General features: G+C 39.6%; 3 protein-coding genes, 2 long non-coding RNA genes and 1 other non-coding gene across 6 annotated transcripts in view; 3 read left to right on the top strand and 3 right to left on the bottom strand.

Annotated features, from left to right (window-relative positions):
* Window positions 1-4,911: 4,911 nt before the first annotated feature.
* Window positions 4,912-8,230, bottom strand: RGS2 (regulator of G protein signaling 2). The gene is made up of 5 exons (XM_059998412.1): window positions 8,097-8,230; window positions 6,969-7,070; window positions 6,806-6,867; window positions 6,058-6,224; window positions 4,912-5,777 (listed from the first exon to the last, which is right to left on the bottom strand). Exons 1-5 carry the CDS (start codon window positions 8,204-8,206, stop codon window positions 5,583-5,585), a joined length of 636 nt encoding a protein of 211 aa, XP_059854395.1. The 5' UTR covers window positions 8,207-8,230; the 3' UTR covers window positions 4,912-5,582.
* Window positions 8,231-8,404: 174 nt separating this feature from the next.
* On the top strand, window positions 8,405-46,884 carry LOC132424945 (uncharacterized). The gene is made up of 6 exons (XR_009519309.1): window positions 8,405-8,682; window positions 16,399-16,511; window positions 17,212-17,241; window positions 19,581-19,756; window positions 20,404-20,501; window positions 46,741-46,884. It is a non-coding gene; the product is annotated as an uncharacterized lncRNA (long non-coding RNA).
* A 10,586-nt stretch (window positions 46,885-57,470) lies between these two features.
* LOC132424951 (uncharacterized) lies at window positions 57,471-128,890 on the top strand. Its single transcript, XR_009519311.1, has 3 exons — window positions 57,471-57,574; window positions 122,433-122,466; window positions 128,778-128,890. It is a non-coding gene; the product is annotated as an uncharacterized lncRNA (long non-coding RNA).
* LOC132424942 (Golgi-associated RAB2 interactor protein 4-like) lies at window positions 75,077-76,880 on the bottom strand. Its single transcript, XM_060011168.1, has 2 exons — window positions 75,836-76,880; window positions 75,077-75,804 (listed from the first exon to the last, which is right to left on the bottom strand). The coding sequence occupies exons 1-2, from the start codon at window positions 76,878-76,880 to the stop codon at window positions 75,077-75,079; spliced, it is 1,773 nt and encodes a 590-aa protein (XP_059867151.1).
* Window positions 95,642-95,748, top strand: LOC132416086 (U6 spliceosomal RNA). The gene has a single exon (XR_009517463.1). It is a non-coding gene; the product is annotated as a U6 spliceosomal RNA (small nuclear RNA).
* A 12,099-nt stretch (window positions 128,891-140,989) lies between the features above and the next one.
* Window positions 140,990-144,179, bottom strand: part of RGS13 (regulator of G protein signaling 13) — a 16,645-nt gene continuing 13,455 nt past the window's right edge. Inside the window, exons 3-4 of the mRNA XM_060011156.1 lie at window positions 142,317-142,483; window positions 140,990-141,175 (exon numbers count right to left, since the gene is read on the bottom strand). Of these exons, the coding sequence (XP_059867139.1) occupies window positions 140,990-141,175; window positions 142,317-142,483 (353 nt within the window). The remainder of the gene's footprint in view (window positions 141,176-142,316; window positions 142,484-144,179) is intronic.

Here is a 144,179-nt window from a genome sequence, read left to right as displayed (position 1 = left end):
TGTGAATCGATCAATGAGCTAATTACTGAATCAATGATCAGTGGGCACTGAGTATCTTCCATGTCTAGAACTTTACTAGTTACTCCAAAAATTAAGTAGAATAAACCAAAATGGTCCAGTTATTGACCTTTTATTTGGAAGATAAGACAGACTCCCTTGGCAGGATTTCATAAAGGTGAAACTTGATCTGAGCCTTGAAAAATGAATAAAATCTAGGGAAAGAAAGGGCAGTTCTATGCAAGAGGAACAATTTGATCTCATAACAGGAGAAAAATAATATATCTCAGGAACAGTAAGAAAATCCAGCATTGAATGTTTCTGGTCAGTGGTGAGAAATGAGATTGGATGGGCAGCAAAAGGCCACATGGTGGAGAAGTTTTAGCCTTAGATATAGGAGTTTATCTTGAGTTGGGAGATTCCAGAGTTCATATATTTTGTGTGAGAAAGTCCATGTTCAGATGGTAGTCTAGGGAACCAATGAGAAACGGGACACGGGATCTGACCTATCAAGCTCTGGTCGAGAGGACCATGACAGTGGTGTGCTTGATGACGAGGCTGGTTGATGATCTTACAGAAATCAGTTTTTAAGGCAAATAAAGCATAGCTTTTAGTTGTGATTTTGAATCTCCAGCCTTTCTGTTTCTTTCCTTCTCAATAGATGACCATTTCTCCTGCTCTTTCACATCTCCCTTGCCCGGAGAAACTCTTCATAAATATTTGCCAAAAATAACTCATTGAAATGTCAATAGTTTTCAAATATACATCTCCATCAAAAATATCTGCCTACAATATCTGTTTATTTAGCTGTTGTATAGCATAGCACGATGCAAAATGCAATCCTGCTTTCCCCTTTCCCTTTATTTAAACTGTTTCTCCACCCTGATGCTCTCCACTTCATCCTTGCTAATCGACCCATTTTTTAAATCTGCTAAAAATTGCCACTTCACTTTGTTTCTTGATTCATTCCGTCTAAAGGGTCTTGCACTTCTCTTTTGATAATTAATCGCCAATCATGGCCCACCTCATGTTTTACTTTTGGAGCATTATTTCATCAGATACGTAATTGGTGCCTCCTAGAGGACCAATGTCTTACCATCCCCTGTGTGGTTGAGATCAGTGCTCTGCATAGATGTATAATTTGCTGTTAACTTATTGGGTTGGCCAAAAAGTTTGTTCGGTTTTAAGTAAAAATAAAAGACACATTTTTCATTTTCACCAAGAACTTTATTGCACAATGGATTCACTAACCGAACGAACTTTTTGGCCAACACAGTACATTGAATTATTTGGTGACAACGTCCTGGTTTAGGCAACATGGCATGTCTCATCTGGGCTATAACTGCAGTCTCCTAATTCATCTGCTTGACTCCAATTCATCCTTCATTTCCTTCATTTCCAGGTTATTTTGTACATTTGAGATTGGTATCCATCACCTCAGAATAAAATCCTAACCTTTCGTATTCAAGACTGTCCTCTATCACCTGGTTCTGGGCCATGCTTCTACACCCATCCCGCCTTTATCCTGCCAGGTACTCTGGTGATGCTGAATCATGGGCCCCCAATGGGTAGTATCAGGCTTTTGTTCAATGCTATTGCCATAGGCTAGTATGTACTCCTTACTCCTCTAGTGATTCCTTTCTTTTTCTTTAAGATGAAAAATTTTAATATACATATATCATTTACACAGACACATATAGGTAATATGTATACAAGTACATAATGTGTATACACTCACATAATTAAGGAAATTAACCATAGTGTTTGTAAAACATATAGAATAGAAAAACTACGATGTTCAACAGAGGAGAATTAATTATAATAAGCACATGTTACAGAACACTATGCAGTTCTTAAAAATAATGGTCTTCAATAATAGAGAGTCTGGAAAACATTAAAGATATAGTTTTAGATTTTAAAAGCGGGTCACGGGAGAAGCTTTTTGGAGCTGTTATTGTTGCCTCAAGCAATTCCAAGCTACTCCTTGGATCCGATGCCGAAATGTAGACCAAACCTCAACCTTGCCATTGACAAAAACACAGCCTCGTCACTCTGCAACCCCACAAGGTAAGAATCACTGCCAGAAATGATCAAATAATGTGGGCAAACAAACCCTCTACCAAAGACCTGTTTCCTATAAAATTTGGGGCGATCATTTTAAATCACCACGTTGAAACTCATGTATTGCCTCTCTGGGCTCACATGACAGATAATACACAATTCTAATTTTTTCAGTGGGACTGTATGAAATTACATTTTGAAATGCTTCTGAACTTAAAATATGTGGAAAATGAAATATTAGCAAAGTGAGTGGACTGTGGAGTCTAAGTGTACGAACTCCAACAAATGGGAACATTAAGTGATATTTATTTGTGGAGGTACGTGGTTTCTAAACTTAAATCTATTTCAGCTTGTTCTACACGAAAGAACATTGGAAAATACCACCTGAATAAAGTCTGTACTTTTAGCAGCCCTGAAACGGTCAGAACTCTTGCTTCTTGTTGCTCTAATCTGGCTTCTCCTTCTATTAAAGGTCAAAAGTTATAGAGAACATGCTTAGTAAGAGGTATTTTTTTTTGCCAAGAAAAAGCTCTGCAGATATTTTCAGATGTTTGAGGCAATGGGGCTTTTAAAACCTTGTCCTTAGTTCTTTGTGCATTGGTAGATACTTTCGCCAAAATTTAAGAGTTTTTAATATTCATGCATTCATTAGTGCAGCTGGCATTGTGTGCCCATCAAGGCGCTAGGTGTTGGGATCAGGCAGTGAGCAGAAAAAGACATGGAGTCCTTGAACTGTGACATCTGCAATCCAGGGGGAAAAGACAGAATTATTAATTATCATACAAATTAATGAGAATTCTATTTAGTGTGCTGAATTAGAGAAGCTGGTGCTATGAGAACATCTAAAAGGGGATCTGACCCAGGTAAGGAGGTCAGGGAAGGCTTCCCTGAGGAAGTGACGATTGCACCGATCTGTGAATGATGAGTAAGAGCTAAAATTGCATTCTATGCAGAGGGCCTATGATGCCCAAAGGTCCTATGGAACCAGTGGGCATGGCACCCACGGGGGAATAGAAGTAGGTCGGTGAGGCTGGCAGAGAGAGCTGGGGGACACGTGGTGGAGAATGGATGGAGTGGAAGAAGGGGGTCAAGCCCATGCAGGTGTTAGACTATATTAAGGATGATGCCTTTATCCTGATTGTTTGGGAAACCTGTCAGGGGTTTATAAGCAACAGGAGACAAGATCAGGTTTCTGGGTGGAGAGGCTTCCTAGAGTTAAAAAGCAGGGAACACACTGGAGGGGGGAAAAGTGAGTGAGGGTAGGTGAATTGAGAGTGTTGCGGTTGCCCGGGGAAGATGGTGGTACCTTTGATCAGCGTGGCGACAGAAAGCAGGCTGGAGAGAGACTTGAAGTAAAAATAGGACTTGGTGACAAATTGGATACGTGGCGTGACTCCTGGGTTTCTCTGTTGGCCAAAACCTGTCCAAGTTGAGGCTTGTGCAGACCTGACATATTTATTCTCCAAAGAAATCTCTTTCAGTGACCCTTCAGAATTTTTACTCTATCACTCTTGATGGAGCACCTGTTATGTATTGTTTTGGCTGCTGGTGACCCAGGAGTAGACTAGCTCAAGTCTCTCATGGAGCTTGTGCCTGTTGGTCCCAGAAAGTGGGGTGAAGGTGAAGTTCAGTGCAAGCACCAGGGAAACAGTTTAAACCAGGGGAGGTCAAGTTTTCTTCTGGCAAATCAGGATAAACGTTCTAAAAAGCGCTTTACACTTCCTAAAGCCCCTTACTACCTCACAGGAACCAGTGGGATAGGCAGGAAGGTGTGAATTAAGGAGCCAGGGCAGATTAGGACTCCCAAGGTCACAAAGGTGTGAGAAGTCAGTACACGGGCTCAGGTTTTCCAAGACGAGTGTTCGCCCTCCTCTTTCATTTCAAAATGAAAACCATCATCAAGAAGGTTGAAAAAGCAGCCTGCTGGAGAAGAGGATTCCTTGTCTAAGTAGCTGGTTTGGAAAATAACAGATTCAAGGCCTCTCTCTCAACCAGGGAAAGAGCACACTTCGAGGTGAAGTCTAAGCCACAAAAGCGTGCTTCTTACCTTCATCATTAGCTGCAGTAACATAACCAGATTCTTTTTTTAAAAAAAAATATTCATTTGGCTACACCAGGTCTTAGTCGCGGTGCTCGGGATCGATCTCATTGCCGCGTGCAGGATCTTTTAGTTGCGGCATGCGGCATCTAGTTCCCTGACCAGGGATCAGACCCTGGCCCCCTACATTGGGAGCATGGAGTCTTAACTGCTGGACCACCAGGGAAGTCTCCAGATTCTTTATTGGCCAAATGAAGGCTGGCAAATCAGGGAAATTCTGATTTTGTTCTGATCCATCACAGAAGTGAACAGTTTCAGGCGTGGATCTTGGAAGCTCATGCCATTACCCTGCGGGGGCACTTGGAAGCAAGGGAAGTAAAAAGGCCTGCTTTCCTCTTTATTTGGTTTCTTTCTTCATTTGAGCAGCTTAGTTATGTGAATAATTCTGGTGCTTTGTCTCTTACATCATTTTACTTCTCATATTTAGCTGATCTTTAATACTCATGAAAGGCTTTAAAGCCAATGTTGCCGTATTTTCAGTAACAAGCTTGATTTTTACAAGGTTATATTAGAAAGGTTGATCTCAGGGTGGCTCTAAAGATGTGACCTGACCTCCTTTGACCTACGAAAGCATTAGAGATGGGAGTTGATCTTCCCTGCAGCTGTAATTTCTCAGTTCCGAGGATTGTCAATCCTCACTAAACAGGCCCATCAACTGACACCTCTTCTTCACCAGAGAGGAGGTATTTCACCTTGTATCTGCCATATTCAGTTACCAGAAAAACCCACCCCAACCCACATCTGGACCAAATATTCAATAACATTATTTATCAAAATAAATTTATTAAAAGTATTCAAAGACCACTTCAAAGTTTAGCTGCCATCAGGACAGTTTTGGCACTCGTAATGGACATTGTCGTTTTCTACACAACAGCACTCATTCTATTACACACACCAATTGACAATTCAAACAGACTGTTTCAGTTTTAGAGTTACATGAGACAACAGTACTGATGATCTGTAGTCATAGGAACTTCAATACCCTTGCACACAGTAAACGTGTTACCTAGTACTAAAGAAACTACAGCTAAACCACTGTGTGGTAACAAGGACTGATTTAGGGAAAAATGTACAGCCAGCTCACTAAGGCCACATAACCCCAGACCTATTGATTGTAAATGCTTCTGGACCAATAGTGTTACATAGTTATCTTTCAGTCTCAAGCTCCTGCTTTTCCAACATGAGACACGCCACGTTTAGACCACGCTTTCCCTGTGCTCCATCAGTTACGGAAGCTGTCCCAGTACCAGCTTCTCCTAGACGGCTACTGGCTTCCTGATTCACTACCCAACTCTGAATCAATAGTTCTGAGTGATGTTTCCTGAACACCCAGGCTGAATTCAAGGTCAGTCTTTTTTGGCAGGTGACAGCCTTTCCCCTTAGGAAAAAAATGAAATGTCCTCGTTTCTGGGTTCCCTTTTTCATCTCAGGTAGCATGGGGCTCAGTGGTGATCTGTGGCTTTTTACACAAGTCCTGGTAGAATTCTGACTCCAAGAAACGGGGATAAGAGTTGTTCTCCATCAAGCTGTACACCCTTTTCTGGGCAGTTGTAAAGCAGCCACTTGTAGCCTCTTGTATGTTTTGGGCAATCAGAGTTTTGGTTTGAAAGTCTATGTTGATCTGAAATAAAACATAAAAAGTGGTTTATTCCATATTCAGAGTTAAGAGATTAATCTATTTAATATTTGAAAACAACAACAAAACAACTATAATGTGTGATTAGCTTCACCGGCCAAGTCACTGGAGAAATGTAATTAACCTCCCTGAAAGTAGAAGTAGGGGAAGAACATTTACCCCACTCCCCTTTTAATTTGAGGTCTCTTCAATTCTTTCCGTTTCACTTTGGTGCTGAGAATGTTTAAAACATGCTAAAACGAGGAACTTTTTTATCTCCCCTTACCTCTTTTGGAGCTTCTTTTTCTATGAAATCAGTATATATTTTCTTTGCTTTTGAGGACAGCTTTTGGGGTGACTTGGTTTTTTTGAAGTCTTCACAGGCCAGCCAGAATTCAATATTTTCTTCACAGAATTCAGATTTTAAAAAAGCCCTGAATGCAGCAAGACCATCTGGGGAGGGGGGGTGGGATGGGGGGAGAAAGAAAGCATGCATACAGTGAACTGAGTGACCAAATAACCCCTTCTGTTTTTTCCTAGAACTCCCACTCCCCTGGCCCCATATTTTATTATTTCTAAATGATAGCAATTTTCTACATTTCAGTCAACCTGTAACCCTCAGAATTTGGCTCTTTAAAGACTAAGATGCCAGTCAGCAAAACGCTTAAGTTGGCACACTACTACAAAAATATATAAATACTTAGCTTCGCTGTTAATTCAAATACTTATAGGGGAGCCATAAGTTCTCTGGGAATGACGTCTCTTGAAAACACTGTTTGCAATGGAAAACCTGACTCAACCTTAACAAAAAGCAACTGCCATTACAGTTTTGGGCTAATTTTTTTCCCACCTTGAGTGAAAAAGCCATGCATTTCCCTGGTTAATCACTGGGAAATAAAGGAGAAGAATACGCCTCATGTCATGGGGATTGTAAAGTAAAATTCCCCTTGAGCAAACTGCTCTCGCTGTGTGGACACAACGTTTCTAGAGTCTCCTGATACTTGAAATGGATCAAATTCAAGAGGTTAACTTACATTTACTGGCTAGCAGCTCATCAAATGCTTCTGACCACAGCTGGGCTTCCTCGGGAGAAGGCCTGCAAGAGAAGTTCTGCGTATTAGCTCAGGCACGTCAGTCAGAGGTTCCCTTTTCAGCTCAGCAGTGAGTTCATTCGCAAGTACAAGATTTTCAACTTACTTGGTGAAGGTTTGCTGTTTGCTTTTCTTGCTGGTTTTGGGCTTCCCAGGAGAGGAGGAATTTTGCAAGAAGTAGCTCAAACGGCTCTTCCAATCTTTCAATCTTAAAAAAAAGAAAAGAAAAAAAAGGATATTCACTTAGTGGCAACACTTGAAATCGCCAATGCAGCTGAAGGCATTTTTACCAAATAAAGTTGCCCCCTGTGGCTACAGACAAACGAAATAAGACAAAACAACTCTTCCTGTCAGTCTTACACCTTTAACATTTAAACCCAGCACCTATATACTAAACACACTCGTTTCATCCACTCATCTGAACATAATTACTAGTTTTAAAACTAAGGGTAGAACTACCTACAATTATAGGGTATTTTTATGACTCTAGTCTGCATAGTTCAAAAAGCAGATGTTATTTCTGGCCCACAGAAGGCAGCAGTTTGTCTGCAACGTTAATTACAATTCTGAGACATTTCACACTTGATGAAACCCACAGTGGAACTGCCCTGAACCAGCCTGTGCTCACTTCCCTTCTACCCTTCGAGCTGGAAGCTCTGGACCACCCTAGAAGCTGTGCATAATGAATGTATGTGTGTGAGATGGCCCGTCCTCCTCCCCCAACTACAACACTCATTTTAAGAACATGATGCAGAACAATTATTTGTTCCACATTCCTGAGTGGGTGAGATCTGCTATTCAATTAAAAAAAAGAAAGATTTTAAAAGAATATATTCGGAATCAGCAAAAAATATCTACATCGCAGCAGCCGTGTAAAGCTGATCAAAATTTACAATGCAACGTACGAATGCCGGGGACGCGTTTCGGCCGCAGGATTCCCTGAAGTCATTTTCGATGCAGGGGGACAAAAAGCCAACCAGCATCTACCACCGCCTCTGCATCAAGAATTTTCTGCAGTTTCTAAACTCTACCCGAGAGTCCTTCGCTCACGTCACAAAATAAATACCCACACAGGTTTAAACCTTACTTAACAAATTAACCTTTTCCACATTTTTTTTTTTCCTGCAGAGGTGCACGGTACCCAGTTCCAGGCGCAAATGTACCGCGTTTGCAGCCGCCCAGGACAGCTGGGTCTGCAGGGGTGGCGCAGGGGAGAGAAGAAAGCCTTACTCACAGGGTTCGCTTCATCTTCTCCCGCTTCTCCTCGCTCTTGGGGCCGGTGCCTGCGCTCTTGTCCATGGGTCCGCAGTCGTGCTGGACAGCCAGGAACATAGCACTAGGCATTATCGTTTTCTGACTGAGGCTACTGCTCCGGGTAGCGGGGCGGGCGGCGCCGTATTTATAAAAGAAGGAGACGCGGGGGCGGGGCCTGACGATGCCCCTCCCGCCTCCAGCGGACGCCGATTGGCCAGCTGCAGCCGGGCACGGGGGCGAGGTCAGCGCCCGTCTGCGCAGTCACGGCTGCCAGCGAAAGGTCTGGAAGCGAGGGAGCCGGTGACGTTTGCGGCCCCGGCGTCGTGCGCAGTCGGACCAAACGCGGCGACAGGCTCGGGCCGGTGTGGGAGCTGAGAAGTTTCCCGCCGAGTGGTCGCCAGACACCTCTGCCGAGTTGTGGCGGCCGGGCGGGGTCGCAGGGCCGTGGAGGCAGGGAGCCAGGTCGGCCGCAGGCCCGGCCGGGGCGCTCGCCCTCCCCGTCCTTTTCTCCATCCTCTCCCCTCCCCCACGCTCTGACCCCAAAGCGAGCGACGATTGCCCAGCAGGTAAAGGTTGCTTGCTGGGATCCCGAACGCAATTACCTTATTTTGAATTAGGATGTGTTTCCCCCTTTTTGGAGCGCACGCCCTCTCCCCACGCCTCCTTTCTTGGTATGCAAACTGAGACCGTGGGGAGACCCTCATCCGTTCCTCTTTGCGACTCCGTTTAATTTGCGGAAGGAAACCGTGAATGGGAGGAAAGGTGACAGTCCAGAGGCAGGTGGTGTGAGTGACTTCGCGTTCTGCCTGGGCGTCTCGTAGCACGTTTGGGGATGAACGTTAGTCAGGGAAGGGACAGGAGAAAGTGCTTTCACTGGGTGTGCAGTTTTGATCACCAGCAGGCACGTGGCTGGGTCTGTCCGTGGGGTTGCAGACTGTCCCTCAGGAGTCCTTGGCTGCCTGTCCTTCCAGAACAGAAAGAGAAATCACAGACTTCCTTACGATGAGATAGAGGGAAACACCAAGACCTCGCAGCTGTCATACACCCGAATCAGTGTAAGAGTGCAAGGATGCAAGATTTCCTCCTGAGTCATTCTTAGTTGCCTTAGAATTTGCCAGAACATTTAATTGGCAAAAAGGAGAGGTGGCGGTGGAGGGAGGGAGAAGTTAACAGCTTGCTTGAATAAGTTTAGTCTATGAAGTCTTCAAAAATCATCTTGCTGTAGCACGAGTTAAACGGTTTGATTGGTAAGGACAAGTAGATAATCTCAACTCCAAAATGATTTGATATCAGATAACATGATTAGAACCGTACGGTGGAATATTCTAGTGGTTTTCCCTCAAGCGTCTAAGTAGACAGCGAGATTAACAGCAAGGTATTAGACTGCAAATATTCTCTCTCCTTTGCATTAGAACTGTTAAAAGAAAATGGGGACTAGTTTACCATATTCTTATGATGAGCTGCCAGTAGTTGGAGCTCCCAGTTTGACTTGGAGAGTAAAACCTGCAATTATTACTAAAGAGGACAGCCATGTACTCACTTATGGAAAGGAAAATCATTTAGATTTCAGTAATAAATACTTGAAAGCATGTTTGTGAAATGTAAGAATATAATTTTTCTCAAGCCTATGCACTTCATCTCTGAAAGAACTTTGCATATTTCCTACAGCTATTTTCACTTTCTGATGATTCAGTACTTATTTATTAACTATGTGTAATATGCAGACACTTGCTTTTTCTTGCTAATTTAAACCTCAATATGTTTTTCACTTAGAACCTTGGATGGTAGAATTCACTCATAGTGGAAAAGACAGGAGTTCTGACTCAGAGGCAGCAAGGAGAGAGAGCTGGGCTTGTGTCAGGATACGTAGTTAGAGTCTCAGCTTCACCAGTAAATGCTAAGTAACTGCTGGGGCAGTCGCATCCCACCTCCCTGAGCACCAGTTTCTCATCTCTATTAAGAGTAATGAATGTGTTTTTCTTGCCAGCCTCACTGTATATTATGGGAATCTTTCGTGAAAGGCCTTTGCAAATTTTAAAGTACTATACAAAAGTTTGTTTTTTCTTTAAGATTTGCATGTGCGTGGAAGAAGGAAATATCTGGAAGCATAGCTATTCAAGGTAGAAAAATCATTAAAGGATTAATTCAGGGTTTATTAGGTTATAAATGTGTAAGTACTAGTAAAATTCAAGATAACGTCACAGCTTTGTGGAGTATCAAGCTCGTAACAGATACTTTATAAATGTTCCCTGGGTAAAAAACAAATAAGAAAATAAGTAAACTGTTTAGGATTTGAACTTTTTTAGAGATCTTCAAGCCAGAAAAGTTTAATCATCTCAATACATTCATGACAGTGAATGTATGTCGTGAATGTATATGTATATCCATGTAAGTAGCTGGTTTAAATATAGACTATTCCAGATGTTTCTTGTCAGTTTTTAATATAACTATTTGCTTTTTTTGCAAACCATTTCCGAATGACAACTGAAGTTAAGGCAGGCAGACGTACATTTAAAGCGAAAACTGCAGTGTTGACTTCCCTTTTTTGCTGTTGTTGGGAGTGTCTTTTAGGTAAATGGGATTGCTTAATATGAAGATGACACATGCTTTCCATTTTGCGTTGGAGGCAGAAACAATGCAGTAGGATGTAAATACTGCACAGCAAAACCTCAGTTGAGAGTGGCTTGATGAACTACACATACATTTCCCATGTTGAGTCTACCGTGCCCTCTACTGGAGAGGCTGTCTGCTGAGCGCGTTAGTGGTGGAAGCTTGCAGGGTGGTCCTTGAACTTTTTGTATCTAAAAAAATTTAAGTTACAGAAGAAGGCAAACAAAAAATACAAGTTTTTAGTAACACCAAAAGGAGATTACCGAAAGCAAAAGTGTCCCCTGCCATACTTCTCTCTTCCGCACCCACTGTATGCTATTTATTAATAAGAACTATTATTATCTGAAAATATTTATACATAATAACTTTCATACTTGTGCTTTAGAAATTTAGGAAACAGGATATATGCTTTAAAAGAAAAGGATCATTCTGTGTATTACTCTGTGTTTTACTTTTTTGGTCAGTAAGATATCTTAGTTCCTAAATTTGTAAAAGCTGTAAACCTGTTGCTTACCTCATGAAATCTTAAATTGGTGAGAAGTTTAAAAAAAGGAAAAAAATTAGGAAATTAAGTGCCCTGTGTCAAACGGTGTGATGAGTAATTGGAAATAATGAAAACTTTTAGTATCCATATTGTTTAGTGTATTTGAGGAAGTGTGACACCTGTCTTCTCATTTTGTTTGTCTTTTTTGTCCTTTTTTTCTTTTTGGTCTTATTCTCATTTAACTTTAATTGGTGGAATATTCTTTTAACAGACGGAACATATGACCCACAATGAATGAATTTATGATCCCACAGGATTATGTACTCTAGTCTTCACTCCTAATATGGTCTGAGATTTAAAATTCATAATTGCTCTTTTTCGTAGAAGGTAATTTTCATACCTAGGAGTTGTTAAGAGAGAAAGTGTTTTTGTCAGGAATGAATCAGAGTTTCAACCAAATACTTGACATGTATTATAGAGGAGTTAACGATTTTACTAGTCCTTGTATTGGTAATTTCAGTAAGAGCACTTCCATGGCTCTGCCTTAAATTCACCCATCGTATGAAGTATGTCATACTTCAGATGCAGGCAGGGCCTACTTAAATTTAATAATTCCCTCTTAAATTTAATAATTCCCTCTTACTAAGTAAAGCACCTGGATTCTCTTTGGAAACTGACAACAGGAGGATTACAGATTTTTTTTTTCTTCCTGAATAAAAATCCTAATGTATATTGAAATACCTCTAGTAGGTTCCTGTAGTTAAAGAACACTTAGTATGAAGTCTAGGTTTGGGGGAACATTTCCAGTATCTGCCTCTTGCCGCTCTCTTCTGTGACAGTGGGCCACATGGAATCTCAGGGGAGAGTAGGCGATTAGAAACACTTTCTGATGAAATAAGTTACATAGATGGCATATTACCTTATTAACTGCAGTAAAACTAGGGGTTTCTTTCCTGGCATTTGTTCTCCTGGGATTTTAATTTCTGTGCACAGAATTTTGTCAAATCATGAAAATGTCAAGTGTCTATTGATTACTGTTTTGAAATCTTGGGATATTGGCATTGTAATATACAAGATTTCAAAGGTCTATATGATATCAGTTGCAGAGAATCTTTTTTTTTTTTTTAAGTGTGAAGAAAGGCTTCTTTTCATCTAGTAAATAAGGAATCCATTTGTACTGGTATTTCCAGCTTGCTGACTCTTCTTATGTAGGGAGTATTAATTCATTTTAGACACTGGCTTTCAAAGGTCTTTGATCCATGGACTACTTCGCAAGAACCTAAAACCTCATGGATTTTCTCTCCCAAACACATTTTTTTAAACCAACAAAAATTCCCAGATCTTAACCGAATTAACTGATAAAAGAGCAATGCTTTCAAGGAGATGCCAGTAGGCCCTGACCCAACTGCCTCGTTATAAATGTTCAAGTCCTCAATGCTGAGCTCACGTCCACAGCTTCAAAAGACGCAGTACTTTTGCCTTTATTTTCATAAATTATCCTTAGCAGAGCAGGATGTTTGGAGGTTTTGTCCATAATTGGGATATTTGCTTTTAGTTCCCAGTTCCTGGCATTATTTTAGTTATGAGCCCAGGCAAATTGCTTAGCCTTCTCGTGCCTAGGCTTCATATCTTGAGGGTGGAAGTAATTATAGCAGCCTTCCTTTGCGAGGAAGTGAAAAGAAAACATTGCGGGGACTGCATGAGTGTCTGGGTTGATGATAGCTCATAGTGCCCAGACCCAGTGTTCAGCAGAACTTTGTAGTGGGACTAGTTTCTTCCAGAGGTCTCTTTTTCCCATTTTGTTGTTGCTTTCCTAGCACCCACTATTTGCTGCTACTCTTAGGGTGGCAGGTCTTCCATTCAGGTGGAAGGGTTGAATCAGAAGGCCCTGAGTATCTACCAGTCCGAGGAGTACCAGGGCAAGTTCTGGCTTGCTTCAGTGTAGGACACACTGTGTTAAGGATGGGGGTGGCCAGTGGAGGGCTCTTCTGTCTGTGGTCCTGTCCCTGGGAGGATGCATCTGCTCTCCACCAGGCTCTAGGCCCTGGACTCTGCCATCACTGCCTGCTGCCACTGCTTTCTGGGTGTCTGTTCATCCATGGGGTTCCCTGGTGCTCCCTTTTTGCTCTTCCAAATGCTCCATTGGGAACATCAGGGATGTAAGGTTACTTTTGGAAATGTTGTAAGTTCTTCCTGAAAAATGTTCTGGAAATGTCTAGCTCTTCACATGCTGACATTTCCATCTACTGATATTTTGAAAGAATTCTCCGCTATCTTCACTAGGTGAATTCTCTCTACATTAGATATTTGGTGAAAATTCATTTATTTTTCTCAGCGCAGTGTAGGAAGGATGTTAAGTTGCCTCTGGTGGTTCTCCCTGTTCCTCTCTAAGTACATTCCCCTCTCCCCCCTACCGTCCCCCTTTCTGATCATAGCGAAGCTTATTTGGAGACTTACAGACTTTCAGTGCTTCAATTATTTTATCTCTTTCAGTTAATGCAGTGTACATTTGGTTTCACATTCTTCAAGAGTTTTTAAATAAATTTTAAAATAAACCTAGTGAAGGTGAGCATAGTCACCTGGCCTAGCCAAGCCTAGATCAGCCGTGTTTAACCCAGCAACATGAGTCAGTTTCATCAAAACTGCTTTGAATTCATCTTATTAGAAGTCTTCATTTTCTGATATGTTTGTTTATATCTAGTTTCAAGGTTCTGCATCCATGTTGCCTTCTTCATGAACTGCAGACTGATCTCTCATCTTGAGTAATAATCTTTCTTAATCATTTAGAACTTGTTCCAGATGCAGTAGAATTTTAGGTTTATTTATTTATTTATTGGCTGTGTTGGGTCTTCGTTGCTGTGCGCGGGCTTTCTCTAGGTGCGGGGAGCGGGGGCTACTCTGCGTTGCAGCGCGAGGGCTTCTTATTGCGGTGGCTTCTCGTTGCAGAGCACGGGCTCTAGGCACTCGGGCTTCAGTAGTTGTGGCTTGTGGGCTCAGTAGTTGTGGCTCGCGGGCTCTAGAGCGCAGGCTCAGTAGTTGTGGTGCACGGGCTTAGTTGATCCGCGGCATGTGGGGTCTTCCAGGACCAGGGCTCGAACCCGTGTCCCATGCATTGGCAGGTGGATTCTTAACCACTGAGCCACAAGGGAAGCCCCCTAGGTTTTTTTTTTTTTCTGATTAATAAGTTTGCTCACTCTTCCTGTCCGTTCTTTAGCTTCTTGTGAAAGCAGTTATATACTTCCCCGAAGATGGGAATTGTCATCTGAAGCATCTTTTTAGTGCTGTCTGAAGTTGTTCTTTGATTTTCTGGTGCACTTTAAAGGCTGTTTTGTTTGTAGTTACTTATATTGCATGGGTTTTGCTGAATTTTTCAAAGACTGCATATTTCTTGAATGTCAACTTGTTCTAAATGCTTAGATATCTTTTTGCTAAGTTCTTTTGTAAAGGTCTGTATTTTAAGCCTAAGCAAGGAGTTGGAGATTCCACCTCCTTATTATTGGCCTCCAGTTTTTCTATTGCTGATAGTTTGTTCTTGAGTCTGGCCTCCATTAAAGTTGGTTCACGTCCTTCAAATTCCTTTTTTTTTTTTTTTTTTTTTTGCGGTACGCGGGCCTCTCACTGTCGTGGCCTCTCCCGTTGCGGAGCACAGGCTCCGGACGCGCAGGCTCAGCGGCCATGGCTCACGGGCCCAGCCGCTTCGTGGCATGTGGGATCCTCCCGGACCGGGGCACGAACCCGCATCCCCTGCATCACCAGGCAGACTCTCAACCACTACTCCACCAGGGAAGCCCCAAATTCTTTTTGAATTAGGTTAAACTTGACAAAATTTTGATGTCTTTTCTCCAGAAGGGCAGGAACTTCAGTAGCTAGTTCTCTGTCTTTATTTGCGTAAGATAGGCTTTAATTATTAAAAATCTGACTGACTATAAATAACACCATCTCCCACAGTAATCCATGGGCTCTAGGTCTAGGTTAATGTTCCCTAGCAGGGCGGACGCTGGCTGGTACAGCGTGTCCAGAACCAGGGCAGCACAGAGCATCGTGGCCATGAGCAGACCCCCTAGGCTATTCTGAGCCAATGCAGGTTACCAGGACTCTGATGGCCGCACAGAGTGTAGACAACACCTGCAAGCGTGTGCCCGGAACCAGTCCTGTGTCTGGTAACTAGGGTAGACCTCAATGCAGGGGAAGTAGAGGGGACAAGTACAATAAATTATTGGCTAATACTTCTTTTTCTCTTGACTACCTTTTTATTCTGTGGCCCTGGAGGTCTTCCATTGCCCAACAGGCCAGAGAAGACTTCCTGCTCTCAGAGCCCCTGCACGTCAGGATGGCCTTGAGCATATGTGGGAAAGGATGGGGGACAGATTATGGAGGACACTAGAGAGGCTTCAACTTCACCAATTTCACCTTTGAAAAATAAGAAATAAATAATTGGAATTTTAAAAAGTTTTCACTCCTCAAGAATGTGCAGTCCAACTGTGACCAAAGAAAACATGATGTTTTCAAACTCTTGCAGGTGGTAAAACGTTTGATGATACAGAAGCCCTTCAGGGTGCTTCTGTTCAGAATGATCATCTCTGGAGGTATTAGATGTTGGATGCAGCTTTTCCTCCCAGAAGTTGACCCTTAGGCCGTGGGACATCCAAGCTTTGTCTGGCTCACTTAACAGCTCAGTCTTTTTGGCGATGAGCCTGCAGGTTGGCTGGGAGTTCACTGGCTTTGCCTGGGCTGGGCATTTCACCTGCCCTGGCTGGGCTCACTTATACGGCTTGGAGTAGGCTAGAGATTGGTCAGTCAGGCTCGGCGAGGCTGGGTGGCTCTGCAGGTCTTGGCTGGATTTCTCCTGTGTCTTGAGCTCAGCGGATACAGGCTGGTATTGCTCAGTGCCTGGCTCTGCCCCTTGAATCTCTCATCCTTGTCTTGTAATCTGTGGTAAAACCTGGTCTGTCATTCCCATGGTAATGGCAGAGCACAAAACAGCCAGTGTTTTGGCTGTGAGAGCAGTTGTCCAATTTGCATTTTTAAAAATTCACCCTGACTGTGAGATGTCGGCATTTCATTTGGTGGCCTTTTCTCTTCTCGGAGACATGATCCTGAGGGAGACTGTAGGTTTTCCGGAATTGGGATATGGAGTAGAAGTTGATCTAGTCACCCATTTCTTCTCTTTCTGTGGCTTGGCTCACAGGTCACTGTGAAGTTGGGACGCGTGAGTTGGCAGAGATGAACTCTTACTGCAGTGGACACCAACCCAGAGACGGCTAAACGAGCATTCCCGAAGTCCTGCACTCCGCTGACCAGGTGAGGAGAAACTCCTCGCAGCATACACTGTCCAATGGGAATAACGACGGCTTGGGTGTCAAAGACACTGATTCAGCAGGACCAAATGCTGAGTAACTGCAGGATTCCAGGGAAGCCTCTTCATATTTGCAGGTCTTCATTTTTCTCTCTCTGAAGAGCAGGAAATATGTGAGTAAACTCCATATTTTGAATCTGGTGGGGCTCAAGCTGGTGTGAAAAGTTCATCTTTGGCAGGACTGAGACAGTTTTTTTCTAAGAGTGCTAATTTTTTTTTTAACATATTGTAGAGTTTTCTTGAAAGAATAAATCAACATTTATGTCAAGGTACAAGGAATTATGCTCTGAGTCATTCTTCGTGCTGTCTTTCCAAAAGGTGATAAGCCTTTAATTCTTGTCCTGAAACACCCTGCTGCAGCTGAGAGCTACAGAATTTCAGTCAGCTTGTCAATTTGTTCTTTGTCTTCTCTTTTCCACCTCTGGGAGACCCTGGCTCTCCTGCCCCTTGGGGAACATCATGATCCCTTGGGCTGGTGGATGACTGTAGCAAACCTGAGGGACTTCTGGAGGGAGGTGTCTCTGCTTTGTGAGACTACCACCCGGGTGGAGCGTCTCCCTTTTTTTTTAAACATTAAATACTTAATGTTTGTTTGTCATATAATATATAAACAGACCTTCTTAGCAGACTGTTTTTTATTTTCAGGAGAGAAGAGCTTATGAACTTGATGAAAAGGTAAGAGTGTGTGTGTCAGTTGTTTTGGAGGAGGGTAGAGAAGTGGGCAGGTGATGGTGGCTATCAGATGTTAGAAAGCTTAGCAAAGACGTGAGTTTAAGCTGGTCAGGAGAACTTTCTCTGTGGGTCTCCCAGATCTAAGCCAGGGAATTTTTATAGGCATATCAAATTGACTTTCTGTTTGGGAAGAGGGTTTTCTTTCCACCTTCTTTGCAGCATCTGCTTGTTTATCCCTTAAATGCTGAAGTTCCTTAGATGTCTTCTGTTTTTGCTCTGCACATTCACGCTATGCAGTCACTCCCATAAACTCAGCTGTGGTCTGTGTGCTGATAAATGTCTCTGCTCATCTCTCTCCTCATCTCAGACCTTTTTAGCTAATTGTCCATTAGCTTGATTCACCTAGATGACTCATAGGCGGTTCAAGTGAACTTGTTGAAAACAGCATTTCCCATTTCCTAAACCTGTTTCTTTGCCTTTGTTCTCTATCTCAGTTACCAAAGACAAATTGAGTTTATCTTTGAGTTCACCCTCTCCCAGTCTCATATCAAGTTTATCCTGCCTATTAATTTTACTTCTTAAATGTATCTTGAAACTATAAACTTCTCTTTACTCCATTTCCACTTTCCTGATTCTCTCTTCATCTCTCTTATGGATCCAGGCAAAACTTCTAAGTGATCTCTCACCTGCTAATTGATCCTCTCTAATGAATGATCCGTTTTCAGGCAGCGTGATTCTACTAAAACACTTGTCTGGTCATTATTGCTTTTCTGATTAAAACCGCTAATGGCTTGTCATTACCCTTAAGTTCCAGATTCCTTAAATTGCCCTACAAGATCCTTTCTATCTGGCTCCTGAAAGCCTTTCGTGATCTTCTGTCACTGCTGCCTTGCTCTCTGTGCCCCTGCCTACTGAATATTTTGTAGTTCCTTCCACGTGCTATGCTTCCTCTTTCCTTTAGCCATTTGCTCATGTTGTTACCTCTACTTGGACCTTTTTCCATTCTTTCCACTCTTTATCTGACTTTCTTCTGTATGATTCATACTCTTCCAGGTATTGCTTAAGTGAACTTTCTTTGTGTACACCACCTACACACTTTTCTTCCCTCCACTGACATATCTGGATAAGGTGCTCCTCTTAAGTGCTGTCATAGCACCTGTTAATTTACTTACCGCAATGAATTGTAATTGCCTGGTTTCTTGTCACTGTTCATCACTAGACAATTTCTCTTTCTCCTCCCCCTTCTCTCTCCCTCCCCCTCCTTCTTCTTTTTAAAAATTATTATATCCTGGAACATAGAGAATCCTCAGTAAATATTTGCTGAGGGAATGGATGGGTGGACATATGAATGAGTGAATGAGTGAATGAATGCATGCATGGTAACTTTTCCAGGGCGTTTGACATTGTTACCACTGTGACTTGTGCCAGAGGTTCATATGTTCTCCATATCTGTAATTAAATTCCTATTGTAACCTTATAAACTTTCCATACTAACATTGAACTTTGCAGTGTTTGTAAGTTTTCTATTCTTTCTGTTGGTATTTTTTCTGTGTGCAATTTATGAAATAATTTGTTTGTTGGTTTTCTTAAAAATCTGACTTTTACCTATTGTAAATAGGTTTACAGGTTTAGAGGCTATTCATTTAAAACATTATGAACGTGTGAAAAATCTCACATTTCCTCTAATAAAAATGTTTTAAAAAAAAAAGCCCCACAGGATTAAAAAGGTCACACGGTATTATCATTTGTTTTCCTTTCACTGTCTCTTACCATATATATTTGAATGAAGCCATATAGATGTGTGTGTGTGTGTGTGTGTGTGTGTGTGTGTGTGTGTGTGTGTATTTGTCTTAATTAGACAATTTAATAGTAAATTAGATCTAATATAAAAGTAGCTTGTTTCTTGTTTTTAGGAATTTCCAGTTTGGACCATTATGTAATAGGTTGCCTCTTTTTTGCTTCCGTCAGACAAATGGACTGAGGCCTAACGCATTGTAGATTTTAGAAAACAGAACATTTCCTAATGGTTTTAAAACTTTCATAATGATAGAAAATAATTTCCTTTATACTTTCACTGCTTTTAAACTCTGACTTTCTGTTCGCATATAAGCAGTCATTATTTGGATTGTAATGTTCAATTTATTATAACATTATAATGTATAATATGTACAATTATCGTTTAGATAATTTTCTTAGGTTCAGGAAGAGGAAAAAAAATAAGAAAGCCTTATTAAGAGTATGATCAATTGGGTAACACTTAAAAGAGGTCAAAAATTTTTCTGGATTTTTGCTTTGAGGTCTTGTCTTGAGCCTGTGCAATTACCTCCTGTTCTTTCCCGCAGTCCACTGAAATGGGAAGAAATTAAAAAGAGAGAGAAGAAAAGTAAACAGGAAACTTTGTAGGACTGCTGTAAAAGAGGAAAATGTACCATTGACGTATAAGAAATATGGAACTTGGGGAATATGTGAAACAGAAAGGACCAAATGGAAGCAAAAACCTATCAGACTTGAATAGCAGGTAAGTTGGTTCCTCTTGAGAAGTAAGTGGACAGTGTCCTCAATGTAACCTGAAAAAGTTTCCTTTTTGGAGCAACAGGTTTGAACAAGGGTGTGCTATAGGGGTCATGGGTGAGGGGGCTATTACATTATTTTAGAAGGTGTACCAGTGATCCACATGCTGTGTTTCCCTGGGTTTTGTTTTATATGGAGAGTGTATGAGATGAAGAGCTTGTAAGCCAAGGAGGAAATGAAAATAAAAGTCAAAGCCTATTTAGAAATTATTAAAATAGGACAGTCATCTACGAAAAGCTGTGGAATGTGGTCAAAGCCATACACAGAAAATAACTTGTCTTAATTTCTTTTAAATTTGAAGTATAGTTGATTTACAATCAACTATTACATAAGTTTCAGGTATACAACATAGTGATTCAATATTTTTATAGATAATACTCATATGAAGTTGTTATGAAATATTGGCTATATTCCCTGTGGTGCACATTACATCCTTGTATCTTATTCATTTTATACCTAGTAGTTTGTACCTCTTAATCCCCTTCACCTGTCTTGCCCCATTCCTCTTCCCTCTCCCCATTGGTAACCAGTTTGTTCTCTGTATCTGAGTCTGTTTCTGTTTTGTTATATTCATTCGTTTGTTTTACTTTTTAGATTCCACATACAGTAGAAGAAAGACTGAAGATAAATGAACCCATGCACGTTTGTCACTCAATGGTTATTTGAGTGCAGTGTTGAGAAGGCGTGTGAAGGTGAGTCTGTACTGAATGGGGAGCACTGCTGTTAGTGAGTAGTGACTTCAACGTTCAATGGATTTTTCAGATGAGCTGAATAAAACTGCTAAGGGTCTGATAATTCCTGTATCGCTCCAAAGCACAGAATGACAGGAAGTTTCCCCAATAATTCTTTTTTTTTTTGCAGTACGTGGGCCTCTCCCTGTTGCGGCCTCTCCCGTTGCGGAGCACAGGCTCTGGACGTGCAGGCTCAGCAGCCATGGCTCACGGGCCCAGCCACTCTGTGGCATGTGGGATCTTCCCGGACCGGGGCACGAACCCGTGTCCCCTGCATCGGCAGGTGGACTCTCAACCACTGCACCACCAGGGAAGCCCTCCCCAATAATTTTTTGGAGGCAGGCATAATTCTGGTCCCCAAATCTGCTGAAGAAAGCACTCAAAAGAAAACTAAAGAAAAAATTCAGTTATAAAGATGTAGATACCTTACATAAAATATTTTAAATATTTCCACTGTGAACAGTTTCAAGGAAGCAGAAACACTGTGCACAGTGAAATATAGAATTCGTGGTACCTACAAGTGATAAAAGAAGCTCCTTTGCAGAAGTTGGAGAATTTATATCATAATTCACAGATGAGGTGGTGAATAATATCCGTCTGGCTTTGCTGCGTGGGCAATTCACAGGGTGGGCAGTGTTGTTGACCTGCTTCCCCAGGGCACGGGAGGAGTTACTAGCATCCACACCAAGGGTCTGAGAACTAGGTGAAAGCTCAAGCAGAAAGTCCAGCACCTGATTTTGAAGGTCAAACTTAGATTTGGTATTGGTTGAGTTTGTTATCTGTATGTCTGTCTTATCGTGAGATAAGAACTATGATGATTCACCTTTGTTGCCATCCAGTACAGACATTTCCATAAAGCAAGCGCTAAGAAAATCCTTGTTAATTGAATCTAATCACAGGAGCTGTGGAGTAGTGGGACACTCACGGGTCTGAGACAAGGATTTGGTTTCATTCAAGCCAGGCTGCTAGTGGGTATCTGCTTTTGTCACGTTACTTCCCTCATGACTCAGCCGGGACACCCCCTCTGGAGAGCCTCCTCGAGGCCCCCCGCATCCTGAGTGAGCTCACTTGTGTGCTGCCCCGGCCCCATGCTTCCCTCTTCTGGGGCGGTTCGCTTCTCCTGCGTTTCCTCTGTGAGACAGTGGTGCTTGAGGCCAGAGACTCTGTCCTTTGCATCCCTGTATCTGCAGAGAACAGCCCTTGTCTGGACACAGTAAGGGCTGACCACACTTGATACATGAATGAAGGATTTAACTTCCCTGAGCTTAATTTTTCTCCATTTGAAAAATGAGAACGTTAATAATACGTGAGATGAAGTAAGTCAGAAAGAGAAAAACAAATATCGTATATTAACGCATATATGTGGAGCTTAGAAGAATGGTACAGATGAACCGGTTTGCAGGGCAGAAATAGAGACACAGATGTAGAGAACAAACGTATGGACACCAAGGGGGAAAGCGGCGGGGGGATGGGGATGGTGGTGTGATGAATTGGGCGATTGGGATTGACATGTATACGCTGATGTGTATAAAATTGATGACTAATAAGAACCTGCTGTAAAAAAAAAGAAAAAAAATACATGAGAATGGGGTTTTCAAGAATCTTCCTTAGAAAAAAGTCTGGCCCTTTCATAATAAAGGCAGTAGGCTTTGTTTATTGAACACCTATTATATGTGCCAAACACTGACCAGGCACTCTATATTATTATCATTCTCTCTTATCCTTCCACGTTTGTGAGGTAGGTGCTATTATCTCCATCTTACAGATGCTTGGAGACCTGAAGAAGCTGCCCCAACTAAATAGCAAGGAAGTCTGGCAGAGCCAGAGTTTGAATCCCAAGCCTGTAATTGTTCCACTGTAGAATTGATGTTTCTATGGGAAGCTCAGTTTGGGTTGTCGTCAGTAGGTCTCCTCATGGGTACCCTGGCTGTGTAATTATGGCTTGTAAAAGGTCGGTCGTGAAAGTTGAGCTGGTGAAATCCAGCCTTGAATACATTGCTTGGCACATGGTAATTGCATGGTCAATATAATTGTTGAATGAAATAATGAATTAGTTAATTAATAGAAAACCCATGAATGTTATTCTTAGTAATTTATTTAATAAACCAAGAGACTGTTTATGTGTGTGTGATTCAAGAGTGTTTACACACCCACAACTTCAGATGACGGGCAGATTTTCCTAGGAAGGTAAAACTGGAATTTGATTTTCGTTTGGTGAGTGAAAAAATGTGAAATAAAAGGATTGGCTAGTCATCTAGGGATCTCATTAAAAATGAAAATCCCTATATTCCATTCCCAGAGTTTGTTATTTTTATACTCTCCTCTCCTGGATGTGAAATACAATGCTTTGTAAATTGTGGAGTGCTGTACACACTTAATATATTACCAAGAAACTGCGTGTGTGTGTGTGTGTGTGTGTGTGTGTGTGTGTGTGTGTGTGTTTCCCATGAAGGTGGAGAAAGTATCCTTTGGGATCTGTTGAAAGTGAAGGAAGAGAACAGTTAAGAGACTCAGTTAAATCAGAAAAGAAAGGGGCTCTTTCATTCAGTGAAAGGAACTTTTCTTTTGTCAGTATCTCCCCCAGAGGCAAGTCTGGTTGACTAAAATTTAACAAAGAGATCCCATTGGTGTGTTTGGTTATTTCGTGGTTGAGGCATCCTCGGTTACCCCAGGTGATAGCAGTGTATTGTCACTGTGTACACGCAGTCTGAAGGGAGAGCCAGGAAACTCTGAGCAAGGCTGCAGTGCTCAAAATCTGGCCCAGCTCTGGGAGCCAAGGGTGATTGTACTTGTCTGTCATGCTTGTGACTCAGCACTCCTTTCCTTGCTTCCCTTTGTAGATGTCTTCCTATTCCATAATTGGTTACTACTTTTGTCCCTCCTTGTTTCTGCCTCATGGCTTCTGCTTACTGCCTTCTGTCTACCAGTAAGCAACATTTATTGAGGCTTACTGTGTGCCAAGCAGAATTTCACCTTTATTCTCAGAACAACCTTTTGAGGTAGGAATAGGATGTCCTTGTTATCTGAGTATTCATTACTATAGTCTCCACACTGAGTGCACAGGGATGCTAAGGCCATCAAAATAGGAAAACATCCACTAATGAGTTGAAAACCAATGCATTTTACACTCAAAACCCTCTTCCTACTTCATAGTAGTCTTGGTAATTAACAATCACTAACATACAATGCACATGTCATGCAAAGCCTAATAGCAAAATTTGCAAAAGATGCAGAATGCCATAAAGTCGATGTCAATAGGAAGGTCATTGGTAAAAGACTGTCCGAGAGTGTGGCCAGTTAACAATTAGAGAAGAGGAAATAGACAAGGCCTGTGTTAATTTTGCTACTTGAGAACCAGTGTTGCTGTTCTGAAATACATTTTGGAAATCTTTGGTATGTGCACTATTATATAATTGAGTGTAGGCATTAACGTAGGCCAGATTTTTATCCTTTTCAGGTCTGTCAGGCTTTCATGGAATAAGAATTAGGCTTCTGGAACATAATGTCAGTGATTTTTGACTGATATATGCTAATGGAGTTAGGGAAACATGAATACTTGGAGTCCTTAAAAACTGAGGGTCATATCTAAGATCTATAAATGATGGAGCTGTGACTATTCGTAGGCCCAAATAGTGTCTTTGGCTTTCACTGTAAAGTCCTGCTAATAGCATCTTAGTTTTATACAGGGTATTACAATTCGAGATTATTTTCATGTGCATTATCTCATTTCATGGTTATTTGTAACTATAAATATATAAACATTGGGGTGCATGTATCTTTTTGAGTTATAGTTTTCTCCAGATATATGCTCAGGAGTGGGATTGCTGGATCATATATTATTTTTAACTATATGAAGTAGAAAAGCAAAATAACATTATGTTTTAAAGATGAGGATACTGAGGTTAGTATGATGTCACATATTAGTAAGTGACACTCCAGTACTAGAATGACTTTCCTAAATCCTGGTTCAGCGCTTTTCCTACTCCCCCAAATAAAAACAGAGAATAAGGAAGGAACAATATCATCTCTGTTTTATAAAGGAAGAAATTATAGAAAACTCAAACGTTGTAGATGCACACTGGGAAGATCACTTGGCAAATTAAGTGGAATAATCATGTGTCCATAATCTGACAATTACTAAAAGAATTAACATAATTGGAGTTACCGAGACTAATTACCCTTTTTACCCAGGGCAGCTTTTAAAACCTTACCTGATTTTTTTCATCAATATTTGTTTTGTTTCTTTCTGTTTTTGTATTGAGGTATAGTTGATTTACAATGTTGTGTTAGTTTCAGGTGTACAGCACAGTGATTCAGTTATACCTGTGTGTGTGTATATATATTCTTTTTCAGATTAGTTTCCTTTATAGGTTATTATAAGATATTGAATATAGTTCCCTGTGCTATACAGTAGGTCCTTGTTGGTTATCTATTTTGAATATAGTAGTGTTTATATGTTAACCCCCAACTCCTAATTTATCCCTCCCCCCACCCCTTTCCCTTTTGGTAACCACAAGTTTGTTTTCTGTGTCTGTGAGTCTGTTTCTCTTTTATAAATAAGTTCATTTATATGATTTTTTTAGATTCCATACATAAGTGATATTATATGATACTTGTCTTTCATTGTCTGGCTTACTTAGTATGATAATCTCTAGGTCCATCCATGTTGCTGCAGATGGTAATATTTCATTCTTTTTTTATGGCTGAGTAATATTCCATTGTGTATATGTGTGTGTGTGTGTGTGTGTATATATATATATATATATATGTAAATACCACATCTTTATCCATTTATCTGTTGATGGACATTTAGGTTGCTTCCATGTTTTGGCTATTGTAAATAGTGCTGCTAAGAACATTGGGGTGCATGTATCTTTTTGAGTTATACTTTTCTCCACATATATGCCCAGGAGTGGGATTGCTGGATCATATGGTAGCTCTATTTTTAGTTTTTTAAGGAACCTCCGTACTGTTCTCTGTAGTGGCTGTACCAATTTACATTCCCACCAACAGTGTAGAAGGTTCCTTTTTCTCCACACCGTCTCTAGCTTTTTTTTTTTTCTTCCTTTTTTTTCTTTTTTTTGGCTGCACTGTGTGGCATGAAGGATCTTAGTTCCCTGACCAGGCATAAAACCCATGCCCCCTGCAGTGGAAGTGTGGGGTCTTAACCACTGGACTGCTAGGGAAGTCCCTCTCTAGCATTTGCTATTTGTAGACATTTTGATGCTGGCTGTTCTGACCTGTGTTAGGTCATACTTCACTGTAGTTTTGATATGCATTTCTCTAGTAATTAGCAATGTTGAACATTTTTTTTCATGTGCCTGTTGGCCATCAGTCTGTCTTCTTTGGAGAAATGTCTATTTAGATCTTCTGCCCATTTTTTGATTGGGTTGTTTGTTTTTTGGATATTGAGCTGTATGAGCAGTTTGTATATTTGGGAAATTAATCCCTTGTCCGTTGAATTGTTTGCAAATATTTTCTCCCATTCTGTAGGTTGTCTTTTCATTTTGTTTGTGGTTTCCTTTGCTGTGCAAAAGCTTTTAAGTTTAATTAGGCCCCATTTGTTTATTTTTGTTTTTATTTCCATTACTCGAGATAGATCCAAAAAACATTGCTGCAATATATGTCAAAGTGTTCTGTCTATGTTTTCCTTGAGGAATTTTATGGTAATCTCATCTTACATTTAGGTCTTTAATCTATTTTGAGTTTATTTTTGTATATGTGTTAGAGAATGTTCTAATTTCATTCTTTTACATGTAGCTGTCTAGTTTTCCCAGCACCACTTATTGAAGAGACTGTCTTTTCTCCATTGTATGTTCTTGCCTCCTTTGTTATAGATTAATTGACCGTAAGTGCGTGGGTTTATTTCTGGGCTTTCTATCCTGTTCCATTGACCTATATGTCTGTTTTTGTGCCAGTACCATACTGCCTTGATTACTGTAGCTTTGTAGTATAGTCTGAAGTCAGGGAGCCTGATTCCTCCAGCTCTGTTTTTCTTTCTCAAGTTTGCTTTGGCTATTTGGGGTCTTTTGTGTTTCTGTAGAAATTTAAAAAAATTTTGTTCTAGTTCTGTGAAAAATGCCATTGGTAATTTGATAGGGATTGCATTGAATCTGTAGATTGCCTTGTGTAGAATGGTCATTTTAACAATATTGATTCTTCCAATCCAAGAACACAGTATATCTTTCCATCTGTTTGTGTGGTCTTCAATTTCTTTCATCAGCATCTTATAGTTTGTTGGAATACAGGTCTTTTGTCTCCTTAGGTAGATTTATTCCTAGGTATTTTATTCTTTTTGATGCATTGGTAAATGGGATTGTTTCCATAATTTCTCTTTCTGCTGTTTCGTTGTTAGTGTATGGAAATGTGACAGATTTCTGTGTATTAATTTTGTATCCTGCAACTTTACTGAATTCATTGATGAACTCCAGTAGTTTTCTGGTAGCTTCCTTAGGATTTTCTGTGTATAGTATCATGTTGTCTGCAAACAGTGGTATCTAAAACAACAGTTGAAAAGATCCATGAAACTAAAAGCTGGTTCTTTGAAAAGATAAACAAAATTGATAAATCTTTAGCCAGACTCATCAAGAAAAAAAGAGAGAGGGCCCAAATCAATAAAATCAGAAATGAAAAAGGAGAAGTTACAGGATATAAAGCATAATAAGAGACTACTGTGAGCAACTATGCACCAATAAAATGGACAACCTACAAGAAATGGACAAAGTCTTGGAAAGGTACTGTCTCCCAGGACTGAACCAGGAAAAAATGGAAAATGCACACAGACCAATTAACTACCGAAATTGAATCAGTAATTTAAAAACTCCCAACAAACAAAAGTACAGGACCAGATGGCTTTACAGGTGAATTCTACCAAACATTTAGAGAAGAGTTAACACCTATCCTTCTGAAACTATTCCAGAAAATTGCAGAGGAAGGAACACTTCTGAACTCATTCTATGAGGCCACCATTATCCTAATACCAAAATCAGCAATATGTTTTGTTGAAAGTTTTTTTCTTTTTTAAAATTGGTTTGTTAACCATGATAAATCACATAGGTCAGTACAGTTTTTGTACTTTTCTCTTTGTGAAAAATAATATGTGGTCCTAAGCATTAACTTAAAAAAATAAGTCAAAAACAAAACAAGACAACTCCAGCCAGGAGAGACTTAGTCTTGGGGTGATTGATAGCTGATGATATGTTAATAGTTTCTTCTGCTCAAAATTAATGGTATACTTAACTTGTAACCACAGTTCAGGCTTAAGGGTTTTTCTGTGGGTGGTAGGCAAAGAACAATGATCAAAATTTTTGTGAGTCTTTACATTTCTGACGGTTGCCCTTTATTATTCTTTATTTAAGTATTTAGGAAAGAGTTGTTTCTGCAGAAAGGTTGTTACTGGTGATAAGTGTAAGTACCCTGCGGTTTTGTTGTAGGTAATTATTGGAAGTGGAAAAGTCCTGAAGGTTGGACTGATGTTATCCTGTTATCCACTTCATATTTAAACCAAATTTATTGGCTGAAAAATTTACCTTAGGGGCTTCCCTGGTGGCGCAGTGGTTGAGAGTCTGCCTGCCAATGCGGGGGACATGGGTTCGTGACCCGGTCCGGGAAGATCCCACCTGCTGCGGAGCGGTTGGGCCCGTGAGCCATGGCCGCTGAGCCTGCGCGTCCGGAGCCTGTGTTCCGCAGCGGGAGAGGCCACAGGGATGAGAGGCCCGCTTACCGCAAAAACAAAAACAAACAACAAAAGAAACAACTTCAGCTTAGGACCCTCTTGTAGAGAGCTCCTGAAATAGATCAGAGCTGTTGGTAGACATGCCCTTGCTCCCAGTGCTTATCAGAACGGTGTTTTTGTGACTCTTGGCACATTAAACTTTTCTCATTTTCCTGGCTGGTCGTTTGAGGACAAATTAAGAGAAGACTCAGGATGAAGGAAAAAATGTCTCTGAAGGCAGTTGTATCTGGTTCTAAGGTATAGTAAAAAGCTGTTGAAATACCATGTCTGACTTTAAAACAGAAAAATATCCATGACTTTCTGAGACCTGCTCTATAGCCAGGGAGAGGAGACCATCAGTCTCCCAGAGTTTCTGTGGGATTAAAGTTCCTATTTTGTCCAGAAAAACATTCCATTCCCCTGAATAGGACCAAACATGGCTCAAATATACTAACATCTTATATATAGTTATTTTATAAAAATATTCATTAGGTTTTGGTCATATGTTTGATTTAACTAACTTTATGTAGCTGAATCATCCCAGTGTATGACTAAATAGAATTTCTGGCTGAGTGTTCAATTTTTTTTTTCACTCTTGTACATTATTATCTTATATTTTTAAGACCATCAAAATCTTAAATTAAAGTTTAATATTTTTATTAAAAAAAATTTTTTTTGCCACACCACACAGCTTGTGGGATCTTAGTTCCCTGACCAGGGATCGAACCATTGCCCCCTGCAGTGGAAGCGCAGAGTCCTAATCACTGGACTGCCAGGGAATTCCCAAATAAAGTTTAATTTAACCAATTGAAATCATTGAGAATGTTTATGTTTAAATTTGTACAGTGTTTTAAAATATTTTAGATAAAGTGATATTTGCTGTATCAACAATTTAGGCATACATAGAAGTTACGATAGTTATTAAGGTTTTTATGAAATCAGAGAAAGAATAATGAGATATATTCATGTCGGGCAGGAAGAAATTTTTCTCTACCCTTCTAGGTTCTTCTGGCTGGTCTAAGAAGTAAAGTGACATGAGACACATTAACAGGAGAAAATCAAACAAAATTTTAATAACATATGTACAATGGGAGAGACCCCAAAAAACTGAATGACTCCTCAAATGGCTGAAACCCTCACCCTTAAATACCATCTTCAGCTAAAGACAAAAGAGGATGTTGGGGGTCGTGGTTTGGGACTTAAAGGGGAGGAAGGCAATGCACATGGAGATGGAAAAACAAATGTTTGGTGTATAAATGTTTGCTGGGCCAGGAAGAGACATGGGACACAGAGAGGAATTTGGTAGGTTCCTCCCTGTCTACACACCTAGTTCCTACTATAGTTCCTACTGTACTAGTTCCTACTATATACAGGGATACGGGGGATAGCTCCCTTCCTGGAATAGGCCCTCTATCTAAATGTTTTTTAGGCAGTTATGGGGAAGGTCAAAGTTTCCTCCTGAGTCTTTTGGGCCTTGATTGTTTTCAGTTCAAAATAATCCGCATGCCAAAGAGACATTTTGAGGTGGCAGGTTTTGCTCCCCTACACTCACAAGGGAGGTGCTGTAGGGTTGGGGATAAAACACAAGGTTTGCATCATCCTGATTCTGTTATTTATAACTTTGGTTTAGTCTGGGTCCCTGTTCTGTCAATGATAAACTAATCTTTACCTCAGATGGTATTTGGCATATGTATTAATTTCTGCCTTCTTATGTATTTGATATGCTATATTAGTTTATATTTGTAAAGTATGATTATATAAGTTAATAGGCTTTTTAAATTTTAAAAAGTCATAATATGTTGCTTATATTTGTTTCATAAATTTGTTTTTAGGATCAATGAGTCAAGAATTCTGACTTTTCAAAATTCTTTAGTGTTCTTCCTTCTTTCCAGTAACTTTGTATTAGAATGGGTAAGCCAGAAGCGTTTGGATTTTAAAGAAAACCTGATAAAATCACAGCAGTCTTTGTTGGGAGGATGGTCACTGTAGTCAAACTTCTTCATCTTTTTGGGGGGTCTTGCTTCCTGTTTTCCTTTTCTTTTGTGCTGCATGAAACCTGACAAAGTGTGTTGATAAGACTCAACTGATAAAATAAGACCCACATTCACTGTATCTCTGAGGACCCTTGGTATTACAGTGGTCCCTCATATCTGCACGGTAGGGGGGCGACTGGTTCCACGTATCTCCCCCCACCCCCATACCAAAATTCGAAGATGCTCAAGGTCTCTATATAAAATGGTGCAGTATTTGCATATAACCTGTGCACACCCTACTATATACTTTAAATCATCTCTAGATTACTTATAATGCCTAATACAATGTAAACGTTATGTAAATAGTTGCTGACCCTGGCAAATTCAAGGTTTGCTTTTTGGAACTTTCTGGGATTTTTTTTGTTTTCCCCTGAATATTTTCAGTCCATGATTGGTTGAATCTTTCATTATTTAAAATTATCACTTGAGAGAGAGGAGGTTTTCCTGTGCCCGAAGCCTTGGAATGGTGACAGGGGACGTGATCCAAAGCACCAGTGGAGAAGCATATAGAAGCAGGAACACCTAACCTATTGGAAGAGGAGGCAGGAAGGTAGATTTCACAGGTAGAAGTAGCATGTTTGATGGTGGGAAGCTTAGGGAATTCTCATCCCAGTCCTTCTACTTGCTCATTGAAGTAAGAGTCAGTCATCAGCTGATAATGAGCGGAATGGCAGGGGTGGAGTGTTGTAGATTTGAGAAGGAAGAAAAAGGTGTGATGTGGTGATGTTGGATAGTGAGAAAAGAAATATTCCAAGAAAGTGTAGTAAAATACGCACCAGTGTTTAGTGCCCATTTGGGATTTGAGGTCGCGAATGCAAAACTGGAATTGTTAGCTTGGTTGTGTGTTTTTCTTCAGCCACATTCAGCTGCTTCAGAGTTAGAGACGGAGCAGGCAGACCGCTGTCAGAATCTAAACTGCTGTGTACTACAAAGAGAGGAAGGCATAAAAGAGCAGTGGCCTACCAAGGGGGAGGACAGTGGGTGTGGTCTACCATAATAGAAGAGGAGTATTTTAGTATTGACATTACTTAAATCACCAGCACAGGGTAGCAGTCAACAGCAGGGAGGCTTTTAGTGGGCTTCCTTATCATTTTATTTTATTTTATTTTATTTTATTTTATTTTATTTTTTGCGGTATGCGGGCCTCTCACTGTTGTGGCCTCTCTCGTTGCGGAGCACAGGCTCTGGACGTGCAGGCCCAGCGGCCATGTCTCACGGGCCCAGCCGCTCCGTGGCATATGGGATCTTGCCGGACCAGGGCACGAACCCGTGACCCCTGCATCGGCAGGCGGACTCTCAACCACTGCGCCACCAGGGAAGACCTTCATTATCATTTAAAAATTCTGTTTAGGTAGAGCACCCCTTCCTGCTTGTACCTGGGAAGGATGACTCCTGCTGTGAACCTTCCCTGGGCCACTATTTACAAAGCAATGAAAGAAGGATTATATTGATTAACCAAGGAATCCAAAGAGAAAAACAAATCTCCTACCCCAAGAGGCCATGTCTGGCTTAAAAAAAATTTTGAATCCTCTTTTTGCCAGGCACCATCTATATGTACAGCTCCATCTAAGAAGAATTAGTGTTCCCGTTTGACAAATCAGGAATGGAGGAGGGAGGTTCGCAGATGTTGTGTAAATTGCAGGCCCCGTCAGTGAGTAATAGGCATGGCTGAACGTCATATCTAGGCCTTTTGCATCCAAGACTTCTGTGCTTTTTCCTCTGCTGAGTTACCTGTTATCTTTAAATCCTTTCATTTTTTTTTTTGACTCAAAAGAGCTATAGGCAGTAGCAGAAGAATTTATGACTACTGTAAGAATTATTGTTTAAGCATAATAATGTGAAATTGGTAAATATAGTTTTCTAATATAAATACAGAATAGGAGACTTTAACTCTTTAATATGTGATCCAGGAAGAAGAATTGCAAAAACCTAATAATGAGTATTTTACCTCTGTTCATGGTTACAGGGAAGGTAATGAATCAGTTCTATGAGGTCCTTTTCTTTTCCCCTATGCTTGATCAGTTTATTACTGTTTTTAACTGTGTTGGGTTTTTATTTATTATGGAGTAATTCAGGTATAGAAACATGTAACAACATGAAAACCCATGTAAATAGAAATAGAAAGGTCAAGAAGGAAAACAGTGCACACATGATTATTGTCCTGTGGGTCCCTCTGATCCCCATTCCACCTCCTCCCCTAGGAGGGACCATTCTCCCGACTAAGGCCTCAAGGGTGTTTGTGTATCATGCAGCATCTGCAGACCTCCGTTGTATGCCTGTGGAATGTTGAATGTGGAAAAGCAAATCGTAAAATTGTTTGTCTTTTTCTTACTGGTTTTGTAGATGTTCTTTATATATTCTGGACACTCAGTCTTTGTCAGTTATATAAATTCCAAGTGAAGTAAACTCTGAGCCTTTTCATTTCACTATTATAATATTGTCTTTAAATATTTTAAGTAATTGAATTTATGAAATACTTTTCTTTACAGTTCTGGATTTTGGGGTCTTAGTTAAGAAAATTTTAACTCTGAGGTCATAAAGGTATTTCTCAATATTTTTTAAAATTTGTGAAGTTGGATTTTTTTTATATTTAGTTTTTAAATCTGCCTGGAATTTCCTTTTATATATAATATAAATTTCCTTTTATATATAATATAAATTATATATAATATATACTATAACATAATATATAATATAAATATAATATAAATTATATATAATATAATATTTATTTATATATAATATATATGTATTTATAATAGTATAATAATGCACACTTGCATTATTTAAATAAATTTTCTTTGTTCTTCTGATCTAAAATGCCACCTTTGTTGACTTTTCAAATATATGTATATATATGTGTGTGTATATAATATATATGTATACATATATTTTGTTATTGTTTATATGTATTCATAAATAGAGGTCTATTTTTAGGTTTTGAAATTAAGCTCTTTTTTTTTTTTTTTTTGCGGTACGCCGGCCTCTCACTGCTGTGGCCTCTCCCGTTGCGGAGCACAGCCTCCGGACGTGCAGGCTCAGTGGCCATGGCTCACAGGCCCAGCCGCTCCGCGGCACGTGGGATCCTCCCTGTCTGGGGCACGAACCCGTTTCCTCTGCATTGGCAGGCGGACTCTCAACCACTGTGCCACCAGGGAAGCCTGAAATTAAGCTCTTTTGATCTGTTTATCCTTATAGCAATATCACATTCTCTTAATTACTCTAACTTTATAAGACAATATATGTTAAGTAAATATTATACCTGTTGTTCTTTTATTTTTCAGAATTGTTTTGGCTGTGATCTTCCATATACATTTTAAAATCAGTTTGTAAATTTACATGAGAAATCTTTTGAGATACTGACTGGAATAGCATTGGATTTATAGATTACCTTGGAGAAAAATGGCATCTTTATGAACGTGGTGTATTTCCCCAAAATCTTCCTTCATGACCTTTGATATGTGGTACATTCTCTATAGATGATCTTGGAAGTTTTCCCTTGCTGTTCATTCTGATTAGAATATACTTCTGTCAGATTCTCCATATTGCTTTCTGTATGAAATTCCCAGGGTTGCTATAACAAATGACTGTGAACTGTGAATTAAAACAACAGAAAATGTGGCCGTCTGCAATCCAAGAAGCAGGCCCTCATTGGGGAACTGAATCAACCAACACCTTGATCTTGGATTTCCCAGGCTTCAGAACTCTGAGAAATAAATGTCAGTTGTTTAAGCCACCATATCTGTGATATTTTGTTATGGCAGCCTGGGCTGACTAGGACAGGGAGAATCCATTCTCTGCCTCTTCCAACTTCTGGTGACTATTAGCAGTCCTTGACTTGTGGCTGCATCACTCCAATCTCTGCCTCTGTCTTCACATCGCTTACTCCTCTGTGTCTTTGTCTTCTTTCTGTCTCAAATCTCCATCTGCCTTTCTCTTATAAAGACATGTCATTGGATTTAGTACCCATCTGGATAGTCCAGGATAACCCCCTTATCTCAAGCTGCTCACTTAATCACATCTATAATGCTCCCCTTTCTAAACACAGTCAACATTTACAAGTTCTGGGGATTAGGATATCGACATATTTGGGGGGGCACATTTCAACTTATTACATCTTATTAATTCACATCTCAACTCAAATGTCACCTCCTCAGATGACATTTTCTCTTATCTTCTTTATACTCTTGTAGTTGAAATTTTCTTAATAATTAGTTTAATGTTTTATCTGTTGTCTCTCTTCCTATTTAAAAAAATGTAACTCTTTGCAGGGAGGGGCTCTGTTGTATTTATTGCTATTTTCAGGTTGGTATTCAGATAATACACACTGGGAAAGCTTTATCAGTTGTTTGTAGCTGGTGTCTGCTGGTTGAGTATCCATTATAATTGGTCTATGTAATGTTATACTAGTTGCTAGATATTTTATTTTATTATTTAATTTAATTTTTTTATATAGCAGGTTCTTATTAGTTATCCATTTTATACACATCAGTGTATACATGTCAGTCCCAATCTCCCAATTCATCATAGCGCCACCACCACCACCCCTGCCACTTTCCGCGCTTGGTGTCCATACTTTTGGTCTCTACATCTGCATCTCTGTTTCTGCCCTGCAAACCGGTTCATCTGTACCATTTTTCTAGATTCCACATATAGGCGTTAATATACGATATTTGTTTTTCTCTTTCTGACTTAATTCACTCTGTATGACAGTCTCTAGGTCCATCCACGTCTCTACAAATGACCCAATTTTGTTCCTTTTTACGGCTAATATTCCATCGTATATATGTACCACAACTTCTTTATCCATTCGTCTGTCGATGGGCATTTAGGTTGCTTCCATGACCTGGCTATTGTAAATAGTGCTGCAGTGAACATTGGGGTGCATGTGTCTTTTTGAATTATGGTTTTCTCTGGGTGTATGCCCAGTAGTAGAATTGCTGGGTCTTATGGTAATTCTATTTTTAGTTTTTTAAGGAACCTCCATACTGTTCTCCATAGTGGCTGTATGGGCTGTGCTCCATAGTGGCTGTATGTGGTGGGAATTTACATTCCCACCAGCAGGGCAAGAGGGTTCCCTTTTCTCCACACCCTCTCCAGCATTTGTTGTTTGTAGATTTTCTGATGATGCCCATTCTAATTGGTGTAAAGTGATACCTCATTGTAGTTTTGATTTGCATTTCTCTAATAATTAGTGATGTGGAGCAGCTTTTCATGTGCTTCGTGGCCATCTGTATGTCTTCTTTGGAGAAATGTCTATTTAGGTCTTCTGCTGATTTTTTGATTGGTTTGTTTGTTTTTTTAATATTGAGCTGCATGGACTGTTTATATATTTTGGAGATTAATCTGTTGTCCATTGATTCGTTTGCGAATATTTTCTCCCATTCTGAGGGTTGTTGTTTGGTCTTGTTTGTAGTTTCCCTTGCTTTGCAAAAAGATTTTAAGTTTCATTAGGTCCCATTTGTTTATTTTGTTTTTATTCCCATTACTCTAGGAGGTGGATCAAAAAGATCTTGCTGTGATTTATGTCAAAGAGTGTTCTGCCTATGTTTTCCTCTAAGACTTTTATAGTGTCCAGTCTTACATTTAGGTCTCTAATCCATTTTGAGTTTATTTTTGTGTGTGTTGTTAGGGAGTGTTCTAATTTCATTCTTTTACATGTAGCTGTCCAGTTTTCCCAGCACCACTTATTGAAGAGGCTGTCTTTTCTCCACTGTATATCCTTGCCTCCTTTGTCATAGATTAGTTGACCATTGGTGCATGGGTTTATCTCTGGGCTTTCTATCCTGTTCCATTGATCTGTATTTCTGTTTTTGTGCCAGTAACACTGTCTTGATTACTGTACCTTTGTAGTATAGTCTGAAGTCAGGGAGTCTGATTCCTCCAGCTCTGTTTTTTTCCTTCAAGACAGCTTTGGCTATTAGGGGTCTTGTGTGTCTCCATAGAGATTTTAAGATTTTTTTTTTCTAGTTCTGTAAAAAGTGCCATTGGTAATTTGATAGGGATTGCATTGAATCTGTACATTGCTTTGGGTAGTATAGTCATTTTCACAATATTGATTCTTCAAGAACATGGTATATCTCTGCATCTGTTGGTATCATCTTTAATTTCTTTCATCAGTGTCTTGTAGTTTTCTGCATACAGGTATTTTGTCTCCCTAGGTAGGTTTATTCCTAGGTATTTTATTCATTTTATTGCAATGGTAAATGTTGCAAAAGTGTTTCCTTAATTTCTCTTTCAGATTTTTCATCTTTAGTGTATAGGAATGCAAGAGATTTCTGTGCATTGATTTTGTATCCTGCAACTTTACCAAATTCATTGATTAACTCTAGTAGTTTTCCGGTGGCATCTTTAGGATTGTCTATGTATAGTGTCATGTCATCTGCAAACAGTGACAGTTTTACTTCTTTTTTTCCAATTTGTATACCTTTTATTTCTTTTTCTTCTCTGATTGCCATGGCTAGGACTTTCAAAACTATGTTGAATAATAGTGGTGAGAGTAGACAACCTTGTCTTGTTCCTGATCTTAGAGGAAATGCTTTCAGTTTTTCACCATTGAGAATGATGTTTGCTGTGGGTTTGTCATATATGGCTTTTATTATGTTGAGGTAGGTTCCCTCTATGCCCACTTTCTGGAGAGTTTTTATCATAAATTGGTGTTGAATTTTGTTGAAAGCTTTTTCTGCATCTACTGAGATGATCATATGGATTTTATTCTTCAGTTTATTAATATGGTATGTCACATTGATTGATTTGTGTATATTGAAGAATCCTTGCATCCTTGGGATAAATCCCACTTGATCATGGTGTATGATCTTTTTAATGTATTGTTGGATTCTGTTTGCTAGTATTTTGTTGAGGATTTTTGCATCTATATTCATCAGAGATATTGGTCTGTAATTTTCTTTTTTTGTAGTATCTTTGTCTGATTTTGGTATCAGAGTGATGGTGGCCTCATAGAATGAGTTTGGGCATGTTCCTTCCTCTGCAATTTTTTGGAAGAGTTTGAGAAGGCTGGGTGTTAGCTCTTCTCTCAATGTTTGATAGAATTCACCGAAGCCATCGGGTCCTGGACTTTTGTTTGTTGGAAGATTTTCAATCACAGTTTCAATTTCAGTGCTTGTGATTGGTCTGTTCATATTTTCTGTTTCTTCCTGGCTCAGTCTTGGAAGGTTATACCTTTCTAAGAATTTGTCCATTTCTTCCAGGTTGTCCATTTTATTGGCATAGAATTGCTTGTAGCAGTCTCTTAGGATGCTTTGTATTTCTGCAGTGTCTGTTGTAACTTCTCTTTTTTCATTTCTAATTTCATTGATTTGAGTCCTCTCCCTCTTTTTCTTGATGAATCTGGCTAATGGTTTATCAATTTTGTTTATCTTCTCAAAGAACCAGCTTTTAGTTTTATTGATCTTTGCCATTGTTTTCTTTGTTTCTATTTCATTTATTTCTGCTCTGATCTTTATGATTTCTTTCCTTCTGCTAACTTTGGGATTTGTTTGTTTTTCTTTCTCTAGTTCCTTTAGGTGTAAGTTTAGATTGTTTATTTGAGATTTTTCTTGTTTCTTGAGGTAGGCTTGTATAGCTATAAACTTCCCTTTTAGAACTGCTTGTGCTGCATCCCATAGGTTTTGGATCATCGTGTTTTCATTGTCATTTGTCTTTAGGTATTTTTTGATTCCCTCTTTGATTTCTTTGATCTTTTGGTTATTTAGTAACATATTGTTTAGCCTCCATGTGTTTGTGTTTTTTACATTTTCTCCCCCTGTATATTATTTCTAATCTCATAGTGTTGTTGTCAGAAAAGATGCTTGATATGATTTCAATTTTCTTAAATTTACCGAGGCTTGGTTTGTGACCCAAGATGTGATCTATCCCGGAGAATGTTCCGTGCGCACTTGAGAAGAAAGTGTAATCTGCTGTTTTTGGATGGAATGTCCTATAAATATCAATTAAATCCATCTGGTCTGTTGTGTCATTTAATGCTTGTGTTTCCTTATTAATTTTCTGTTTGGTTGATCTGTACACTGGTGTAAGTGAGGTGTTAAAGTCCTCCACTATTATTGTGTTACTGTCTATTTCCTCTTTTATTGCTGTTAGCAGTTGCCCTATGTTTTGAGGTGCTTCTATGTTGGGTGCATATATATTTATACTTGTTATATCTTCTTCTTGGATTGATCCCTTGATCATTATGTAGTGTCCTTCTTTATCTTTTGTAATAGTCTTTATTTTAAAGTCTATTTTGTCTGATATGAGAATTGCTACTCCAGCTTTCTTTTGATTTCCATTTGCATGGAATATCTTTTTCCATCCCCTCACTTTCAGGCTGTATGTGTCCCTAGGTCTGAAGAGGGTCTCTTGTAGATGGCATATACATGGGTCTTGTTTTTGTATCCATTCAGTGAGCCTGCATCTTTTGGTTGGAGCATTTAATCCATTCACGCTTAAGGTAATTATCGATATTTATGTTCCTATTACCATTTTCTTAGTTGTTATGGGTTTGTTTTTGTAGGTCCTTTTCTTTTTTTGTGTTTCCCACTTAGAGAAGTTCCTTTAGCATTTTTTGTGAAGCTGGTTTGGTGGTGGTGAGATCCTTGCCAGGTAGAGTAATCTTGGTTGTAGTTTCTTCCCTTTCATCACTTTCAATATGTCATGCCACTCCCTTCTGGCTTGTAGAGTTTCTGCTGAGAAATCAGCTGTTAACCTTATGGGAGTTTCCTTGTATGTTATTTGTCGTTTTTCCCTTGTTGCTTTCAATAATTTTTCTTTGTCTTTAATTTTTGTCAATTTGATTACTATGTGTCTCGACGTGTTTCTCCTTGGGTTTATCCTGTATGGGACTCCCTGCACTTCCTGGACTTGAGTGGCTATTTCCTTTCCCATGTTAGGGAAGTTTTCGACTGATCTCTTCATATATTTTCTTGGGTCCTTTCTGTCTGTCTTGTCCTTCTGGGACCCCTGTAATGCGAATGTTGGTGCATTTACTGTTGTCCTAGAGGTCTCTTAAGCTGTCTTCATTTCTTTTCTTTCTAATCTGTCCCATGGCAGTGAATTTCACCATTCTGTCTTCCAGGTCACTTATCCGTTCTTCTGCCTCAGTTATTCTGTTATTGATTCCTTCTAGTGTATTTTTCATTTCAGTTGTTGTATTGTTCATCTCTGTTTGTTTGTTTTTTAATTCTTCTAGGTGTTTGTTCTTTATTTCTCCTAGATCTTTGTTAAACATTTCTTGCATCTTCTTGATCTTAGCCTCCATTCTTTTTCTGAGGTCCTGGATCATCCTCACTCTCATTATTCTGAATTCTTTTTCTGGAAGGTTGCCTATCTCCACTTCATTTAGTTGTTTTTCTGGGATTTTATCTTGTTCCTTCATCTGGTACATAGCCCTCTGCCTTTTCATCTTGTCTATCTTTCTGTGAATGTGGTTTTTGTTCCACAGGCTGCAGGATTGTAGTTCTTCTTGCTTCTGCTGTCTGCCGTCTGGTGGATGAGTCTATCTAAGAGGCTTATTCAAGCTTCCTGATGGGAGGGACTGGTGGTGGGTAGAGCTGGGTGTTGCTCTGGTGGGCAGAGCTCAGTAAAACTTTAATCCTCTTGTCTGCTGATGGGTGGGGCTGAGTTCCCTCCCTGTTAGTTGTTTGGCCTGAGGCCACCCAACACTGGAGCCTACCCAGCTCTTTTATGGGGCTAATGGCGGACTCTGGGAGGGCTCACGCCAAGGAGTACATCCCAGAACTTCTGCTGCCAGTGTCCTCGTCCCCACAGTGAGCCACAGCCACCCCTTGCCTCTGCAGAAGACCCTCCAACACTAACAGGTAGGTCTGGTTCAGTCTCCTGTGGGGTCACTGCTCCCTCCCCTGGGTCCTGATGCACACAGTACTTTGTGGGTGCCCTCCAAGAGTGGAGTCTCTGTTTCCCTCAGTCCTGTTGAAGTCCTGCAGTCAAATCCCACTAGCCTTCAAAGTCTGATTCTCTAGGAATTCGTCCTCCTATTGCCAGACCCCCAGGTTGGGAAGCCTGACATGGGGCTCAGAACCTTCACTCCAGTGGGTGGACTTCTGTGGTATAAGTGTTCTCCTGTTTGCAAGTCACCCACCCAGAAGTTACGGAATTTGATTTTATTGTGATTGCGCCCCTCCTGCCGTCTCATTGTGGCTTCTCCTTTGTCTTTGGATGCGGGGTATCTTTTTTGGTGAGTTTCAGTGTCTTCCTGTCGATGATTTTTCAACAGTTAGTTATGATTCCGGTGCTCTTGCGAGAGGGAGTGAGAGCACGTCCTTCTACTCCGCCATCTTGAACCAATCTCCCTAGATATTTTAAATATCATTCCTGACTGTATATCTAGCATCTAGAACAGTGGCCAGCACACAGTAGGTTGTCAATAAATAATTGTGTTAACTAAGAGATTGCACAGAAGAACACAGAAGAGGATGGAGAATAGTGTGTGGCCAGGTTATAGAGAGATTTCTATGTCATCATAAGGAGTTGGGACTTTTTCCTGAAAAATGATAGAGATTAATCCCAGAGTTTTAAGTAGGGAAATAATATAATTGGATCTGCATTTAAAACATGAAATTCAAAATGAATTAGCCTTAAATATTTTGGAATCTCTATTGAACCCCTGAGGTGATATTCAGAAAGATGGAATGAGATGGAGAGAAATCTGCCCTTTATTGTTGAGATAGATAGTTGCTAATAAGCTACACAATCCAGCCTTTATTTCGCAAGAGACACGTCCGTTTTGTGTGTGTGTGTGTGTGTGTGTACATGCACGTGCATTTGACTGAAGATTTTGCAATAAATATCTTGAAATATATTGCTTGAGATTATTTTTGTTGTGAACAGCAGGAACTGATTCTGGCTAATTTAAGGGAGAGAAAAGTATCATCATCCATTGGTTTGATATTGGGGTACATCTTACAATCTAAAGAGTAAGTGATTAAATTGTGGAAAGGTAAAGAACTGGGGCAGCTCCAAGGCTTAGTACCAGAAGCTCATGGACGTTTTCTTTTTTTTTTTTTTTAACATCTTTATTGGAGTATAATTGCTTTACAATGGTGTGTTAATTTCTGCTTTATAACAAAGTGAATCAGCTATATGCATACGTATATCCCCGTATCCCCTCCCTCTTGCATCTGCCTCCCACCCTCCCTATCCCACCCCTCTAGGTGGTCACAAAGCTCTGAGCTGATCTCCCTGTACTGTGTGGCTGCTTCCCACTAACTATCTATTTTACATCTGGTAGTATATATAAGTCATGGACATTTTCTATAGAATGGTTCTAATGATCTCAGTCTTCATGTCTTTCAATTCTAACTTTCAGAAATGTTTTATACTGAGGTTTTTCTTAAATCTGTTTCTGTCATATCTTTGACTTTTAGTGAATTCAGAGGCCGCTCATATTTCCAAATATGTATTCTTCCTCTTCTCTTGGAAAGATAGAATCCCTGATTTTTAGCTGGGTATGTGAACATAAACAACGAAGACTATATCCCCAAACCTCTTTGGCTTAGATGTGGTCTTATGACAAAGTTCTAGTCAAAGAGATGTAAGCACAACTGCATATGGTGGTTTTTAGAAACTTTCTTCAGTCAGTGGCTTCTTTTTGGATACTTCCTTGAATGGAGATGTAGAGGCTGGAGATCTGACATCTGAGACACAAGAGTTACAGCCACACAGTGAGAGCTGCAGGGAACCTGATTTAATGAAGACTTTGGTAGAACTGCCCTACTGTCCCTGTACTCTGCCCGTGCGCTTTTATGTGAGAGAGAAATGTGTGTGTGTATCACTTGTATATGTGTGATCTCTGGTATAATTTCACTTAAAAATTATTTTATAAATTTTAGGATTTGTTACAGGATGTGGAGATTGTAGCCTGTGCTCTGCTTTCTTGAAATGGAAGTCCCTTTGCTCATCTGTCCACTTTTCCTTATTATAAGAACTCTGTGTATATTAAGAAAATTCGTTTTTTGTTTATCATATGTATGTTACTAATATTTCCCTGTTTGTCTTTTGCATATTTTCTTTTTGTTTAGATCTTTTGTTCTTCTATACAGCTGTTTTACTATTTAACTAGTCATCTTTATCAGTTTCTTATGAGTTTGGGCTCTTATGTTATTCTCAAGAAGGCCTTTTCTACTCCAAGATGATAAAAATATTTGTTCATATTTTTCCCTGGTACATGTGTAATTTTATTTAAAAATTGAAATTCTTTAACTCTTTAACTTGGAATTTATTTTTATATAAAGATTAATATAGAGTTACAGCTTTCTCCTCCCAAATGACTAGCCAGTTATCCCTATATTATTTTTTTAGTAATCTAATTTTAGGAGTCTCGGGATTTAAACATATGGAAATATCAAAGTAGAAGTTTACTGTTTATGTATTAAAGCCCCACAGTGTCTTTTCAGGTGAATTCCGTATACCATATGGTCAGTTTTGCAGTACAGGTAGAAAAAATACTAGGGGAATACGGAGGAAGGAATAGCTGGCTTTCTGGAGAAATTTTGGAAACCTTTTGTGATTGTTTTAAAGTATGTCAAAATTCTTTGACAATCCTCCCTGCAAAGGTGGAGACATTTCTTGAGCATTATCAGGACTTAGTGATTCACTTCCAATGAATAGAACATGGCCAAATAGATAAAAGACACTAGTTTTCTCCTTGCGCGCACGCTCTCTCCCTGTCCTTGCCCCACCCCCACCCCCCGCCCCAGCAAGTTTCTCATCTAGGCCAGCTGCCATGTAATCACAACACTGAAGCCGCCCTATAAAGAGGTGCACATTGTGAGGAGCTGAGGCATCCTGCCAGCAGCCAACAAGGGGTTTTGCCAGTAGCCATATGCAGGAGCCATCATGGAAGGGGATCCTCCAGCCCAGTCAGGCTTCAGATCCCTGCAGCCCCAGTCAGTGTCCTGACTGCGTGAGATGCCCTGTGTTGGAACCACCAGCTAAGCTCCGTCCAAATTCCTGACCACAGAAACTATGATATAATAAATGTTTCTTGTTTTGACAGTGGCCCTGTTTTAGAGTAACTTACTACACTCATCTGACAACCAAAACACTTTGAGGAGAGAGTATAATTTGAGTCGGTTCTTGAAGGACCAGTAGGAAAAGTTATTTTTATTTTTTTAGTAAAGAAGTTGGGAGAGGGCATTCTAAGCGTAGTAGATGTCATACGTGAAGTCAAAGAAAAGTTATGATGTATTCAGGAATAATTTAAAATATCTAATGAGTATAATAAGACCCAAAATACTACACAGTGGGGAGCTGCATGAATTGAGTTTAAAGCTTGTGAAAGGTTTTTTGCAAAGTTAAGAAGCTTAGACTTTGTCTTTAAGGTCATGCAGAAGCAACAATAGGTTTTAACCTACCCCAGCACGATGAGATTTGGGTTAGAGGGCAATAAATCTTACGATATAGTCTGATGGGTAAGTAGTCTGAAAATGATGCTCTCCTGAGAGAGCTGATGAGTTGGATTTATTTCTGCAGTAGTAGAGATGGGGAGAAGTATAATTTAAGGTATTTTTGAAGTTGAATCAGTAGGATTTGAAGCCCAAGAGTCAAATTACACAATTCAATCAAATAGAATTAGTTAAATATTTCTGACAAATTTTGATATTACACAGCACACCATAGGTATGTATTAATTTGTTTCAGTGAAAGAATAAAATTTTGTGAAGAAAAGAAATTTTGGGAGGATACAGAGCATTATATTTGGACCATGCTATTAAATTTTACATTTGCATTAAAACTCTATGAAGCCATCATTGAGAGATTTTAGTATAATCCCTCCAGTTCTGTTCAGTATTGTGAGACATTCTGTTTCCTAAAACGTGAGCATAAGTGAGAAAGTTGGAACATGCTGTTTTTCTCCGAGATGACGAAAAGTGTGAAGGAGGTGCTCAGGAAAGATTTGGTTCAGTCTCCACCGGAACATTGAGACTGTTCTGCTGGGTATTTTGTTTGAATTTATTCTCTCAGGAGTCCACCTTTAAAAAATCTTACAGAAAAAGAAACGTATCTGTCTTCATTTCGGGAGTTCCAGATGGGGGAAGGTGTGAGGATAGAGCAGGACCCTTGAGGCCCCTACAGCCTGTACGCCTGTTCCCCAAACCCCACAGGGCCTGAGACTCTAAGGGCTTGTCAGGTGCCCAGGGTGACTGGGGCGGGCATGTGACCTGGTTTGAAAAATCCTCCCTTGGTGATTCTAATACGCCTTCTCTCACCTTCTACTGTCTCACTCCCTGCTCCATCCTGAAAATCACTGTTCTTATTTATTTATTTATTTGGTCGTGTTGGGTCTTTAGTTGTGGCATGCGAACTCTTAGTTGTGGCATGCATGTGGGATCTAGTTCCCTGACTGAGGATCGAACCTGGGTCCCCTACATTGGAAGCATGGAGTCTTAACCACTGCACCACCCGGGAAGTCCCTGAAAAATCACTGCTCTAATGCACGTAGTTAAGCGCAACCCTTCTGTGTGCTAAAGGAGGCATGTAGTTAGATCTTTAGGAATATATGTTGTGAAAAGGTGCTGACCTGGAAAGTGTAGTCTTATGTACATCTGAATATATGTGTCATAGATTTTTGCTGGGCCCTGATTTTTTTTTTTTTTGCGGTATGCGGGCCTCTCACTGCTGTGGCCTCTCCCGTTGCAGAGCACAGGCTCCGGACGCGCAGGCTCAGCGGCCATGGCTCACGGGCCCAGCCGCTCCGCGGCACGTGGGATCCTCCCAGACCGGGGCACAAACCCACGTCCCCTGCATCGGCAGGCGGACTCCCAACCAGTGCGCCACCAGGGAAGCCCTGGACCCTGATTTTAAATCGGGTTTATATTTTGTTAGGAATCCATCAAATGATGGGCAAGCACTGGTTTTGGTTGTCCTGGGAAACCTGAGCGTGCTTCCATTACAGCCACTTCAGCTTCACTGAGGCAGTGCAGAGCTGGGTAACTTAGATTCCGAACATACTGACTTGTTTAGCTAAGTGAGTCATTTAGTAATTAACTTACATGTTTGTATTTATAGACTTACCCCAGTGGATTTAGATGCCGGGTGAAATTACACTAACATCTTCCCCTGTTCTACTGATTATAATTGAGAAGATTCTGCCTTATCCGCAGTCCTTCTTGGCAGTGAGTGCTGTTGTTTTTAATATGTAAATCTAAGATATTTTTATCTTACCACTTTTTTTTTAATGCGAAGAAGCTGATTTCTGGTACTTCTGATATGTATCGCAGTAAATGAGCAAATGACATTTAGGCCTCTTCACTATGGCTGACAGAGAAAAAAAAGATACAATTAGTTAGTTCTCTCATTTCTGTTTTGTTTCCTATAGATGAACATTGTCAGTGTCTCTTTTATGTTCATGAATTTAAATACTAGTCTGTGATGTGCAGTTATTTTTTTAAGATTCATTCTTTTATACCATGCTTTCTGTAAGGCAATGAATGAGAGGTCTCAAGAATATACTTGTCTCACTGAAAGTCTTTGAGTTAGACTAAGCAAAGACTTTGCTTAAATAACAGTGCCCAAAGCTTACTTAGAGGTAAGTGCCTTTGTAGTAAATGGATTGAAATGCTATGGAATTCAAAGGAGGGAGAAAGTTGGGAGGTGCTGTGTTAGGCAGGCTGGGCTATGCCTCAGTAACAAACCAACTCAGAAATCTCAGTGTGTTATTATATAAAAGCCTTCAGTGTGCCTGCCAGGTCTCCAAGGCAGCTCACTTTAAGCAGTGATTCGAGGTTCCATCTTGACTCTGTCATCTCAACACTAGTTTTCCATTCACTGAGGCAGGGGATAAAAATCTGTGTAGTATCCCTCTGGGATTTTTCACTGCCTGGGCCTGGCAGTGACACACATTACTTCTCACAATTTTTGGTCAAAGCTAGTAATATAGCATACCTATCTCTAGCAGGACCAGAATTGTGAAGAAGCATGTAGGTAATAGGGGAGAATTGCATGTCTGTGCCACGGCTGTTATGTCGTTATGACTGAGATAAAAGGCATAAAATAATGAAATATTTGTGGGGTCAAAGGCATAGTTTTATTTGTCGGTTTTGCTTTCGTTTTAATATATGATTGTTTTTAGAGTATGCTGTGGACATATAAACAAAATAATGAATATCCCCAGGTTAAAGGTGCTCATTGTTTCTATGACTTTTAATTTTTCTAAGTTCTCACATCTGCTGGAATCTTTACATCCTTTTGACTTTTGGTTGTCATGCATCTAGGTAATATTTTTAAAATGACGTGTACATCTGCCCTGGGATACTGTATTTGTGATACTGGATCTAAAACATAGCAGAATACTTATTAGCATTTCCAGATAACTTTATCCTAAAGAGGAAAACATTTTTTATCTGGTAGGAAGAGGTAACTTTTTCAAAGTCACAAGACGTAAGAGGAAGATTATTGGGATTGAAAGATTAAGTAATTTGTTCTTTTTTTCTCCATGCAGGACCTACAGTTGTCCCTTGAACAACATGGGTTTGAATTGTGTGGGTCCATTTATACACGGATTGTTTTCAATAAATATACAAAAATATATGTGTAGAACATCGTGTGCAAGACTTATATTGAAGTGGATAGCCTATCCTTACACAGAAATAGGGTGAGTGATATTTAATATAAAATTAATAATGTGTCAGTTTTCTTACTGTTTTGTAACTTTGCTTTCAAATAATTACTTTGCTGTAGAGTATGCCTTCAAGATTATCATGCAAAGCAAAGAGAGCATGGAGGAAGCACATGATTAAACTCTTTGGCCTAGAAATGATACACATTCACATTATATGACCCCAAACTAGTAACATAGCTTCACTTAGAAGAAAGGGGGCTTGGAAATTAGATCATCACTTTCTGGCAGCAACTTAACCCTAGAGAAGGAGAGTGTGGATCTTTGGAGGTCAGCTTGCTGTCTGTCATACCACTGTTGACGTGTGTCTCTCCAGACTACTATCTCTAGACTCAAACACACACCCTTTTGACAAAAGTGGCGTCATACTGTGAGACAAAACATATTAAACATTCAATTTGTAAGCTAGATAAATAGTTCTTAGAAGTGAAATGTGCCTTGTCAAATTTGATGCTCCATTAAAATTTATATAAGAAAACTAAAAGGAAAAGGAAAGATTGGTTTTATTAGGTGAGCAAAAAGAGAAAATTTAAAGAAAAATTAAAAGTAGCCCTTTCATTTTATAAAACACGTTGAAAGATTAAGAAACCAGGCAGTCAGTTGGGGTTTTAAGAAATTTGGGAATTTTTCATTTTTTATTTTATTCTGTTTGGAATATGCTTAATTTTAGCTAAGTTATTAGAATTTAAAGATAGGTTGCTGGAGTACAGGTGGTTATCGTTAATTACATCCAGCTGTCTATAAGGAAGGCGAGAAGAATCTTAAGTCTTAGGTGCCAGATTTGCAACATTTTCTTGTGTGAATTTGAGGAGATTAACATACATATTATTTCTTGGTCTCTGTGCCTGGCATTTAGTAACATTTAGTAATATGTTAATGATATTTTTTTAAGTAACTTTTTTTGGGGGGGAAAATTTTAGATTTTCAGAAAGGTTACAAAGATAGAAGAAAGTTTCAGTGTGTTCCTCATCCAGCATTACTTAGTGTTAACATCTTACCCAATCACAGTGCATTTTGTCAAAACAAAGGAATAATTAACACTAATACAGTGTTATTAACTAAACTACAGACTTCATCTGGATTTTACCAGTTTTCCCACATATGTCCTTTTGCTGTCAGTATCCAACCCAGCCTAACATACTGCATTAACCGTGGTCTCCTAAGCCTTCTCCAGTCTGTGACAGTTACTTAGTCTTTCCTTGCCATTCATGACCTTGAGACAAATTTTAAAGAGTTCTGGTTTGGCATTTTGTAAAGGGTCCCTCATTTTAGGTTTGTCTGATGTTTTCTTATGATTACACTGGGATTATGGATTTTTGCAAAAAACACCTAACTAAGGTGAGGTGTTCTTCTCGTTGCACTATATCAGGGGCCACATGACATTAGTGTGGCTTAAATCCTGTGATCATAACCTTGATCCTTTGGTTAAGGTTGTGTCCATCAGACTTCATGGGTATTTTTTACCATATTAAATAATATATATAAAATATACAGTATAAATATAAATAATAATCATAATGTATATCTATGCAGGGCAGGAGTCTCTTCAGTATGTTTTGTTGACGATTTACATTCAGCTCTTATGGGCAGCATCTGTGGCCATAAATACTCTTCATGACCTTGAGCATGTATCCACTTCCTCATATATATGTGTTATGATATATATAAGTTGATATATATGTGTCACTTCAACATTCTTTTAAGAGGGAATAAAAAGTAACCATTTTTGCACAGTCTGTGTGAATTGATGTCAATATCAGGGACCTCAAGCTAGAAAGTGGGTGTGGAGGAGGGAGCATGTGACAGTTGGAAGTACTTTGTATTTGCAAGTTACATTGATGGTACTGAATCTAAACACTGAGACCTGGGGCAACAGGCCAAGTACTGTCCCATGTAGCAAACAGCTACTGCATATTAATAATTGAGCATTTAGGTCACCCCAAATTAGAAAATTCTGTGACATTTCCTATAGCTACTACTGAGCCTAGTAGTGATGCATGGTGTTTCAAGGGATCCTGTAACCAATGGGCAAAGTAGGAAATGCTTCTGTCTCAAAGTAGGAAATGCTTCTGTCTCAAAGTTAAGGGAAGGCCTTCGGTTGGGGAAAGACTTCTAAGAAACGAATGCATGGCATACATAAATTAATAAGTTTGTGCCTAATGCATAGATTTGAAAATTAGCAATGCCTTAGAATTTGTCCTGTCCTTCTACCTAGTTAGAAAATCCTGGAAAAATCACTACTCTTAGTATAGTTTCTCTTAGTATTTTTTTTTTACACATAAGGAAGTTGATTTATGATTTGATATTTATACATTGTCTACAGATTAACATATGATCATGGCAACAGGTACAAGAAAGTAGTATTTGTAGATAAGATGACAATTATCCTTCCATTTGACTTTTTTTTATATTGCTGGGTTCCTCACCTTTTTTTTTTTTTTTTACATCTTTATTAGAGCATAATTGCTTTACAATGGTGTGTTAGTTTCTGCTTTGTAACAAAGTGAATCAGTTATACATATACATATGTTCCCATATCTCTTCCCTCTTGCGTTTCCCTCCCTCCCACCCTCCCTATCCCACCCCTCCAGGCGGTCACAAAGCACTGAGCTGATCTCCCTGTGCTATGCGGCTGCTTCCCACTAGCTATATACCTTACATTTGGTAGTGTATATATGTCCATGCCACTCTCTCGCTTTGTCACAGCTTACCCTTCCCCCTTCCCATATCCACAAGTCCATTCTCTAGTAGGTCTGTGCCTTTATTCCTGTCTTACCCCTAGGTTCTTCATGACATTTTTTTTCTTCTTAGATTTCATATATATGTGTTAGCATATGGTGTTTGTTTTTCTCTTTCTGACTTACTTCACTCTGTATGACAGACTCTAGGTCTATCCACCTCATTACAAATAGCTCAATTTCGTTTCTTTTTATGGCTGGGTATATTCCATTGTATATATGTGCCACATCGTCTTTATCCATTCATCCGATGATGGACACTTAGGTTGTTTCCATCTCCGGGCTATTGTAAATAGAGCTGCAATGAACATTTTGGTACATGACTCTTTTTGAATTATGGTTTTCTCAGGGTATATGCCCAGTAGTGGGATTGCTGGGTCATATGGTAGTTCTATTTGTAGTTTTTTAAGGAACCTCCATACTGTTCTCCACAGTGGCTGTATCAATATACATTCCCACCAGCAGTGCAAGAGGGTTCCCTTTTCTCCCACCCTCTCCAGCATTTACTGTTTCTAGATTTTTTGATGATGGCCATTCTGACTGGTGTGAGATGATATCTCATTGTAGTTTTGATTTGCATTTCTCTAATGATTAATGATGTTGAGCATTCTTTCATGTGTTTGTTGGCAGTCTGTATATCTTCTTTGAGGAAATATCTATTTAGGTCTTCTGCCCATTTTTGGATTGGGTTGTTTGTTTTTTTGTTATTGAGCTGCATGAGCTGCTTGTAAATTTTGGAGATTAATCCTTTGTCGGTTGCTTCATTTGCAAATATTTTCTCCCATTCTGAGGGTTGTCTTTTGATCTTGTTTATGGTTTCCTTTGCTGTGCAAAAGCTTTGAAGTTTCATTAGGTCCCATTTGTTTATTTTTGTTTTTATTTCCATTTTCCTAGGAGGTGGGTCAGAAAGGATCTTGCTGTGATTTATGTCATAGAGTGTTCTGCCTATGTTTTCCTCTAAGAGTTTGATAGTTTCTGGCCTTACATTTAGGTCTTTAATCCATTTTGAGTTTATTTTTGTGTATGGTGTTAGGAAGTGATCTAATCTCAAACTTTTACATGTACCTGTCCAGTTTTCCCAGCACCACTTATTGAAGAGGCTGTCCTTTCTCCACTGTATATTCCTGCCTCCTTTATCAAAGATAAGGTGACCATATGTGCGTGAGTTTATCTCTGGGCTTTCTATCCTGTTCCATTGATCTATCTTTCTGTTTTTGTGCCAGTACCATACTGTCTTGATCACTGTAGCTTTGTAGTATAGTCTGAAGTCAGGGAGCCTGATTCCTTCAGCTTCATTTTTCGTTCTCAAGATTGCTTTGGCTATTCGGGGTCTTTTATGTTTCCATACAAATTGCAAAATTTTTTGTTCTAGTTCTGTGAAAAATGCCAGTGGTAGTTTGATAGGGATTGCATTGAGTCTGTAGATTGCTTTGGGTAGTAGAGTCATTTTCACAATGTTGATTCTTCCAATCCAAGAACATGGTATATCTCTCCATCTATTTGTATCATCTTTAATTTCTTTCATCAGTGTCTTATAATTTTCTGCATACAGGTCTTTTGTCTCCTTAGGTAGGTTTATTCCTAGATATTTTATTCTTTTTGTTGCAGTGGTAAATGGGAGTGTTTTCTTGATTTCACTTTCAGATTTTCCATCATTAGTGTATAGGAATGCCAGAGATTTCTGTGCGTTAATTTTGTATCCTGCTACTTTACCAGATTCATTGATTAGCTCTAGTAGTTTTCTGGTAGCATCTTTAGGATTCTCTATGTATAGGATCATGTCATCTGCAAACAGTGACAGCTTTACTTCTTCTTTTCTGATTTGGATTCCTTTTATTTCCTCTTTTTCTCTGATTGCTGTGGCTAAAACTTCCCAAGCTATGTTGAATAAGAGTGGTGAGAGTGGGCAACCTTGTCTTGTTCCTGATCTTAGTGGAAATGCTTTCCGTTTTTCACCATTGAGAATGATGTTGGCTGTGGGTTTGTCATATATGGCCTTTATTATTTGAGGAAAGTTCCCTCTGTGCCTACTTTCTGCAGGGTTTTTATCATAAATGGGTGTTGAATTTTGTTGAAAGCTTTCTCTGTATCTATTGAGATGATCATATGGTTTTTCTCCTTCAGTTTGTTAATATGGTGTATCACGTTGATTGATATGTGTATATTGAAGAATCCTTGCATTCCTGGAATAAACCCCACTTGATCGTGGTGTATGATCCTTTTAATGTGCTGTTGGATTCTGTTTGCTAGTATTTTGTTGAGGATTTTTGCATCTATGTTCATCAGTGATATTGGCCTGTAGTTTTCTTTCTTTGTGACATCCTTGTCTGGTTTTGGTATCAAGGTGATGGTGGCCTCGTAGAATGAGTTTGGGAGTATTCCTCCCTCTACTATATTTTGGAAGTGTTTGAGAAGGCTGGGTGTTATTAGCTCTTCTCTAAATGTTTGATAGAATTCGCCTGTGAAGCCATCTGGTCCTGGGCTTTTCTTTGTTGGAAGATTTTCAATCACAGTTTCAATTTCAGTGCTTGTGATTGGTCTGTTCATATTTTCTATTTCTTCCCAGTTCAGGCTTGGAAGGTTGTGCATTTCTAAGAATTTGTCCATTTCTTCCCGGTTGTCCATTTTATTGGCATAGAGTTGCTTGTAGTAATCTCTCATGATCTTTTGTATTTCTGCAGTGTCAGTTGTTACTTCTCCTTTTTCATTTCTAATTCTGTTGATTGGAGTCTTCTCCCTTTTTTCTTGATGAGTATGGCTAATGGTTTATCAATTTTGTTTATCTTCTCAAAGAACCAGCTTTTAGTTTTATTGATCTTTGCTTTTGTTTCTGTCATTTCTTTTTCATTTATTTCTGATCTGATTTTTATGATTTCTTTCCTTCTGCTGGCTTTGGGGTTTTTTTGTTCTTCTTTCTCTAATTGCTTGAGGTGCAAGGTTAGGTTGTTTATTCGAGGTATTTCCTGTTTCTTAAGGTAGGATTTTATTGCTATAAACTTCCCTCTTAGAACTGCTTTTGCTGCATCCCATAGGTTTTGGGTCATCGTGTCTCCATTGTCATTTGTTTCTAGGTATTTTTTTATTTCCTCTTTGATTTTTCAGTGATCACTTCGTTATTAAGTAGTGTATTGTTTAGCCTCCATGTGTTTGTATTTTTTACAGATCTTTTCCTGTAATTGATATCTAGTCTCATAGCGTTGTGGCTGGAAAAGATACTTGATACAATTTCAATTTTCTTAAATTTACCAAGGCTTGATTTGTGACCCAAGATATAATCTATCCTGGAGAATGTTCCATGAGCACTTGAGAAAAATGTGTATTCTGTTGTTTTTGGTTGAATGTCCTATAAATATCAATTAAGTCCATCTTCTTTAATGTATCATTTAAAGCTTGTATTTCCTTATTTATTTTCATTTTGGATGATCTGTCCATTTTTGAAAGTGGGGTGTTAAAGTCCCCTACTATGAATGTGTTACTGTCGATTTCCCCTTTTATGGCTGTTAGTATTTGCCTTATGTATTGAGGTGCTCCTATGTTGTGTGCATAAATATTTACAGTTGTTATATCTTCTTCTTGGATCAATCCCTTGATCATTATATAGTGTCCTTCTTTGTCTCCTCTAATAGTCTTTATTTTAAAGTCTATTTTGTCTGATATGAGAATTACTACTCCAGCTTTCTTTTGATTTCCATTTGCATGGAATATCTTTTTCCATCCCCTCACTTTCAGGCTGTATGTGTCCCTAGGTCTGAAGTGGGTCTCTTGTAGACAGCATATATATGTGTCTTGTTTTTGTATCCATTCAGCCAATCTGTGTCTTTTGGTGGGAGCATTTAGTCCATTTACATTTAAGGTAATTATCGATATGTGTGTTCCTATTACCATTTTCTTAATTGTTTTGGGTTTGTTATTGTAGGTCTTTTCCTTCTCTTGAGTTTCTTGCGTAGAGAAGTTCCTTTAGCATTTGTTTTAAAGCTGGTTTGGTGGTGCTGAACTCTCTCAGCTTTTGCTTGTCTGTAAAGGTTTTAATTTCTCCATTAAATCTGAATGAGATCCTTGCTGGGTAGAGTAATCTTGGCTGCAGGTTTTTCTCCTTCATCACTTTATATATGTCCTGCCAGTCCCTTTTGGCTTGCAGAGTTTCTGCTGAAAGATCAGCTGTTAACCTTATGGGGATTCCCTTGTGTGTTATTTGTTGTTTTTCCCTTGCTGCTTTTAATATGTTTTCTTTGTATTTAATTTTTGACAGTTTGATTAATATGTGTCTTGGCGTATTTCTTCTTGGTATTATCCTGTATGGGACTCTCTGTGCTTCCTGGACTTGATTAACTATTTCCTTTCCCATATTTGGGAAGTTTTCCACTATAATCCCTTCATATATTTTCTCAGTCCCTTTCTTTTTCTCTTCTTCGTCTGGAACCCCTATAATTCGGATGTTGGTGCGTTTAATGTTGTCCCAGAGGTCTCTGAGACTGTCCTCAGTTCTTTTCATTCTTTTTTCTTTATTCTGCTCTGCAGTAGTTATTTCAACTATTTTATCTTCCAGGTCACTTATCCGTTCTTCTGCCTCAGTTATTCTGCTATTGTGATCCCATCTAGAGTATTTTTAATTTCATTTATTGTGTTGTTCGTCGTTGTTTGTTTCATCTTTAGTTCTTCTAGATCCTTGTTAAATGTTTCTTGCATATTCTCTATTTTATTTCCAAGATTTTGGATCATCTTGACTATCATTATTCTGAATTCTTTTTCAAGTAGACTGCCTATTTCCTCTTCATTTATTAGGTCTGGTGGGTTTTTACCTTGCTCCTTGATCTGCTGTGTGTTTTTCTGTCTTCTCATTTTGCTTATCTTACTGTGTTTGGGGTCTCCTTTTTGCAGGCTGCAGGTTCGTAGTTCCCGTTGTTTTTGGTGTCTGTCCCCAGTGGCTAAGGTTGGTTCAGTGGGTTGTGTAGGCTTCCTGGTGGAGGGGACTAGTGCCTGTGTTCTGGTGGATGAGGCTGGATCTTGTCTTTCTGGTCGCAGGTCCACATCTGGTGGTGTGTTTTGGGGTGCCTGTGGATTTATTATGATATTAGGCAGCCTCTGCTAATTGGTGGGGTTGTGTTCTTGTCTTGCTAGTTGTTTGGCATAGGATGTCCAGCACTGTAGCTTGCTGGTTGTTGAGTGAAGCTGGATTTTGGTGTTGAGATGGAGATCTCTGGGAGATTTTCGCCTTTTGATATTATGTGGAGCTGGGAGGTCTCTTGTGGACCAGTGTCCTGAAGTTGGCTCTCCCACCTCAGAGGCACAGCACTGACTCCTGGCTGGAGCACCAAGAGCCTTTCATCCACACGGCTCCTCAATTTGGGATGATTCATTGTCTATTTATGTATTCCACAGATGCAAGGTACATCAAGTTGATTGTGGAGCTTTAATCTGCTGTTTCTGAGCCCATTTGAATTTTAAGTTAGGAAATTTTATCCTTTTACTACGAGTTTAAATAATAGTTCCTCCTATAGAAAGAAATTTTAAGCAGTAGCTTTTATCTTTTTATTTAGAGGTTTTTTTTTATGCTTATACAATTCTTTCTGTAATTGGAGATTTAAACTGCTGTTATGGAAGCATGGTTTGACTAGGTTTTCAATGATTTATGCTTTGGTACAGAAATGAAATTCTTGTTGCAACTAACAGAGTTTCTCTTCTTGGAGAATGTGCAGTCCCTGCCGTTTGGCGTTGCCATGAAAACAGGAGATTCGATGCCATCCTTATTTACAGCAGCAGTGATATCTCTTCTGATCAGACTGTAGCTTCTCAGAATGTAGGGAAAAGCAAACTCGGTGCCTAGGGTTAGGCCCAGCTTTGTTTGCCCCAAGTCCCTGTGCTCTGGCTCCCCAACGTTACAGCATTTGTTTTATTGTTACAGTCTCAGTCATTAATCCCAAGGCATGTCCACATGCTGTATTAGCTGTGTCAGATCCATATGCTACCTACAGCCAGGCTCTCCTTATGAGAATCTAGGTCTTCCATTGAGCCTAAGTCACCAGTTGAAACACCTGAACTCTTTATCAAGAGCACTTCAGTGATGAGAGATGTTCTAATAATGTCAAACATCAAAATATAATAAAAAGCAGTTGGGGTCTTAAACTCTGTGCACATCTGAACTGACTTTTCTCCAGTAGACTTTGAGTCCCACATTCTGAGGTCTGTGGTGTTGGGTGACTTTAGTCCAGTTCTAAACTTTATCTGTTGCCCCACAATAGTAATTTAGGTTCTCTGTTCTGTTCATTCTATTTCCTTATTAAGTACTTTTCTTTAGGAATTCTCTGTTTTGCTGTATTTTATAAAATTGGAATCTCCATGGTCATTAGACTATAGACCAACCAAAACTTTCTTCCATTTTTGTCACTGCTGTTAGACATTATACTTACCATGTCCCATTTAGAATTTGATGAGCAAAAGCATCTTGGTATATAACAGACTGAAATATAAAGATATACTAAAGAGGAGTTCTCGAGGACCGTCTCAGAAATGTGCCATAAGGAAAAATAGAAAAGGAGATTGTGGCAGGGGGAAGCAGCCTCCTCTCGAATAGGATTGCCAAGTGTTTAAAGACAGAACAAGGAAGATGAGAAGTGGCTAATGGCTTCTGTGTGGCCTGTAGCTTCTCACAGGGTTGCACGTCAATAGCACTTATGCTGGAGTGATTCAGAGGAAGTTCTTTGCCTGGCTCCGAGCTTCAGTGTGAGCCACATGTGAAAGCAAGCCTGTGGGAGGAATGAATGACAGAGATGCTTCCAGTAAGGACCTTGATGAGGATGGAAGATTTGAGACTTGAAACATGAAGCAGCCAGCACTCTGCAGTTTTCAGTGTGGTCCTGTGGATGGATAAAGACAGTGTTTTAGGTGTATTGGCTGGATAGCCACAGATTATTTAACAGTTCTGATTGCCTACACATTTAATGTTTAATAAATGTACCCTGAAATATTTGGGCCAGTTCCTGTTCTTAATCCAAGTTTTTGGTAAGAGTTTATCCTGTGTTTTATGTATTGTTAATAACTGATGGTGACCATGGCAGTAGGTACTACTGAGTGCAACCAGTGATGGGAGAACTTAAGAGGAGAGTGTGCATAGATTGAGGTTCTTACGACTGATTTTCTTTTAGCAGCAGCTTTAAGGATTTATTGGCTCTGACTCCTTCCACACACAGGAGAGTAAAAACTAGCAGCCACACCCATGTGGCTTTAACAGTGAAATATTGTTCTCAGGGGTGCATGAGCAAGTTGAAAGCACAAGGAAAAAGTAGAGATGACAGTTTCTCTTAGTGGGGGAATGGAGAAATTGTTAGATTATTTAAAAACCATAACATAAATATTGCCACTATTTGTAAGTTATCATATGAGAAAGAATTCTGAGTCATGAAAATAACTGGTCTTTAAACTTATTCTCCCAATATCCCACGCCATCCCTAAAAGATATAGTCCACTGTCTCCTGAAAGCCTAAAGGATCAAAAAGCTGCATACTGGGATTTAAAATGAAAACGCTGCAGAAACTTTCGGGAGGACACCAAGGACTCTGGAAGCATCTCTTTTAAAGGAACTGACCCATTATAGTGCTTGTAAACAATGTTTATGCCCAGTGAACTAAGTGGCTTCTCCAAGCCCTTTTCTGAAAATGATAGGTCCTGACATCATGTAGAGTATGTGGAACAAAAACACTGGGGGCAAAGAATCAAAACAGTTTAGACAGATAACATCTTTGAGACAGTCTGATAATGCTTGTGTTCCAGAACTACAGAGGGAAGGAAGAATGAAATGGGGTCATCGGCATCTTCCTGCAGCTCTGTAAATCTGTCGATGATTGCCAAACTCAGAAAGCCATGTGAAAGGAGAGCGAGTCAGAGTAAGGAGGATCAGAGGATATCTCTGACAGTCGTTTCTGGTAAGGGCATTGGAACATCTGCTCGTCTGAATTCTGGGCAAATGTGTTAAGGAAGGTTTTGTGTGTGGTGATTTGATCTAAACACAGAGAGCAGAAGAAGTCCCTATTAAATATTTGATAAATATTTAATAGGGACTTCCATCAGTGTGCTGACAAAACTGCAGAACGGATTTCCTCTACCAGCTGGGAAAGTGTAATGTATTAAACACAATGTATTAGTGTAGGGTTACCGCACAGAGAATCTTCGGAATATTTGCATACACCATATGTATTCTTTTTTTTTTTTTTACATCTTTATTGGGGTATAATTGCTCTACAACAGTGCGTCAGCCCCCGCCCCACAACAAAGTGAATCAGTCATACATAAACATATGTTCCCATATGTCTTCCCTCTTGCGTCTCCCTCCCTCCCACCCTCCCTATCCCACCCCTCCAGGCTGTCACAAAGCACCGAGCCAATATCCCTGTGCCATGCGGCTGCTTCCCACTAGCTATCTACCTTACTACGTTTGTTAGTGAGTATATGTCCATGACTCTCTCTCGCCCTGTCACAGCTCACCCTACCCCCTCCCCATAACCTCAAGTCTGTTCTCTAGGAGGTCTGTGTCTTTATTCCTGCCTTACCACAAGGTTCTTCATGACATTTTTTTTTTCTTAAATTCCATATATATGTGTTAGCATACGGTATTTGTCTTTTTCTTTCTGACTTACTTCACTCTGTATGACAGACTCTAGGTCTATCCACCTCATTACAAATAGCTCAATTTCGTTTCTTTTTATGGCTGAGTAATATTCCATTGTATATATGTGCCACATCTTCTTTATCCATTCATCCGATGATGGGCACTTAGGTTGTTTCCATCTCCGGGCTATTGTAAATAGAGCTGCAATGAACATTTTGGTATGTGCCTCTTTTTGAATTATGGTTTTCTCAGGGTAGATGCCCAGTAGTGGGATTGCTGGGTCATATGGTAGTTCTATTTGTAGTTTTTTAAGGAACCTCCATACTGTTCTCCATAGTGGCTGTACCAATTCACATTCCCACCAGCAGTGCAAGAGTGTTCCCTTTTCTCCACACCCTCTCCAGCATTTATTGTTTCTAGATTTTTTGATGATGGCCATTCTGACTGATGTGAGATGATATCTCATTGTAGTTTTGATTTGCATTTCTCTAATGGTTAATGATGTTGAGCATTCTTTCATGTGTTTGTTGGCAGTCTGTATATCTTCTTTGGAGAAATGTCTATTTAGGTCTTCTGCCCATTTTTGGATTGGGTTGTTTGTTTTTTTGTTATTGAGCTGCATGAGCTGCTTGTAAATTTTGGAGATTAATCCTTTGTCGGTTGCTTCATTTGCAAATATTTTCTCCCATTCTGAGGGTTGTCTTTTGATCTTGTTTATGGTTTCCTTTGCTGTGCAAAAGCTTTGAAGTTTCATTAGGTCCCATTTGTTTATTTTTGTTTTTATTTCCATTTTCCTAGGAGGTGGGTCAGAAAGGATCTTGCTGTGATTTATGTCATAGAGTGTTCTGCCTATGTTTTCCTCTAAGAGTTTGATAGTTTCTGGCCTTACATTTAGGTCTTTAATCCATTTTGAGTTTATTTTTGTGTATGGTGTTAGGGAGTGATCTAATCTCATACTTTTACATGTACCTGTCCAGTTTTCCCAGCACCACTTATTGAAGAGGCTGTCCTTTCTCCACTGTATATTCCTGCCACCTTTATCAAAGATAAGGTGTCCATATGTGTGTGGGTTTATCTCTGGGCTTTCTATCCTGTTCCATTGATCTATCTTTCTGTTTTTGTGCCAGTACCATACCGTCTTGATAACTGTAGCTTTGTAGTATAGTCTGAAGTCAGGGAGCCTGATTCCTCCATTTCTTTTTTTCGTTCTCAAGATTGCTTTGGCTATTCGGGGTCTTTTGTGTTTCCATACACATTGCAAAATTTTTTGTTCTAGTTCTGTGAAAAATGCCAGTGGTAGTTTGATAGGGATTGCATTGAATCTGTAGATTGCTTTGGGTAGTAGAGTCATTTTCACAATGTTGATTCTTGCAATCCAAGAACATGGTATATCTCTCCATCTATTTGTATCATCTTTAATTTCTTTCATCAGTGTCTTATAATTTTCTGCATACAGGTCTTTTGTCTCCTTAGGTAGGTTTATTCCTAGATATTTTATTCTTTTTGTTGCAGTGGTAAATGGGAGTGTTTTCTTGATTTCACTTTCAGATTTTTCATCATTAGTATATAGGAATGCCAGAGATTTCTGTGCATTAATTTTGTATCCTGCTACTTTACCAAAATCACTGATTAGCTCTAGTAGTTTTCTGGTAGCATCTTTAGGATTCTCTATGTATAGTATCATGTCATCTGCAAACAGTGACAGCTTTACTTCTTCTTTTCTGATTTGGATTCCTTTTATTTCCTTTTCTTCTCTGATTGCTGTGGCTAAAACTTCCAAAACTATGTTGAATAAGAGTGGTGAGAGTGGGCAACCTTGTCTTGTTCCTGATCTTAGTGGAAATGCTTTCCGTTTTTCACCATTGAGAATGATGTTTGCTGTGGGCTTGTCATATATGGCCTTTATTATGTTGAGGAAAGTTCCCTCTGTGCCTACTTTCTGCAGGGTTTTTATCATAAATGGGTGTTGAATTTTGTCAAAAGCTTTCTCTGCATCTATTGAGATGATCATATGGTTTTTCTCCTTCAATTTGTTAATATGGTTTATCACATTGATAGATTTGCGTATATTGAAGAATCCTTGCATTCCTGGAATAAACCCCACTTGATCATGGTTTATGGTCCTTTTAATGTGCTGTTGGATTATGTTTGCTAGTAGTTTTTTGAGGATTTTTGCATCTATGTTCATCAGTGATATTGGCCTGTAGTTTTCTTTCTTTGTGACATCCTTGTCTGGTTTTGGTATCAAGGTGATGGTGGCCTCGTAGAATGAGTTTGGGAGTGTTCCTCCCTCTGCTATATTTTGGAAGAGTTTGAGAAGGATAGGTGTTAGCTCTTCTCTAAATGTTTGATAGAATTCGCCTGTGAAGCCATCTGGTCCTGGGCTTTTCTTTGTTGGAAGATTTTTAATCAGTTTCAATTTCAGTGCTTGTGATTGGTCTGTTCATATTTTCTATTTCTTACTGATTCAGTCTTGGCAGGTTGTGCATTTCTAAGAATTTGTCCATTTCTTCCAGATTGTCCATTTTATTGGCATAGAGTTGCTTGTAGTAATCTCTCATGATCTCTTTTCTTTCTGCAGTGTCAGTTGCTACCTCTCCTTTTTCATTTCTAATTCTATTGATTTGAGTCTTCTCCCTTTTTTTCTTGATGAGTATGGCTAGTGGTTTATCTATTTTGTTTATCTTCTCAAAGAAACAGCTTTTAGTTTTATTGATCTTTGCTGTTGTTTCCTTCATTTCTTTTTCATTTATTTCTGATCTGATTTTTATGATTTCTTTCCTTCTGCTGGCTTTGGGGTTTTTTTGTTCTTCTTTCTCTAATTGCTTGAGGTGCAAGGTTAGGTTGTTTATTCGAGATGTTTCCTGCTTCTTAAGGTGGGCTTGTATTGCTATAAACTTTCTCCTTAGAACTGCTTTTGCTGCATCCCATAGGTTTTAGGTCATTGTGTCTCCATTGTCATTTGTTTCTAGGTATTTTTTGATTTCCTCTTTGATTTCTTCAGTGATCACTTCATTATTAAGTAGTGTATTGTTCATATGTATTCTTTGTCTATTCTAGTGGTTAGCTGGATGACTCATTTTCAGGCTAATATTCAAGCTAGGCTCTATCTAGTGCTGGAGAGAAGTGGATTTGAATCTCAGCAGTCACTTGCTAGCTGAGGAATCTTGGGCAAGTCACTTAGCTTCTGTAAGCTGTCAGAAAAAGACAACAATGGGTTGGGCATGGAGTACGAGAGGAAAACAGGCATCAAGGATGGTGCCATATTTTGGGATGGAGCAGTTGGAAGCATAGAGTTTCCATCAGTAGGGATGAGGGTTTGCGGGGAGGGAAAAAGGGTTTGGAAGTGATGCTCGTTGTTAGTCGTACTAGATTTGAGACACCTTGTAGACATACAGGTGAAGATGTTGAGTAGGAAGTTGGATATAAAAGTCTGGAAAGAGGCTTGGGAGGGAGATAAATATCTGGGAGTTGACAGCATGTGGCTAGTGTTCAAAAATGTCACTAAGGGAGTGAGTAAAGATAAGGAGATGTTCTCGAGGCTAAGAGGTCGGAGAGAAGAGGAGGAATGCATGAAGGAACTTGAGAAAATCTGGCTATGAAGGAGGAGGAAGCCAAGAGAGTTTGTGTCCTGGAAGCCAAGGGAAATTAAATATTCCAAGGAGGAGAGAGTCATCACTTGTGTTAAGTAACGTGAGGACTGAGAGATGCCAGGTGGATTAAACTACTGGGTTATTGGCGATGTTGAGTAGAATTGTTTTTAGAGGAGTGGTGGGGATGAAGTTAGTAACGGATTTAAGACAGAAAGAGAGATAAGAGGTGGGAAAATGAGATGACGGATATAGACAGAGTTTTCAGGAGTTTGCTGCAAAGAGGAGCAAAGAATTAGGACCGTACGTGGCAGAAAGAGTGGGGATCAAAATCCTTGTTTGTAGGCAGTGAAAAATAACAGTGTTGGTGTGTGATGTGAAAGACCCAGAGATCCAGTATGAAAGGAAGGGTTGCTGATCACGGAGAGAGGAGAAATGCTGGGCCCAGTCCCCAGGCAGCTGCAGGAGAGGGGATCTCGGTTACCTCTGCCGGGAGTGCAGACATTTCTAGATGGTAACTGGTGAGAAGGAAGGACGTGTGGGCACAGACACAGGTGGGTTGTTCTGAAGCAGCAAGCAAGGTTGCTGGCCGAGAGCGAGTCTAGGAAGGAGTGTTAGAAGTGTGGGGAGAGGGGGCAGTTCTGAAATAGTATCCAGGAGAGAAGGAGGTGCAGTGTCGTGGGTGATCAGCTCCAGAGGCCCATCCAGGAGTGGTTAGAACACACAGGAGGTTAGTTCTTTTCTTTTGTATAAACATTTCAGCCTTCTGGATCATCTAAAGGGTTTCAAAACAGTTACATTCTCACAAGACTGAACTTCTATCAACCTTAACTGTCACTGCAGGGTTTGTCTGTGCTATAACTGGAAGTATTTGTTGAACTCACACATTGCATCAGCACCATGCTGAAGGGCTGAAGAAAGAATTTAAAATTTATGTAAACCATATCTATTTGGTTATGAATAGAACTTCAAAAACCAACTTCTTGAATCTCTTCTCCCCGACCTCCCCACCTCCGCACCGCCACGCCCGTCTGGTTCCTTTCTGCGTCTCCTCCATTGCAGTAAACGTCACCACCATCCATTCACTTGCTTTTAGCCCAAAGTCTTGTCAACACACATCCAAAATAGTTCTCAAGAACTGTTGACTCCCTTTCTTCTCCGCTTGTGTCACTGTAACTCACGCCATCCTCCCTCCTTACTTAGATGATTAGAACAAGCTGCTCACTCATCTCTCTGCTTCTGCCTGTGGCTGCTGCTTGTGCCTCTGCTGAGTCCACAAGTAAGCCAGCCTGGTCAGCGTCACCCTGTTGAAACCCTCCAGGGGTCTCCCATTGTGCTTAGAAGAAAACCTGTACTCGCCCGCATGGCTGTGTCTGAGCTTGCCTTTCTGCCTAACTTCAGCCTCTTCCACTCATACCCTTGCCCACTGGATTTCAGTCATCTGGGCCACCTTTTCTTTCTTTACAGTGCTCTGCGAAAGTTAAGGGCTTTCCTGTCTCAAGGCCTTTGTCATTTGTTATTTCCTCTGCCCGAATCCTAATCTCTCAACTCTATGTAGCTGGTTTCTGCTAACTGCCTTCTAAAGACTTTTTTACGCTCTGATGCCATCTCCTCAGAGAGGCCTTTCCTGGCCATTCTACTCAAAGTACCCTCTTCTTGTGTCAGAGATACTCGCTATCATATTATCCAGATTTCCCTCACAGCGTGTAACGGACTCTGAGTCTATCTTGTTTAAAGTTTTATTCTCTGTCCCTTCCTGCTCCTACTAGAAATAAGCTCCTTGAGCACAGGAATTTTGTCTGTCTCATTCCCTGTTTGTGCAGCTTCTGACAGAGTGCCAGGTGTATGGGGGTCGCCCAGGAAACGATAGGAAGTACTGATAAAAAAATGGAAGACAGGGGCTCCCCTGGTGGTTGAGGGTCCGCCTGCCGATGCAGGGGACGCGGGTTCGTGCCCCGGTCTGGGAAGATCCCACATGCCGCAGAGCGGCTGGGCCCGTGAGCCATGGCCACTGAGCCTGCGCGTCCGGAGCCTGTGCTCCGCAACAGGAGAGGCCACAACAGTGAGAGGCCCGCGTACCGTAAAAAAAAAAAAAAAAAGAAAAAAGAAAAAGGAAGCCAGAACATGAATATTTTCCTCCCTTTTAAATTTAATACTTACCTGTCAAGAAGCTATCTTGCTGAGTTGTGTGTAAGTAAGTGGTGGATGAGTTAGTTGTACTGCATATCATGGAGTTAAGAGCGTGTGCTCTGGAGCCATACTTGCTGCATGAAAATGAATATGCAACTTTGGGCAAGTTACTTAACCTCTCTGAGTCTAATTTTCCTCTCTGTAGAGCAGGGCTAATAATAATAATATATATCTATAGCACTTTCCTGAGGATTGAATGAGTTAACTTGAGCATACTGTATGGCATAGTAGGGACTCAGTAAATATTATCTAATATTTATGTTTAATTCATACATGACTCATACCATTTCCTATCCGTAGAATCAATAGCTGAGGAAATAAAAATAATTTAAATAGCTTTTAATGATACTTTGAATATGCCATATGTTAGGAAATAAGCTGTTTTAAATGATCTTAAAAGTTCCTGTTGGATAAGACTGATTGATATATATATATATATATATATATTTTTTTTTTTTTTTTTTTTTTTTTTTTGCGGTACGCAGGCCTCTCACTGTTGTGGCCTCTGCCGTTGTGGAGCACAGGCTCAGTGGCCGTGGCTCACGGGCACAGCCGCTCCGCAGCATGTGGGATCCTCCCGGACTGGGGCATGAACCCGTGTCCTCTGCATCGGCAGGCGGACTCCCAACCACTGCGCCACCAGAGAAGGCCAAGACTGATATATTTATGCAAAAAGATCATTTGCTCTCTGGCTGCAACTTCAAGAGTGGTTCAGTGTATTTGCTGAAAATTGTGATGGTGTCTGGCAGTGTGCCACAAAACCAGTTCGTGAAATTAAACTGACGATTAGGAAAACCATGTTGAAAATATTGTTAAAGCATCCAGTGTGGAAGTTGTTCTATAAAGACACTTCTTGCTCCAAGGAGAGTGCTTAAGAGTAGCAGCTATCCTATAAACTGATATGGCTTAAAATGTTTGCACTCCATGAAGAAATAGCTGCATATTTCTCCTTAAATCTTGTTCTGTTATGTGTAAGTTTTTGTTTAAGCTTTGCTGCGGGAATGAGGACTTGTTTTCTTACGAAAAAAAGTCATTAATAGTGCTCATCAGAATGTGATGGGAAACCTCTATATTAAAGCCTAAAACAAAACAATCTTTAGCATTCAACACAAAATTGCTTTCACGGTGCTAGTTCCCAATCTCAAAATAAAGGGAAGAAGCTTTGTCACCAGGGTAGCCTTCTACTTAGATTTCATTCTCTTTCTCTTTTGGACAAAGGAATGAGAATACAAGGAGAAAGGCCCAGAGAATCATTTAGACACAAACCTTTGGGGAAAGGGGTTTTCCATTAAGAGTAAGCTTAGAAAGTCAATGCCTGCTTTCTGAAAAGGCAAAAATGGTTCCTGGTGCCCTGCCCAGTATTCAGAGTCTGGCATCAGCACTGCAACAGAGCAGCCTCAAATCCCAAGGGTACTACAGGGGTCAGGCCAGGCTCTGCTTGGCTGAATAGGTACTGGAGCGGGTTGGAGCAATATGCGTTACCAGGGCCAGGAGAAAAGAGGCAGGAAGGAAATGACAGCTCTGCAGAGATTTCCAAACAATTGGAAATAACCAAAATGCTCTTAACCTTTGTTTCTTAAATTCAGTGGTGGCTGGCGTTATTATTTTTTTGCAAAGAAAATTTTTATTGTACAGAAAATAGCTCTTCACGTGGTTACATAAATTCTGCAGCCATGAGATGAAGGCAGCATTATTATCACTAGTTTACATATGTGACAGCTGAGACCCAGGTTAATTTTGGGAAGATCTAGCTGCTCTATTTGAACATATTCTTACAGTGGGGTAATGAACATATGGTAAAAAATTCAAATCTTAAGTGTATGCCTTGTAACCTGTTATAGATGTAACTTAAATATTGTAACTACAACCAAGATCAAGAGACAGAAAATGCCCATCACCTTAGAATCAATAAAAACTGAGTTCATTTGTCACAGGGCATCTGCAAGGAAAAATTAATCGTTTATTTAATAATTGTCTTTAACAATTATTTTTGTGCACATCTTTCATTGTGTTATACACTAACAGAGTTTATGCAATAAACTTTGCAAGCCAGGTTAATAGCACAGATGGAGAAAGTGATCAAGCTTGAAACTCTCTTTTGTTCTCTTCCCCTTAGCCCTTAAGTGGTTTATGGCAGGGGTCCCCAAAGGTCTGCTGCCTGTTAGGAACCTGGCTGCTTCACAGCAGGAGGTGAGCGTCAGGCAAGCCAGTGAAGCTTCATCTGCCACTTCCCATCGCTGGCATTACCGCCTGAGCAATCTGTGAACAATTTCTCCACCTCCAGGGAAAAAATTGTCTTACACGAAACCGGTCCCTGGTGCCGCAGAGGTTGGGGACTCTGGTTATGGCATATTTGGAAGAAGTTGAAGTAGAATGTGGTGCTGGATGGGCAGGGGATGGAAAGTTATTGAAGATATTCATTGAGCTGCTTTTTTTAGATAAAGTTTTTTTTTTTTCAATCAGTTAAAGATTTTGAGAGAACCAATTTGATGCATATGAGTGCATTTCAAGTTGTACCTTTGTATGTTATGACCAGAAATCTGAGCATATTGAAATTTTGAGAACAGAGAAAAATGAGTGGTCCTAATTTGTTCAAGGAAGTACAGGTATTTAAGCTAAAATTGAGTGTGTGGATAGACCAGATGCTAAAAGCTGATTTTTCCTCCATTGCTTGAATGTTCTGACTCAAATAAATGATAGGTTTTGGAGAATTTCAGAGCTTTCCAGTGGAAACAGAATCGCAGTTTTAGAGATGAGTCACGGGGTTTGAGTATCAATTATGCTCAAGTTTTTGCAGATATATTTCTTGAGCTAACCTTAGAAGTTGGGGCTTCCCTGTTGGCGCAGTTGTTGAGTCTGCCTGCCAATGCAGGGGACGCGGGTTCGTGCCCCGGTCCGGGAGGATCCCACATGCCGCGGAGCGGCTGGGCCCGTGAGCCATGGCCGCTGAGCCTGCGCGTCCGGAGCCTGTGCTCCGCAACGGGAGAGGCCACAACAGTGAGAGGCCCGCGTACCGGGGAAAAAAAAAAAAAAAAAAAAAAAACCTTAGAAGTTGTTTGAGTTACCAAGTACCCATCCTTCAAGAGATGGGACAAAGTGAATCTTTGAATTCCTGGAATTTTAAACTTTTGAACCGAGTGTAGACCTAAGTCCAATGGCTTACATAATCTCTTTCATGGAATTTCTAAAATCAAGTGAAAGCTAATAATGACTGATGGAAACCTTGAGTTATAGACAAGATATTCTCTAATAGAACTCAGTTTTTTCTACCTTCCCAATCTGCTCCCAGGTCTCAAAATATTTTAGTCTGTTCGTATTTTCATTGAACTTGATCAGTATAAACAGTATTGGTCTTATAACTGAGTACTTTTGTATGCATACATTTAATTAAACTTTTGGAACCACTTTTGCATTATTTCCAGAAATTGGAAATGTACAAAAGGCTCCCCTGTCAAAAGATTTTTGAATGTATAGCTTGCTGTAGCAAACATTCATTTGACTGCAGGGAAGAACAGAGTTGTTTTTTGTTTTTGTTTTTGGATAAATTTGCTTTATAAATTCAGTGCAGTTTGTCAGCAAGCATTATACACTTCTTTGTCTTTTAGCAACCAGTGTATGTTTTTCTAATTAAGAAATGCCCCTGATAAGCTTCTAGGAGGGATCTGCATTTGAGGAACCTTCAGGCAAGTATACCTGTGTTTGTGATTGAAACATGAGTATAATGCTCTGGGTTGGGGGAAAACATCCTGTAAGCTGTAACTTGAATATGAATTTTGCGTAGCATAAAGGCAGTGTGAAATTGGAGCAAAGCTAGATCAGGAACCTGAGAAAAGAATCACTCACTTCAGCAGCTGTGGCCAGTGACCAGGGAAAGATAATTCTCTGAAAGAACAGTAAATAATGCATAGCTCAATTTCAAGGTAACAGTGAGCATGAGTGAGTTTAGAGGTGAATTGTTCATTCTACTCAAGCACAATGGAATAGCGCCTTCTGAAATGGAGTTTGTTTCTTAATTAATTAATTAATTAGTTTTCTGTACTTGAAGACCCTCACCAATGAATATTATATTTACTACAGTAAAATAAAACTTCTCTGATATATTTTGAGGATTTTTTTTCTGTTTAGACTTAAAAAATTTTTAAAGGTAATTATATACGAATCCTAGGATGAGTAAGTTGGTCACTATTGAGTCTTTTTAAACTTTACTCCATTTCCTTGAGCAGTTTATTTAAATGTTATAATCCTGCATTTCATTAAATGTTATAATCCTATGCTCATTCACTCGTTCATTCATTCATGTTTACCGCATACTTAACTCTTTGCCACAACCTGTGACACGTGCTAGAATTGCAATGATAAACCAGGTTAAATGTTATCCTTGCAGTTAGCGAATTGGAGGTTTGGTGTGCTTGTGTTTAACCTGTGCTCTGAGAAATCCTGAAGGTTTCAGGGGATGCCTCAGGGCCACCAGTAGAGGCGAGGGGGATGGGAGGAGAGGGGCCAGAAGTTCCTGACTCATCTTTTTTCCACACTTGCTCTTTCTCTGTTTTACCCTTTGATCTTAAAAGATTTCAGTTGCATAAAAGATCTGGATGCTAAACCAGTTTAAAATTCCCAATCCAGTTAGCCTAACTGCTCTCAACAAGTCCTCCTTTTCCAGTCTCTTCAAGTTTTCACTTATTTGCTCAATGAACGTTAGACATCAGGGATTATGCTGAATGTCACAATGGATTATAAAATATAGTTGTTGCACTCAAGAAGTTTTCGATCTAGTAATATTTTATTTTACTCAGCTCTTTTAAGATTAGAGCTGTTGAGGTGACCTCCACCAGGTTACAGCTATTCTGCAAAGCCTCTTCCAAAATTCCTCTTGCAGTTCAAGGACACACTTGTGGGCTGGTGGAGGGGCAGTCAGGAGCAGTAGTTGCTGTGGCCTCAGGAGAGGACGGACCGCTTACCCTGCCCATGGGTGGGGCTTAACCTTTGTTCATAGTACTGCATGTTCACACACAAGCCATGCCGGGAATTTCCTGAGATTTTGGCCATCCAGATGAAGAAGAACTTAAATAACTTTCCAGGGATAAGCAGTGCCTTTTCTATTAATCACAACTGCTCTCCTTTCCCACGATTGACAGCAGCAGGTCATCATGTCACTAGGTAGCCAGGCAGAGAACTGCAGCCCCGAATTAGCTCACGTAGTGCTTTATTTGCTGCTCTTGGCTGCTTAGTAAATGGCTGTGGAACTGAACTGAATAGGAACAGAGGTCCTTCCCATACAGACCATTAAGCTATGTATACAGAGGTGCCTGGATTCGAGGAATTGGTGATGACCCTTTACCTAGTGCTCAGTTGGCGGGTAGGGTTATGGTTCCTTTATCCTCAGGCAGTGCTGACCTGACCGGTAGGATGACTGGGTTGTCTGAATGATTTGATTCAAGGGGATTCTGTTAGAAAGCATCTCTCCCCTAGTACCCTCCTGGCTTTTAGAGTCAGCACTTAAATTCTTTCACTAATGGTTAAAGCAGTTCATCTGAAAACATATCTATTAAAATACGGATCCCTCAGTCCCCATGCCCTCCCAAGGTGTATTGATAACTTATGTTATCATCACTCATTTGAATCTTGTGAGTATTATTTAATTCATCAGATTGACTTCAGTTAATTTACAGAGAATTTGATAACTAGGACTGATTGAAAGAAAGGCAGAAATGTGCTTCCTGAACACAAGGCTCTCTGCATTAAAGATCTAAGATACCGTAAAATGTAGCCTTGTTCTTTCAGGAGGCTGATGCGTGGAATTGGAGGTATTAAAAAACACCCCAACCCCAAACTGTTTCCTCCACGGTTTTGTTTCTTGCCATTTCTAACTTTCAGTGTTATAATTCCCAGCTGCAAGACTGGGCACTGGAGCTGAAAGCTGTTTTCATTGGTAAAAGAGGATAAGTGCTTTCCTATATCTATATTTAGATATACCTTATATAAATTTTTAGATTTGGTCCTGAGCCATATCTATACTGACGGAAAAGAAAATAATGAATCCAGGTCAGAGAGGATCCATGATTCTGTACATCTACTACTGAACTTTTATTTTAGAATAATAGAGGAATTTCTACCAAGACCCAAAATTACTCATTTATCTCATTATGATGTCTGAAGAAGGACATATATGCCATACTTTAATATTTATTGTTAATCACAATTAAAAAGAATATATTTTAAAATCTGAAATGCTATACATGGAAGCTTGTATTAGGTTTTGGATTTGAAATTTTTAAGAGTTCTGGAATTTTAAAACTAAAAACTTCCATTAGTTTATTTTTTAAAATATTTCAAAAGATATAAACTATACATTGGAATCTTTGGTATACCCTAAAATCACTTTGAGTGAAGTATTATGAAATTTAATTTGGTCTGCTTATCTAATTAATGATATCTGATGATAGCTGGCTTGTGTTCAGAGTGATGTAAGGCTGAAGACATTTTTTTCAAGACTAGGCACACAGTTGACTCACTAAGTAATTTCTTTTTACCATTGTGTTATTCTCCTCTACTTAGAGACCTCAGTAGGCCAGGCATGTTTAGTTTCTTAGTTTCTTAGGTAAAAGTAGGGTAACTATCATATTTTCCATTGAAAGTCAAAGAGCCCTGTACATTTATCTGAAATGGAATGAGACACAGCAGAGACATGACTGTGATTTATGGTTTAGAAAATCTAAAAACGCTTCTAAACAGGTCAGTTATTCTAATTACCATTGTGGACTTTATTTTTGGAAGTTTGTTGTCAAAGGGTAAATTTCATAAATTTACGTGAATACTTTTGATAAATATGCAAAGTCAGCAACCTCTAATTACTCCCTGTTACGATAAAGTACAGATTATTTTGCCTTTTATTCAAAGTTCCTCATAATGTGGCCTCTGCTTTCTTTTCCGGTATTACATCCTAGTAAACTTCAGTGCACACCTTCACTCTAGTTGCACTGGTCCAGCACACGTAACACGTTTGTCCTTCCTCTGTTGCTCTGTGCCCCCAGACTGTGACAGTATCCCGTCATCTCTGCCCACTCATATCCTAAGCATCTTTCAAGTTCCTGCTGAAGTCTTCCCTCATGTCTGAAGTTCTCTTTGAACTGCTCTGTTCCAGTGTACCTCTACTCCATTTCGAAGTTCTTACGACCTTGTCTACATTAGTGCCCACTAAGTGCCAAGCATTGTGCTAAGAGCTTTTTCTTATTTAATCCTCGAACTCCATGGGAAAGGTGCTCTTCTTATCCTCATTTTGCAGGTGAGGAAGCATCTCAGAGAATTTAAATGAAAGCCACCAGCTAAAATTGGTGAAGCCCGGATTCAAATACATATTCTTACCTACTAAATAATGTTATGTTACACTAATAATTAACCTTTCATCCATTTTAATCTCTCCCCCACCCCTGACTGTAAATTATTTTGGAATTTTTCAGTGTTGCAGTAATATTTTCAACCTCTCTGACGCTGCCCTTCTCCTGCACGTGGTTCCTAGCATAATGATCTACATTTGGTTGAATCTCAATAAATACTTTTTCATTAATGAAAGAAAAACATATATTAATGTACTTTTACCATAGATTTATATCTTGTTTCCTTACCTCTGTAATAAAAAATGATTTATTAAGATACCTCAGTGATATGAGATATTCAGTGTATAAGTGCCTTAGAAATGTTACTGAATTTTTAACCCCAGGAACATTGAGGTATTCTCAACTCCGGGGCACTTTATTGATATAGTCATATGATAGACTTTGAGTGTATACAACAAACCTTGGGCAAAATTTTGTTTACATTGTCATATGCCAACCAGTGTTTGTTGAAAAAAAAAAAAAAGAAACTATTTCCATGGAGAAGAACTAGGAATCAGCACAAGGGGAAGAAATGTCCATGGAGTCCTCACTACCTTGAATATTTTTCTCAGTCTCTGTGGTTATGATTTCATGACTTTAGTGTTGAGACAGGGGAGGGGTGAGTGAGTGGGCAAAGCTGAAGGTGAAGAGAAAGAAGAAATGGACATTAAAGATGTCTATATACTATAAGTTTACTGTGTTTTTTCATTAAAAGGTCTCAGTTTTTCTCTAGTAGAAAAAGAAAATTGAATAAATGAATGAATGAGAACTAAATCTACAGCAGGGCCTTGCTGCCAAAGATATTAAAAATGGGATAATGTCTGTGCATGTAACTGTTTTTAGTGTCCATTGCTAAATAAAACCTTGATACCATGCTTATATCATCCCTTTAAAACCTACTAGGAACAAAATGTAGGAACAAAATGTATTCATCTGAAAGTTAAGATGGTTATAGCTATGATATCACTGAAATACTCTATAACAGCATGTCAGCATATCATCACATGTGATTAATCTTATTTCCCCAGAGGACAGTGTGGCTTCTTGAGTTCCAGGGTAACTATCAACAAAAAGGTGTGTGTAAACAATAGCACGTAGCATTACCTTGGCAGATAGAATAATCTTCCCTTATGGGTCTGATTTCTAAACAATTTTACTTTGAGGCTCTGTTATAAATTGGGTGGGTGGGGAGAACTTTTTGCCAAGATACATTTCCAAATTGAATGAATGTGTTAGGCTATTTAGAAGGTCTAGGGGAGGGGTGGGGAGAATCAGTTTCTAAAAGCTATCATGAAAATAAATAGATATGAAAGCTACCATTGCAAGGCTTATCATGCACACACAAACATGCTTAGTGTCTTAATTTCAGCTCCAGAGTTAAAACATTAAAGTCTCTTAAAAGATTCTCATATAACAATTTGTGTTGAAAATGCTTTCTGGCTAGTAATACATTATTTGTGGATGCAACATTAATTCATACATGGACTACTAACTCTACTCAAATGCCAGAGATTTCTGTTGGATTACTTCTAGATCGTACACATTGTTGTCAGTAATTTTAGAGGTAAAAGCTAGCTTGTCATCTGGCTAGATACGAGTTAAATTGATAAACCCATGGTAGTGAAGGAAATCATATACTCGAAGAAACAAGGTGTAGGTCTCATTTATATTCACTAGGAATGGTTAAGCTCAGAACCTCATCTCTGGTTCCTATTCTTAATCCTCTCTGTTTGCACCACCAGATAGAACATCTTCATTGTTAGTCCTTCTGCTGGGATCACTAGAAACTTCTTCATTGAGGATACTAGAGTGAAACCTTACTTGATTATGGGAATGCCACCTGCCTTCCCTTGGAAAGACATTAGAATAAAGCAAAAATTCATAATTCATAAATAAAATGAAATTGGATATGTATTCTTATTCAAATGCTTTCCTCTCTTAAATAATATTTAAAACTAATGTTTTCTTAGATATCTATTCAAACTGCTTTTTAAAAAGGAGGGTCCAAATAAGTTCAATGAATTCTATTTTTATTTTCACTGAAAAGGCCCACTGTAAATAGAAATTGTATGTGATTGTGATTAGCTATTTCTTAATTCATGTAGAAGAAAAACATTTCAATTACCAATACATATATACTCGATTTTTTGAACTTGAGTCATATACATAAGAATTAAATTCATAATTATCTGCCATTATTCTTGTTTTTTTTTTTTTGTTTTTGTTTTTGTTTTTTTTGGGGTACGCGGGCCTCTCACTGCTGTGGCCTCTCCTGTTGCGGAGCACAGGCTCCGGACGCACAGGCTCAGCGGCCACAGCTCACGGGCCCAGCCGCTCCACGGCATGTGGGATCCTCCCGGACCGGGTCACGAACCCATGTCCCCTGCATCGGCAGGCGGACTCTCAACCACTGCGCCACCAGGGAAGCCCAATTATATATTTTTAAGTATATTTTTATCATGAAAAAGGGAGAAAAGTCACTATATCCCATCTGAATGGCTAAAAGGAAAGAGCTAAACAGTATCAAATGTTGGCAAGGATGTGGAACAACCAGGACTGTAATATGTTCCTGGTGGGAATTATTATTTCCACAGTCATTTTGGAAGGAAAATAGCTTGGCAGTATAATCAGAAGCTGAACGTATGCATATATTCAATTCCATTCCTAGGTATATGCTGAACAGAAGTTTATGTATATTTTTACCAACAGATCTGTATATAAATGTTCATAATAGCACTATTTTTAATAGCCCCAAACTGATAATAACTTAAATCAATAACAAAATAAGTTGTAGTATCATCACACAGTGGAATACTGTATAGCAGTGAAAATAAATGGACGATCGCCAGGAAAGTCATGCAGAAACCTCATAAATATAATGTTAAGGGAAAGAAACCAGAGTCAAAGAGTATATACTATGTGATTCCAGTATGTAAAGTTGAAAAAGCAAACAACATTCATCTATGGTGTTGGAAGCTAGGGTGGTGGTTACCCTTGAGTGACTGCAAGGGGGCACTTCCAGAGTTGCAGTGATGTTCTGATTCTTCGCCAGGTGCTAGTTTCATGGGGTTGCTTATCTTGTGAAATGTCATCGAGTGGTATGCTTACGATGGCGCACTAGCTAATACTTGCTGTTCTGATTGCGAGCTAATACCTGGGCAGGGAACGGCTAAGTCTAGGTGAGAGTGCTTGCGGTTCTGATTGCTAGCTAATACTTATTTCTGTCCACTGAATAGCCCGAGGGGACATGAGTCCTGTTCTTGCTTTGTTTACAGACCTTCAGGGGCAATAAGCATTTATAAAAAGAATAGGGGGATAGTGAAGGAGAGCTTCCCAGACCACAGTCTGACTTTGAGCCATGGCCCTGGGGGGCAAAGCCAGAAAGGAGTGGAGGCCAGATGCAGCACTGCTGTTGGCGCTGAGCATGTGTGTGAGGTGGGGCTGCCCTTGACTGGACACTGGGTCTCAGACTGTGGCACAGCTGACATCACAGAATCCACTGTGAGGCTACGGCTGGGCTTCGGGACCTAGAAATTCAGACAAAACACTGCATGCATTCTCAGATTGTTTGGTTTTTTATTTAAATTGCAGTAAGGAAGCTGAAATGGGCTCTCCAGGGGTATTTCCCTGAGCCCTGGTCCCCTTTGCAGCTCCCAGCTCTAGGTCCTATTGATGGGCTTCAGCGGTCACTGGCTCCATGGTCTCAGATGTCACACCTCCAGTGATCTCCAGCCCCTGGCCACTCTCTGCTGTCTCTACGATGGCCTCCATTCGGGTCCCTTCCACTGGCTTCGCCAGGATGCTCACATATTTATCACCTGAGGAGGCCACTGTCTTTGTAGTAAGACTGGCTCTGACGTTCCTGAAGAAGGAGCTGATCCTGCTGAGTCTCTCGGTGGTGGGACCTGAACTCGCTGTAGATAAGCTCCTGCCCGATTTGTGCGAGGTCCTGGACTCGATGGTGATGGGAGCACGGCTGATGCCTTTGTGAGCAGTGCCCTGCTCGCTGCCCCCCGGGCTGCCGTGGCCTTTGTCCTTTTGGTCATCTCTAGTGGCTCTGCGGCCGCCTGAGCACGAGCCAGCTGCTTTCTGGATGGTCTTGTTCCCCGCTGCCTTGTGGTGGCTTTCCACTGAACTGCAGAGCGAGGGGCTCGTAAGAGCTCTGTCCTCTCCCCAGTGCTCCCTTCTCTCCCTTCTTCCCTTGCGGGCCTGGGACACCCTCTGTGAGCTGCCATCCTGTTCACTCACTTTGCCTTCCTGTGGCAAGGTGGAGATGAGGGTCCCCTCGCCCTCCTCGTCGGCTCTTCCTTCAGCAGTCTTGCTGGTGGGTTCTGCTCCGACCACAGTCACGCCGGCCTCTGGGGAGAGGCTGGTGGACGCGCTGGAAGCATACCCTGAATAGTTCGCGGCACCTGCCAAGCATACCCTGAATTGTTCGCAGCACCGTTTTCCTGCTCCTCCGGGATGTTCTGGCAGTGCCCCCAGTGGCTATGTTGGTTTTGCTTCCTCCTGGACCGTTGCCGGCTGTGGCTGCTGTGGCCGTGCTCTGCTCTTCAGGGGCAGGAGACTTGATCACTGCCACGCTCGAAGCGCCCGCTGCGGTGCCTCCTGCCACCCCTGCTGTCTCCACCTTTGTCGTTGCCCGCGATGCTGACGCTTTGTCAAGCACTGTAGGTTTTGCTTTTGCAGTGGCCACATCGGGCATGGTATCGGGCTTGTGGGAGTCCAGTTGGATCCCCTCCCCACCAGCAAAAGCTGCAGACGTGGCCCCGGCCAGCTCAGAGCACGTGTGGAGGCTGCAGATGCTCACCTGGTCCTGATCCCACTTGCCTTGGAAATCCTCCACTGCCGGGCTCCTGCCGTCCTCCTCCTCCTCGAACACAGGCAGGCAGGTCATGTCCCAGGCTGGAACGGCGTAGGTGCGGCTGAGACCCTCCACTGGTGGTCGCAGGAGGTAAATCAGCTCTTCCCAAGAGGTGAAGAGGTCTTCCTGTGCGTCCAGAGGGGCACACAGCTGCAGGTACCAGGAGCGACCAGTGGCAAACTTCACGCGCAGCTGTTGTTTCTCACGATTGTGAGTGGAGATGCTCACTAACTTCAGGAGAAGGAGCCTGGTGAGCTCTAAGGTCTTTGCAGCCTCGTGGCTCTTGCCCTTGGCGACCTGGCTGTGCTCAGCATGCTCTTCACAGCCGGTGGCCCATCGGGCCAGCAGCATGGTGTCTGGGAGTGGGAGGACGGGGCTGCTGCATGCGATGCCCACGGTCACCATGCAGACACAGTTGTGCACGTCAGTCAGGTCTCCCCTCTTCGTGATCTGGATAAAGTCGCTCTCGAATATCTGTGCGTCCTTGAATATGTCGTATTCGCCATTGCGCAGTTGCTGCTGCAGCTTCCCCGTGGTGGTGTTGAACAGGCCCACCCCGGTGCTGCTCTGGGCCGTATGATACGGGAGCAGAGAGTCCCCACTCATGGCTGTCTTTGATCACGACAGGCAGCGCGGTTAAGGTGGGCCCCTGGCTCTTCGCTCCCTCGGCCTCACTGGCAGAAGAGCGAGCTGCGGTGCTCGTAGGTCACACACCAGCGGCCCTACGGCAGGTCTTCCGAGCCCGCCCCACAGGCCCCCACCTTTGCCTCAGGGTCTCTCAGAGGCAGGGGTGTGGGTAGGGGCACAGATGATCACAGCGGGGACGCTGTAGGGCGCCTGGACCCCAGGCTGAATCTCCTCAAGTGTGTAGAGAGGTATGGTAGGCTCCCCCTCTGCCTCCCCTCACTTCTGCTTCTGGCTTTTTATCTCCCCAAGAGGCTGTGGTGAACTTCAGTCCTAGTGAGAGAAGTGACCACTTTCTCAGCCTAACCCCCTGGCACAGCCTGTTTATCCTCTGATGCCCTTTGTGACCTATGACTGTCACACAGCCCTTTGCCTCATTGTGACCCATCACTGTCACAGAGCCCTTTGCCTCATCCCCCAGCTGCCCCCTCAGGGCAGGGCCCCCATCCTCTCCCAAAGGAGGGGGAGGACACGTCCTCCTGCGGAGGACAGGCCCATCCTGCCAGGGACTCAGGTGCGTACCGAAATAAAAATGTCTTCAACTGGGAAAGTTTTGGGTGGGTCCTTTTTCTTTTCCTCCCCCAAATTCAGCTACTGGATGAAATCTAGAGGAATGTAAGATGATGGGATAAATTTGAACCATTTAAGCTCATGGTTTAATTGTATCGAATAACGTAGAGTTGGCAGTTGCGATCCTTAGTCTGTCCTTTCATAAAATCTCAGTAAACGTTGACGACGGTGATTTTTAATAATCACATTAAAAATTGCTTCTCCTAGGCACCCTGCTGCATGCTTCACATATGGTGGTAAGAATACACTGAGTTTGGTACTGTTAACTACTGTTCCCAGTTTATAGGTGAAGAAATTGAGGTTGTATCTCCTGTTTAAATTCCCAGAGCTAATGGTAGCAGAGGCACTATTTGAATGTAGGTCTACCTGATTCTAAAGCCTTTGTTCTGAACCACTACAGTACTTAGCCTCACAAAGAAAGCTTGGCCCAGCCAAATGCTTTCAAACTGGACTGATTTAACTACCTTTAAGAAGACCTATTCGGTGCATTATTAGAAGCTGCGTAATTAATTTTATGTGTGTATATATGTTATGGAGAGAACCCAAGACAGCAGTTGGGCTGACCTGGGGGTTAAATTATCCAGGGGATCACTCAGATCCTCCCTTCCTTTATGCTTGTGCAAACAGTCTGTGTGTGGAAACCTAGTTATTCTTATGACATGTCCTCCCCCAGTGAAATGGGGGGTGAGTAGCCTGAGATGTAAGCTTTGATTCCAAGAGCCTGCCAGATGCCGTCCTGTAGTAACCTCCCTACCAGGCAGAAGTGGTTTGGAAGCCTTGACACCTGTGGGGAGCATGTACCATTAGACATCCCGCCTCATTGCCACTCCCACAGAGCTAGTCACAGAACAAGTGATTTCTAAATTGTGACTTGAAAGTTTTGAGAAAGGCCCTTGCTGCCAACTCTCTTATCTCCAGTTTGATGTTATGCTTGAAATCCCACCATAGACATTCATTCCTTGAGGATAAAGGCTATCTTTCTGTTAAAATACACACACCTGTCCCTCAACAGATGACTGGATAAGCAAAATGTGGTCTCTCCATACAGTGGAATATTGTTCGGCCATAAAAAGGAATGAAGTACTGATATATGTCACAACATGGGTGAACCTTGAAAACATTATACTCAGTGAAAGAGGCCACATATTGTATGATTCTATTTATAGGAAATAGCCAGAAGAGGCAAATCCATAGAGACAGATACTAGATTAGTGGTTGCCTAGGGCTGGAGAGAGCAGAGAATGGGGAGTACAGGATTTCCTTTTGTGGTGATGAGAAATTCTGGAACTGCATAGTGGTGACGGTTACATAGTATTGTGAATGCACTGAATGCCACTGAATTGTACACTCTAAGATTACAGTGGTGAATTTTATCACAATCACACACACACACACACACACACACACACACACATACACATACACTCCTGCTCATTTAATAGATGGGTTAAGAGCAGTTATCTTTTCATTGTTCCCTGTCTCAGGGGAACTTATTCAATCTTTCACCATAAAGTATGTTGTTAGCTGTAGTTTTATTTCAGAATTGCCCTTTGTCAAGTTTAAGAAGTTCACTTCTGTTCTTAGTTTTCTGGGCATTTTTATCGTGAAGGATTATTGATTTTTTTCAAATGCTTTTTCTGCATCTATTGAGCTGATTACTTGATTTTTTTTTTTTTTTTTTTTTTTTTTGTGGTACGCGGGCCTCTCACTGTGTGGCCTCTCTGGTTTCGGAGCACAGGCTCCGGACGCACAGGCTCAGCGGCCACGGCTCACGGGCCCAGCCGCTCCACGGCATGTGGGATCCTCCCAGACCGGGTCACGAACTCGCGTACCCTGCGTTGGCAGGCGGACTCTCAACCACTGCGCCACTAGGGAAGCCCGTTACTCTAGTTTTAGATTAATATTCCAAGGGTTTTTAGTAAACATATTTACCACAGTTGAAATTTACAGGACCCTTGTTTTTGTCTTTTTTTTAATTGATTTTAATTTTTTACTGAAGTATAATGACTTACAATATTAGTTTCAGGTGTGCATCATAGTGATGCAGTATTTTTATAGATTACAAAATGATCATGATAAGTCTAGTTAACATCTGTCACCAAAGTTATTACAATATTATTGACTATATTTCTTATGCTGTACATTACATTCAGTGACTTATTTGATAGCTAGAAGTCTGTAACCTCTTAATCTTCCTCAAATACTTCATTTATCCCTCACACCCTCCCCTCCGGCAACTACCAGTTTGTTCTCTGTATCTATGAGTCTGTTTCTGTTTTATAATGTTTGTTCATTTATTTTGTTGTTTAGATTCCACGTATGAGTGAAATCATATGATATTTGTCTTTCTTTGTCTGACTTATTTCATTTAGCATAATACCCTCTAGGTCCATCCATGTTATTGCAAATGGCAAGATTTCCTTCTTTTTTATGGCTGAGTAATATTCCATTATGTGTGTCTATCTCATATCTTCTTTATCCATTCATCCGTTGATGGACACTTAAGTTGCTTCCATATCTTGGCTAGTGTAAATAATGCTGCCGTGAACATAGGAGTGCATGTATCTTTTTGAATTAGTGTTTTTGTTTTCTTCAGGTAAATACCCAGAAGTGAAATTGGTGAATAATAAAGTAGTTGTATTTTCAATTGATTTAGGACTCTCCATATTGTTTTTTGTAGTGGCTGTACTAATTTACAGTCCCACCAACAGTGTATGACGGTTCCCTTTTCTCCACATCCTCTCAGCACTTGTCACTTGTTTTTTTATTAATAGACAGCCAGCTGTTCAGACACGTGTGAAGTAGTATCTCATGTGGTTTTGATTTGCATTTCCCTTGTGATTAGTGATGTTGAGCATCTTATCATGTGTCTGTTGGACATCTGTATGTCTTTTTTGGAAAAGTGTCTATTCAGGTCCTCTGCTCATTTTTCAATTGGGTTGTTTTTTGCTGTTGAGTTGTATGAGTTTTTTGTTTATTTTGGGTATTAACCCCTTATGGAATATATCATATGCAAGTATTTTCTCCTATTCAGTAGGCTGCATTTTCATTTTATTATGTTGAGGTGTGGTATCTTCTATACCCATTTTGTTGAGAGTTTTTACTGTACATGGGTTGAATTTTGTCAAAAGCTTTTTTTGCATCTTTTGAGATGATAGGATGATTTTTCCTTCAGTTATTTAATGTGGTGTATCACATTGATTGATTTGCAGATAGAGCGATCTTAATCATGGTGTATCATTCTTTTAATGTATTATTGAATTCAGTTTGCTAATATTTTGTTAAGAATTTTTGCATCTATGTTCATCAGTGATATTGGCCTATAATTTTCTTTTTTTGTGATACCTTTGTCTGGTTTTGGTATCAAGGTGATCCTGGCCTCATAGAATGAGTATGGAAGTATTCCTTCCTCTTCAATTTTTTTGGAATAGTTGAAGAAGAATAGATGTTAACTCCTTTTTAAATGTTTGTTGGAATTCACCTGTGAAACTCTCTAGTCCTGGATGGTTTTTGGTGGGAGGTTTTTTTTTTTAACTGATTAAATTTCCTTAGGGTAATTGGTCTGTTCTTGATTCAGTCTTGGAAGATTGTCCATTTTTAAGAATTTGTCCATTTCCTTTAGTTGTCCATTTTATTGGAGTATAATTGTTCATAGTAATCTCTTATGCTCCTTTGTATTTCTGGTATTTTTTTTTTTTTTTTTCCTTTTGCAGTATGCGGGCCTCTCACTGTTGTGGCCGCTCCCGTTGCGGAGCACAGGCTCAGCGGCCATGGCTCATGGGCCCAGCCGCTCTGCAGCATGTGGGATCCTCCTGGACCGGGGCACGAACCCTTGCCCCCCTCATCGGCAGGCAGACCCTCAACCACTGTGCCACCAGGGAAGCCCGGTTTATCAATTTTTTAGATTTTTTTCTAAGAAGCAGTTTTTAGTGTCATTGATCTTTTGTTTTTGTAGTCTCTGTTTCATTTAGTTCTGCTCTGATCTTTATTAGTTCTTTCCTTCTACTAACTTTGGATTTTGTTTTTTTTTAGTTCCTTTAGATATAAGGTTATTTATTTGAGACTTTTCTTGTTTCCCGAGGTAGGCTTGTATTGCTATAAACCTCCCTCTTAGAGCTACTTGCCCTACATCCTATAGATTTTGGAACACTATGTTTCATGTTCATTTTTCTAAAGATATTTTTAAATTTCCCCTTTGATTTTTTCATTGACCCATTGGTTTGTTTGTAGCATATTGTTTAGACTCCATGTGTTTGTGTTTTTTGCAGTTTGTTTCTTGTAGTTGATTTCTAATCTCATAGTGTTCTGGTTGGAAAAGATGCCTTATGAGATTTCAATATTCTTAAATTTGTTAAGACTTGTTTTGTGGCCTCACAAGTGGTCTGTCCTGGAGAGTATTCCATTTGCACTTGAAAAGAATGTATTTTACTGCTTTTGAATGGAATGTTTTATATATATATAATTACTTGGTGTAATGTGTCATTTAAGACCAGTGTTTCCTTCCTGATTTTCTGTCTGGATGATGTGTTCATTGATGTAAGTGGAGTGTTAAAGTTCCCCGCTCTTGTAGATTTTGCTTGTTTGTAAAACTCTTTATCTCTTCTTCAGATCTGAATCATAGCCTTGCTGGGTAGATTACTGTTGCTTGTAGTTTTTTCCCTTTCATCACTTTGAATATATTGTGCTACTCCCTTCTGGCCTGCAAAATTTCTGCTGAAGAGTCAGCTAGCAGTCTTGTGGAAGTTCCCTTGTATGTAACTAGTGCTTTCCCTCCTGCTGCTTTTAAGATTTTATCTTTCTCTTTAATTTTTGCCATTTTAGCTATAATGTGTCTTGCTATGGACCACTTTGGATTCATCTTGTTTGGGACTCTTTCTTCCTCTTGGACTTGGATGTCTGTTTCCTTCCCCAGATTGGGGATGTTTTCAGCTATTATTTCTTTAAATAATAATAAATTTCTTCTGCCCTTTTTTCTGTCTCTTCCTGCTGGGATCCCCATAACGTGAATTTTAGTAGGCTTGACATTGTCTCACAGGTGCCTGAAACTATCCTTATTTTAAAAAATTCTTTTTTCTGTTCAGCTTGGGTGATTTCCACTACTCTGTCTTCTGGTTCACTTACCTGTTCCTCTGTATCAGTCTACTGTTGATTCCTTCTAGTGTATTTTTTTATATCAGTTATTGTTTTCTTCAGCTCTGTTTGGTTCTTCTTTACATTTTCTAACTCTTTGTTAAACTTTTCACTTCGTTCATCCATTCTTCTCTGAGTTTGTTGAGCATCTTGATGATCATTACCCCAGACTCTTTATCAGGTAGATTGCTTACCTCCACTTCACATAGTTCTTCTTCTGGGGTTATGTCTTCTTCCTGTCTTTGGAACCTATTTCTCTGTCCCCTCATTTTGCCTAATTCTGTGTGTTTGTTTCTGTGTGTTAGGTCAGTCAGTTACATGTCCCAATCTTGGGGAAATGACCTTATGTAGGAGATGTCCTGTGGGACTCAGCAGCACACTCCCCTCTTGTCACCAGAGCTATACACTCTAGGGGTGCCCCCTGTGTGGACTGCATGGGTCCTTCTGTTGTGGTGGGACTGACTACTATGGGTGTGCTGGTAGGTGAGGCTGGCCCCTGGCCCAGTTGACTGCCAGGCCCTCCCTTGTGCAGTGGCTGCATGCCCACTAGTGGGCAGGGTTGGATCCCATCCAGCTTGGTGTGCAGCCCCGGGGGGGGGGGTGTCTCATGACTGGTGCTGGCCCATTGGTGAGCGGGGCCAGGTCCTACCACAACCCTTGTCTTTGAAATTTCATCCCAGGATCATTCAACAAATAACTGTGACCATTAAAGGCCGTGGTGGATAGGCAGATTTTCACATTTTAGCTTTGTTATGAATGACTTTGCCATATTTGGTAAGAAAGAAGTAAAAAGAACCCTTGAGTTTGCCCTTCATTTAATTCATAAAACAAAGAAAAAATTAAAAAAAAAACCCCATCCAAACTGCCTTTTACTGAGTACGAGGCTATCCTTCAGGATTTAAAGCGGTTTCAGGTTTGATCATTCATCCTCAGTTATCCTGTGTGTAAGGTTAGGTGGTATCCAGCTCACTTAAAAGCTGATGAAAGTCATATGACCCAGCAAATAAGCTGGCAGGAAAGAGCCGTTTTTAGACTTCATCTGGTGCTTTCATATACTTCATATACTTTAAATGCTGACATTTTTTTACCTGTGAGTTACATAAACAAAACCTTAGATCAACGTGTTTCATTTGATGCAATTCTTAAGAAAAATGTCAGTGGGATAGACTTTGTGAAAGAAGAGTAATGCCAGTATGTATGGTGATGGTAGAAAGATATTATTTTGTAGAACAGATTTATTACAGCAGAGTTGGCTGACAAAAGTATTTCAATGAAGCAAACTTGTAGGATTTCCCTACTGACTTCTATTTTTCCTTGAAATGTGATGAGATAAAAACTGAGCATCTGGTAACATGCTGGTGACACAGTGCCTAGTGTGGCTTTTGTTTACTGGAGCACCAGTGGGAGTTTTATCTGTGGGATATTGTCATTCCAATTTAGCAGTTTGTTTTGTTTTTACAGTATGTTCCACCATCTCGTTTCGTTTCGACCACCAGCTGTTTCTGGGTTCCTCCTTCCTGTCACCTTTTGTTTATATTCTATCTCAGAAAAAGTCAAAACTCTGAAGCTTTTCTTCCTTGAGTGAGAATGAAGTGACAAATAGGTCCAAAGCAAAAACAGACCTCACCAGAGTAGGTCCTGTGTCAGCCAGGTTAGGGAGCTGAGAAGTTAGAGTCACCCACATTGTGTGATTGGAGAAGGTACTGAGCAATAATACCCTCTGCTCAGAAAAGACACCTAACTCATTGTTCTGTCATAGTGCCTACATCCCAGACATGAGATCTCTTTCTTTAAATCGACCTTCACATTCAAGAGTCTGTTATTGAAATGTAATTACTCCTGGAAGGAGTCGTTTGTTTGTTGTTTAACCAACTAGCTTTGGCCTAGTGGAGACGAGTTGAGAGCTCTTTGAGAGTAAAACATTCTAGGAGAAGGGAGGTGATTGCTTTGAGGGACTGTTTTCATGATTCTTCTATGAATGCTGTAATTGAATGTTTTTAATTAGAATTTTTTCAGTGGCTCTGATAAACACCTTGAAGTCCTTCTACTCTGTTTTTTTTTTTTTTTAAGTGTTGCTTGATTTTTTTTAAAGCAATTACTTTTCCAAGAATGAAAGATATGATATGTGACAGAAAATGAAATAGGAGTAGGCAAAATAATTTCACCTAATTCACAATTTAAGGAAGTCTCACCCATTGTATTGTCTTTTAAATGACATGTCACAAAATGAAAAATTAGAGTTACTTTGCTTGGAGTAAATGCCCTTATTAATTTGATTTGGATTTACTTATAGATAGGAATGACTAGAGTTGATTTCTTCAGAGGATTGCCTGCTTTGATTTTGTATTGGCATCTGCCAGGCCAAGAAGCTTAACTAATACTTTCCTGGTGTGTTATAATGCTTTGTATTTCTGTTACTAGTTCCCTCAATCATTTCCTCATTGCAAATCAAAAGTGTTTGGCAATTACAGAAATAACTTATCTGATCACAGTCTGCCTCAGGGGCTTGGGTAGGACAAAGGAAACAGTGACAGTTTTCCATTTCATTTTGGGAAATCCACATATGATAGCTGTTGCTATGTGTACATTAGGAAAATAGTCACCTGAAGCAGACAACTCACCTTGGAGAGTTTCTAAACTTACCCAAAGAGTCTATTCTAAGAGATCAAAAATTTAGCAGTTGCCTTAAGTTGTCACTTCCCTAGTTTTTCGTAAATTACTACCTCTTCCAAAAGTTGATTTCATGTAGCTTTACTGCCTGAAATTTGCTTTCTCAAAAGTGACTACAGTTTATTTTTTAAATGAAATTGTTACATGACATTCATCATTTTTCAATTTTATCATAGCTTCTAAAGTGACTCATGATTAATAGTGGAATTTAAATATCGAACTGAAAAATCAAAATGTGAAATTCTGGATGAAAAGCAAATTTTAAAAAGAATGCTGTGGGACTTCCCTGGTGGTGCAGTGGTTAAGAATCTGCCTGCCAATGCAGGGGACACGGGTTCAAGCCCTGGTCTGGGACGATCCCACATGCTGCAGAGCAGCTAAGCCCATGCGCCACAACTTCTGAGCCTGCACTCTAGAGCCCACGAGCCACAACTACTGAGCCCACGTGCCACAACTACTGAAGCCTGCATGCCTAGAGCCCATGCTTCGCAACAAGAGAAGCCACCGCAGTGAGAAGCCTGCGCACTGCAATGAAGAGTAGCCCCTGCTCGCTGCAACTAGAGAAAGCCCGAGTGCAGCAATGAAGACCCAGTGCAGCCAAAAATAAATAAATAAATGAATAAATAAAAAAAAAAAAGAATGCTGTAGTTGTAATGGTAATGGTCATGGTGGTGCTCATCTTTGGAAAAACTATATACAGAAGCAACAGTTAAATCATTGATATTTTTGGTATATACTTAATTAAGTGTTTAGTTTTTGTAAAAGTAAGTCATTTGGATTTAAAACTATTTTTAAGAAAGTTCTAGTTGTTACAGATTTAAAAACCCAACTCTTTAGCCAATGTTCTAAGGTATATTTATTTGAATAAATGAATTATAAAGTTTTTGAAAAGTCTATCAATTGATATTAATATCAGTATATTAATAGGGCTAGACATTCCATTATTTTATAATGCTCCTGATTTTAATACCAATTTCTGAATGATACAGGACAGATGTCATTTTTATGACAATTCACAGTTTAGGAAGTTATAGCCAATTATCTTTATAGGTATATATACTATATTTTGTTTCATTTGTAGAAAGTGTAATTGGTTCCTGAGTCTAGAGTAAATTTACTTACATTTGAATCTGGGCTGTTGCACTTAACCTAAGTGTCACTTCAGACAGGCTAAACTGTGGCTAAGTTTTCTCATCTGTAAAATGGGTTGACAATAGTACCCATTTGATAGGCTTATTGTGAGGAATAAATGTATTAGTTAGCAATAATGAATTACCCTAAGCTCCTCCTGTTGTGCCAGATACATAGTAAGAGGGCATTAAACAATTATCATTATTACTTGATTATAAAGACTGTATTATCCAATAATGCTGGAGTCATAGAGATCTGGGTTTAATCCCTAATCCTAGACTTATCAGTTAAGTGACCTTGGACAAGTTAGTTAACCTTTTTGATCTCAGTGTTAACATAAATATAATAGGATTGTTGTACTGGGTAAGCTTATCTCATGTAACTTAGCACATCTTTTGGTTGGATTAGATATGATAAATGGCAGCTCAAAAAAGAATGTAGTTTTCTCCTTTTTCATTTCTAATTTTACTGATTTGCATCCTCTCTCTTTTCTTCTTGATGAGTCTGGCTAAAGTTTTGTTATCTTCTCAGAGAACCAACTTTTTTAGTTTCATTGATCTTTGCTATTGTTTTCTTCATTTCTATTTCATTTATTTCTTCTCGGATCTTTATGATTTCGTTCGTTCTACTGACTTTGGGTTTTCTTTGTTCTTCTTTCTATAGTTGCTTTAGGTATAAGGTTAGATTGTTTACTTGAGATTTTTCTTGTTTCTTGAGGTGAGATTGAATTGCTATAAACTTCCCTCTTAGAACTGCTTTTGTGGCATCCCATAGGTTTTGGGTTGTTGTGTTTTTGTTGTCATTTGTTTCTATGTATTTTTTTATTTCTTCTTTGATTTCTTCAGTGATCTCTTGGTTATTTAGTAGTGCACTGTTTAGCCTCCATGTATTTGTGTTTTTTACGGTTTTTTTCCCTGTAATTGATTTCCAGTCTCATAGTGTTGTGGTCAGAAAAGATGTTTGATACGATACCAGTTTTCTTAAATTTTCCAAGGCTTGATTTGTAGCCCAAGATGTGATCTATCCTGGAGAATGTTCTGTGTGCACTTGAGAAGAAAGTGTATTCTGCCCCTTTTGGGTGGAATGTCCTATAAATATCAATTAAATCTAACTGGTCTATTGTGTCATTTTAAAGCTGTGTTTCCTTATTTATTTTCTGTTTGGATGATCTGTTTGTTGGCGTAAGTGGGGTGTTAAAGTCCCTTACTATTGTGTTACTGTCGATTTCCCCTTTTATAGTTGTTAACATTTGTCTTACTTATTGAAGTGCTCCTATGTTGGGTGCATAAATACTTAAAATTGCTATATATTCTTCCTGGGTTGATCCCTTGATCATTATGTAGTGTCCTTCCTTATCTCTTGTAACAGTCTTTATTTTAAAGTCTGTTTTATCTGATATGAGTATTGCTACTCCAGCTTTCTTTTGATTTCTGTTTGCATGGAATATCTTTTTCCATCCCTTCACTTTCAGTCTGTATGTGTCCCTAGGTCTGAAATGGGTCTCTTGTAGACAGTTGTGCATGTGTATGCACAACTGACACCACAGAAATACAAAGGATTATAAGAGACTACTGCAAACAACTATATGTCAATAAAATGGACAACCACAAAGAAATGGACAAATTTTTGGAAAGGTACGAATTTCCAAGACTGAACCAGGAAGAATTAGAAAACATAAACAGACCTATCACAAGTAATGAAATTGAAATTGTAATTAAAAATCTTCTAACAAACAAAAGTCCAGGACCGGATGGCTTCACAGGCGAATTCTGTCAAACATTTAGAGAAGAGCTAACACCTGTCCTTCTCAAACTCTTCCAAAAATTGCAGAAGGAGGAACACTCCCAAATTTATTCTACAAAGCCACCATCACCCTGATACCAAAACCAGACAAAGATATCACAGTAAAAGAAAATTACAGACCAATATCACTGATGAACGTAATGCAAAAATGCTCAACAAAATACTAGCAAACAGAATCCAGCAACACATTAAAAGGATCATACACCATGATCAAGTGGAGTTTATCCCAGGAATGCAAGGATTCTTCAGTATACATAAATCAATCAATGTGATATACCATATTAACAAATTAAGGAATAAAAACCATCTGATCATCTCAGTAGATGCAGAAAAAGACATTTCAACTACATGAATCAAATGACAGGATTTTCTAAGTTGAAACTTAAAAACAGAAACCCGTGGTTAGGACCAAGAATGAGATTCCTCTAACTAATTTAGGCATCAACAGTTGGAATTTAGACCAAACAAATAATATAACAAGCAAGACCCATTCAGAAATGAGTATCATACAAACACAGTTCTGTTCCAAGTGTGGGAAAGTATCAGGAAGTTGGGAGATTTCCTTTTGTTCCTGGAGTCTTACTGAGCTTGAGAAGAAAAGCCAGTTGAGGAAACCTGGTAGAGAAGAAGGCAGGCGCTGATTCAGAGGAAGAACTCTATTTTTGCCCTCATATCATCTTCTTTTCCTGTAAAGACCTCTTAGAAGAAGTTCCAGCGTGCTTAGGAGTGCGCCGCCGCCTCACTGCACTGGGAGCTGTCCCTCCCGTCGTCCATCTGGACCTTTCTGGGGCTGCCTGGGGAATGGGCAGTAGGAAGCCTTCCCTGGGCAGGTTTTTAAAACTGGAACTGAGAAAAGTAAACCCGTCTCTGAGTTCCTAAAATGTAGCATGTACGGCCTATGGTGTGTCAGCAACGTGTTTCCCAGCACGGTTTCAGAGAGGAGGAAGCCGCTTTGCAAAGAGAAAGTGAAGAGGGAAGCTGTCGTGGAGAAGAGCGAGGGGGCAGGCTGGGAGTGTTCGACTTGTCTGTGGTTCTGCTGTGTACGAGGCTCACCATGCACCGTCCTGTCCCCGTGTTCCTGAGAGGCACACCTTCCTTAAGTTCTCTTAGCCTAAGTCCTGTTAAGAAATCCAATCTGAGCTGGGTTTGTATCCCCTGCAACCTAGGATCCAAATTATTTTATTTTCACCTATTTCTCTCCAGTTATTTGGATGTTAAATTCAAATTAGCGTGAAAGAAATATTGGAACAATAATAGCAATGAATCGTGCTTATAGTTTGCCTGGCACTATTTTTTGCACTTTACTTATATTAACTTATTTAAGCCTCAGAATGATCCAGTGAAGATCCTGTGGTAATGTCTCCATTTTATATATGAAGCACAGTGAGATTAAAGAATTTGTCCAACTTTATATGTATATATTAGCACCAACATTCAAACCCAAATGGCCTGGCCCTGCCATGCTGTAACCACTACTGTCTCTGCCTCTGACTGGTGTGCTTCTTTCCTTCCCTCCCAGCCTTCTGTCTGTCCCACTCTGGCTGCAGTGTCATCTCACAATTATTAAATGAGCAGACGAAACAGAAGTGCCTGTTTTGAAAGCAATAGCCCCATTTCGTCAGTTCATGTGTTTGTGATCACAGCTGGGCTTATTCCCCTCTGCATTTGTGAATTCTGTCACTCCTCACCCAACAGCGTCTGGATACAGACTGTTCAGTCTGGAAGGTACAAGATAAGTTGGGCACAGAACTTACTCTGAAAGCAGTGCCAAGTAGCTGTGTGACTATTCTCAGATTTTAAGGTCAGCTCATCATCTAGGAATTAAATTTCACTGGGAAGTTAATGTTCTCAGAACGTCTGGGACTGGTGTGTTCTAGATTAAGACATTTCCCCCATTGTTTACAGATATTTTAGCCTCTCAAAAAGCTCATCAGTCACACACACACAGACACATACACACATTTATCCACGTGCCTCCCTCCATCAACAACTGGAAATTGTCACAATTCACGCATCACCAGAGATTTGCAGTGATGTCCCTGCCATCTTCCAGTAAAATCTGCGGGATCTCGTCTGCATCTTGTGGCCTGGCCTTTTTTTGCCTGATGAATTTCATCATTATCATGTGATGCTCTCTGTGCTCACCATTCTTCACTTTTTATAAGGTCATCATTTTAAAAATATATGATCATAAAAGGTTTGTTTCAAACAGTTCTGTTCCTTGAATATTAAAGTGTTCAGTCTCCAGGTAGGTATTCTGATAGTTACAGTGTTGCTGAAGATGTCATGGCTGAGAAGGTTTCTTTGGAAGTGATCTTCAAGGATGGGTATGTGTGTGTGGCTGATAGGGTGGGGTTAATGCTTGTTGAGTGAGTTATTTTGTGAACCATCAATGGGCCTGATTTTCCTGGGAACTTCTGTTTCTTTAAATACTTGTCAGATTATTAGTGCCTCTTGTTCTAAAATGTCATGATCATAGTATAGTGATTGCTTATGCGTCAGTGTTTTATAAAGAGTTGCTTTTTATTTTTAAAGACTGTGTGGAAAAATCTGCTGAAACCCTTCTCTCAGTTAAGCCATATACAAGACTAAGGATTCTGACCATAAGGCTGTGTTAGAATCACTCCCCATAATGAGAAGAGTCACTGATAGGATTGGTTGCGTTGGAAGAAAGGTTGAAAAATAGTGCTTCAGGAAATAAGATGATTCCTAGTCAAAGCTGGAAGATGAGGGCCTAGCTGAAATTTAAAATCAGGCAACCAAGGTTAAGTCTGAGGTAAATATCGTTTACATACAAAAGAATCTGTAATTATATAGCCACCTAATTAAAGGAAGGATTTTTGAATAAAAGATATGCAAGAGGGGACAAGGAAGCTTTTGGGGGTGGTGGTTATATATGTTCATTGTCTCGATTGGGCTAACGGTCTCTCTGTTGCATAAATGTGTCAGAACACACGTATGAACACATTTAAGTGTATGTTTTACAGTGTAAACGCATGCAGGTTATTCTGTGTCTGTCACACCTTGATAAAGCTGTTAAAAAGAAAAAAATCATAAGAATCCAAATCACAGGAAGCCTTTCAAGTAGAGTGCTCACCAGCGAGTCCTTCCCTCCGCCTGCGCCCTCTAGCCTGGGAGGTGAGCCAGGCTCCATCCCACAGGGGAGACTTGTATTAGCCCCACAAAGAGGAACATGTGATAAATGCAGTGGAGGGTCCACCAAGAGGGAGCATTTTTAGAACCACTGCACATTGGGGACTGGGGGGAAATTGAGAGATTCTCTAATACTCCAGGAAAATAGATTTACAGTTTCTAGTGACTTGTCCAAGAGAGTGCAGCTATTGATTAGAAAACTAAAGAAAGCAAGTGATTTTGGAGAGGGGGGTCAGTGACCTGCCCTTGAAGCCAAGCTGAGCTTGGACACGTGTTGCCGTGGAGACGCGCCTCACAGCCAGAAGAGGAAGGTCGCGAGGCATAGAACCAAAAAGAACAAGGAGCATATGGACAAGACTTTTAGTGACGATACAGAACATGGAGAACAGCAGTGAGAGATACAGTTGGAACCGTTTCCTTTTTAAGGAAAGTAATGAATTGAGTGAACTTTCCATGACCAACTTCTACAGGGAGGATGATTGTTTTCTTATGTGACACAGATCACTTTCTACTCAAAAGTTCTTATTATTAAATAACATGTGGTACCCCTCAATTCTTATTAATACTTTTGGAAATTCAGGGTTATAAATACAACCTAAGACAAAAAAAATCTTACAAAAATTTGACTGTAATGAAGGTACATTTCTAGTTATTTTTAAAATTCATTTCAGAATTTTATTAGTAAAAGTACAGACTCTGTCCTAATTATAAATTATAACATAATACTTTCAGCTGAATAACAAAGGAGTAAAATGTTTTTTGAAAAACATTTCAAAATAAAAAAAAATAACATGTATAGGGGTATCTGTACATATGAGGAATTTGTCTTTTTACTTGAATAAACCAAGTTGCAACACATTATGTAATACTTGCATAAATATGTCATGTAAAAACCTAAATATATCTCCATTTGCACTTATATGACCATAAATATATCTTTAAAAGGACTGAAAAGATTCACATCAAAGCGGTTACTTCTGAGGAAGACAATGGGATTGGATGGGCCGCCTACAAAATCTGATTCAAAACGTCTCAACATGGAGAACATCTTCAGGTGTTAACTGTGTATTTAAAAATATGTTTCAAAAAGATGCAAAAACAAATATAGTCAGTAACAGACTAAATATTTTAGTGCCTTGAAGCCTAGAAATGGAAAATTAGAAGTGACTATTCTAAAAATCTGTTATAAATGGATTAGTAAGTGGAATTGTAAATATATTTATATATATCTCTTCACATAGTGGAGAGTAAGCTTATAGGTCTGATTTTTCCCGGTGGCAGCACAGGCTAAAAATACAAATGAGTGAACAAAGAATTTAGATAAATGCATAGATGGAAGACCCTTACTGCCTTATAAAGGAAAGTCATTGAGATCTGGGCTGTATTCCTAAATCATAGAAGATTATGTTTTCAGGGCTGAAACACTGAGTCACGTGATAACTGAGTATTTCCAGGACAGGTTTATACATGTTCTTCAGGTGTGACCTTCTCAGGCTTTTCCTTGAGCACCTGGTGTTCTGTCTCTTGTGCCCTGAAAGAGTAGGAGGTGAGTTTCACCCTCTGGGAGTTCTGAGCTTGGCACTCTTGCCATCCCTTCTGTCTCTGATGCTCAGATCACCTGGGAGGGAACCTGCCCTTCCTGGGATTGTAGTATGTTTGGTCCTCAGTGTCCCCATAGGTCTTCAGTGTCTTTAAAGGTATGATTTTTGGTAAGTTATTTGGCTTTTTCTAGTTGTTGCAAGAGATGCCTTGCCATGACCTCCCACATCTTCCGTGGAAGGGAAATCCTGCAGGCTGTGCTTAAAACCTCATCTTGATGTCGCATGTAATTACCGACAGCGTATCTGCCAGGAAGTATTTCACACATAATTTTTCTTTGCCAGCAACTGGGAGCACATGGCCTGTGGGTTGGATTTCCTCAGAAAGAGGGTGTTGTTTGTGCCCTTCCTTCTGGGCTGGGAGTGTACTCTCTGCGGGGCTGCCTTCTCGCTGTCTGCCACAGGCCCCAGCGCACCCGGGCTGTGTTGTGCCTGGCTGCAGCACAGCCTCTGTCCACCGCCTGGATCCTGGAGCCGCCCCAATCTGTTCTAGCCCTGAGAAAGGAGTGTCCATCCTGCCTCTGTTTCAGCATCTCTGTGGGGGTGATCCCATCATCTTGGAATTCCTGGAATGTTGTCACCATGGTCCGTCTCCATAGAGACTTCTAGTTTATGTTTTGAAGATTATTCAGAGGGGCTCTAATAATGTATTTCTTTTTTATTCACCACTTCCCTTCCCTTAACCTATAAACTTGTGGTTTGAATTTAGTGCCAGGAAAAGTTGCTTCTTTAGAGTTGACGTGTTTTTTACTGTGCAATTATGGCATAATGGCAGCCACACAATTTATTATTCTCTGTCTGTCTATCTATCTATCTATCTGTCTCTATCTATCTATCATCTATCATGTATTAGACCTTAGTATGAGGGTATGCAGAACCTCAGTGGCAGCACTGATGTTATCTTGTAGTCAGAATGTTTACATCTTCTTTTTAGTCCTCGACTTAAAAATTTTTTACTTTCCTTAGTTATATCTTTCATTGTAATCTGTTTTAAATCCTTCTGGGAATAGGAGGGATATAAGTCATTTGACACATAAAAGTAATTTGTGTAAGAATTAAACATTACACTTCTTAATATAAATTTGGGTTTGCTCAATTAGCATGCAGAGCAACAACAATTGTGAATATTTTAGAATACTAATAGAACATTTTCTTAAGGCTTATTTGATTATACTATTGAATTCTGCTCACACATATAAATACTTTATAATTCATGAGGCAGACTTTATTCTTATACCAAAACAAATAGAGCCAACATTTATCATGTGTTTATCTCTGAATGCATCATTCCCCTTATCGTTTAGAATAATCTTGGGAGATAGAAAATATCCTTAGGAAAATTGAGAGAAAATTGAACAGCGTGTCTTTGAGCTCAGGGTTCCACAGTTTGTTGCATTACATTTTAAATGGAGCCAAGATTATTCACTATTTATACCTTTGTTGTTAGACAAAGATTGCTTTCTATCATCATTTGTTCAGAAACAGAAGACATCTGGTAGTACATTGTGCTGAAATCATTTGGCTGGGAAAAAAAGGAAAAAAGTATCCGTTTAACAGCCTGCCAGATGGTTGACAAAGAATGCCTTCACTAATTTGTGGGACAATTATTCTTAAGTACTGGGCTGTTCCTGAGAACAAAATGCTCAAATGAGCAGAAAGCTTCAGACAAAAAATGTAGCCATACTGTAATGATTCCATAGGCGTTACCCAACTTTTCATTCCTCGATTAATTCGCTTTAGAGCGCAGGTTTTCTGAGTGAAGAGAGAGTGGAGTACGTTGGATTTCAAATCCAATATCTTGATAATACTATATTGTTAACTAAATTTTAAGCATCAAATCCTTCCCAGTTTTCACACTTACCTGAAAGGGAATGTGATCTAAGATTGACACAAGCGCATGGTTATCCAGAGCAGACAAAGTCCCTTTTAGGATACTTTGAGCTTGATCATAGTCTCCACGTGCATCTTCGGCTGATGCTATCTTTTTATTCTCCCTGGATTAATTTAAAAGTGAGAATCATATTACGGATAAGAAGCCGCTCTTTTCCTTTGTCTTGGCAGGAGCTGGAAAGAAGTACTTTGTTGTTTTTTTTTGAAAGCCTTAATTCTAGATATTGTTTGCTGGGTTTCTACCCTCCTGGATGTTAGCTGCTCTGGAAGCTTTGCCAGAAAAACCCAGAGCTGTCCTGCCACCTTCTGCATGATGCAAGGCAGAGTCAGGGGCTTTGATGTCAGAGCCAGGGTCCCGTCTTCGTCCTGACAATATTGCTATATGCTCTGGGAAAATGACCTAGTCCCTCTAAATTTCAGTTTCACGTAGGGTTGTTTTTGAGGATTAAATGAGAAAGTATGTTAAATGTTCGGTAAGTGGTAGCAAGAGTAATGATGATAATAATTATCTGCCACCATGATAAACACCCATCCTCCCCTGTTTACCTTCTCTATTAAAATGCATAAATATTTCTACTAGTAAACCTCTAAATATGGTTTCTCGCTCCTGTCTCTCTTCCATGAACACAGATTTAAGTGTCTATCCTGTCTTTGTCATTAAACACTGTCTGTGTCTATCTCAGCTTAGGCTGCCATAACCAAATACCATGGACTGGGTGGCTTTACAAACAGAAATCTGTGCTTGCTTCGGCAGCATGTATACTAAAATTGGAACGACACAGAGGAGATTAGCACGGCCCCTGCGCAAGGCTGACGTGCAAATTCGTGAAGCGTTCCATATTTTTGAACAGCTTTGTAATTAATCAAGATTAATTAATAATTAATATCAGCACTTCCGCTTTTACCCATGAAATAACATTGTGCCCCACAAACTGACATTTGGGGTTTCAACTGAGAATGTGGGCCTTTTTAAAGCAGGAAAGAAGAAGATGTTGATGTAAAAGAAAGTACAAAATAAATTGAGCTTTTTTTTTCTTTATAAATTTAAAAAAACAAAAAAACAAACCCCCCCAAACTCAGAAATTTATTTTCTCATAGTTCTAGAGACTAGATGTCCAAGATCAAGGTGCCAGCATGATTGGTTTCTAGTGAAGGCTCCCTCCTTGGGTTGAGAAACTGCCACCTTCTTGCTGTGTCCTCACCAGAGCAAGCTTTCTAGTGTCTCTCCTTTTAAGGGCCATTATTCCCAGCATGAGGTTCCCACCCTCAGGACCTCTCCTAAACCTAATTACCTCCCAAAGGCGCATTCTCTAATACTGTCATGTTAGGTTGGGCCTCAGCAGGGCCATCCTCCCTTTACCTTGTAAGTTCTCAGTGCCCAGTGCAGTGCTGCCCAGGGGACAGGAAGTCACATTGTACTGTTGCCTAATTAAGTGACCGGTTCAATCTCTGAACTTCTCAGAGTGACACAGGAGCTCCACTAGTGTGAACTGCAGACGTGCTAAGTCAGAAAAAACCTAAGGTTCCAGGGTCATCTGAAAAACTAGGAGACAGCAGCACCACCACTGTTCTCAGAAAGAATAACACTTCCTCTGGTGGCACTTCAGGGGAAATGATTCTGCTCTAGGCAGTAGAGCATGGTGGTTAAAAACACAGACTACAGAGTTCAGATGGCCTGAGTTTAAATGCCAGCTCTACCACTTCCGAGCTGTGTGAACTTGGGCCTCAATTTTCCCATCTTTAAAGTGAGGATAAGTAGCTTTCTCATAGAGTGGTTGTGAAGATTAAATGATGCATGCACACACATACACACACACACACACACACACACACACACACACAGTCTCTCACACTCGGTGAGTGCTTAGAGCAGTCTCTGGCACACAGTAAGTGCTATGTAAATGTAAGCTGTTGTTATTATTCATTTGGGGAGACAGGCCTGTGAATGTGTGTCCCTGTCATCTACTTTTCTGCATATCTACAGGTGGACCAGAGCCCAGGATGCTGATGCCAGCATGACTCCCACTGATTAAGCACATTCCTTTTTTGTTTTTTAAATTGAAGTATAATTGATTTACAATATTGTGTTAATTTCTGCTGTACTGCAAAGTGATTCAGTTATACATATATACGTTCTTTTTTATATTCTTGTCCATTATGGTTTATCACAGGATATTGAATATAGTTCCCTGTGCTATACAGTAGGACTTTGTTGTTCATCCATCCTATATATGCTAGTTTGCATCTGCTAATCCCAAACTCCCACTCCTTCCTTCCCCCACACTCCTCCCCCTTGGCAACCACAGGTCTGTTCTCTATGTCTGTGAGTCTGTTTCTGTTTCATAGATAGCTTCCTTTGTGTCATATTTTAGATTCCACATATAAGTGATATCATATGGTATTTGTCTTTCTCTTTCTGACTTACTTCACTTAGTACGAGAATCTCTAGGTCTGTCCATGTTGCTTCAAATGGCATTATTTCATTCTTTTTTCATGGATGAGTAGTATTCTATTGTATATATGTGCCACATCTTCTTTATCCATTCATCTGTCAGTGGACATTTAGGTTGTTTCCATGTCTTGGCTATTGGGAATAGAAGCATATTCCATTCGTGAGCATCTCTCATCTTCAGTCTCTTCGGACAAATGAAAAGGAGTTAGTATTCATCTCTAGGCTCTCGGATTAAAACGAATGTGTGTTTTTCTGTTTTACTTGTCTGTGAAGTGCTGAGGGGCATACACACAATTAAGGAATTTATCCAGGGGATGATATTTGATTCCAATTTATCCTACTTTTATGAGTTTTGCCTTTTTTCTTTCTTTTTCAAGAATCTATACAGCCAAGCCAATTTTAGTTATTGATGAAAATACATACTGTTATCATTTTAGGTTGTTAGTCAGCACACTATGGTCATTTACTTGCAAATGTAAAATTTAGGGATGGGGAAAAAAAGAGTTTGATCTGGACTATTACAAAAGTCTGTGTTTTATTGACCTCAGCTCTAATTTTGCAGTGAATATGTAGATGACTAAGAAAGTGGAACTAAATGCTGTTTGCCATTCCATGTGGTTTTTCCAGTTGAGAAGTGGCCCAGCAGAATCTGTGCATTGTGTGATTATGTTTTTAATAACAATAGCTATCTTTCATTGAACACGAAATGTACCTTTTGTTGATAAATAGTTATCATGTGCAAGGCATTTTATATATACATGTATGTTGTTTTTGAAAAAGACATTTTAGCCATGCCAGGGTATCTGCTTAGGTTATAGGAAGTAGACTTTACCCCTTTTCTCTTATATCTATTGGAGTTTCATTGCTACCCTAGGAGCAGAGGGAGAAACCCTCCATTATGAATCCATCTGTAACCATAAATTTGCATAGAAGTAGAGGAGTTTCCTCTGAGGAAAGGGGCCCATAATGATGCCTTTCTTTTGGAATCCAAAGTTGTTAAACATTTTTAATTAACTTATATAGCCTTCATTTTTTCTTGCCTGCAGGGAAGAGCAGTGACACTCTTGAGAGTGAATCCATCGCTACCAGAGTATATGTGTCTAGTGGGTGAGGTTCTGTCTCAGGGCTGGAGGCTAAAGGGAAGCTCTGGTTGTGAGACCGTGAATTAGCTGACCTTGGAAGCACATAATTCCAGTCCAAACACTCTCACCAAGAGCAGTGTGTGTGTTATTGAATAAGAGATCTTATCCCATTTGGCGCCCAGGCCAGTGTTGTCATGGAGTGCTCCTGTCTGAGCTTGTCTTTTAAACAAGGTGCTGCATTTATCAAACCTTAAGGAATGATGACAGTCTAAGGATGTTGCTAGGAGTTGTACCCCAGCTGTGGTGGAGGCACCCAGGACCCCAGTTTCAGTGACTGTGGCACCAAAGGCAACAGGAGCTGTTGGTCTTTAATCTTTAAGAGGAAGAGTGCTCTCATTCTTACTTGGGTTAATGTTTTGGGCATGTTAACATTTCGGAAGAGGGTCAGGCATGTGATTGTGTGGTCCCTTCTGCGGAGTTTGGCCAGCCTCAATTCTCAGTCATGAAGCTACAATGACCCAGGGATCTGCTGGAGCAGTGACATGGCATTTACCGATCAATAGGCCATGAAGAATTGGACAAATTATTGATATTTTGACATATTTGTTGTAGGTTGTCAGTATACAGTATTTTCCTCAATTTTATGATTGTTTCAATTCAGTAACATTTAAGTATCATAACTGAGGTAAAGGAGAAAACGCTTTGATTGATTTAGTGCCAGAATAATTATGATGTTGAAATTAAACTGATGTTCCCTAAGAGAATGATTGTCTGGGTAAGCACACCTCTTATATTGTCTATTTATTAAGACACAGAGTGCTCTTTGAAACATTTAAAAATGCATTACACCCAGCAAACAGAAGTTCAGGACCAGATGGCTTCACTGATGAATTCTAACAAACATTTAAAGAAGAATTAATACTAATCCTTCTCAAACTCTTCTAAAAAATAGAAGAGAAGGGAACATTTTCAAACTCATTTTTCAAGGCCAGCATTACCCTGACAGCAAAACTAGACACTACAAGAAAATAAAATTATAGGCCGATATCCCTGATGAACATTGATGCAAGAAAATCCTCAACAAAATATCAGCAAACTGAATTCGACAGTACATTAAAAGGATCATACACTATGATCAAATTGGATTTATTCCAGGGACACAAGGATGGTTCAACATCTTCAAATCAGTGTGATATACCACATTAACAAAATGAAGGATAAAAATCATATTGGGCTGGCCAAAAAGTTTGTAACATCTTACAGAAAAACCCAAATGAACTTTTTGGCCAACCCAATACAGTCATCACCATAGATGCAGAAAAAGCATTTGACAAAATTCAACATCCATTCATGACAAAAATTCTCAACAAAGAGGTATAGAGATAATGTACCTCAGCATAATAAAGACCACATATAACAAGCCCACAGGTAACATCATACTCAATAGTGAAAAGCTGAGAGTATTTCCTCTAAGATCAGGAACAAGACAAGAATGGTCACTCTTACTACTTTTATTCAACATAATATTGGAAGCCGTACCACAGCAATTAGACAAGAAAAAGAGATAGAAGTCATCCAGATTTGAAAGGAAGAAGTAAAACTGTCTCTCTTTGTAGCTGACATGGTACTATACATAGAAAACCCTAAAGTCTCCACCAAAAAACCTGTTGGAACTAATAAACAAATTTGGTAAAGTTGGAAGATACAAGATCAATATACAAAAATTAGTTGCATTTCTATATACTAATAACGAACTATCAAAGAGAAATTAAGAAATCAGTCCCGTTTACAATTACATCAAAAAGAATAAAATACTGGGTATAAAGTTAACCAAGGAAACATAAGACACCAATGAAAGAAATTGGAGGAGACACACATAAATGAAAATATACTCTGTGTCCATGGATTGGAAGAATTAATATTGTTAAAATGCCCATACTGCCCAAAGTAATCTAGAGATTCAGTGCAATCCCCCTCAAAATTCCAATGACATTTTTCACAGAAATAGGACTAAGAACCCCCAAATTTGTGTGGAACCACAAAAGACCCCGAATAGCTAAAGTAATCTTGAAAAAGAACAAACTTGGACATATCACGCTCCCTGATTTCAAACTATAACACAAAGCTACAGTAATCTAAACAGTATGGTACTGGCACAAAAATAGACACATAGATCAATGGAACAGAACAGAGAGCCCAGAAATAGACCCATGCCTGTATGGTCATCTAATTTATAACAAAGGACCCAAGGATATACAGTGGGAAAAGGACAGTCTCTTCAATAAATGGTGTTGGGAAAACTGAACAGCCACATGCAAAAGCATGAAACTGGACCACTATGTTACCCCTGTTGACCTGAAACAAATAACTGCCAGATATTGCTCTAGCAAAGATGGGTTTATTTGGGCTCACAAGAGAATTGTAATTTGGCTTCTGCAACCATGGCGAAGCGAGCCATATGCAAGTCCCCACACAGCAAGGGAGGAAGAACACGTTTATAGAAGGGAAAAGGAAGTAGGGAGGGTGATGGTAAACAAAGAGTTCATGGCTTTTCACTGGCTGAGTCCTGCCAGGAAAGAATAGGGGTCTTACTTCCTGTTGGGCTCTGCTATCATTGCAGGCCATGAGAGCTCCCCATGCTAGTCTCCCAACTCTATTTAATTGAGGTTTCTGTTTATTCTTTTTGTATACTCCATACACAAAACTGAACTCAAAATAAAGACTTGAATGTAAGACCTGAAAGCATAAAACTTCTAGAAGAAAACATAGGGGATAGGCTCCTTGGCATCTGTCTTGACAATGAGTTTTTTGGATTTGACACCAAAAGCAAAGGTAACAGAAGCAAAGGTAAACAAGTGGTACTACATCAAACTAAAAAGCTTCTATACAGCAAAGGAAACCATCAACAAAATGAAAAGACAACCTATTGAATGAGAGAAAAGAATTACAAATCATACATCTGATAAGCTAATATCCAAAATATACAAAGAACTTATACAACTCAATAGCAAAAAAAACAACAACAAACCCCCCCAAACCCAGACAATCTGATTTTAAGAAGGGCAGAGGACTCGAATAGACATTTTTCCAAAGAAGACATGCAGATGGACAACAGTTACATGAAAAAGAGCTCAATATCACTAATCATCAGGGAAACGCAAATCAAAACAACAATGAAATATCACTTCTCACACGTTAGAACAGCTATTTTCAAAAAGAGAAGAAGTAGCAAATGTTGACAAGGGCTTGGAAAAAAGGGAAACTTTGCACTGTTGGTGGGAATGTAAATTGGTGCAGCCACTGTGGAAAACAGTATGGAGCTTCCTCAAAAAACTAAAAATGGAACTACCATATGACCCAGCAATCCCACTTCTGGGTATTTATCCAAAGGAAACAAAACATTAACGCAAAAACATCTGTACCTCCCTATTCATTGCAGCGTTACTTATAATAGGCAACACATGGAAACAACATAATTGTCCATTGGTGGGTGAATAAATAAAGAAAATAATGGAAAATTATTATTTAGCCATAAAAAAGAAGGAAATCCTGCCATTTTGACAATATGAATAGGGGCCTTGAGGACTCCTAAATGAAATGAATCACACAGAACAAGATACCATAAGATCTCATGTATATGTGGAATCTAAAAACAAACAAAAACTCTGAACTCACAGGTACAGAGATTGGTAGTTGCTGGAGGTGGGGTGGAGGGATGGGTGAAATAGGTGTAGGTGGTCAAACTTCCAGTTATCAGATAAATAAATCCTGTAATTTACAGCACGGTGACTATAGTTAACAATACTATATTATATATCAATATTTGGAGGTTGCTAACTATGCATTGTTATGGATGTTAACTAAATTTATTTAGGTAATCATTTCCCAAAATGTACGTGTATCAAATCATTATCAAATCATTAGGTTGTATACCTAAAACCAATACAATGCTATGAGACAATTATATCTCAATTTAAAAAAATCCACGTGCCATCTCTCCAACCTCTTGCTCCCTTTCCAAGGCTGGTGACAAATAGCAACTGGTGCTGGCTCAAAGCTAAAGAGAAATTGTAAAAACTATTTCATGACCTTGGGATCAATTGATAAGTTTGAAAATCATGCTAGGAAAGAAGTCATTCCCTTTTTGGAGCTTAACAGTAGACTCTGATACAGAGCCTTCTGTCCTGACTTTTCGATTAGAACCTGAACCTCGGGTAAGTAACCACCACTTCCTCATTTGTAAAATGGGTTTTCTTGTTACCACCCTTTACTTACTTTATAAGGATTTCCTAAGGAGTCACTAGACTGCCATTCAAACGAAAGAAAGCTGGAAAAGTTTCAGGAGAGGAGTTCCATGTAATTATTACAAACATCTTTCTGAATCATACTGTGCTTGTTGCATTAAAAAAATGCATCACAAATATTGATTTAGGATACCACTTATAATAAAGCTGTTTAGTCTTTGAGAAGAGCATAGAGTGCGCCCATTCTACCAATATGATTGAGCCTCACGAAGCATCCTGTTGGCCCGGAGTAGACAGACGATGATGGGATCACTCTTGTCCCTGAGTTCCCCACGGCGGAACGCTTAAGTTGTTTGCTTGTTGAAATAACAAAATCTAAATCAGTTAAAATGTAGTGCAGATTTGACCTCCTCTGGTTTGCAAACTTAACCACATAGAACATAACCTGAGCTGGATCTTAGACACCATGGTTTTTATGGCAAGACTTGTAGGATAGAAATGAAAAAGATACATGCACCTAACTAAGTAAAACAAACAACCTAACTGTCAGCTGGGAGTAACTGGTGTTTCAAACATAGTTGTGTTCTTTTGTGTCTACTGAGCCCATGATAATTTGACAAATGATTGTAGTAGAATATATATTAATTCCAGTCTCTCTTTATGGCCACGTGTATTGAAACAATTGAAAATCTTAAACATTTGTCTTTTTGGAAATAAACTGAAACAACCTAGTGCCAGATAGTGGAGAGAAATGTCCATTTTACCTTTCGGCATCTTAGCATGCATGCAGCTGAGAGGGTCCTGGCCGGGGACTGAGCTCCACGAGAGGAGCTGCAGCCCTGACCTCTGTCTGACATACACCACGCATCCCTGTTCCTCTGTATAACCTGCTCTGTATACCGAAGAATCATTCGGTAACAACACTTATTTACTTAACACATAATTTTGAGCACCTGTAACGTGCCAGTCACTGTCACAGACGTCAGGGAGCACAGTGAAGGGAAGTCCGTGCCTTCACATGCGGTGAGACAGACACTAAGGCGATCAACTCATAATGAACCGTCAGGTGGCCCTAATGCTATGAAAGAAAGTAAAGCTGCTTAAAAGAATAGAGAGCCATACAGGGTGCTGTTATGGATCAGGGCTCAGGAACGTTCTCTCTGTGATGGGGACGTTTGAGCAGAACACTGGAGGACGGGAAGGGGCAGCGTGGCCACCTGGGGACACGGCATTCCAGGCAGAAGGGGCAGCAAGCGCAAGGCTGGTGTTTGGTGAGTTTGAAGAAATGCCAGGAGGTGCCTGTGGTCTTAATCATCCTCATGAAAGTAACGACGAGAAAGAACTATATTCTCTCAAACCCAAGTTATGTCCACAGGTCCATTTCCTTTTATCTATTTATGTATTTGTTTTAAAGCTGTGAGTAGGCAGTTTGATGAGGGATCAGCATTGCACTGTTTCGGGCATTTTGCTAGTGACGTCATGTGGGCAAGCTCCTTGAATGTTCAGACCAACCCCATTATTACCCTCATCTCTCCACGCATTCGGAAGGACCGAGGTGTGGAAGCTTTACATGACTTCCTCACGGTCCCAGAGCTGGCGGCTGTCGGAGCCAGGATCTGCCCAGGCAGCCTGATTGCAAGGGCGGTGCCCGGGCCCCTCAGAGCTGGCTTCACACCAGGCCCCTGTGAGCCTGAGACCTTCAACTCTGCACTGTCTAGATTCCTTCTTGGAATATGGGAAAAGGGACGCTTTGGACCACAGCCTGAAAATGGATGCGGGGCACAGTTTCCAGCCTTGGTAATTTTGCTGGGGGCTTATTCTACATATCTTTCCCTGTGGGGAATTAAATGATCCCTCTTAGGGGAAGAAGCGTATAGCTTTCTGCAGCAAGAACTCTGGCTGCAACTCTCTGTTATATGTATGGGAAAGGGCCATGATATAAATTAATACCAGCTTGAATACACTTTGGACCGTTTGTTGTCAGAGTTGGAGGAATAAACTTCATTGGTCAGAGTGTGCCCCAAGGTGTGGGCACAGCAGACTGGGGTCCAGAAGCCATCCTTCTGCAGGGAGGATAAACAAACAGTACTGGCAGAGATCAAGGGTTGTCGTGAATAGGTTCCTGAATCTCAGAGCAGAAGTGAAGCTCAAAGAATGGTCCAGCTCTCTTAACGTTAGATCAAGGCTGGTTCAGAAAAGTTAGCTGCCAGGAATTAAAAATACACTGTGCTTATGATAAAATGCCTGTTGTTGAAAGCTGACATTATGGGCACCTGCTGGTGAGATCGAGATTTCTGGTGCCTGTCAGCCCTGTGGAGAGAATGACAGGAATGGTCTAGGAGAGCTAGATGTCCTATGCCGACAGGTCCTCTCTCTGGTCCTTACAATGTCTGAGGCAGAAGCTCTGATTTTGAGTGTTCACATCACTGCCTGACTGGACATTGGGGGGTATTTTCAGATAGCACTCTGTTATTTCTTATTTCTGAGGAAAGATGCCTTATTTGAGACATCTTTTTAAGTGCCGTGGTTGTTTTATTTTCCCTCAAAGGAAATAATTAAAATCCACTCTATTTTTGAATTTGGAGTGCCATTGGAAGTCACATTCACTGATTTCGGCAAGCATTCTCCTACTGTTAGGACTTTCCATTTGCTTACTTGGTACTTTCTGACATGAGAAACAGGAAAAGATTTGTTATTAAGTAAAAGTGTTCTTGAGTCACATGTAGAGCAGTAAGTAGCATACATTTCAGAAAGCGAAGACTTTGTAACTGGGCCTGACTTGCTTATAATAGATAATAAACGACACAATTCAGGGCAAACAAATACCAAAGATGAGGCATGTTCAGTTTTAGCGCATAACAAAGAGCTTTCTTCATATCAGTGATTTGAGGAAGGCTGTGTCTGGCTTCTTGTCTATTACTTTATAGGCACGACCAAAGCTGAGAAGATAAACCAGATACTGATTACAAGCGATACTTCCAGATATGAATCACAAGGGACTTTACTTATAGATCATTTGAATTATTTTTCCAATATTGATTTGGAAATAGTGATGATATTAATTCAACATTTTTATTGTTATGTTACTTTGCGTGTTAAATGCCTCTAACATTTTGGCTTAATGTATTCAAAGATTAATTATGATAAATTCCAGGAAGCTGAAAAGATGACTAGTTTCCATCTTGATTATGGTCTCTAGTGTTGAAACAGAAACTTGAGAAGTTAGTTTTACAAAAGAGAATAAGTAAAAATATTAATCATCTTCTAAGTATTCGATTGGAAATTATATCAAATATTAATGAGACCCTTCCATTAATTAAAACATTCTTATTATTTTTGAATTATCAGATTTCATAAGATTAATAAAGAGTTTTCTATACATTTTCTGTGTTAAAAATGGGTAAATAATAACTTCTTAGAAAGTCTCATTGTTGTTGTTCCCTCTCACATATTTGGCAAACTCAATCACCGGTATAAATAGACATGTAAAAATAAATAAGAAAGACTTCTGGGTAGCCAAGTACAGTAACACAAAATCCACATGCCCAGACTAAAGTCCTCTTACTCATGGGTAAGTGCTCTGGCTGTCATTTACAGGCATTTTCTTTCCATTTTACACTTAGAACTATGCTTCTCTTTTTTATCCATCCCTCAGAAGATTAGAAATGGGAAATCAAAGCAGAGAGGAAAGAGAGGTGACAGAGGCAGGTACAGTGCCTTCAGTAAAAAAGCAATACCTGAGAGCTAAGTGGGAAGGAAAGGCAAAATGATAGTAATATTATTAATATCTATTTGTGATGATATGTATAGATCTGCCTACACATCTGTGATGATTTTAGGTGTCAACTTGACTGTGTTTTTTTTAATCCTGTTTTGTGTATTACTCTGTGATTATCTTTTTAAGCTAGTGAATTAATTTTTCTGAGCTTTACAATTCATGTAAAAAAGCAATATTGGGGGGATTTGGGGAATGGTTAAAAAGGATACAATGATTACAAAAGTGCACTATAAAATAACACACAGGAAGTATAGAATTTTGAAAATATAACAACTTACTGGTCTGTGGTGGAAAGTTGCCATGACTTCAGGTGTTTATACAGGTATGATTTAATCTCCCCAAGATGGAGTTTCACCATCTATATTTAGCATTTTTCTTCCTGGCAAGGATTTTAGAAGGTTGTCACTCACTTTATTTTCAAAATAAGATATTAGTACTTCATGTTCTAAAATCCTTCCAGGATAGGAATCTCTCCAGGTAGAGGAAGTATTTAGCTGTAAATAATAGATGTATTCATCCCCAGCCAAGTATGTGGATTTTGGCTAAAATGCACCCATGTATCTATTAAAAGTTATATTATGGTAGATCCCTGATATGTAACTTCTAGCATACTGCTTTATAAGTAGTTAGGAAAAAAAAAAACAAAACACTTTACTTAAATATCCAGGGGGTAAATTTCCACTGGAAAATAAATTTCTCAGGATAAACTTTAAAACTACGTTTAATTAGGGTTAAAAAAAACTAAAAAAATACTACATAGTGATTCCTCTAGGTATTTAGACTGGCAGAGTAAACCTTTCTTGCTTTGAAGACCAAATAGTTCAGTTGGTTTTAGCATGGTGCCAAGAAAATCGAGTGTGAATTTAGCCCAGGCCAGCCAGTTAGCTCTGTAATCCTACAGAATGACATTTTTCAAGTGCCTGTTATTGCTTTAGCAGGAACCAGGTAAGAAATGGAGAGAGATTTGCAAAATTCCTCCTCCTCCTCTTTTTTGGGAAACTAAATATAGCATGTTGAAAAGAGGTCACAGATTTCATCTTTGTACATGACAGGGTATTTTTCAGTATGTGAATTATAACATTTCCCATTAGAAGTTTGAATGTCCACTTGAAACATTTTTTAAGCCTCTTTAATATCCTTGAATCTACAAAAAGTTGGACTTCAGGTGGAATTAAGTTCTGCGTAATTTAATTAAGTTATTTTATATAGCTAAAATTATTTTACGTTATTCAAATGATAGTAGCTAAATAAGTTGTAGAACTTAAATATAGAAATTGTATAAAATATATAAGTTGATAAAATTGATAATTTGATTAAAATGTAACCTCATTTAGATAGAATTAACTGAATACATCCCCTGAGCACTGATACTGGAGAAGATTTAATGCTGCACTAGAGGAGATGTTTGCCCAATGGATGACCCATCTTCAACTCAATCATTAATCTGAAAGTAATAGTTTTCTTCCTGGAAAACAACATTAGCTCTCTTTCCTTTGTAGGGAACTGAATAAAGTACTCTTTCTTTCCTTTGGCACAGAGAGTAGTTGCCTCACCCAGAGCTCAGAATGCCATGTAAACAGAGGAAGAGGTTTAGCCCATGTAAACCTCTGGGATAGCTTGGAAAGCATGCAGCTGACATTTTGCAAAGCTCGTTGGAGAAACATTCCCTCCTCAGCTGTACCGCAAGGTGGCTGAGTACACAGCTTGGAATTAGACATTTCTGCATCTGAATTTCCAGTCCACCATCTCCCATCTGTGTGACTTTAGAATTCACACAGTACCCGCCCGTAAGCCTCAGTTTCTTCAACTACACAGTGGAGGTAAAAATGTCTACCTTGCAATGTTCTGTAAATATGATATGAGATAATAAATGTAATAGATTTAACAAAATGATTAGCAGGTTTTGAGTAGTCGTTATGAGTAAATATTATTAGGATGTAATAATCTCACACTTGAACTTTCAGCACATGAAAAATTAGACTGAAAATAAAGATCCTTGCGCTCAGTAAACCAACATTCCATGATAGAATAGGATGGCACAAAAGTAGTGAAGTATTCATTAAGGAAAAAGAAGATGCTAATAAAAGAGAACTCCAGACCAGAATGGAGACTATTCTCTCAGCCATACTAAAGTGTTTTACCAGTTGCACTGTGAGAAAGTCATGCAAGTTTATTCAGAACCTCATTTTTATCCATTGAATACTTATCATAAATACTATGCATGGATACCATTTATTTGCTTAATGCATTCTAAGATATAGTAATATCTCTATACATATCCATATGCATCTTACTCAGACTAGGGGTTATTCATTCTTTGCATTCTCAAATAAGGTTTTGGTTATCTCATAAAGTGCCAAAAAATTTTTTTAATGAACCTTTTGGAATGATTGTACATAGATAACTGAACTAGATGGACCCTACTGACCAGTACAGTCAGGCTCCCTTTGCTAAGAGGGAGAAAACTGACGAGCAGCTTGAGTAGCTTAAACACCACAGACTTGGAGTCAGATATGCCTGAGTTTGGGTTCTTCATTTTCCACTTAGGAAGTTAGACAATATTCTCAAATTCCCTGAGATTTGATTTTCCTCTCTATAAACTGAATATAACTACCCACAACAGCAGTTGTGAAGATTAGAAAAGGCCATATTATTTAAAAAGAGACTTTCTTTGGGGAGAGGTGTCTGGTTGTGATGTAACATTGCAAAGTGTTTGATGTAAGAATAGAAAAAAAGGGAAAGAAAAGAAGTGAGATATCAGTGACATAGTTTATGTTTATTTACAAAAAGTAGATAGTTCACAGACACATATGTATGTTTTCCTGATATATTTATTTCAGTTTGGGAAATTTTTTTTGCACTGTTGAAGATTTTTGAGATAAAACAGATGTGGAGATATAAGGTGTTTTAATAAAATGTTGCCAAATGTTTATCTCATTTCCATTTTAGGGAAAACTGTAAAATCTTCCTTACATATTATAAATTATCCAATTTAAAAACTATCCAGGTAGAACTACTTTTAAGTGATTTAACCTACATGGATAATGTGTACACAGATATATCACTGCATTTTCACAGTGCTTTTATTAATGATTAATTTGTTATAACTCCTATTACGTTTATTAAGCCTTGCTGAGAACAGCCACTGTTCACCTAACTTTGTATTTTGCCAACATTTGCTTTTATAATGTTCTTGATGTAATATGATAGGGTTTGTTTCTAGAAAATTAGGAGAGTTAAAAATAATTTTTTTAGCTAGTAGTTCACAAAAAATTATTACCTGTACCTTTTCCTAGTACAAGCAGTTTCATAGATTGCCACATAAATGGACACTCCCACATGAATTTTTTAAAGAACTCTATCTTCTATGGGCCTTGATCTTTTGAGAATTGCGGAACAGCTCATACTCTATATTAATCCACATGAACAATATTTTAGCCAGTCTAACTACTGTGATTTCTGTGACTATTTAAAGAATAAATGACTTTTGTATATTGTGGTTTAATAGTTTAATTCTGTTAACAGGAACCAATTAAGTTGCAAATTTTGGTACCAGAATCTCTCTCTCTCTCTCTCTCTCTCTCTTTCTCTCTGCTTTAGAGTGTAAAACTTCTCCAGAAAAGGAAGAAGTCAGGTCACTATGGACATAAAGAGTGGAAGCTTTTATGTAAGGATAACTTCTGTTTAATATTAAGGTAGAGGTTTCAAAGTCTATTCTTAGAGGACCCGGCGGGTACTATAAATGAAAAAAGTAGGAGGAGTGGGAAGCTCTAAGATAACCAGAGCTGTGGGGGGGGACCATGTGGATCCAGAAACTGCATTCCCATGGGTCAGACAAATTACTTCTGAGATCTTCACATGGTTTTTGAGGTGCTTGTAGATATCTTGTCTTAAAGCGTAGGTCACATTTGATTAGGAGGGCAGAGAAGGTCAAATCTAAGACTGGGACCAACTGTAAGCAAAGTGGGTCCCAGTCTTAGAATTGACCTAGACATCCTATAACACACAGTCCATCCCCCTCTAGGAGAATTATCTAGTCAGAAATGTCAGTAGTGCCAAGGTTGAGAAACCCTGCTCTAGATGAATGTGTGTGGTGGGAAACAGGGAAAGAGAAGACGTTATATCCTGCAATTTACTGTCAAATGCTTCAGCATAGAAAGTGCTAATTAATTTAATCTGTACTCTAAGGTCGGCATTTCAGATACCGTAGTCAGGAATACGCACGTTAGGAGTGGTTAGTCGGTGTATGAAAGTCTCTAAACAGAGGCCCCAGGGCCAGAGGCCCAGGCAGGCAGAGAGCTTCACTGTCTTTATTTCAATTAATATCAGTTGCCTTATTAATTTTTATAGTTGATGTTAGCTATTATTTTATAATCCATGAAATGAGGGCTGATCAGTCTAGAAACATTGTACAGGCATGGCAGCTGGGGCATAAACAAGGCGCAGAGATCCCACTGACCACGTGCTGTGGACGACACGCTGGGCTCAGGTTTCTAAACCTGACCTGGGCTCAGTTGTTAAGCAGAGGATACCGCTGCTCAGCCCTGACCAGGTGAGTTGCATCCTGCCATTAGAAGAGTGTAGAGGGTGAGGAAAGTGGGAAGATGCTGGTCAAAGGGTACGGACTTCCAGTTATAAGACGAATAATTTCTGAGGACCTAGTGTACAGCATGGTGATTTTAGTTAACAGTACCCTATTATATACTTGAAAGTTGCTAAGAGAGTAGATCTTAAATGTTCTCACCCCAAAAAAGAAATGGTTATTATATGATGTGAGGGAGGTATTTGCTAACACGATGGTGGTAATCATTTTGTAATATATAAGTGTATCAAATCAACCTGTTGTACACCTTAAACTTACAGTGTTGCATGTCAGTTATATCTCAGTAAAGCCAGGGAAAGAAAGAATGGTGTAGAATCTGCTTTAGGTAAATTTTCTATACAGAATGCTGTTGGAACATGAGAAAGGATAGAGAGATGGGCCTCTACCAGGCTTACAGAACAGGTGGCATGGTTGTTTTAGGGTCACATCACCGTTTGCATCGGTGGCAGAAGCAGCTTTCAGTCTTGCTTTCATTTTGGTGTAACTCTGAGTGACAGAGGGAGAGAAGACCTATAGCTTTAACTCCCTCTAGCCATTGGTTTCTACTGAAAACTACCAGAAAGAATCCATGGTGCGTTAACAATGCGTTTAAGTTGTTTTAGCAGAGTCAGGTTACAGGAAACCTTGAGAGTGAGGCACAAGAAGGTGTTCAAGCCAGGAACTTGATGTGATGGGGAGTTGCACGTAGGGGATAATTAATTACTAATGTCTAAAATGAAGAAGGGGAAAAATTGATGGTAAGAAAACCAGTGGGAAAGCTCTTAAAATAATGACATGAGGTGTCAGGTGATGAGAGTTAAGATTCTGTTGGCATCAGCAGCAATTGAGAAGAGACAAAATCAGTGAGACACATGAAGGCATGAATAATAATAGCTAAAATGTATAGTTCTCTGTTTTTTAGTTACCGTGCTTACCCCTTTTCATGCATTATGTTACTCAAACCTCGGAACAGCTCTAAGATTCTAGACGTTATTGTTACCCCCATTTTTAGGTGAGAAAAGTCAAGCACAAGAGTTTAAGTGACTTCCTTAGGGTTACAGCATTAGTAAGTGATGGGCCAGATCATTTGGGATTAGCACAGGTTTGCCAGGTGAGCCTCGTGTGGTGGTGCCAGTTTCCAAAATGGGTCTGTAGGAATGGAGCCAGTTTCCATAGGGAAGGGAAGAGGGTACATGTGGGCTCACCAGACCTGAGAGGGCAGAAGGTGGTAGGAGTTGTTGGCTCATGGAAGATCTGCCAGAGGACCCGTCAAAACTGAGCCAGAATAGACACAGCCCAAGTGATAATTTCACGCAGTTAAAGTGTCCGGTGTTCCTGGATCTGCGTGGGTTTCTTGAGTAGATTTATTTAACGTTCAGTGCTTCAGTAATTCTAGATTGCAACTGCTGATGAATTTTGGTTTACGAGTTAGACCCTTTTTACTCCAGAGACTTGTGTCAAGAAAACATTTAGTCATGATTCTTAAACATGAGTATATGATATTCATACCTACTAAGAGGCAACATTTACTAAAACCAGGGCATGGCTTTCTACTGATTGTAATCCCAGACCACTTGGGTTAACTAGAACTCATAGTTTCTAGATTATTGTCTTGATAGCTTCTATTCCTTGATTTAGTGCTTGACCTCACAAACTCAGAGGGAGAGTCTGTCTTCCTTAGAATTTTAGGAAAGACAACAGAAGGTTAATCTATAATCTATGTATACTTATAGATTAAATTACTTAATCTGTAGATCCTTGCAAATTCAGAATGGGAAAAAGGGGTAAACCTCTCCATCCCACCTTTCATCCTCAGGTCCAAGCACTGAAAAGCCAGTGGATATTCTCAGGGATACTTCCTGTATTGTCTTGGAGACTTTGCTAGACATTTTACAGAGAACACTTTATTATATTTTTCTCATGGATGACCCCCTCTTCTTTTCACTTCCCTAGCAACCTACACTTCTTTGAAAGGTTTGATCCATGCAGTATCTTTTTGAAGCTTATTTTTCTTGCGGGAGTAGAAGCTTCTTGAAGCTAGGGAACCAGTTCACAATTTATATGTCTGACATATTGCAGGAACTGAGAATTTAAACAAATTCCAGTTCCTGCGTTAAATGATACTGGGACCAAGCAAAATGTATTATTTTTGTTTCACTCCAGGAAGCTAAGACCACAGGCCAACTAAAATGGTTATCGTATGAACACGAATAGCTTGCTCCTCAAACTGCTTCAAAAACAGCTTGCTTATCAGCCCTCATCTCGAGACCTCACTTTACTGTGGCCACCAATCCCAAGTTACTCTGTCCTTAATTCTACCCAATCCCAGCTGCTTCTCTGCTTTTCAAAATGACCTTGAAATCTTTTGGCGCGGGTCCTATAACCCTATAAGTAACCGTCCTTAATTTTCTCCCTTTGGTGATTCTAAGATTTTGTCAAGGTAGTGTTCTTACTTGCTGCAGTAAATTTAGGAAAATTATCTTCTTTGGATCAGTAAGTGTTTTTGGTTGTCTTCATGGGGGCTTTCAGCTGAGCTAACAAATCTTTATTAAATGGGCAAGAAATAACTACTGACATTTCCACTTAATGGATGTGCATGCTAAAGCTCAGAAAAGTGAAGTACTTAATTAAAGTAGGTAGACTGTGGGCTCAAATTCATTCAGTATTTCTGCAAAGCACTATTTGCACATGGCACTTTTGAGTTTTCTTTCTTCCATCAAGGTTGCCTTGAAGTTGTTTGAACCTGATTCAGCCTAGGTTCCTGGGGGGAAAAGAAAGAGGATGAAGTGTGATTGTACCCTGTGCACTGTCTTGAGCACCTCCTTTGAGGGGAGGACCTAGACTTGGGGTGTGCCTGTTCTAGCAGTTTGTATGGGAGACATGAGATATTGAAGAGCTCATGTGTCCAACGAGAATATGTAACTTAGACAACGATGAAGAGGGGGTAGAATGAAGCCCCTCGTGAACACTTTCGCAGCAGGGGTGATCTTTCTCCCAAGGGGTGAAAACAGGTTCTTGGGGGATCAAGAAAATCTCAGATGTTACAGGTCTGTGGCCCTATAAAAGGCCATAGTACATAACCAGGTATGGTGTATCTGAGGTATTAAAATTTCATGGGGAGGGGACGATTAGGAAAAAAAATCTAAAGGGGGGGTGATAAAAAAAACATTGAGAAACACACCTCTAGTGATAGTTTCTTCTAGATGGCCATGATTCAAAACCCCCCACACGCAGCTCAAAGATTTCAAAGCTCAGAGTGGATCTGGTGCAGCCACTCGTGGACTCACAAAAGGCATTTAGTTGTTTAAAAATAAGCAACATGATGTAAAAAGGCACTCTTAAGTAGAAAGAAAGAAAAGTACATATGGTGGCTGGGATCTCTTAGTACCTCCGTAGGCTTGGTTCTGTATGTTATCAATTCAGAAACGAAAGTGTGTGTGTGTGTGTGTGTGTGTGTGTGTGTGTGTGTGTGTGAGAGAGAGAGAGAGACAGAGAGACAGAGAGACAGAGAGACAGAGAGACAGAGACAGAGAGAGACCAACTTTACTGAGACAGAGGGCTCTGAAAACTTAGGGTCCCCTAACATGAAATTCACTTGGTTAAGAGATTGTGGGGATCTAGCATCACTTTGGCAAATTGCATAGCAAGCTACAAATGAAGCAAGTCATTGGAGACCACAGTTTCCTTGCCCTGGAAAAATATGACAAGCCCTGATATTTACTGTCCTCTATCACATTAGCAAGATGTACCAGTCAAAACTAATCAGTCACAGCTGCTGGAAAGCAAATAATTAACATGTCTCATTATATTATTCATCCTCTCAGCTCACGGAGAGTGGATAATGGGGTCTCTGTGTGCTACTTGACTGTTTGCATTTAATTTGAATTGTAATCAGAAAAGTCTCAAGAATTCTTAGCACATTAGATGGCAGAAGATACTAGCCTGAGCTTAGTGACACAGGATCTACTCATTTCTTTGTAAATAATCAGAGTTTCCAGGAAATATTAGGTAATGAAATAGATACTGTCTACATAAACATAATTTAATAAAATAAAATTATCATGAAAATTGGTCCTTCGAACACTTTGACATTGTGCAGGTGTGATATCAGAGAGAAGACTTAGTCTGGAATGTAATGAAGACCATAGTAATCTGGGCTTTTATGAGGTTATTTTGCTTTTTCTACAGTGCTAGATGGCCCATTAGAAGAGTGGAAGCAATGTAAACTAATAGGCCGATGCTCGTCACTCTTCAATTTGTAGACTAACAATTAACTGTGTTTCATGCCTTTCAGGTGACAGTATTGAATGATTGCACTCTCTAGGCAGCTGTGTGCTCCCATTTACAGAAAACAGAATGGGAGCAATAACAAAAGATTTGTGTTTGTGGACATTTATTGAAGACTTGTAATAGGCTGGTCAGTTTCTGAGATACCTCACACATGTCATTGAGAGTAATATAATCTTCATAGCAACTCTGTGAAGTAACTTTTATCCACAAATACTACTTTTATTTTGTTTTAGGGTAATTTTCGGTTCACAGCAAAATTGAGAGGAAGGTACAGAGATTTCCCGTATGCGCCCCGTGCCCACACACGCACAGCCTCCACCACTATCAGCATGCCCCACCAGATGGTGCATCTGTTACAACTGGTGAACCTACACTGACACATCAGAATCACCCAGAGTCTGCAGTTTACATTACAGTTCACTGCTGGTGTTATACAGTCTATGGATTTGGATGCTGTGTGATAGGATAATGCCACATGTCATTAAACAGAGTATTTTCAGTGTCCTAAAAGTCCTCTGTGCTCCGCCTATTCATCCCTCCTTCTTCCCCCAAGCCCTGGCAACCACTAATCTTTTTACTGTCTCCATAGTTTTATCTTTTCCAAAATGTAATACGGTTGGAATCATACAGTATAAAGCGTTTTCAGATTGGCTTCTTTCACTTGGTCATATGCACTTAAGGTTCCTCCATGTCTTTTCATGGCTTGAGAGCTCATTTCTTTTTAGCCCTGAGTAATGTTCCATCGTGTGGATGTACCACAGTTTACCCATTCACCTACTGAAGGACATGTTGATTGCTTCCAAGTTTTGGTAGTTATGAATAAAGCTGCTATAAACCTCTGTGTGCAGGTTTTTGTATGGACATAAGTTTTCACTAATGCTGCTTTTAATCCCTAACCTTTCTCCTCATCAGCCCTACTTCATGCATTTTGCAGTTGCATTTTTGGACCATTGCATTGTTGAGAAGTTTGCAAAATGACCAACTGAGTATATATTAAAAACTATTCTTAGTATGTGTTATTTATTTATTTATTGTAGGCTCCTATTAGATAGAACCTCCCAAGAACTTATTTTAAAATATATACTTTGTATATTATAATGTATATTAAAATAACATGTTAGGGATTGACAAGTGTTGTGAAGAATAATAAGGTTCGGGGAAGAGAAAGAGGTGGTGATGATAATAATGTTACTTTGTGTAGCGTGATCAGAGAATGTCTCCCTAAGGCATTTGAGCAGAGAACTGAACTGAGAGTGTTCCAGGCCCAGCGATTAGCAAGTGAAAATGCCTTGGGGTAGAGGGAGAAGAGGATGATGAGTTCATAGAAGAGCAGCGAGACCCCATGTCTGGAGTAGAGGGAAGGGTGATGGGTTTTTGCTGGAGGTGTTAGAGCAGCAGAGAATGGTAGCAGGAAGATCAGTTAGGCTTGATGGTGAGGTATCGGTGGATCTATTAGTCTATGGCAAGGATTTGGGGCATTTTCCTTGAGTGCTATTGAAATCACTGGAGAATTTTGAAGAGTGACATAATCTGATTTTTAAAAGAATACTCTGGTGTGTGTGTGTATGTGTGTGTGTGTTGGGGAAAATGATGGAAATGGAGAGGTTGAAACTCTAAGGCCAACTAAGGGTCTACTGCAATAGTCCAGGCACAGTGTGCCAGTGGCTTTGTCAAAGTAGTGGCTCAACAGGATTCAGGGTATAGTTCAAAGGCAGAGATGACCAGATTGACTGATGCATTGCATGTAGGCTGTGACAGAAAGAGCAGAGTTCAGGAAGATTCCAAGGGTCGGGGCCTAAATTTATGACCCATGAATTGCACTGATGATGGTTGCCGTGGGCGCTCAGAGGTGAGAGAGTGTTCTAACCCGGGATGATCATGAAAGACTTTGGGAAAACATGGTGGGATTTGAACTGGATACTGAGGGAGGAACAGGGTTTGTTTAAAGCCAAGAGAAAGGGGGCAGGAATTTTAGACCAGTGAAACAAACCTGAAACACGGACAAGTTGAGAACTGGGAAAAGGCGGTGGTGTTTCCTGAGGGGAGGGAATTGGGGAGGAATAGGGTTTGGAGGAAATCAAGAGTTAATTCTTGGAACTATTAGTTTTGAAATGTCTTATTAGACACCCTAACTATTTAGAGGTCCCTTAATATTTCATCCTCCTTCATGTGTGATAGTTCTTTGTCTGTAGGAAGCAATATACTGGGAACAGATAGTATCGTACTCAGAGCACTTTACAGTCTCTTTGTCTTCATCTTCTTCAGTTAGGTTTCACTTGCAGATGATTTCACCAATTCCAGATCCAATTAGGAGGTTTTATAAAAAAACACTTTTCTCTCTCACAGTGATTTAGTTGACAATAATTATTTTATTCCATGTTGAACTTTTTAACTGCCTAGTTGTTTTTCAGAATTATCACTAGTTCTGATATTTAGAAACCTTTGTGTAATATTTATCATTATTTATTGCAGAGTTCTGGTTCATTAGGTTTTCTATTAATGTGATTTACTGTTGTTTTCCCTGAAAATTTATGTCACTTCATTAGAGCCATGAAGCACCCTTAATACCATCCACTTCTTACTTCTGGAGACCATTGCAGAGAGCTTTCCCATTTGCTCTCAGATGATCTAGATACTGGAATGGAGATTGGCTTTTAATAAAGAATACATTTCCTCAAACCATGACATCAAAAAACAGATAATAAAATGTTGTCCATCTGAGGAAGTCCTACATGTGGATTCCTACAACTAGAAATTTAACATTGAAGATTAAACTAAGTTACGGTTTTTCCACTTCTAGCTGTGTGGCTTAGAGCAAATGACTTAACACTTCTCAGGACTCTAAAGTCTGTCTTATCTGCTAAACAATAAAGGTAATAATGGAACGAAATTCATAAGTTTATGTGAGAGTTAAATGAGATAATCCACATGAAGTGATTTGCGTATCACCCGGCACATAGTAGATGCTTAATAAATTATTATTATTATTACTGTTATTGTTGTTACTATAATCATCATCACCAAAGATAAAATACCATATCAAATGTGCTTTTAGCATTTATGCCTTTCAACCCACTGATGTGGTCTCTGGTGGATATAAAGGTGGAAAACATATTTAGTTCCCTCCAAAAATTTATACTGTAGTTGCAGAAATAAGAGTACTATTCTTGAAAAGAATATGATAATAAAAATTTTAAGAAGTAGTTCAATAAAGATAAAAATGATGGCAAAATGGCACAAGATTTACGGCCCATGGATTTCATTGATAATGGTTGCTGTGGGGATTCAGAGGTGAGAGACAGATGGCTTTCTAGCCAGGGGTGATCATGAAGGACTTTGGGAAAACATAGTGGGATTTAAACTGGATATTGAGGGAGGCACAGGATTTATTTAAAGCCAAGAGAAAAGGGGCAGATATTTCACGCCGGTGAAATATAACAGGGAAAAGTGTGGAACCGAGAAGACCCAAGTGTGTTTATGGAAACAGTATTTATAAGAGAGCTAAGATTTCAGTCAAAGTAAAGCAGATTTTTCTGATGAGTTGTTTGCTAAAGTTCTATTGGCAAAATAAAGTATAAAAACTAGAAAGCGAAGGGAATAGATATAACTATAAGACATAAACTTGAATTAAAATTTTCCATGCTAAAGACAAAAAGTTTGGAAAATTTCAGGAAAGAGTGATTCTATTAGAGACCTCCTTATTAGAGACCCCTTTATTTATTTTTCTAACAGCATAAACATTATGCTTGGGTTTTCAAGACAGCCTTTGAAAGTAGGAAAAGTCTGTGCTTGCAAATAACAATCTTTTAAGATCTTTGGCATCACTACAAGTTTCAGGTCTTTATTTTGGAACTCAAAAGCCAAGACTTTGACCATTTGCTTTTTGTGCTCTTTCTGCTTCCTTGAGCTGCTGCTGTTTGCTGCCGACAAAATAGGAGAACATGAAAGTAAAAATGTGTTTTTAAAAATTGAGATGCAGTTGACATATAACATTAGTTTCAGGTGTACAGTATAAAGATTTGATATTTGTTTATATCGTGAAATGATCACCACAGTAAGTCTACTTAACGTCCATTACCACATGTAGGGACAAAATTTTTTTTTCTTGTGATGAGAACCTATAAGATTTATTCTCTTAGCAGCTTTCAAATATACTGTAAAGTATTGTTGACCATAGTCACCATACTGTACATTACATCCCCGTGACTTCCTCATTTTATACCTGGAAGTTTATACCTTTTGACCCCTTCACCCCTCTCACCCATCCCCCCTACGCACAGATGAAAAATCTTGGTTAATATCTCATATATTATTTTTCTGCTACAAATGCTACCTACTAATGAAGGTCAGATCGACTGAAATACAAGAACGATAACAGAAAAGATAAAATAACTGGTGATATTTAATGCAGGCAATAAATTTCCATATTTTGAACCTGTAGAATTAGGTGTACATATTTTAATGATTAGAAGTTTTGTGCAAAAGGATCACATGTTTGAAGACTATCACTTTATTTTCCATTTCTATCATTTTTATTGAAGTATAGCTGACACACAATATTATATTAATTTCAGGTAAACAACATAGTGATTCTACATTTATATCTATTACATATTGATCATAACGATAAGTCTAGTAACCATCTGTCACCATACAAAGTTATTACAATATTATTGACTATATTCCCTATGCTGTACCTTACATCCTCGTGACTTATTTATTTTATAACTGGAAGTTTGTACTTTTTAATCCCTTCACCTGTTTCACCCAACTTCCCACACCCCGCCCCTCTGGCAGCCACTAGTTTGCTCTCTGTATCTGAGTCTGTTTCTGTTTTGTTTTGTTTTTTAGACTCCACATGTAAGTGGAATTGTATGGTATTTGTCTTTCTCTGTCTGACTTATTTCGCTTGGCATAATACCCTCTAGGTTCATCCATGTCTCAAATGGCAAGATATCTTTCTTTTTTACGGCTGAGTAATATTCCATTGTTTTTATATATATACCACATCTTCTTTATCCACTTTTAAGCACTTAAGTTGCTTCCATATCTTGGCTACTGTAAATAGTCCTGCAGTGAACATAAGAGTGCATTTATCTTTTCAAATTAGTCTTTTTGTTTTCTTTGGATAAATACCCGGAAGTGGAATTGCTGGGTCATATGGCAGGTTTTTAAAAATTTTTTGAGGAATCTCCATACTGTTTTCCATAGAGGCTACACCAATTTACATTCCCACCAGCAGCGAAGGAGGATTCTCTTTTATCCACATCCTCGTCAACACTTGTTATTTGTTGTTATTTGTCTTTTTGATAATAGCCATTCTGACAGGTGTAAAGTGGTATCTCATTATGGTTTTGATTTGCATTTCCCTGATGATTAGTGATGTTGAGCATCTTTTCATGTGTCTTTTGGCCATCTTCATGTCTTCTTTGGAAAGATGTCTATTCATATCCTCTGCCTATTTTGTAATCAGATTGTTTACTGTTTTTTATACTGAGTTGTGTGAGTTCTTTGTATATTTTGGATATTAACCCTTTACCGAATACATCATTTGCCAGTATCTTCTCCCATTCAGAAGGTTGCCTTTTCATTTTATTGATGGTTCCCTTCATGGTGCAAAAGCTTTTTGGTTTGATGTAGTCCCATTTTTTAATTTTTGCTTTTGTTTCCTTTGCCTGAGGAGACAGATCCAAACAAAATATTTCCAAGACTGATATCAAAGAGCATACTGCCAGTGTTTTCTTCTAGGAGTTTTATGGTTTCAGGTCTCAACATCAAGGCTTTAATCCATTTTTAGTTTATTTTTGTATGTGGTATAAGAAAGTGGTCCAGTTTCATTCTTTTGCATGTAGCTTTTCAGTTTTCCCACCACCATTTATTGAAGAGACTCTCTTTTCCCCCCTGTGTATTCTTGGCTCTTTTGTCATACATCAATTAACCATATATTCATGGGTTTTCTGGGCTCCCTATTCTGTTGTTTCCATTGATCTATGTTTCTGTTTTTGTGCCAGTATCATACAGTTTTAATTGCTATACTTTTGTAGTACAGTTTGAAATCAGAGACCATGATACCTCGAGCTTTTTTCTTCTTTCTTAAAATTTCTTTGGCTATTCAGGGTCTGTTGTTCAGTACAAAATTTTGAATTATTTGTTCCAATTCTGTGAAAAATGCCATTGGTATTTTGACAGGTATTTCATTGAGTCTTTAGATTGCTTGGGGACATCTTAACGATATTAATGCTTCTAATTCACTAGTACAATATATCTTTCCATTTGTTTGTGTTGTTTTCACTTTCTTTTATCAGTGTTTTACAGTTCCCAGAGTATAGCTCTTTTACCTTCTTGGCTCAGTTTATTCCTAGGTATTTTTTTCTTTTTTATGAAATAGTACACGGGATTGTTTTCTTAATTTCTCTTTCTGATAGTTTTGTTATTAGTGTATAGAATTGCAACAGATTTATGTATATTTATTTTGGTCCTGCCACTTTACTAATTTATTTGTTAGTTCTAATAGATTTTTGGTGGAGTCTTTGGGTGTTTTCTGTATATAGTATCATGTCATCTGCAAATAGTTGCAGTTTTACTTCTTCCTTTCCAATCTGAATGCCTGTTATCTCTTTTCTTTTCTGATTGCTGTGGTTAGGACTTCCAATACAATGTTTAATAAAAGTGGCAATAGTGGGCATCCTCATCTAGTTCCTGATCTTAGAGGAAATGCTTTCAACCTTTCACCATTGAGTATGACGCTAGCTGTAGGATTGTTGTATATAGGTTTTATTATGTTGAGATATGTTCCTTCTATGCCTAATTTGTTAAGAGTTTTTTTTTAAATCATGAATTGGTGTTGAATTTTGTCAAATGCTTTTTCTGCATCTATTGATACAATCATATGATTTTTATTTTTCATTTTGTTAATGTGGTGTATCACATTGACTGATTTGCAGATATTGAATCATCCTTGCATCCCTGGAATGAATATCACTTGATCATGGTGAATAATCCTTTTAATATATTGTTGAATTGGCATGCTAGTATTTTGTTGAGGATTTTTGCATCTGTGTTCCTCAGAGATTTTCACCTGTAACTTTTTCTTTTTTGTAGCTTCCTGGATTTGGATGACTGTTTTCTTCACCAGGTTAGGAAAGTTTTCAGCCATTATCTTCAGATAGGTAGGTCTTCTGTCATTGTTTCTTTTTCTCTTCTCCTTCTGGGACCCCTATCATGCGAATGTTAGCACACTTGATGTTGTCCTAGGGGGCCCTTAAACTATCCTCATTTTTTTGAATTCTTTTTTTGCTGTTCCAGTTGGTTAATTTCCATTACCCTGTCTTCTAGATGGCTGATCTGTTCTTCTGCATCCTCAAATCTGCTGCTGATTCCCTGTAGTATGTTTTTCATTTCGGCTATTGTATTCTTCAGCTCTGATTGGTTTTTTATATTTTCTGTCTCTTTGCTGAAGTTCTCACTGAGTTCATCCATTCTTCTCCAAAGTTCAACGAGTATCTTTATGAATATTTCTTTGGACTCTTTACCTGGTAAATTTTGTATCTCCATTTCGTTTAGTTCCTTTTCTGAGGTTTTGTCTTGTTCTTTTGTTCGGAAGGTATTACTTTGTCTTCTCATTTTGCCTAACTCTTTGTGTTTGTTTCTATGTATTAGGCATGTGAGGTATATATCTCCCAGTCTTTAAAGAGTAGCCTTACGTAGAAGGTGTCTTGCGGTACCCAGTGGCACAATCCCCCCTGGTCACCAGAGCCAGGTGCTCCAGGTGTATCTCCTGTGTGGACTGCGTGTGCCCTTTTGCTGTGGTTGGGCTGTGGTTGCTGCAGGCGTGCTGGTGGGCAGGGCTGGCCAGCTGGCTGAGAGGTCTGCACACAACTGCTGTGGGCATGCTGATGTGTGGGGCTGGCCCCCCATGTGACTGGCCCTGAGGCCTTGCGGTGGCTGTTGTGAACATGCTGTGGCTGTGGGCTGGCTCCCTGGAGCAGGAACTGCTTTAGGGGGGCCACTGATGCTGACATAGGCCACTTGCCAGGCGGGGAGCGGGGGGGCTGGGAGCTGCTTTGGAAGGGCCAGCTGGGATGGGCCTGGTAGCGGGGCTGGTCCTCAGGAGAACACCAGGGTGGGTGCATGGTTTTAGCGGAGATGATAGCAAGTGACAGAAGTGGCACCTGCCACTGCCAGGCCAGGTAGGTAGAAACAGAGCATAACAAAATGGCACGCGCCAGCGCTTCTGTCCCTGAAGGAAGTTTTACCAGATCCCTGTCGCTCCAGCACAGGCCCTAATATTAGTCAACAAATCTCCTTCTCATATAACCCAGGCACTTTCCAAGTTGCTTCATCTGTGCTGAGACGCAGTGAGAGTGAGTCTGTGCACGAGCCCTTCACGAGCGGAGTCCTGGTTTCCCACAGCTCTCTGGCTCTCCCAGATATAAGTCCCACCAGCTTTCAACGTCTGACGTTATGGGGCTCATCTTCCCTGTGCAGGTCCCCTGAGTTGGGGAGCCCAGTGTGAGGCACGGACCCCTTGCTTCTCAGGGGGCATCCGTGGTTGTGATGTCCCTCCTGCCTGTGGGCCACTACACCCGGGGTGTGGGCTGTGACAAGCCTGCATCTCTTCCCTTTCTTCCCATCTCCATGTGGGCTTTTCTTTATATCCTTAGTTGTAGAACATCTGTCCTGTTTGTCTTCAGGCTGTTCTCAGAGAGAGTTGTTGTGTATGTGGTTGTAGGTTGGTGTGTCCCTGGGGGGAGGTGAGCTCAGGTGTGACCCTGGGGACAGGTGAGCTCAGGTGTGTCCCTGGGGACAGGTGAGCTCAGGTGTGTCCCTGGGGAGAGGTGAGCTCAGGATCCTCCTGCTCTGCCATCTTCATCCAGCAGGCGTGAAGACTGTCCCTTTAAAGGGATGACAAATTATTAACCTTTGACTGGCCTTTTAATTAGAAATGTATGAGGTAAATAAATGGATAACGGGCATTTCTTGTGCAAGAAGCCACGCAGTGGAGAAAAAGCACATAGGTTTAAGGGGCTTATAAGCAGTGTGTAATGGCTGGACAGTACAGTTCATATGGGAGGTGTGGGGGGTAGAGAGAGAGAGCACGCGAGAGCCAGTGAAGGGCGAGATGAGAGCGGTTTGCAGGGTCAGAGCTCTGAAGAGACATACATCATGGTAGAGGCGGTGGGGAGTTACTGAAGAACCGGCTCGCATTTGGTAGACAGTGTTTTTGGCGAGAATCACCTCAGAGAGAAGGGTGTTTCCATCATTCAGAAGAGAACTGTGGTAATCCAAGCAAGAGGTGGGAACGGAAACCATAACCAAGGCAGTCACGGTGGAAAACTGAAGACAGCTTCATGAGACGTTTAAAGTAGAACGGATGAGACTTGATTCGTACTGGTCTCGGGGGCAGGAGAGGAATGAGTCTTGGATGACCTCCGGGGTTCCGGCTAAGGTGACTGGAGAGCATCATTTACCAAGCAAATACTTATATGTTAAATGTGCCAAACTTCTTGCCAGGCTCTCCGACGGGTTGTAGGCACACAAAGGTAACTGAGAATTTAGCGGAAGAGGTAGACAAGTGAACGTACAAATATATTACAGCTGGTAAGCGACACCTTTCATCCTCATAAAGAATCCAGGAGAAAAAGAAAACAGAGATGAATTATAAGGAGGAAAAGTGGCATTCAGTTATAGACACAGAAAAGATCAGGAGAGCTCTGGACCCACGAGTGGGAACTGGAAGTTATACGGAGAGGCAGTCAGGGCGAGAGGGACAAGAATCAGCCTTGGAATCAGAAAGACCTGGGCTTGGATTGCTGCCTGGCTCCATCAGTTGTTAGGTTTATGACTTCAGGTAAGTAACAGGTTCGTCATCTGAAAAATGGGATTCAGACCACCCACTTTTCACAGTTACTGAACATGGGTGATGATAATGTATTACATCTTTAGTGCAATAACTGACAAAGAGGGTGAGTGTACATGGGGGTTCTGAAGTGTGGTGCCATTGCACAGTTCCTGTCTGGAGTTCAGGTGGAGATCTCAGACGGGGGGTAGCTGATTGGTGACGCTGCAGTGGGTGAGAGACTGCTCCACAGAAGTCTAGCAAGCGAGAAGGGCAGTGATGATTTCTGAACATCGTCCTGTTTTCTGAACGGGTGCTCATTTCAAAAACTTCAGATTATTCAGTTCAGTTTTTCTGAACAATTTCCTTGCCTTTGGAAAGATAGGGAATTACTGAAAACAGTAATATCTTTTAAAATTAAGTCTCCATGTTTTTTTTTTCTTAGAATGTGCATCAGATTGCACGTATCAATAACTGTTGCATATTGCATAGAAAGAACTTTCTAACTTGTCTGTGTTTAGGATGATGACTGTGACCATTTACAATACAATTTGAATGATGACAATATCTCTTTTGAGATTTATTAAGAAAATCAGTCATTAGTCACAAAAGAGTCTCCTCAATTTCAGAGGCTAATTTTAAGCATGTGACTGAAAGAAGTTGCAGTTTTGGTCATTAATCAGCAAAATCTCATTTGATTTATGGGAAGAGCGGTTATTTCAGAGTCAGAAAGTTCTTAGTTTTAGTCCTGGCTTGGTTTCTTGGTTCCTCGAGTGAACTTGGACAAGTTTTTAATCTCTCTGAAGCTTAGTTTTCTCAAGGTTAAAATGTAGTTAATAATAACTTCTTTGCACATTTATTGTGAGACTTAAATGAGATAAGAAATGTAAAATGACTATCACAGTGCCTGGCACCTAGTAGCTTCCAAGTTTTTTTTCTTCTGGGAACCGAACCTCAGTATCTTTTTTTCTTTTTCCTCTTCTCAAAGAATAAGCATTGATGACACGTTTTACCAAAGCTTTAAGCTAATAGTAACGTTCATTTGTGGCAACTCTAGAAACAAACTGCCACACTGAGACATAAAAATTGAGCTAGCACGTACAGTCTAATTTTAGGATTAGTTACTTGGGATGTAACTTGTGTATAAATCACCAAAGGGCTGGGGTGTTATCAGGCAGCCCATGCTTACAGCATGAAAGCAGACTATATTTACCTTAACTGTCTTTTATTATTCTTCTCACTAGCAAAGGCCTGTGAGAAAGAACTCAGTTACCGTTGCTGCCAGAAAAACACATCTAAGTGTCTAATAATATAGCTAAATACATTATTAATTAGAAGCAGCAAGATGAGCTGTAGTCCTGTCAAGAAGTTAAATTATCCAGTAGGTTTTCCCACCTCTTTCTATATACCATTCCTTTTACAGGATAAGTTTCAAACTAAGTATGAACTAAGTATGTTTATTAGATCTGGCAGATTCCATTCTTGTATTGAAAAGTTTCCTTTCCTTATTAAGAATGGAAGCTCTCTAATGAAGGGTGTTTATCATTATAAGCACTGCTTATTTACTCTCATAGCACTTCTGCATGCGGCTTATTTCTTCATTTCCCCCTCCTCCCTTCTAGCGATTGTCATCTGAGGCCACTGCTCTTTGCGTTTACAATACTGCTTCTTCTGTTTCCCCTATGTATTTCATTTTATTTTTCTCTTGTATCCCATCTTGTTTATGGTTTCCGTTGCTGTGCAAAAGCTTTGAAGTGTCATTAGGTCCCATTTGTTTATTTTTGTTTTTATTTCCATTTCTCTAGGAGGTGGGTCAAAAAGGATCTTGCTGTGATTTATGTCACAGAGTGTTCTGCCTATGTTTTCCTCTAAGAGTTTGATAGTTTCTGCCCTTACATTTAGGTCTTTAATCCATTTTGAGATTATTTTTGTGTATAGTGTTAGGGAGTGATCTAATCTCATACTTTTACATGTACCTGCCCAGTTTTCCCAGCACCACTTATTGAAGAGACTGTCTTTTCTCCACTGTATATTCTTGCCTCCTTTATCAAAGATAAGGTGACCATAAGTGCATGGGTTTATCTCTGGGCTTTCTATCCTGTTCCATTGATCTATCTTTCTGTTTTTGTGCCAGTACCATACTGTCTTAATTACTATAGCTTTGTAGTATAGTCTGAAGTCAGGGAGCCTGATTCCTCCAGCTCCGTTTCTCATTCTCAAGATTGCTTTGGCTATTCGGGGTCTTTTGTGTTTCCATACAAATTGTGAAATTTTTTGTTCTAGTTCTGTGAAAAATGCCAGTGGTAGTTTGATAGGAATTGCATTGAATCTGTAGATTGTTTTGGGTAGTAGGGTCATTTTCACAATGTTGATTCTTCCAATCCAAGAACATGGTATATCTCTCCATCTATTTGTATCATCTTTAATTTCTTTCATCAGTGTCTTATACTTTTCTGCATACAGGTCTTTTGTCTCCTTAGGTAGGTTTATTTCTAGATATTTTATTCTTTTTGTTGCAATGGTAAATGGGAGTGTTTTCTTGATTTCACTTTCAGATTTTTCATCATTAGTGTATAGGAATGCCAGAGATTTCTGTGCATTAATTTTGTATCCTGCTACTTTACCAAATTCATTGATGCAAAAATCCTCAACAAAATACTAGCAAACAGAATCCAACAGCACATTAAAAGGATCATACACCATGATCAACTGGGGTGTATTCCACAAATGCAAGGATTCTTCAGTATACGCAAATCAATCAACGTTGTACACCATATTAACAAATTGAAGGAGAAAAACCATATGATCATCTCAATAGATGCAGAGAAAGCTTTTGACAAAATCCAGCACCCATTTATGATAAAAACCCTGCCGAAAGTAGGCATAGAGGGAACTTTCCTCAACATATTAAAGGCCATATATGACAAACCCACAGCCAACATCGTCCTCAGTGGTGAAAAACTGAAACCATTTCCACCAAGATCAGGAACAAGACAAGGTTGCCCACTCTCACCACTCTTATTCAACATAGTTTTGGAAGTTTTAGCCACAGCAATCAGAGAAGAAAAAGAAATAAAAGGAATCCAAATCAGAGAAGAAGTAAAGCTGTCACTGTTTGCAGATGACATGATAATATATGTAGAGCATCCCAAAGATGCTACCAGAAAACTACTAAGACTTTATTGATTTTTGAAAATGATTTATTCTTTCTAAGGCATTCTACCGATAAAGTGTTAAAATTTGAAAACACCACTGGTCAAATCCTTTCTATAAACACATTTCTTTATACTTAGATAAAGGATCTAAGCCCTAAGTGACTGGTTCCTAATTTTAAGCAAAACTGACCGTGACAGTGGTAGGTGCCAGATGTTGGGTGGTGTCTTCAGAAAGTGGCAAATGCTGCTGCATGTATGGCTGATAGATTTTTTAAAAATGACCTCAGATGACAAAGATGCTGCTTGTGAAAAAAACTAAAATACCCTCATGATTTCCTACATTATTTTCTCTAAATTTTTGGCCATTGATTCTAGATTCTTTCAGCACTTTTTTTCTTTGGCTTTTAGTGTTTCTAATGACATTTTCATTCTCTGCCCACACCTTTCCTCCAGGCTCTCAATCTGAAGATTTAGCCGTTAGTACTGACTGGCCATGGCCATGGTGCTGAGCCTGGACCTCCTGCTCATTTGTCATCCAGGACAGCAGTGACAGTGTGGGATGCTGCATGGTAAGTACCATGACCTCCAACCTCTCGACAGGCTTGGTTCCTCTCCTGTCTCCCCCTGCATCATTTTCATAAACATAAGCTGACTACTCAATATGTGTGTTTCAGTTCCTGGAGTCAACAGTGTATTTGCTAACTAAAGAGAAGAGGTTTCATCTTATTATTGGAACTTGGGCATCATTACCTCAATCAGTTGCCTGGTAATTCTTTCTAGCAGAAACCTAAGCATCAGCAATGATTTAAACCAGTCTGTACGAGCTTATTAGCAGCAGTAACTAGCAGTAGCTATAATAGTGACCATTTCCATATTAAAACCGTCTGTGTAGGTAATAGCACTTTACATTTGAATATGTATTTTACTATATTAGGTTATTGTGCATTTACTTGCCATTTAGCTTGTTTGTGGGAGGCTGTACTTATCGTGGTTAAGGTATGAGAGTCAGAAAAATCTTGGTTCTAGCCGAGAGGCACTGAAAAAGTTATTTAACTTCGCAAAGCCTTGGAGTCCCAGCCTCGGTTAGGGCTGTCGGGAGCAGGGACCATATGAACTTTGCAGAGAAGCTCCCCTGACGGCTGTCTCCAGCTGTCCCCATCCTGCCTCTGCTGCTCTCTATCGTATTGGTTTCTTTTCCTTTCTTTGTAGCACTTGTCGTAATCTGATGTGATATTCTTTATTTGGTTACTGTTTTGTCACACAAGACAGTGTAAGCTCCATGTGGGCAGCCATGTCTTCTGCTAGGTTTGTTGGTGCATCTCAGGTTCTCACCTGAGAACCAGGCTGGCATTCAGAAGGAGCTCTGAGACTATTTGTTGAATGAATGAATAATGTATTCAAACACTTAGCACAATATCCACAGAGGAAAACGCAATAAACCATCATTATTGTTACTGCAAATATCATGATGAGCTTACAACGAGAATTTGAATCATTAGTATGTTATTTTTTTCTCTAAGGTTTTGTTTGTTTGTTTTACATCTTTATTGGAGTATAATTGCTTTACAATGGTGTGTTAGTTTCTGCTTTATAACAAAGTGAATCAGTTATACATATACATATGTTCCCATATCTCTTCCCTCTTGCGTCTCCCTCCCTCCCACCCTCCCTATCCCACCCCTCCAGGCGGTCACAAAGCACCGAGCTGATCTCACTGTGCTATGCGGCTGCTTCCCACTAGCTATCTGTTTTACGTTTGGTAGTGTATATATGTCCATGCCTCTCTCTCGCTTTGTCACAGCTTACCCTTCCCCCTCCGCATATCCTCAAGTCCATTCTCTAGTAGGTCTGTGTCTTTATTCCTGTCTTACTCCTAGATTCTTCATGACATTTTTTTCCCCTTAAATTCCATATATATGTGTTAGCATATGGTATTTGTCTTTTTCTTTCTGACTTACTTCACTCTGTATGACAGACTCTAGGTCTATCCACCTCATTACAAATAGCTGAATTTCGTTTCTTTTTATGGCTGAGTATATTCCATTGTATATATGTGCCACATCTTTTTTATCAATTCATCCAATGATGGACACTTAGGTTGTTTCCATCTCCGGGCTATTGTAAATAGAGCTGCAATGAACATTTTGGTACATGACTCTTTTTGAATTATGGTTTTCTCAGGGTATGTGCCCAGTAGTGGGATTGCTGGGACATATGGTAGTTCTATTTGTAGTTTTTTAAGGAACCTCCATACTGTTCTCCATAGTGGCTGTACCATTTCACATTCCCACCAGCAGTGCAAGAGTGTTCCCTTTTATGCACAACTTCTCCAGCAATTATTGTTTCTAGATTTTTTGATGATGGCCATTCTGACTGGTATGAGATGATATCTCATTGTAGTTTTGATTTGCATTTCTCTAATGATTAATGATGTTGAGCATTCTTTCATGTGTTTGTTGGCAGTCTGTATATCTTCTTTGGAGAAATGTCTATTTAGGTCCTCTGCCCATTTTTGGATTGGGTTGTTTGTTTTTTTGTTATTGAGCTTCATGAGCTGCTTATAAATTTTGGAGATTAATCCTTTGTCAGTTGCTTCATCTGCAAATATTTTCTCCCATTCTGAGGGTTGTCTTTTCGTCTTGTGTATGGTTTCCTTTGCTGTGTAAAAGCTTTGAAGTTTCATTAGGTCCCATTTGTTTATTTTTGTTTTTATTTCCGTTACTCTAGGAGGTGGGTCAAAAAGGATCTTGCTGTGATTTATGTCATAGAGTGTTCTGCCTATGTTTTCCTCTAAGAGTTTGATAGTTTCTGGCCTTACATTTAGGTCTTTAATCCATTTTGAGCTTATTTTTGTGTATGGTGTTAGGGAGTGTTCTAATCTTATACTTTTACAGGCACCTGTCCAATTTTCCCAGCACCACTTATTGAAGAGGCTCTCCTTTCTCCACTGTACATTCCTGCCTCCTTTATCAAAGGTAAGGTGACCATATGAGCATGGGTTTATCTCTGGGCCTTCTATCCTGTTCCATTGATCTATCTTTCTGTTTTTGTGCCAGTACCATACTGTCTTGATTAATGTAGCTTTGTAGTATAGTCTGAAGTCAGGGAGCCTGATTCCTCCAGCTCCGTTTCTCATTCTCAAGATTGCTTTGGCTATTCGGGGTCTTTTGTGTTTCCATACAAATTGTGAAATTTTTTGTTCTAGTTCTGTGAAAAATGCCAGTGGTAGTTTGATAGGGATTGCATTGAATCTGTAGATTGCTTTGGGTAGTAGAGTCATTTTCACAATGTTGATTCTTCCAATCCAAGAACATGGTATATCTCTCCATCTATTTGTATCATCTTTAATTTCTTTCATCAGTGTCTTATACTTTTCTGCATACAGGTCTTTTGTCTCCGTAGGTAGGTTTATTCCTAGGTATTTTATTCTTTTTGTTGCAGTGGTAAATGGGGGTGTTTTCTTGATTTCACTTTCAGGTTTTTCATCATTAGTGTATAGGAATGCCAGAGATTTCTGTGCATTAATTTTGTATCCTGCCACTTTACCAAATTCATTGATTAGTTCTAGTAGTTTTCTGGTAGCATCTTTAGGATTCTCTATGTATAGTATCATGTCATCTGCAAACAGTGACAGCTTTACTTCTTCTTTTCCGATTTGGATTCCTTTTAGTTACTTTTCTTCTCTGATTGCTGTGGCTAAAACTTCCAAAACTATGTTGAATAAAAGTGGTGAGAGTAGGCAACCTTGTCTTGTTCCTGATCTTAGTGGAAATGCTTTCCGTTTTTCACCATTGAGGACGATGTTGGCTGTGGGTTTGTCATATATTGCCTTTATTATGTTGAGGAAAGTTCCCTCTATGCCTACTTTCTGCAGGGTTTTTGTCATAAATGGGTGTTGGATTTTGTTGAAAGCTTTCTCTGCATCTATTGAGATGATCATATGGTTTTTCTCCTGCAATTTGTTAATATGGTTTACCACATTGTTTGATTTGCGTATACTGTAGAATCTTTGCATACTGGAATAAACCCCACTTGATCATGGTTTATGGTCCTTTTAATGTGCTGTTGGATTCTGTTTGCTAGTATTTTGTTGAGGATTTTTGCATCTATGTTCATCAGTGATATTGGCCTGTAGTTTTCTGTCTTTGTGACATCCTTGTCTGGTTTTGGTAGCAAGGTGATGGTGGCCTCGTAGAATGAGTTTGGGAGTGTTCCTCCCTCTGCTATATTTTGGAAGAGTTTGAGAAGGATAGGTGTTAGCTCTTCTCTAAATGTTTGGTAGAAATCACCTGTGAAGCCATCTCGTCCTGGGCTTTTATTTGTTGGAAGATTTTTAATCACAGTTTCAATTTCAGTGCTTGTGATTGGTCTTTTCATACTTTCTATTTCTTCCTGATTCAGTCTTGGCAGGCTGTGCATTTCTAAGAATTTGTCCATTTCTTCCAGGTTGTCCATTTTATTGGCATAGAGCTGCTTGTAGTAATCTCTGATGATCTTTTGTATTTCTGCAGTGTCAGTTGTTACTTCTCCTTTTTCATTTCTAATTCTATTGATTTGAGTCTTCTCCCTTTTTTACTTGGTGAGTCTGGCTAGTGGTTTATCAATTTTGTTTATCTTCTCAAAGAACCAGCTTTTAGTTTTATTGATCTTTGCTATCGTTTCCTTCATTTCTTTTTCATTTATTTCTGATCTGATTTTTATGATTTCTTTCCTTCTGCTAACTTTGGGTTTTTTTGGTCTTCTTTCTCTAATTGCTTTAGGTGCAAGGTTAGGTTGCTTATTCGAGATGTTTCCTGTTTCTTAAGGTGGATTGGATTGCTGTAAACTTCCCTCTTAGAACTGCTTTTTCTGCATCTCATAGGTTTCGGGTCATCATGTCTCCATTGTCATTTGTTTCCAGGTTTTTTTTTTATTTCCTCTTTCATATCTTCAGTGATCACTTCGTTATTAAGTAGTGTATTGTTTAGCCTCCATGTGTTTGTATTTTTTACAGATCTTTTCCTGTAATTGATATCTAGTCTCATAGCGTTGTGGTCGGAAAAGATACTTGATACAATTTCAGTTTTCTTAAATTTACCAAGGCTTGATTTGTGACCCATGATATGATCTATTCTGGAGAATGTTCCATGAGCACTTGAGAAAAATGTTTATTCTCTTGTTTTTGGATGGAATGTCCTATAAATAGCAATGAAGTCCATCTTGTTTAATGTATCATTTAAAGCTTGTGTTTCCTTATTTATTTTCATTTTGGATGATCTATCCATTGGTGAAAGTGGGGTGTTAAAGTCCCCTACTATGAATGTGTTACTGTCGATTTCCCCTTTTATGGCTGTTAGTATTTGCCTTATGTATTGAGGTGCTCCTATGTTGGGTGCATAAATATTTACAATTTTTATATCTTCTTCTTGGATCGATCCCTTGATCATTATGTAGTGTCCTTCTTTGTCTCTTCTAATAGTCTTTATTTTAAAGTCTATTTTGTCTGATATGAGAATTGCTACTCCAGCTTTCTTTTGGTTTCCTTTGCATGGAATATCTTTTTCCATCCCCTTACTTTCAGTCTGTGTGTGTCTGTAGGTCTGAAGTGGGTCTCTTGTAGACAGCATATATATGTGTCTTGTTTTTGTATCCATTCAGCCAATCTGTGTCTTTTGGTGGGAGCATTTAGTCCATTTACGTTTAAGGTAATTATCGATATGTGTGTTCCTATTACCATTTTCTTAATTGTTTTGAGTTCGTTATTGTAGGTCTTTTCCTTCTCTTGTGTTTCTTGCCTAGAGAAGTACCTTTAGCATTTGTTGTAAAGCTGGTTTGGTGGTGCTGAACTCTCTCAGCTTTTGCTTGTCTGTAAAGGTTTTAATTTCTCCATCAAATCTGAATGAGATCCTTGCTGGGTAGAGTAATCTTGGCTGCAGGTTTTTCTCCTTCATCACTTTAAATATGTCCTGCCAGTCCCTTCTGGCTTGCAGAGTTTCTCCTGAAAGATCAGCTGTTAACCTTATGGGGATTCCCTTGTATGTTATTTGTTGTTTTTCCCTTGCTACTTTTAATATGTTTTCTTTGTATTTAATTTTTGACAGTTTGTTTAATATGTGTCTTGGCGCATTTCTCCTTGTATTTATCCTGTATGGGACTCTCTGTGCTTCCTGGACTTGATTAACTATTTCCTTTCCCATATTAGGGAAGTTTTCAACTATAATCTCTTCAAATATTTTCTCAGTCCCTTTCTTTTTCTCTTCCTCTTCTGGAAGAAGTTTAATGTTGTCCCAGAGGTCTCTGAGACTGTCCTCAGTTCTTTTCATTCTTTTTTCTTTATTCTGCTCTGCAGTAGTTATTTCAACTATTTTATCTTCCAGGTCACTTATCCGTTTTTCTGCCTCAGTTATTCTGCTATTGATCCCATCTAGAGTATTTTTAATTTCATTTATTGTGTTGTTCATTGTTGTTTATTTCATCTTTAGTTCTTCTAGGTCCTTGTTAAACATTTCTTGCATTTTGTCTTTTCTATTTCCCAGATTTTGGATCATCTTTACTATCATTATTCTGAATTCTTTTTCAGGTAGACTGCCTATTTCCTCTTCATTTGTTAGGTGTGGTGGGTTTTTATCTTGCTCTTTCATCTGCTGTGTGTTTTTCTGTCTTCTCATTTTGCTTATCTTACTGTGTTTGGGGTCTCTTCTTTGCAGGCTGTAGGTTCGTAGTTCCCGCTCAGCTTTGTATTTGGCCCCGCCCCTGCGTGTAGGTCGACGGAGGCCACCTTTTCTTCACTCAGACAGGACGGTGTTAAGCGAGCAGCTGCTTCGGGGACTCTGGCTCAATCAGGCCGGGGGGAGGGAGGGCCACGGAGTGTGGGCGAGCCTGCGGCTGCAGAGGCCAGCGTGACGTTGCACCAGCCTGAGGCGCTCCGTGCGTTCTCCCAAGGAAGTTGTCCCTGGATCCCGGGACCCTGGCAGCGGCGGGCTGCACAGGCTCCCTGGAAGGGAGGTGTGGATAATGACCTGTGCTCGCACACAGGCTTCTTGGTGGCGGCAGCAACAGTCTTAGCGTCTCATGCCCATCTCTGTGGTCCGTGCTTTTAGCCGCGGCTCGCGCCCGTCTCTGGAGCTCCTTTAAGCAGAGCTCTTAATCCCCTCTCCTCTCGCACCAGGAAACAAAGAGGGAAGAAAAAGTCTCTTGCCTCCTCGGCAGCTCCAGACTTTTCCCCGGACTCCCTCTCGGCTAGCCGTGGTGCACTAATCCCCTGCAGGCTGTGTTCATGCCGCCAACCCCAGTCCTCTCCCTGTGCTCCGACAGAAGCCCGAGCCTCAGCTCCCAGCCCCGCCCACCCCCGGCAGGTGAACAGACAAGCCTCTCGGGCTGGTGAGTGCTGGTCCGCACCGGTCCTCTGTGCGGGAATCTCTCTGCTTTGCCCTCCGCACCCCTGTTGCTGTGCTCTCTCCGCGGCTCTGAAGCTTTCCCTCTTCGCCACCCGCAGTCTCCGCCCGCGAAGGGGCTTCCTAGTGTCTGGAAACCTTTCCTCCTTCACAGCTCCCTCCCCGAGGTGCAGGTCCCATCTCTATTATTTTGTCTGTTTTTTCTTTTTTCTTTTGCCCTACCCAGGTACTTGGGGAGTTTCTTGCCTTTTGGGAGGTCTGAGGTCTTCTGCCAGCGTTCAGCAGGTGTCCTGTAGTTGTTCCACGTGTAGATGTATTTCTGGTGTATCTGTGGGGAGGAAGGTGATCTCTGCATCTTACTCTTCCGCCATCTTCCCCTCGTCCCTCTGTAAGGTTTGATTGAGTGCTTTGGGTTTCTACCCTCTGTTTTGCAGTTTCCCTGTAAGACCTTCTGTGGTCAGTGACTCAGCCGTGCTAATAGCTCCCAGATCTACATCTCTGCCTCTCTCTGGAGTCCCCAGCGTGGAATGTAGACGCTCAGCCTCTCTGGCGTTCCCAGCACGGCGTGTAGATGCTCAGTCTCTCTGGAGTCCCCAGCATGGCGTGTAGACACTCGGCCTCTCTGGAGTCCCCAGTACGGCGTGTAGACACTCAGCCTCTCTGGAGTCCCCAGCACGGCATGCAGACGCTCACACACAGCAGGCCTCCCACTCCTGCTCACCTTCCCGGGCTGCCTCTCTCCGCTCATGATATCTGTACCTGCCCTGATGCTCAAATTAGAAGCTTTGCATCAGCCTTGATCTCTCCCTTATTTCGCTTATCTGACCAATTCACAGTTTCTCCCTCAGAAAGGTCTCTCTTTTCCTCACTTGCCTAGCTCTGTCATTGCCTCTCATTTGGACTTTTATGGCACCTAATAATATGATTAAAGTTTATTGACCACAGTACAGACTTGATATGCATTTAAATATACAGCAGCCTATGAGGAAGATGTTACTAATGTTATTGTTATTATCATTTTACAGATGAAGAGAAAACAAGTTTCAGAGAAATTAAGCAGTTTCTTAAATTCTCAAAGCTGCTGTTGGATTTGAACTTAGATCTGATTTCAGAGCCTCCACCATCTTTGAAATCTTCCTAATTGCTGCAAAATTTCCCTTCTTGAGCCCTTGTTTCAATCCACACTGCCTTCTCCTTTCCTCTGAATGATCTGTTAATCACTCTTCAAGAATCATCTTACACAGCATCTCTTCTCTTTCCAGGTTCTCCAGGGTAGAAGTAGATGCTTTTGCTGGGATTCCACAGCACTCTGTACACGCATCAACCTTGGCCATTATTATTTTGTATTTTAATTATCAGCCTACACATCCTTGAGGGAAGAAACCTCTAATTAATATTCGTATTTACAATATTTCTACTCAGTAGGAGCTGGGTAGATTTTTATTAAAGGAATGTTTCTATAAATACTGTTCATTGGGGAATTTAATACTTGCTCTTTTATTTTCATAGGAATGCTATTCATTTTTTTCTACTAAAATGTAAACTTAGCAGTTGGGAGTAACTGCTTTTTTAAAAAAATCATTCAACATCTGTTTATTCAGTGGGAAATAGTACTTCAAAATAGCCTGAACAGGCACAGTTTTTTTTTTTTTCCTGTATACTTTATTTTATTATTATTTTTATTGAGGTATAGTTGATTTACTATATTATATTAGTTTTCAGGTGTACAACATAGGGATTCAAAATTTTTATAGATTATACTCCATTTGAAGTTATCTTAAAATATTGGCAGTATTCTCTGTGCTGTTTAATATATCCTTATAGCTTATTATTTATATATAGTAGTTTGTACCTCTTAATACTTGCTTTTTAAACTAACCCCTCCTTCCCCTTTTGGTTTTCTATTATCAACATAGGGAGATTTTAATAAGAAATCCATTTCCACTTGTCCCCCAAGTTCCCACTCCTGTTTCGTATGTGGTGACCTCTATTTACTCTGATATCTTTGTTCCCTCAGCCTCTTTTTCTGTGCCACCCCATATGCCTGTATTCTATTTTCCCCAAGTTTTGCTTTCTGCTAAGCAACAGGTAATGTGTCAGCACTAGTGTTTCACTGCTCACTTAAAGCTTGAGTTCAGATGCTGTTTTTCATCTTTTATGACTATGATGGAAATTTCAGGTCCTAGATATGGGAAAGATATTTTGGGGCAGTAGGATCTTATGATTTTCTTCAAATCACACCCCATTATGTCTTTGAAGAAAGCTTCATACATATCTTTTCTGTAATCATCCTTCCAAAATTGGTAAAAAGTCCTTTGCAGTTGCCAAAACTGTGGTGTGACTGATAAGTTATAAACAGGAAAGTGTTCGTCTCTGCCAAGATGCCAAGATGCTTGAATCTGAATTGTACAAATCTCTGTCTCTTTTTGGAGAAGATAAGACTTTATTTTTATGAGGAAACAATGAAGGCTTATCTTGTACATCTCCAGAATTTGAAAATATATATCTAAAAATGGGGAAAAAATCATTAATATATCCAGGTTCTGATATCAGAACTCTAACAATATGTTTTTAATTTATTAATCTGAAAATATAAGGATAAAACAAATATCATGTAAAAATGTGTTAATGTGAATATATCATTGTAGCCATTTGATATATACAATCAATTTTTGAATTGTTTTAATAAAATGAAATATTTATTAATTTTTAAAAATCCTAAGAAAAACAAACAGGATTTAAGATAGTAAGTTAAAATAATCTGAAAACTAATTTAACTGTCAGTCACATGAAACACAGACTTCCACATAGAGTTCTTGAACAGATAGCACTTTAAGTTTAAATTCTCTGTTCCTAAGTAAAACAATTTAGAACTCCCTCAATTGGTGTTAAACCCAGAATAGTTCATTATCCACTTTCCCATGAAAACATCAATTTTTGGAAGAATTCCTCTTCAAAATGAGTCCAAGCTTGAAGGAAGTGATGAATACATTAGTAATGGGATGTAAAAGCACACTGCATGTGGCTCATTCCATCAGCTAGCCCCAGTTCTTTATTTTATATGTGAAGAAACTGAGGCCTATTGGTACTAGAGGTACAGAGAGAGACATGAGGTGCGTGAATAGGCGCTAATCCAGTTGCTTGGTCCAAAGCTTTTTGTTTCTTGTCACCATGTGGCACCTTGCTTCCCCAACATGAGGTGAACGTGCTCTGAGGGCTGGGCAGAGGGACCGTATTTGGAAGGTAAAATCAGTACATAAGCAAAACTGAAAATTCTAGACTTATCCTGTGTTGGAGTGCAAGGGGAAAAATAAGTAGCAAAGCATGTTGGTTATTCCATTTATTAGTTACATCAGTGTTTGGCTGACTTAGTATAATTTGCGTGAGAAGGGTTCAAGGTGTCCTGAAACCATGTGTCTTGAGGCCATGGATGGATGACCTTTCTGACTTGCCCATGCATATACTCATTTGCTGATGGAGTGAGACGAGGAGACTATTTGAAACGCGTGGAAACATTTCTTTTCTGGCATATTATGCCTAGGGATCATTATCAAGTTCAGATATCTAAGACTTAAACCTGTGTTCTTATACTGGTATTTTTAAAAGAAATAAATTCAGTGGATTAGATAAAATTGGACTACTGTGGTAACACCTTCTACAAGTAACTAGAGCCCCCATTAATCAGCTTTATACTTTTTAACAAAAAATGTTCTCTTGCACAGCTAATTCTCTTTCCCAGAAATGAACCCCTGAATACTGATTCTATATTATAATAATTCTTTGTTTAATGAGAATAATTCCAGTTAATATTTATCTTCATGTGATACAGCTTAGGTTTATAGGCATTTTAAAATAGTAATGCTATTTCAGTCAAACTTGAGACCTGAGAAACACTTTTCATACTAAAACTAAAAATCTTGATCAGAAATTTCCTACAGTTAATTCTTTGGAAAAATGATATTAAATATTTTAAGTATCTTATTCTTTATCAAAAGTAAAGAATATTTATCCATTACTAAGGAACATTTATCCTGTGCTATGTGCTCAACAAAGCAAGTGAAATAGACATGAGTTCTTTCCTCTGGAATATTCTGACAGATTCTAAGAAGCTTCTATGACAGGGAAGATAAAAAGTCTTTTACCAGAAAAATTACTTTATCATGTCTTTGAAAAAAATCACATATTTATAAAGTTTTTAGTTTATATTTGGAATTATTGATTATCAAGACCATCATGATGGATTCAAATTGTGAGGAGAAAAACCTCAAAATATAGGAACCAAATTTTCTACCCTATAGCAATATAAGTATGAAAATAAATGAGGAAATTCATACATTTAAATAGCTTAGACTCATTTGGAATTTTTCATATGTAGAAGATATATGCAATATAGAAGTTCAGTTATGAAAGCAATAGTAGGAAGATTTTATAGGTAAAATATCTCTCAAGAACACATCTTTTTATATGCCTTATGATATAATACAATTGATTATACTTTGAGTACCAAATTTGTCTACTAATTAAAGTTATTACGAGCACTCTAAAGAGTACATTTACACTAGAGACAAAACTCATATAGCTACAGTTTTTAAAGAACTGATCTGTGCATTATGACAGAAAAATTTCATTAATAAGAAAACATCCATCTAGTTGGATTTCTACAGTAAAAACTTTATCGCACTGTTGTCATGAAGAAAGACCTTCCTTCTCCTTGCATATTAAGTGAGCTATGTAGGTATGCCATAAATTGTGTTATTCATGTTATAAGAGTTCTGTAGTCCATCCTTTCAGGATCTGTTTCTCTTTGAGAACTAGAAATCAATTTATAGTTTGATTTCTTCTATTTCATTCCTACTCCATTTCTGATTTTTTTTTTAATTTATGTATTTAATTTATTTATTTTTGGCTGCATTGGGTCTTTGTTGCTGCACGCGGGCTTTCTCTAGTTGCGGCGAGTGGGGGCTACTCTTTGTTGTGGTGCGCAGGCTTCTCATTGCGGTGGCTTCTCCTGTTGCAGAGCTTAGGCTCTAGGTGCGCGGGCTTCAGTAGTTGTGGCTCATGGGGTCTAGAGTGCAGGCTCAGTAGTTGTGGCGCACGGGCTTAGTTGCTCCGCAGCATGTGGGATCTTCCCGGCCCAGGGCTCAAACCCGTGTCCCCTGCATTGGTAAGTGGATTCTTCTTAACCACTGCGCCACCAGGGAAGCCCAGATTTTTTTTTTTATATATATATATTAAAAGCACAAAGCCAGGACTTTCAGTGTACCAGCTTCAATTTAAACTTTTGAGTGGTGGTCAAGAATTGTTGTTGGGTTGAATAGTCTTCAGAAGTTTCTGGTACATTTCTGACTTTAGAAACCTGGGATAGGAATCCCTTTCCATGTGCATATGCACTATTTTTTGAGCCTCTTCAAAACAAGTTTGAGTGGGTTCTTGAATATTCTTGATGATGGTTTCTCTTGTCGAACTGTCAATGTTAATCTGAAAAGTGAAATTACATGTAGAACATAAGTAGGCATAATTGAAGTTGAAAATGGAATGGAAAGGTTTAATTTTTTTCCTCCTCTCCTTTTCAGTGGTATAGGGTAATTTTGTTTGCAGTTTCATTGGTATCTTAAAAGACTGATAAGAGATAAGCTACTTGCTTTTGAAAAAGTAAACATCCAACTCCACATCCCAGATTTAAAAAAAAAAACACCCCGCCCCGCCCCCCACCACAACAAAACATGAGGGCCAAGACCAGGGAAATACCAGAAACCGTTGCTTCCTTAGGCAGATGCAAGTGGTGTGTTAGTGGAGTCTGCAAGCAAGGAGTTTATGAGATGGAGGCCTCTTTTAAAGTAAAGGGAAATCGGGGCTATTTTGAAGTTTATCTTCCTTAAACAGTCATGAACGTTGATTTAACTGACTATGCCCTGAAATGGGAAGAAAGTGAAGAGAAGTGGAGAAATAGAGGAGAGAAGTGGTTATTCAATAAACCAAGTATTTTCCAGACAAGAGTTTTGAGGAACAAGTCGGTAATGTTGGACTCTCCTGAAAGACAGGAATCTCATGAACCACCCTCTACCCTTATCCTCTTGACCAGAACTTTCATTCCTCATTTTCTCTCCACCAGCAGGAGTCTCAGGGTGTCCGTTTCATTCATGACTCTTTATTTCCTTCCTCCAGTTGTAAGTGATTGGCAGGCATGTCGGCGTGAATGTTCGCTGGGTTTGCTGGTTTTAAACTAAGGTGAGCGGTGATGGCACACTTTGCCCACCCTCACTGGGGAAGTCACCACGTCTATTCTATCTGTTGTTTCTTGTAGCAGAGTCAGTTTTTACAAGGACTTCTTTTTTTTTTTTTTCACTTTCCTGGGAATTAAGATAACTTAATGAGGAGAGGCTTTGGAGCCAGACAGGCCTAACTTTCCTACTTAGCTGCTGTGTGACACTGAAGAAGTTAAATTAACTTCTCAGATTCTCAGGTTTCTTATCTGTAAAATAAGGTTAACAATACTGACTACATAGCAATATAGGAGGTACTGGCTGTAAAGTGCTGGCACATACGTGTGCTTGACAGACACTAACACTTTCCTGGGGTGTATTGATTTCCGGTTGCCGGCATTGTCAGGTGTGGTTACCTCTCTAGGGGACTGTGGCTGGATGTAAGTCCTATAAAGCTTCTTGGCTCTAGAAGTTCTGCTCCTCTGTGAGGCAACTTTCTTATAGGTTTCACACGCCATCCAGAATTTAATATTTTCATCACTGTGCTCCATTTTTAAGTATGCTGCATAGACTACCGGACCATCTAAAAGTAGAGGAGAAATCATTTTATTTTCCTGGGTCAGCATCCTAAAAATATCTGAACAATATGTAATGCAGTTTAAAACTAACATCTGAATCAGAGCTCCCAAATTATTTAACAAGTGAGTATTATATAATGATACACACACACACACACACACACACACACACACACACACGCACACACACACACCCTACATCTTAGTTACATCTATGCATCTGAAGCATGTTTTGACAGTGCCAGTTAGTGGTGGGATCATTCCTTCATTCCTTTATTCCGTGTTACTCAGAGAAAAATGCCCACTAGTGTGGCTGGGTCTAGGATGGAATAGGTCACAAGGACCCAGAAACAGGACTTAAATGGCCTCAGTGGGAGAGAGCTCTGATCATGAACCTGACATGAAAAATCTAAAACCTCAATACAACCTGGAGGGTAAGAGCAAGGTTTAGAATCTAAACAGGCAGGTCAGGGTTGAAAGGAAAATGTCCAGACCATGTAGAAGTGATAAACTGATGAGGCTGTGTAGCCTGGGGTGTTTCTCATATCCAGTTAGAGCAGGAGAACATGGATAATGAACAATTCAACTTCATATCCATGGTTTATGGTTCACACCAGAAATGAAGGATGAGGCAGGGAATGGAATTTGGATAGGGTGTTGGGAACTACCTCAAAATCCAGAACAGGACAGTGAGGATGTGCAGAACAACCATTAAGTGGCACTTGATGCCAGGATCAGTGGGCATCCTCAGCTCTGGTCTTTTCTGAAGTGGGAAGATAGGGGCAAACGTGTGGGAGGAACTTTCCCAATTGAGCCACTATCTTGTGGGCACCAGTGTTTGAAGAAGAGGGTTAAGTGAGTTTTCACAAATCTAACACATTAGTCAGAATCTTTGGGGGGATCAAGTATTCTCAAGATTCAAGATGAACCCTCTGAGAAAAATATTAAACTTCTTTTGGTGACTAGGAAGTCTCTTGGCATATCTGAGCAATTGAATTGCAAAATGATAAGGCAATGTAACTTTCCAGTGATAGTGACAGAAATGTGTATGTAGGCGCATTGAACACGTGATGAAACATAGGATTTTGACTAACAGTGTCTTAGTATTGTTAACTGTTACAAGAAATGATAGTAATCAGAGGGAATAGCAATGGTGAGTAAAATCATATTTTCCTAGATCTTCACATTAGAGATTGGATCTAATGAGTTTCCTAGCACCAGAAAGCCAGGCTCCTTGACTCCTTGGCTTCTACTGCTCTGTCAGCACTGATACAAAAACAAAGACAAAAATTAAGGTATTCTGTATTCAAGAGAAAAACTCAAACAGAGGCAGATTCTAATAACACCTTCTAAGGAGGCATTAGGGTTGGGGAAAGCTGTTGATCTGCAAGAAATGTGCTATCCTAGGAAGACACAGAATTAGAGCTTGGTTCATTAGTATCATGGGAGCAAGTGTAGCCTTCACGACATTGGGTGGGAGATGGTTCAAAAGAAGCATTGTTTGAGTTGAGAGGACAGACGAGATGGGGGTAGGGCTTGTATAAAAATGTAACAGGGAAAGGATATGGATTTGGTATTTCTACCCAACGGGGGAATATATTTTACCTTACACTTAAAACAAGAAGTTTGTTTTCACAACAATTAACTTTAAGATGTGCCTCACCTCACCACAGACACAGAAAGCTGGGGTCAGAGAATACA

The sequence above is a fragment of the Delphinus delphis genome, chromosome 1, assembly GCF_949987515.2.
Source record: "Delphinus delphis chromosome 1, mDelDel1.2, whole genome shotgun sequence".
In the NCBI taxonomy this organism is placed as follows: Eukaryota; Metazoa; Chordata; class Mammalia; order Artiodactyla; family Delphinidae; genus Delphinus; species Delphinus delphis.
This window is presented reverse-complemented; position numbering and strand designations above follow the sequence as displayed.

What these genes read in the sequence shown, in the direction of transcription:
- RGS2 (XM_059998412.1), bottom strand. Translation starts at nt 8,206, where the DNA reads ATGCCTAGTGCTATGTTCCTGGCTGTCCAGCACGACTGCGGACCCATG. An exon ending in AAACAGCAAACCTTCACCAA is followed by an intron (nt 6,868 to 6,968) that starts GTAAGTTGAAAA and finishes CTTCTCTTGCAG; the next exon opens with GCCTTCTCCCGAGGAAGCCC. An exon ending in TGAGCTGCTAGCCAGTAAAT is followed by an intron (nt 6,225 to 6,805) that starts GTAAGTTAACCT and finishes CCCCCTCCCCAG; the next exon opens with ATGGTCTTGCTGCATTCAGG.
- LOC132424942 (XM_060011168.1), bottom strand. Translation starts at nt 76,880, where the DNA reads ATGAGTGGGGACTCTCTGCTCCCGTATCATACGGCCCAGAGCAGCACC. An exon ending in GGTGCTGCGAACAATTCAGG is followed by an intron (nt 75,805 to 75,835) that starts GTATGCTTGGCA and finishes CGAACTATTCAG; the next exon opens with GGTATGCTTCCAGCGCGTCC.